The sequence below is a fragment of the Chanodichthys erythropterus genome, chromosome 8 (assembly GCF_024489055.1).
Source record: "Chanodichthys erythropterus isolate Z2021 chromosome 8, ASM2448905v1, whole genome shotgun sequence".
NCBI classification, from domain to species: domain Eukaryota; kingdom Metazoa; phylum Chordata; class Actinopteri; order Cypriniformes; family Xenocyprididae; genus Chanodichthys; species Chanodichthys erythropterus.
Window position 1 is genome coordinate 5,465,261 of NC_090228.1, and position 144,179 is coordinate 5,609,439.

Consider the following 144,179-nt stretch of genomic DNA (forward strand, 5'->3'; position numbering starts at 1 on the left):
CTGTTTGCAGTTTGTTTTGTTATGCAGTATATAGGCATTAATTTTATATTTCAAGCATGTTGTTTATGCATTTAATGTAATAAACATCATACAATAGTGAAATAGGTTAATTAGTCAAGACATCACAATAACAACTTAGCATTACCGCCTGGGAGACCCGATTCCTGGGGGGACTCAATTTCTCAAGACACCTCCTCAAAAAATTGGATAAGAAAATAATCAATATTGCAAAAATAAAACAATGGAAATATTACAAAATGTGACATTAAAAAAAAAAGTCACACTATGATTGGATTTGATTGGATCGTGTGATAAAGCTCAGCTATTTTTTCATGCATGTTCGTGAATCAGTCTGAATGAACAAGTATGCCGTTAATTGAAGGACTAATTAAAAAGTAAGTAATAGTAATAAATAGGATCAACCTGAATTCACCCTAAATAACTGATCTATTAAAAAATGTCATTTTGACATAACCTTTTCAAGAACTCCCAGAGGACAAGTTTGGTTTTTAAATAACTTTATCTGTTTTGTTGTTTTTCAGTAGATGTCGATCTTGAAATGTCAATCCTTTTACTATGATTTTGTCAAATATGTACTTTAAAACTGAAAATTAAAAAGGAGATATATTAAATTCTTGTTCTAAGATGATTTGTCATTTTACCATCTTGAGCAAGAGGCTTGTAATGTCAAATAAAAAACTCTCGTCACTGTTACCTTTTAAAGGTATAACACAGATTACAATGTTTTGTTTAAATGAATTTAGCTTGAGATGGCACAGTGCAGTTTATTAATTAGAATTTGTTTAAATCTTACTAAAACCTTACAACCTTGTCAAACTGGAAAACTGGACACCTGTTTCACAAAATGTCCCAAAAGATGAAAGATCAATTTTAAAGTAGGCTTATGTTTCTCTCTGCCTTTAGACTGCACTGCCATCTAGTGGCTCTGACATTATGTGACTTACTTTTGATCATTAATTATTAGTCACTAATGGGTGAGCACTGTGCTCTTTTGCAAATAAAAGCTGTGGGGTTTATTAATATATTTTAAGATGCAGAATGGAGCCTTCTTTATATCATTTGTACGTATCTGGCATGTTTGAGATTATGTTTGAGCAATTATCAATTTCAAAGTCACTTCAGGGGGTTCATTATAGAATTCAGCAATCAGCATATGAATGAAATTTAAACGTTTTTAAAAGATCAATGCAGTGATAGGAGGGAATCATTAAATAATTTAAATGCTCAAATCAACCGATTTAATTTAGTTAAATTTCCATTGTCACAGTAATTTTTTTTCTCTTGGATTTTATATTGCATTTGTTTTGTTTTTTAATCCATAATTTTTGGTACGAAGAAGTTTAAGACTGTCAAAATACACATCATTTATTTTTATTATTATTATTTTTATTTATTTTTTTCAGATTTTTTTAACAAAAATGTAAGTGATATAATCATTTAAACTAAATTGTTATACCTTTTGCATTCGGGTCTGTTAAAGTGAACTGTGGTTTTACACATTATATGTTTTTGCAACTAAAATGAATATTTTATTTGACATTTTCAGAGTACTTTTGATGTTTTGTTGGAAAAAGAATACGTAGGTTTATTAAATTTAGACTGTTTTGAGCAGTCATGAGTTGCACGTTTCAAATGAATTTAATTAAATACATTACAGTCAATGGAGTTCATACTGGCAATTCTCATATTATATGTTCATATAAATTTCATCTAATGATACATTAAAATAAAATTTCTCATGAATATTGATAAAAATATATATATTTGACACTGGTTTTTGCTGTAGGTCTCAATTTTAATTAATAAAAAAAGTGGTAGATTAAGTAATAGCATGGTAAAAACATGGTAACATTCAAAACCTTTGTACATTCACAAATTAATGAAAAGTTACTGATTAGACAATATGGTTTTAGTTGAAAAATAATAAGTTATGACTGTTTTTGTAAGCTTGTAAGCAACATGTTTATAAGAGGGTAAGCTTGTAACTTTTGTCTCTTGTAACATTAAAGAGAGTTCACCCTCAAATGATTATTCGTTCAGTTTTGGGCAAACTATTCCTTTAATAACACGATTCCATGTTGTAGTGCTTACACTGCTTTCTTTTTAATACCTGATTGGCATATTAAAGGACACATGTATATCAGAGGCACTGATTTGTTGCCATAGGAACTTAATTTGTCCTTTTGGTGCCATCTGTGATTGTTCAGAAACCTCTTTGTACTCAGCATGCTTCTGTTTCCAACTGTTGTTAATCCATTATCTTAGATTTAAGCCGCTGTGTTAGCTGTCTTTTTTAATTTCGATACGTTGTATTTACGCTCTTGGCAAGAAAAAAAGCAAGAACAAACATTAGGCAAACTGAACTTCAAGGCCTGAAGATGTCACTTTATTAACAAACCAGCAAGCAAGACTGAAAAAAACAAAACAAAACCAAAAAAAAAACTAAATGTGTTGAGTTACATAAAACAGCATAGCAGGACTAAATCTGTGCAGAATGAGCAGCAATAATAATACACATGAGTTTGTGTTGAGTCCCACACAGTGAAGACGTGGGGAAATAGGCTAATACCAGAGACAATAAGCACTGGAAAGGGGTATGATAGTGAGCGTGAAGAAAGACAAAATGGTGTAGAGGAATAAATTCAGTAACTGTGATGACGCAGCATCCGGATTGGATGTGAGGTTTCGGAGCTTTATGACATCACAGCCTCTCTCCTGTTTGAAAAGAAGTTCTCTTCCTGAATCAAGTGATTGGCTGAATTCAGAATAGGATACTACTCATACTATATCTATGGGAGAAATATACAGGGAGAAATAATAAGAGTAGTGTGCTATTTCAAATTCAGCCGTATGCTGTTTCCTAAATAGCATACTAGTATACTACTCTTACTATTTCTATAGTACAAAGTACAGTATGTATACTATGCGCAGTATGCAAATTTTCTGTATGCTTTAAATATCAAATTATCTACTACCTTTTTCCAAATGTGCATTAACACACTATGGAAGCTTGTTTATGCCATTAAATAAAAAATAAGGTAATTGCGACTTTTTAACTAACAATTGTGACTTTTTTTCTCAGAATTGCAAGATATAAACTCGCAATTGTGAGTTAATTGTGAATTGTGAGATATAGTCACAATTGCATGAAAAAACTTGCAATTGCGAGGAAAAAAGTCAGAATTGCGACTTTATAACTCACAATTCTGACTTCATAACACACAGTTCAGACTTTATAACTCATAGTTGTGAGTTTATATCACAATTCTGACTTAATTTGCAGTTGCGAGTTTAAATCATGCAATTCTGACTTTATAACTCACAATTCTGACTTTATAACTCACAATTCTGACTTTATAACTCATAGTTCTGAGTTTATATCACACAATTCTGACTAAATTTGCAGTTGCGAGTTTAAATCATGCAATTCTGACTTTATAACTCACAATTCTGACTTTATATCAAACAATTCAGACTTTATAACTCACAATTCTGACTTTATATCAAACAATTCTGACTAAATTTGCAGTTGCAAGTTTAAATCATGCAATTCTGACTTTATAACTCACAATTCTGACTTTATATCAAACAATTCTGACTTTATATCAAACAATTCTGACTTTATAACTCACAATTCTGACTTTATATCAAACAATTCAGACTTTATAACTCATAGTTGTGAGTTTATATCACACAATTCTGACTAAATTTGCAGTTGCGAGTTTAAATCATGCAATTCTGACTTTATAACTCACAATTCTGACTTTATATCAAACAATTCAGACTTTATAACTCGCAATTGCGAGAAAGAATTCAGAATTGTGATAAAGTCGCAGTTACCTTTTTATTTTTTTATTTAGTGGCGGAAACAAGCATAGCGCACTGCACAGAAAACAATGGAAGCTTCAATTGAGAGTTTACATCTCACAACTCTGAAAAAATAGAATTGCGGAATATAAACTCACAAGGAACTTAAACAAAATAGCCATTTTATTTTTTCTGACACAACTCTCTAAATTAAACATGCGCTTAACGAGGTCATGTGACAGTGTGGCATACTACTGAATGTGGCATACTACTGAATCTATTTAGTGGCATAATGCATACTGTTGCACATACTATTTTTAACAATAGCATACTGTACATTATAGTACATAGTACGCTAGTATTCCATTCTGAACACAGCAGTTGTTGGATATGTGAGGTTATAAGTCACTTTGTAAGGAGTGCTGGTATTTGAGTTCACCTTACCCTTCTTATATACCTTTGATCAAGACATAATGATGAAATACAAACTCATATCTGCTCACAACAACACTTCTGATGCATTATATGCATGTAACTGATGTAAAATGTTCTAAAAAGATCCCCTTCCTACTCCTTTCTACAGACACAGAGTGTATCTTCATATGAATGATCCTGGGGGATGATGTAAATATGTAGACGTGATACATTAAAAAATGAAAATACAGATGTGAATTACCTTTCATTACAGTATCAATGAATAGCCATACTGGAATATAAGTCAAAGCCGTCTAGAAGCCACTAAGAGAGGTGCACAAGAAGAAGAAGCGAAATGATATTCCACACATACTTTAAGATCTTTTGGCCAGGAGCCAATCAGCATTCATCATGAGGCTCAGGTTTTCACGACCTGAGCTGTGATTGGATGACTGCATATTTGGTGCATCTATTAGCCAATGATTTCAAGAATCCTCCTGAGAGTTTGTCATTACGGCTTTGCGTATAGAATATAGTCTAAATCATTTTAATTTCTAATTTTTAATAAATACACATTTCATAAGCGCCTTTGGGATATGGAATAGCTCTGTACAATGTGCAAACGCAACAAGCACTGTGCTTACACTTCGGACTAGCACTGCTGATGCAATGTTTATACAAATACACAAGAGAGAGAAAAAAGCCTCTTAGCACTGACCGCGTATCTGTACTGAGAAGTAACTTTCGAGTAACTAATGAAAGCATTGATGAGCAAGAGATGGCAGGGATGGACAGATAAACTCTGGATGGGGAACGTCCATCAGGTGACATTAAGCACAGCAGGTGAACGGGTTGATTGGTTGAGCAGATAGTCCAGTGTCGCTTCCTCACAGGTTAAAGTCAAAGGTCAGGTCAGACTTGGCCATCTTCTGTCGGTAAACGGCATCAAACTTTTCGTTCATGGACACAGTGAAAATGTCCTTCCAAAGCCCAAAACGACCTGAAGCAGATGAAAACAGAGTTAGAAGAGCTCTTGATTTCAAATCATCTCACAGCTGGCGCACAGATTGATTGCCCACAAACGTATTGATATAAAGACAGGTTCTGGTTTCAGTGATAGTTAAACTCTATTTGTGGCAGAATTTTGATTGCCGAAGAGAATAATTCATCCCTCAGTTGTGTTTTCAAAAAGCACTGACTGTGAAATCTTTCAAATTAAATACCATGCATATAATGCTGCTAACTTTTAAATGATACAACCAAGCATATCAGTAAGACAGGTAAGGCAATTTAGATGACTATACATCTCAAATAATGAATATAATTTTACTGAATAATTTTTAATTTAAGTGCATCAACAAAAATACAAGCTTCACATTTCTGCTTCATACCTTCTGGAATGCTGGCTTGGTTTAATTGCATTGTAAGTGCCTTTTATTATTTTATTTTAATTTATTTACACATTTTTTTTTTTTTTTCTATGGTAACCAATATTATGGCATTCAAATCCTGATCATTCCTTAAAGACTCACCTTCTGTACCTCTCTCACACATTTTCCATCTTCATGTTCAGTTTCTATAATAAGTCCCTACTGTATGTAGTGAGATTTTTCAGCATCATGCCATGCCAAGAATCCATGCACTAAAAGAAAAAATGAACAAGACACAAGAAAACAACAAAACAGAACTAAAGTGCAAATGATAAAATAATTTAAAATAAATTGCAAATAGTATCTTTTATGTAAAAATAAAGGGGGTACATAAAGTTTACTGAATAATAACAAAATAATAGGACAAAGACAACAGATAGCAACAGAAATTTCCATAAAAATAAAGATGCACCTTGCATATGTACCACATGATGGCACTGCCTTCCCTTGTATAAGCAATAAGCAACACCAGTGGTTACCAAAACTTCTTCTGCAGGTGTCATGAAATATCAAGTCCCCCCAGGAATCGGGTCTCCTTCAGGACCCAGGCGGTAATGCCTGATCACAAGTTGTTATTGTGATGTCTTGACTAATTATAACCCATTTCACTATTGTATGATGTTCATTACATTAAGTTCACAAACAACATGATAAAATAAAAATAAATGCCAATGTATTGCATAATAAAACAAACTGCAAACAGATATTGGAAGCTAAAAACATACCTAATATAATATAAGCTAAGCTAGCAGGCTAATTGAGTAGATGTACGCTATGCTAGTACATAAGCTAACTAAAAACAGTAAGAAAGAGAAATGTTTGAGTTCACAACTTATAGCTTCAGTTACATACACGTATATGAACCATGTAATTTAAAAGACATTAATGGTCATTATAACACATTTTAAATTATACAAATCATAAAGTGAATTTGCAGGAATCGGGCATTAAAAATACTACGCATTAAAAGCCAGTTGAACCTATGGGATCACTCGGGGTCCTAAAGGAGATGTGATTCCTGGGAAGATTCGATTTCTCACCACACCGGCCCCCTGTACATGCACCAACATAAAGATACTCTCAGAAATGACCCTGTCTTAAGCCCGGGATACACCAAGTTCACGGTCAGCCGTTGGGCAATGTCGGTCTGTTTTTGAGCGTTTTTTTTTTTTTTTTTGGTTGGCTCTAATTAGATGCCATTGACGTTTTTTTGGCCGATTCTGCATGTTGAATCGGCAGTGGAGCTCATCGGTGAGAGAGATTCTCTCTGATTGGCTGTTCAGTTTAGCAGACGAGAAAAAAACGGAGATGATAGAAGCAAACCAACAACGGAGTAAAAAGAGAACGCACTCCAGACAAGCTGAATCCTAATGAGCGAGACTGGTGTAAACAGTGGAAAAAGCAAGCGCTGCTTGCTTTGTATGTCCACAGTTCTCTTCCGGTTTCCCTTTTTGGTTTAGGGTTATCTTGATGAGGCTGTCTATACTGGATGCGACAAAGTGAACATTGCAAATCCATCCTTTTTTTTTTGTGTCAGTAGTAGTAGGTCTATGTCAGAAATAGAACAGGGCATTCAGTTTACTCAAAGTCCCTTTAAGAAAAGTCATTTCACTCGGCGGCCATCTTTGAAGCGCTTCTCTGGCATGCAAGTACAGCTTGTATCTCTTTGAATGGAGAAACATCAAATTCTCCAAAACTGTTCGCGAAGCTTACAATTAAATGTCATATTTGACATCACCAATGAAATCTGACAACAATGGTCATAAATTTTGTTTCTAAATGCTCAAATCATGACCAAAAAATGCATTTTTCAGGCTGGACCAAGCTAATGCGCAGTCCTAAGCATGTGTCTCAGAACACATGTGACTCTTTCTGTAGCAACCGGAGCTTCTAACCGCAGCTGCAGTGACCTGATTTACCAATCAGCAATTGGCTCTTTAACTTAGAAGGCGGGACTTATTCCGCCATATTGCGAGTTGCACTTTCTCCCATTCATAGTAATAGGAGTGAACCGTCTTTCTGTATATAAAGTCTTTAGTTTTCCATTGGGGTTTGTCATGTTGCACCACATCCAGTGTAGACAGCATCACTGATTAAAATGGGTTCTATTTGCTTTTGTCTCGTCACGCCACTCACGTCTGTTGTAGGCACGTAGATTCATCGTCTGCTTTACGTTTATCTGGCTCTGGCAGTCCTTTCACCAACTTGTCCATGCTTAGTGCAGATGTTTCTTTTGCATAACAGTCTGCTGACTGTACCCTTAGCCTTGCCACACACCCCTTTTATACCTTCGAGCACCCCCTTGTACTCCAGTCATGTGTCTCTTACCCCTGTAGATGGACAGGGCTTCAGAGTTGCAGCACTGCTCAATGAGTTGGTTACAGCTCTCCACCATGCCCTCCAGCTGGGCTTTATCACACGCAATACCCAGAAATCGAGCCAGCTGCTCCACCAGGTTCCCCAGATCCTCCAGAGTGAACGATTACAGGCCGCAGAAAAGGTGGAGAGAAACAGAGAATGACAATCTTTCTGTTATGTAATTATGACTCATACCTTGGTCTTACACAGATAACATGTAATAGGCTTACATAATTCACTTTAGTTTTCAAATGATTTCAGGCACCTCAAGGTGCAGGTGACTTTATCTACCAGCTGTTCTGTGTCCAAAAAAATGAAATTGCTAAAAGAACATTATGCAAAGCGACCAATTTATTTATGCGCAACTTTATTTTCTGTCAAATTAGTTGCACTGATATGCACTATATAAACAATAGTTCCAATAATCAATCAGTTTAATTCAATACAGTGAATTAAAATAAACTACATTAATTTACAGTTGGTGAGTTAAATTAATAACTGTACAAATAAAAGTACAGTTAATTCAAACTAAATTAAGAAACAATTCACAGTTTAATAATAATTATTATTATATTTTATCAGTCTATTAATTGATAATTTCAGTTTAATTAATATTATAATGATTTCACATATGAAAATAGAGAGAGAATATGATTTCAAATAATTGCTGAATTAATGATAATTAAGGAACTTTTGTTATTGTTTTTATATTTTATGTTATTTTAGTTTATTATTTAACTTATATAATAACTTATATAATATCCCTTATGTTCAGCATATAGTCTCTCTGACCTCTAATTGCATCATGAACCACAGGCTACTGGAACATGGTGTCCTATTTACATGTTTCTATACATTAGTCTGTTTCCTCAGTCACATGAAGCGTGTCTCTGTTTGTCTGTTTGTGGTTTCCTTCTGGACTCTGAACTCTCCTAATCGCATTACCCCATAAAGATATGGAAACATTCAAGCAGACTGACTATGAGTGATTCCCCATGCATACATACATACTCTACTATCAAACTTCCTAGGAACTGTCAGGGATGAAATGTAACCAAGTGTGATGTGTGGAGGTTAAAATGTGTCAGTGTAGGTAGTACCTTGTACATGTCCTCATATTTCAAAAAGAGAACATTAGAGTCCATGCGGTGCTCCCAGAACTCCTGAACATGCTCAAACCAGGAACCGTATCCCACTACAGAGACACAAGAACAGACAAAAAGTACATTATCATATATTTTTCTTTTGAGCAAATCTGTCACTTTTGTGTCATGTCTCTTACTCACACTTGTCATTCATGAATCGCCTGCAGAACTCCTGGAACGTTCCCCGGTAGCTCATGGTTCGTAAAGAGCGATGAAACTGGTAGTAGGACACCACCAGGTCTTTAGGGTTCCTGGCCATATATATCACCTAGAGGACATGTTTGTGTAAGGAATATTTATAGCAAAATGTATACAAAAAGTGAATCACTGATGATAAGTGTTCACACTATAAGAAAATCAAAATACAAATGTAAAATGCAATCCATTATACACTACTGTACTACTCTTCTGCTCACCAAGGCTGCTTTTATTAGATCAAAAATACAGTTAAAAAGTAATATTGTGAAATATTTTTATAATTTAAAATAACTGTTTTCTATTTTTAATATAGTTTAAAATGTCATTTATGGCAAAGTTGAATTTACAGCATCACTACTGTCACATGATCCTTCATTCTAATATACTGATTTGCTGCTCAACATTTCTTATTTTTTCCAATGTTGAGAACATTTGTGCCACTTATTATATTTGTGGAAACTGTGAAACATTTTATTTTTCAGGATTCTTTGATGAATAGAAATGTCAAAAGAACTTATTTGAAACAGAAATCTTTTGTAATGTTATAAATACTGTCACATCCTTGTTGATTAAAGGTATTAATTAGTGCTGTAAATCGCTTTAAAAAATGTAACTAATTAAGCACATTTTTTTCTGTGATTAATCACGATTAATCGCACCTAACGTTGAAGTTTTTAATATATTTCTATATTGTAATAATTTCACATTTAATCTTCAAATTAGTGTAGAAACAACATAAAGACAGTATATTTTACATATTTGATCTAACAGGTAGGAAATATACAGAAATTTAATAAAGTTATCGAAAACTTCACAGTCTTCACTGCATAAATTATACATTTAATATAGATTACTTCTTATTAAAGCTAAAAAGTTATTCAGTCAAGAGCAGTAAGTGATTTTTTTTGTCTTTTGTTCTTTGATTAACATTAATGACAGACATCACAGCAGCAGGTTAATTAGGCTGCTGTCACTTTAAGATCTGACGCACATGACGCGGATCTGATACACATCCGATGTCCTCACACGCTTTACAGTCATTTTAAGACTTTATTTAACTCATTTAAGACTGTGCTTATGAGGATATTTAACAAAATGGCCGTTTTGGCATAATTTTGTTTGTTCAAACACAAAAGAGAGCTCAATTTTCTGATAACAGCCCTAGTATTAATGGTATGTATAATAATAGAGAAAGTTGCGTGTGCCCTAATGGACAACTGGAGGTCAAGTCAAACTTGAAGTCATGATTAATATGTTGTATTGTGTGTTACAGCTGACCTTGCCTTCTCCATTGTGCATCGCTGTGGGGAGGAAACGGTACGGCAGGTGGCTTTTGATCAGACGAGGTGATGTCAGTTCCTACAGAAACACAAAATAAAACTGCAGTTCATCAGTCAAAGAGGTCAGAGGTCAGCATTTTCATGTTGAAGGCCACAGTTTTGGTAAATATGTGCATGTGAGAGAGAGAGTTTACCTGGATAATCTCCAGACCCGGCTGTGGGTATTCCAACACAGGAAGCTGCTCATCAATATTCATGAGCCCGATCTCATCTGGGTCCGCACCCTGGCTCACCAGATACACCACCTCCTGTAACAAACTCGTACCTATGTGCGTGAGAGGAAGGAAGGAAAGTCATATCGGATGTATTATTGATGGTACAAAGATGGCTTTGCCTGCTGCACTTTACTTTTCATTTGCAAACACATGCATTTGCCTAAATATAGATTGACCTGCAACCCCAATGGTTTAAAGCCATTCTTTAGTTTTTTGTTTTTTTTTGATAATCATTATTTTATTTCTTTCAGTTTTGACCATCCCAGCTGATGAGGAGCAACTCAGTTTCCATCATGCTTCACAGAAGGTGTTGATTTCAATGGGTGAGGAGCTAAAATGACAGTTTGGGCTATTCGTTTTGTAAAAGCCTTGGCATTTTTATGTGTTAATTGTTTAGTCAGGCTTCCGCTTTCCCAATCTGCCAAACACATCAATGGTTCCATGAAGAGCTTTTAACATCCATGGAAACTTTCCATTGCACAAAGGTTTCTTTAGATTATTAAAGTGTCTTCACACTACAGGAAAAACTTCTGCAAAAAAAAAAAAAAAAAAAAAGGTTGTTCTGACATTTAGCTTTGACGTTAATAAAAGGATATTTTGTTTAATGTACTGACCAAAAGGAAGATGTCACATTCCAAGAAAACATGTACAAATGTAATATTTATTAGCCTTAACAAATCAATTGTAAGAGTAATTCTGGAATGGACAGATCTGTTTTAAACACATGACAAGCATTAGACAACTGACACAAGAGCCTTGAAGCATGACAAATTTTATTTGGATCCTCTTAAGTAGCCTGAAAATGCAAGTACTGGTCGCAGTAAGTGTATATAATCAAGTAGATTTTATTTTCTCTTTTTGTGTGTGTGTGTATGTCTGTGGAAGCATATCGGTGTCCTCTTTCACTTCTTATTTTTGCCCATTTCAGATTAAAAGAGCAGGCCTGCATGTGAACATCTTCCGTTTAGTTGAGGAGAAGAGATTCTTTTGCCAATTCAGCATAACTCGTATTTTTTGACTAGACAAGGAGTTTTCAGGCGTTACTGGAACACAAAACAAAGGCAAAATGCAAATATGACCTTGAAATTATCATAATGCGTCTCTTTCACTCTCACTGAGCAGCTTTGTTTACTCTTGGCTGATTTGAAAGCGGACAGGATAAATTAACTTCATTAAATAACAGAACACATAATGCCTTCTGATGGGCCCTCCCTCATAAAAGAAAAATCAAGTTATGCTAAATGTATGTAATCCCCCTCAGTTGAAATCACAGGTGATCCCTAAAATCATCAACACCTTTAGAGAAAGCCCTGATCAACTGAGTTAAAAATGCATTTTTTATCGTAATTATATAATTTAACCATATAACATAACGCTAATCTCTTACAACTGGGGTATCAACCTCAAATGACATATAGCCAGTTGAGGTTCTCCATTAAACTTTCTTACAAGCATTAATTTGATCTATATATAACTATTAGTATGGTTATACAGTTAGTGTAGAATTTGGTTTGGCTGGATGTAGTGTACAAAGCAGCATCAGAATTAGCTAAATGCTTTAAATGTATTGTTTTTTTTTTTTGTTTTTTTTTTGTTGGAAATCATATACACTAGTGGGCCAAAAGTGATGTCTGTCCTCCTAGGAAAATTGACATCTTTACCCATTATTAAGATATTATTAAAACTTTGTTAAAGATTTTGTAATCATATTGCATAGTTGCTTGGAGTCAATTGTTTGTTATAATGCAATGAAACAGTCTGTACAGACATCATTTTTGTCAAGGCTGTCATACAAAAAATTATGAACACATGCAAAAACAAGAGAGAACCAATGAAATATTAATAACTGATCATGTTGTAGTCAATGTATGTTTTTCCTGTGCGCTTTTGCATAGTAAAATAAAACCTGTAGCTGTAGTTTTTGCCAAATAATTTTGTCTGATAAACACCTTTACCAAGTTTAGTGTTTTATTCTTCCCTCATATTTAAAATATTTAAGAAATATATACTGTTTCCCTCATATTTTGATGGTTTCATTGAACTTGCAGGGTCATTAAAAACAAATCACTTTAGGCCATTACTGTACATTGAAATCTCATTGATTGGATTTAGTACATCATTAATGATGATTACAGAACATTAAATTCTGCACGCTTACTTTCACAGGAACAACATATATAGAAACACATAAATACAACCCCACCAGATCTCTCTCTCAAATTTATTTTTAATACTGTTAGGCAAAAAACTTGATTTGCACAGATTCCTAGAATAATTATGTAAACAGTCTTGTGTTAACTACTTTATAGATCTGGAACAGATTTATGAATCCAGGATATTAAGGGCATAACAAACATAAGGAGGGTACAACAATGACGTGGGTTTATAAATCCATTTTAAATCAATTTCACTCTTTTCCTGACACTCAAACACAAGTGATGAAAAAAGGAGAATGTGTTTGATTTGCAAAAGATTTTTGTGTACAAAATAAATCTGTTCCAAGAAAACACACCAGCAAAGTCACATGACCCTCGGGCCACTTCCTCCCACTGGACTAGAAAACAAGTCATTTAAAATGAAACATTATCTTAAGCTTGATGCACGATCAGACTTCCTCAATTGATTTTGTTTTTATTTACACTATCATTTTAGAAATTTCCAGGCTTTATTATTGTAATTGGGAAAATGTTTAAATAAAAAAACAAAATAAGAGTCAGGTAAAACATTAAAAATATTTATTATGGACTTCATGCCTTAAAATAGCTTGAATATAACTCTACACCCTTGCCTCATTCAGTATAAATATGCAAATTAACCCCGCCTCCACACACTCACACCATTGACATGATTGGTTACAAGTTTGTGACGTCAGAAACACCAGTGATTTCAAACCACATTTTTGGAGACTGTCTTTGATTCACTGCCGTTTTAAAGAGAAAATACTCAGCAACGGCATTCACTGATGAATTTGCACATTGTTTGTCTTAAAAAGCACATTAAAAACACCACATAGACGTATAAACAACATTAAAAACTTGATTTTCACCACAGGGGGACTTTAATCTAATTATAAAAAGCCTGAGAAGTATCTAGAAGCTTGTAATATTTGACTCCTCCATTCCCACAACTATCAACAAGACAATGTCTGTTTACTCTGCAGATTCGACTGGCAGTGCAACGTGTGACTCTATTGACCTGTCATCCATCACAGCCCGCTGGAGACACACATTTCAGTGTGTAACGCAGCAGAGCTCGGCCTTCCCTCAGCTCTACGAACTCAATTACACAGCTGGTGCGACACAACATACTCTGCAAAGACCAGCCATTTCAGACCCTCACACCATCATTAATCTCTCACTGCTGTCTGTCTGTCTCTCAATTCTTCTGCACAATCATGGTAGATAAACAACTGCATTCACTTAGATATCATTAGACCATCCTGATGTTGTTTACAGGCCAAGGATGGTTTTGTGTTTGGCTTCTCAAGTGCAAGCAGGTTTGAAATTAATGTAATGCATATGCATGTTCCAGGCTACCTTGCTTTTTTAATACAGGATTGTTGGGGAAAGTTACTTTTAAAAGTAATGCATTACAATATTGTGTTACTCCCTAAAAAGTAACTAATTGCATTACTTAGTTACTTTTTATGAAAAGTAATGAGTTACCTTACTTTTGCATTACTTTTCCTCACCTGGGCTGAGCTGGCTTATTTGTTTTTTTAATAACAACAAAAAAAGTAATATTTTTGGCAAATGTAAAGACCCTTTCACACCAAGGCCCTGTTTCCACCTGGCATTAAGATGCATTTTGGTTGATCGTATCACAAGTGGGAGAAGTGACCGCACTTCAGAATCAGAGATTGTAGTCTTGGAAGTATGACCAAAATAAGAATTTTCACCGGAAAATTTCCTCTAAATGGGTAAATAACATGTCTGCCACATTTGTTTTGACCAACTGAGAAAAAAATAAACCCCACTGCCAATGGTGATTAAATCTAATGATCGCTTAGCTCAAATCACATCAAACTGTGCAAATTATTATTACTGTTATACTTTGTTCTCAAATTGTTAATGTTAACAACATCAGCACTGCGTGACTGTGTATTTAATGTCTATTAGCGTTAAGTTACCTGTAGATTTTAATTTCTGTACAGTCTAATATCTTACGTTAATTTGTCATACCATACAATCCGCCATCAAAATGATACATTTAATTATTCCAGCTGCTGTGAGAAAAGGCTGAAAATGATCTGCCACCTGCAGCATCCTCACATGTGATATATAGATGGGACTCCTTCTTTAACATACGTGACATAATGACGCAAAGATGAATGGCGTCATGCGTTAAAGGGTTAGTTCACCCAAAAATGAAAATTCTGTCATTTATTACTTACCCTCATGCCGTTTCACACCCTTAAGACCTTCATTAATCTTCAGAACACAAATTAAGATATTTTACTTGAAATCCGTTGGCTCCGTGAGGCCTCCATAGGGTGCAATGGACACTTCCTCTCTCAAGATCCATAGAGGTACTAAAAACATATTTAAATTGGTTCATGTGAGCACAGTGGTTCAATATTAATATTATAAAGCGATGAGAATATTTTTGGAGCGCCAAAAATAACAAAATAACGACTTATTTAGTGATGGCCGATTTCAAAACAATGCTTCAGGAAGCATCAGAGCACAGTGAATCAGTGTGTCAAATATGCTGATCGGAGCACCAAAGTCACGTGATTTCAGCTGTTGGCAGTTTGAAACGCGATCCGAATCATAATTCGACACACTGATTTACTTGTGCTCTGATGCTTCATGAAGCAGTGTTTTGAAATCGGCCATCACTAAATAAGTCTTCTCGTCACTTTATAATATTAATATTGAACAACTGTACTCACATGAACCAATTTAAATATGTTTTTGGTACCTTTATGGATCTTGAGAGAGGAAGTGTCCATTGCTCCCCATGGAGGCATCACTGAGCCATCGGATTTTAACTAAAATATCTTAATTTGTGTTCTGAAGATGAATGAAGGTCTTACGGGTGTGGAACGGCATGATGGTAAGTAATAAATCGTTTTTGGGTAAACTAACCCTTTAATTTCCCACGGAAACCTACCAGTACCACTAAGATTAGAACACATTATTACAAGCTTACTGTTGTGAATTGGGATACGGTAAACAAGGAGTTTTGAGCACTGGCTGATTATGTACTTGCTCAAAAATTGATTTTGGAATATTTTAACCAAAAAAAGTTACGGACTGCAGCTTTAAAGTTAGATAAAATACATAAAGTATATTTGTGTAATTTAATATAGTTAATTATTACAGGTTTGCATAAAATTCTGAGACTTCACTATTTTTATTCATTTTGAGGAATACTGAATGTTTTCTTGCAAGTTAGATGAGTAAATGCATGTCCACATTTAGTCTAGAACTACAATACCCATCATATTCACACAGAGCACACAACACCTCTGCACTTTATTTCTCTCAACATGGGGACAGGAGAGCTGTCAGTGAATAAATGTGAAAAAGTAACTTACATATTTTGTTGTAAATTGAAAAAGTAATACGTTACTTTATTAGCTACTTGAAAAAGTAATCTGATTGTGTAACTTGTAATGGGTTACCCCCAACACTGTGCAGGACAACAAAAAAGAGTTCTGCAAAAATGCATTTGATTCAGCTGACTTATTACACAAGTAAATCGACATAGCAACAAGCATGCGTGGGAGAGGGAGCATTACATCCTAATAGGAAACAGCGCCTCTGCAGTGAATGAACACGTGTGGGCATGGCAAACGTTTCGTCTTGCTGTTTTTATTTCACATCAACACACAATACAAACACACCCAGTTCTGATTTATCATTCTCATTAGCCAAACATCACACATTCTCTAAAATAAGCAACTTTTCACCTTATTTTTAAAAATAAAACTCAGTTCCAAAATCAGTTTCATACAGGCCAAGATGCAAGGTGGCCATCAGACTCTCAGGGTGGACATGATTAGGTGGGTCAGACTGGTTTCATAACACTTTGAAAATGATTCTTATTTGAAACTAATAATATAGCCAATGCCATCCAGGCCATTGATGAGACACATTAAAGTAAACACATCTTTATTAGTCTAGAAGTGCTATTTTTACTAAACAAACATGCTATATAATTATGCATATTAGTATAGTATAGTATAGTATTATATTCACAAGCTATCTGAAACATGCTTTGATACAATCTAAATCATATTGTCTAAAAATAAATATGCACAAGAGGACCGTTTATTTTGGTAAAACACCTCTGTTAACAGCACTCTTTATGAAGGGAAAGCATGCACGTGTAAACTGTATATGATTTAATACCTGATTTGGGATATGTAACGATCCATATGTCGCTACTTCTTAACGAAAAGTTGGCGATCTCGTCCATCTTGCCCCTGCAGAAAGGAGGGAGTCGAACTCCATGATACTCGAAGTATTTGCTTTCGTATTCAATCGGGGTGCTCGGCGTGTCCACCTCGCTTTCCGCCATGCTTTCAAACGATTACAAAACGAAAAGCTCGTAGGGATTGTTTTCTTTTTTAAAAAAGGATTCGGGGAGAAGAGGTCGCATTTGATATCCACCAGCCCTTGATTGTTTGGCAAAGACGTGCCGCTCTGCTTGCGCATTGACCTTCAGCCAATCAGGTGGAGTAGAGATGATGTAATGGGATTCTCTCAGTGATGCTCAGCATCAGCACCAGCCGTCCGGGGCGGATCCTCGAGCATGCCAGCTCTTCATCAGTTATGTAAATAAACAACACGTTTCTAAAAGTAAAACTATAGAAATGTGCTTGCTGAGTGATAAAGCTTTGCTCAACAAGTCATTAGCACACATTTTATCGTGCGTGTACACTTAAATACCACTGTATAGTAGCCAATAGGCCTATTGTTAGGCTATTACAATCCATAAAATATGCATTTTTAGCATTATATGGTCTATAATGCAGACTAATAATATTTGCTAATGATAAAAATGAATATCAAATTACTAAAGGGTGTTTTAAATAGCGATAACTTGATAAGTATCTGGCAGTAGCCATTCATTGAATTGCATTCAATTATCAGGGTGATGTTTGCCTGTACTCAAAGAATTATAATTGTTTAAATCTCCTCATTAGAAGTGTTGGTATTTTATATATAAATGATAGTCTGTACAGGCAGTCTCAAAAAATTTGTTTAAAATGCCATAATTTTAACCGATTGTGATTTGGTTTGGCTTGGTGAATGTAACACAAACCACGTGACAACGACTGTGAAGAAACAAGCCCCGCCCATTCAGGAACTTGATGCTAAATGCCTTTCTACCGGTTATTATGTAGCAAGTTTCCTATTGGCTCCAATGCTGATAAACGCGATAACTCGAGAGCAAAACTCACTCCTGCACAGAGACAATCATCTTTACAGAAGATATGCTATTCGTCACAACGTGAGCAAGAACAGCTTGAGGTTTTGCCGCAGTCATGTTTGATTTAAAGGGAGGGTGGAATCTGTCGTTCGCTGGATGCGGGTTTTTAGGGATCTATCACATCGGTGTTGCGAGCTGTCTTCTGGAGCAAGCGCCGTATCTGATCCGCGGGGCTACTAAGATCTACGGAGCCTCTGCGGGGGCTCTCACTGCATCCGTGCTCACTACCGAGGCATGTTTAGGTATGCAGATACCCAAAAGTGCTGTATTTGTAGGCAGCTTACTAAGCTTTTAAATCGTTCTTTTGTAGTTTCTTCTGATTTTGGTTTTCTAGGGGATTTCTGCATTTTGCTGCCTTAAAGTCACTATCTGAAAACTATAACCAGATTTAGGGTGGTGGTTAAATATTGAAATTGACCCAAATTTGTATTATTAGCAATTGTTTTTATGTTTAAGTGCCAAGTAATTGATATACAGGTTTTTTTTTTTTGTTTGTTTGTTTTCTTAGAATAAATAGTTGATGATTATTAGACGACATTTATATATATATAATATATATATATTTAACCTCCTGGGACCCAGGAATAGACTTCTGTCCTCTGTAGTGGACATTATATTTGAGTGATTTTCTCTGACATCATACATGTCACAGTTTTAAGTCTGGATGTCCTGTAAAGAGCACATTCAGGGCTTTGCAGAGATACCAGATTTTTAGAGGTTTCCCCATGACAACAACAACTTCTTGGTCTTTAATTATGACTGAAAATGAAAATTAGCACTCTTATGGAAATATGATAATATTTTGTGATTAAATTTAAAATTTATTTAAATCGGATTAATTTTCAAATTGTTTATTATAAATCAACATCTCAGGAAAATGTTATGGGGTTTCAAATCAAAATATGACTTTCTGTTATGAAACAGAACATTGATTTCATACATGTCCACTGTAGAGGACACCAGGACTTAAATCATGTTTATCAGGCATTTTAGGAGATACAACAAGTGAATAGGGAAAGAAATTATATGTCAGTATTCCTATTAATTATTAGATATTATTATGAAAATGTTACCAATTATTGCTCCCATTATTACACTTCTTTTTTCATTGCATGTTGCTCCAAAAATACATTAATATGCAAATTAGATACAGTGTATAGATACATTGTATTGAATGGGAAAACCGATGTATGGCCATTTTACCCTCATATTGCATAAAGTAAAATGGTATATCAATTAATTCCATTATATGTTTCATAACATAGTTGAGAATCATCTTTATACATAGTTTGGTTAAAAACAATATTGAAGCCTAAAAATTGATTGGTGATTAAAAAAAATTCCATTGTTTTTGCCTATAAATGTCATTTCATGTCATTTTATTTTTTAAACAACTTAGTCCTGGTGTCCACTACAGAGGACATATCATAACATATGAATAAAATATAATTTTTAAAAAAATGTATTTTTTAATTTGTTTCTTATGCTCTAAACAATATAATGACGTGAAAAAAATGCTAAATTCAAAAAAAAAAAAATGTTGGGTCCCAGGAGGATATATATATATATATATATATATATATATATATATATATATATATATATATATATATATATATATATATATATATATATATATATATATATATATATATATATATATACTCTGAAGCAGTGTTATTTATAAACTATTATAGTATTTGTTAATATTTTGGAATTAGCTTTTATTTTTTATATTTTCATTTCAGTTTAAGTCATTTTTATAATGTGCTTTTTATATTTCTGTGTAGCTTTATTTTTATTTTAGTTTTAGCAATTTTTGAAATCCAACTTATCTATTTAGGTTATTGTCACCAAGTCACGATTTCTCATAGACAACGAGACATGACTTGTCATCACATCTCTCATCACAAGACCAAAATATTTGAGCAGTGCTATCTGCATTCATTTCATAGTTCTATACTTTATTTTACTGTCTCATTTGAAACAAGACTAAGCTCTCCAGAGTTATATGTGAAAGCAAAATGTGCTTCTGTTCTGAGTATGTAATCCAGAAGCTTTTTCTATTGGGGATTTAAGCAAGAGCCAGTGCATGAAAGTGCCAGTTATGTGACAATCTTAAATATTGGAGTTTTCTTGTTGCAGCACCCAAGAAGGCTGATCGAAGAATTGTACTGGTGTTTTATGTAAGAATTTAGAAGGCAACTTATTTTGTTTTTAAAGCAAGCAATGCATAATCAAATACATGTTTGGTCAAACTCAAAGGTTGAAGTCTGTGTGATATTATCTGCATGACCGCATTCTTTCACTTTCGGGCTATATCTGAGCTAGACATCTGATTCAGACGCTAATCAACCTTTGGTTTGTTACAGGATCTGAGATCAAGATGAAAAATAATGTGCAATGTCTGTATTACAATTCATTTTGTGTTCTTGACTACTTCTTCATATTGCTTAAATCACTGTTTGTGTTTCTTTGCATTGCTGTAGAGAAGTGTTGTGAAGGTGTCATCAATGTTGCCAAGGAGGCACGGAAGCGTAATCTGGGCCCTTTGCACCCAACATTCAACATAGTAAAGGTGATACGTGGAGGCCTGTATCGCGACCTGCCGTCCAATGCGCACACTCTAGCCTCTGGTCGACTGTGTGTGTCACTCACACGGGTCATGGATGGGCAAAATGTCCTGGTGTCGGACTTTAGCTCCAAAGATGAACTCATCCAGGTTAGGGTGTTCACATAGAAACAGCTCAGGGTTTGATTTTCTGTCACTTTAATTACTTTAATAACCCATGTTTATATACTTTTATCTATTGGGGATTTAATGTTTATAATGTTTATATACTTTTATCTATTGGGACATGAAAATGATTTCATGGGGCCATAACATGACATCACATTAATTCTATATCTCATGATGATAAATGTTCTTAAAAATTATGTCATTACATTTTATTGGAGAGGTTCCCAAGAATCATTAGGTACATAAGAGCTCAATTTAACACATTTAAGAATCAGATTTTCCTTCAAAATCAGTGCAAAATAAAGTACAAATAAGCTGCAGATTCTATCTGGGTCACAACAAATGGCATGGCATGGCAAAAATGCATTTAAAAAGTAGCTTTTAAAGGTATTTTTAAACACCACCCCAAACTAACTGAAATGAAATAAGTCGAAGATGAAATACTAAAATGGCCAAAACTAGAACTTAAATAAAAATAGATTAAAGTGAAATAGAAATATTTTTTTTAAAAAGCACAAAATTAGTAAAACCTAAACTAAAATTAAAAAGAAAACTGAATATATATATATATATATATATATATATATATATATATATATATATATATATATATATATATATATATATATATATATAAGCTAATTTAAAATCATAATACATACTATAATAGTATATAAATGCTGCATTGACACAAATTTTACAATTCATTTTGATTTCAGTTCACAAGCTTGCGATTCGATTCAATATCAATTGGGACCTATCAGGTAAATAATACTACAGGATAAGCCCAGTTGGTACATTACTATAATATTAAAGGTTAAAATTAACTGATTTATAGGCTACTTACATTTAAATTACACATAAATTACACAATTTTTTTATAATAATGTTATAATAATACATTTTTAATATATGTATAACATAACATATATGTTTATACTCATTTTTATAGCTGAAAAAATTGTATTTCAAACCAATACTGAAAAACAGGTTAATGAATATGCAAAATAGTGCATATATTTAGCAAAATTCTCCTCTAGAATTCGTTTTTCAAGCTGACTGATAAGTTTAAATTGAAATTTAAATTAAATTAAAACAAGCTGTTTTATTGACGTCTTTCTGCGGTTGAAACACTGATTAACTGATTACATGTGACATGATATATTTCGTTAAGTTGTACTCTATCTTTCAACATACCTTCTGATGTTCATTCATGTTTATTTCCTGCTGTAACTAGTGATAAAGCGGAAGAGATGATTAGTTCACGTGCATTTAGCGCTACAGCGAACTGTCACGCCACATTAAACAGCATCAAATAATATGGTATTTATTGTTAAATTATACAATTTCGTAATAAAAAAGCTGAGAATTTGTTTAATATCAAACGTAACAAAGCACAAAACTTATTGCAATTTAATGTATGGGACTACAAAGCTTTGTTTATTCATTCAACTGAAAAAATAAACTGAAAGATTCATTCTTGGGATATCAGTTCTTTAAAATGAGAATCGATTAAAATTGAGAAATCAGTATTTTTAACCCAGCCCTAATAAATAACCCTGCTTTAACTGAATTGAATCTTCACTTTCTCCTTTTCTTTCTGTTTTCTCTCCACTCCCAGGCTCTTATTTGTAGCTGTTTCATTCCTGTATATTGTGGTTTAATCCCTCCTGCCTTCCGTGGTGTGGTAAGTGTTAAGGTTCATAACAGAAGTGATGTCATTTGTAACTTGAGCCAATCCATGAAGGTGAGGTGACATGGCTAGAAAGTTGGATTTATTTCAAATGGGAGAATTAGGACATTGCAATTGGCTTTTATTGTACTTCAAAAGAATTCAGGGCACACTGACCTAACTGGCCTGAATAAGAGTATTAAACGTGCTTGTTGTTTTGATTTTCTGGTAGAACTATTACTTCATGTGTCTGCAAATAAACCTCCCTCCTCTCTCTCTCTCTATAGTCTGAACATTCTGTACTTGTTCTTTGGAAAGGGGAGGAGACGTCAATGTATAGAAATAGTTGACAGGTTAAACAGTTTGTTTAAAGGTTCATCTCTGTTTACCTTAACAGTTATTTAGTTACTATATGGAATAATGTTCCTGGACTTTATTCAGGCAATACAGAGGATACTTTAGAGTAGGCTTTTGCACACATGCTAATTACTAATCATGACTTGCATTGAAAAATAAAAGCCAGATTAATGAAAATCTGTCAAAACTTTAAGTAGATTAAGCTGTGGCTAAGGTGGTTCATTGAGTAAATTTAAGCAGTGAAGTTGACCTGTTAAGACAAATAAAGGCTATTATGTAAGTCTTGTGGTCTGATCACACCACCACGTTACTGGTGGTCAGTCCTGAATCAGCCCACCCTGAACTCAGACACACTGAGATTCGCAATAGCCTGCGAATGCCAGTGTCTTGGCTCATTACAAACAATAAATTTCCCATGAGGGATCAATAAAGTACTGCTGTCTGGCTAGATATCATTTATTCATTAGGACATGGTGAATGTGGAGTGGCTTCCATGGATGTGTATTTATATATTTTTTTAATATTATAAATGTAATATTTAAATATTATAAATGGAAACATTTTACCTTTAAGCTCATTTATTAAAATAATGGTTCTATAATCCATATGTATTATTTTATCCTTCTGTCAGTCAAACTCAAAATGTAAAACTTAAAAAGAACAGTGGAAGAGAGTAAGTTTGTATGGTAGTCTTTACATTCTATATTGAAATTGTTTAACTGAAAAAAGTGATATAAAATTATGTATTTAGCTTGTTGACATTAACTGAGAGGCTGCCTGTAATATTTGTAAAAAAAAATTATACTACTACATTTACAAAACATCTATATTTAAAAGAATATATATATATATATATATATATATATATATATATATATATATATATATATATATATATATATATATATATATATATATATATATATATATATAATATTTTAAACATAAAATGTTTAATTATTTAATTATAATAACACACACACACACACACACACATATATATATATATACAGTATATGAATAAGACCTCAATGAGACCTAAAGTAACATATCTTACTTTTTCTTTCTCGTCAGCGTTATGTGGATGGTGGAATCAGTGATAATCTGCCCCAGTCGGATCTGAAGAACACCATCACAGTCTCTCCATTCTCAGGAGAGAGTGATATCTGTCCAAAAGACAATTCCACCAGCTTCCATGAACTGCGTTTCACAAACACTAGCATACAAGTCAATCTAGACAACATGTACAGACTGAGCAAAGCACTGTTTCCCCCAGAACCCAAAGTAAGAACAACAAACACATTCATATGCCTGAGAGTGGTGTGCATGAGATGCAATGCAATTACACAATCACTGTCTTTAATATGCCTTTGAGATACATGCCTCATGTTTATCCCTTTGTGGCTGTTTGCACTTTGACCTTCCTAGAACATGAACAGTACAGTTCAAAATTTCAGATTTCAACATAAGCATAAACTTAATTAAGAAATTAAGCCCTTTAAAACATTTATTTACTGTCAATTTAGCAGTTTCACTTTGATGGATATTTTGGATCATTAGTATTCACCCATTTCACTTGCCATGATAATTTCTGTTATTTCTATTTGGTTTTAAATGGTAAAAAAAAAAAACATTAATCCAGGGTTAAGTGTAGTAAGGAATTCACTATGACCTATTTAATTGGAGTCACACATGTTCATATTTATCTAAGCATAATTTAATTACTTTTTAATAATGAATTAAATCATGGCTATCACACAGTGAAATGTCTCTGCATGTGTTTGGCAGGTGCTGGCAGAGATGTGTCAGAGTGGGTATAAAGACGCCTTCCGATTTCTCCAGGAAAACAGTGAGTGCTTTTTTTATCTTTAGTATCTCTTTATCTTTAATGTTCATTCATACTTCATGCCAAATATGATATGTGCTGTGGTTTAGAAGATAACCGGTCATGTCTCTTTATAGATTTGCTACAGGCGGCATGTCCAAGAGCAGACATGGCTCTGATTCAGGCCTCGCCCACCTGCTGCTGCCCAGGCAACAAGAATCCAGTCGTGGTGGAAACCACAAAAGAGTGGGTGCTGCGGAGACTCCGCCTCTTGAGAAAGCATCACTGGTGGTTGGATGAACAGCTTGTCGATAACCTGCCAACGCCCATGAAGAAAGGTAGCTGGATCAGTCACTGAATTATACGTAAAGTACTCTTATTATGCTTTTTTTTTTTTCTTCCGGATATTACTTTTTGTGTAGTGTGTAATATAGCTGTTTGTGAATGTAAAATCTCTGCAAAGTTTCAAAGATCAAAGTGCACGATAAATAAAGTTATTGTCTCCCAAAAGAAAGAACCAATTCTGAACTGCTGAAATGAGTCTGTAATTCCAGTCTTATAAACCTACATTTGTAAGAAATTGGCATAATGCCAGCCTATGGTCTTCACTGGCTGCCTGCAAACACTATCGGGTCTTCTATGAACCAAGAAGATGCTGTTTTCTGCGCTGCGAAAAGAAGATCCACTTTGCTTGCTCTTTTAAAGGCTGAGGACATGAGCTCGAATTTATAAAGTAAAACCAATGCCATCATTACTGTTCGTATTACTATGTGAAGCCTGAAATTCAGAAATGGTAGTGGGCAAAATGTAGCATATCAATTCTTCAAAAAGAACACAAAGAATGGCCTTCTCAGCTGCCATAGCTTCAACTCTTGCGTCATCAGAACAGAGTGTTCAACGCACCACTGTTTCTGTTTAAAGGTGCCCTCGAATGAAAAATTGAATTTATCTTGGCATAGTCAAATAACAAGAGTTCAGTACATGGAAATGACATACAGTGAGTCTCAAACTCCGAAGAACAGGCGAATGTCAACATAACACCGACTGTTACGTAACAGTCGGGGTGTACGCCCCCAATATTTGCATATGCCAGCCCATGTTCAAGGCATTACACAAGGGTAGCCAGTATTAACGTCTGGATCTGTGCACAGCTGAATCATCAGACTAGGTAAGCAAACAAGAACAATAGCAAAAAATGGCAGATGGAACGATAATAACTGACATGATCCATGATATCATGATATTTTTAGTGATATTTGTGAATTGTCTTTCTAAATGTTTCGTTAGCATGTTGCTAATGTACTGTTAAATGTGGTTAAAGTTACCATAGTTTCTTACTGTATTCACGGAGACAAGAGAGCTGTCGCTATTTTCATTTTTAAACAGTTGCAGTCTGTATAATTCATAAAAACAACTTAATTCTTTATAAATCTCTCCAGCAGTGTAGCATTAGCCGTTAACCATCGAACACAGCCTCACATTCATTCAGAATCAAATGTAAACAATATAACAGTATACAATACTCACATAATCCGACGCATAATTTTGAGCTGAAACTTCACAGACACATTCAGGGGACACCTTAGACTTATATTAAATCTTTTTGAAAAAAGTTCTAGGGCACCTTTAAGAAATGGTTTGCAACGTTTTGTCGGGGCTGAACACAGCCCAGACTGGGTCATCTCTCCAATCAGAGCAGAGTAGACCAATCACAACAGACTGGGCCATCAGACAAATCAGAGCAGGGCTGTGGGAAAGAGGGGTTTAGAAAGAACGAATCCTTGATCAAACTGTTTCAGACATTAAGAGAATTGAGGTGGCGCTGCAATGTATATTATGTATATAATGTATATTTGATCTCTGATGCATGTAAAAAATATTGTAGGGCTCCAAATCAAAATTAGGAACCTTTAAAATAGCATAATAAGGGCAATTTAAATTTATTTTTAAAGCTGAAGACTAAAATTGTTAAAGACTTTAAATTGTGACTGTGACTATGTAACTTCATTCAACACTATGTGCATGTGTTCACAGTGTTTTGCGACGCCTGCAGAGAAAAGCATGGTCTGCTGGCACAGGTGACTGGTTTGCTGCCACTGCGCGTGGCCTCCTACATGCTGATGCCGTACACGCTGCCAGTGGAATCAGCATACTCTGCAGCTCAGAGGTCAATATCATCACTTAACATTGAACTCTCTGGCTCCAACTTCTCCAATTCAGGCTCTGTTTGGATGTCAGAGTGTTGTATCCAGATGATTTTTTAACTTCACCTAATGTGTAATCTTCATGTTTGAAAGGTTTTGGGAGTGGATCCCAGAAGTCCCTGCAGATGTGCGCTGGTTTGCTGAGGTAGCAGGAGGTGTTTACAAACTGGCATGGAAAGGTGCAGCATCAGAGACAAGCAGGTAAGATCCCTCAGGAATCGTTCAAGGTACTTCTCGGCCTCAGACGTCACAAATTATTGGCTGAACAAGGCTGAAAATCTAAATGATATTACACAAATATCTTAAGTTTAGTGTTTGGAATAAATGTGTGAGATATAAGATATAGCTAGAATTAGAATAAGAAATCAATGTTATTCCACACAACAGCCAAAATCAAAATGTCTTGTCATCTTTATTGTGCAGTGGCGCCCCCTTGAGAAGATGTGTGAGTGAACCGCCAATGGTAGATTTACAGATCACTGACTACAATGAACACATACCTCATTCTGCCAGCAACCTTGATAGTTACAACTGGACTTTTCCGGAGGACTTTCATGTGGCTTCTTCTGTCAACCCCCCGGACGGTCCTTATAACAACACCAGCCCCTCTTCTAAGCAGATGGGCTTTCTAGGCTTTTTCGTTGGCTCACAAAGTAATAATGAGAAGCAAATGGACCAGAGCAAAAACTTTTCAGCTTAGGAAACTATATACATGACTGTCTTGGTCATGTCAAATTTAGGTAATGGGAGAGATGAGCTTGAGTAGATAAATGCTCTGGAATCTAGCGTCAAGAGTAAATATGTCAAGCACTCCTCCTGTGACATCTTAGACATTCTCCAGATGTGCCTTTCTTCTCCATTCAGAACCAAAGAAGTGTTTTGTAGCTTGATCAGCCTGTACATTATGTTTTGTTGATGTGGACAGTGTATGTATGTCAGAGTTTACATTGTAATTGGTGCTAATACTTCTCTAAGACCTCAAAATACTTTGATATGTGCCATACATGTCCGTGCCACAAATGTGTATAATAAAATAAACAGTTTGAGCCCATTAATCTTGTTTTTGATTTCATATAACATGCATTACTGAGCCTGTTCATCTTCCATTCTCACAGCACTTTCTTGTCAAATGGTGACATTTGTAATTAAATGGTACTGAAAAGAAAGGAAATACATTATAATGTAATTTGTGTGTCAGAGAGTGTAATTTATATAACAACTGAAGACAGTTTAAGAAGAAATTTTTATTGTTTACGTGGGTATTATATTTCATTAATTACAACGTTTTTATTTTTAAGTGATTTAATGTAAAATGTTTCATTTCACTATCAAAAGTCACTTGTAAAATAACTTGCAAAAATAAATTTTCGGTATATAACGCGGATTTCTGGAATGTTTTATTCTGATTGGTCAATCAAAACAGTTGAGCGGGAAAATAATTTCTTTTAATGACGCTACGTGTTTCGTGTCACTCGAACAGGCGCCATCTTGCGACTCAGAGCTGTCATAAAAATGGCCTCGGATGATAAATATATTGAGCATAAAACCTTTTATAGATAAACAGAAGAGAGTTGTGAAGAACAACGAACCAGTAAAAAGCGTAAGATATGTGAAAATAGATCAATATTAACTTGTAGCTAAAAGTAACTTAGGAAATAATAACACAAAGTAATATTATTGCGGTGTTGGTCTTGTTGCTGGGCCGATTGTTTTCTACATTGCCATGGACTATTTTCTAACTATGTAATGTATGATAAAATAATAATAATAATAATAACTCCATTAATAAATTGATTTATCTACTAAGTAGCTGTTTAATAATGACTCAAAAATTATCCTTAACACGGTTAATTCAAAGTAAAAATGAAACGATAATGATTTCATTTTATACTGTGTGTCCCTCATAATTTATGCCCGCTTTTTAAACTTAAAATTGGCATGAAATGATCGGACTCTTGATAATATTGCAACCATAGACTGTAAAAAGATTACAACACATACGGGAGTTAAACTAATGGTGCGTTCAAGTCTTCCTGGGAAGTTCGTATTTACGAGGTGGGAAATCGTGTGTACGACGGTAGGTGCGTTCAAGTCACTTTCGTCGGAGTATGATGGCGGTGTGCCTTCTCTAAATTAATTACACAAAATTACAACACTTCTGCTTCTAGAAAATGTAGAGCAAATAATGTACATTAGTTGTATGTTGCTTTTTTATGTTTTTTAATTAATTTATGAAGCTGTTGTAAACTTTATTGTTGCATATTACATTTTTATACTGTGATGCTATTGTATTTTTTGCTGGGAATCAGCTTACTTTGTTGTAAATAGAAAAGCCTGACAATTCACTGCTAAATACCTGTAATATTGTGGTATTTCGCCATGTTTCTGACTGACACGCCCCCAACTCGTACAGATCGGAGCTTAAAGAAAATTACGAGCTTCCCACTGGTATTTACGACATTGTGGTGGCATTCATGTCAGTTCTGCTCGTAAATACGATCTTTCCGACATGACTTGAACGCACCATGAATCAGACGCTCTGGCCCTTTAAACGTGTTACCCATAATGCACCGTTGTACAGGACACACATGTGAGTTGTCAGAAACAAAACTAGCAAAGATGCAGAACGGTAATGTCAACGGAGAGGAGGATGAAGAGTTTCAGGTCTTCCTTTCTCTGCACAGTCCCGCTTTAAAGGCGGCTAGAATCCCTCCGCTTTACTGGAAGAGTCTGCATTTAAAACTTGCCAATGAGGTAAAGTACACAACCATCACTGCTGTGAGTGTATGTGTGCCAGTTTGACAGTGTCAGGATGTAATTTGACTTTTGTGAAACTGCAAATATTCATTAATAGTAGTTTAATTTAAATAATAGTCGTTCTGTTACATGTATAAACCAAGTACTAAGACTAACTAGTATGGAGTGGTAAATTCATTTATTTTCTTTCTCTTTTAGGTGTTTGATGCTGGTGAAGTATTTGGGATTATGCAGGTGGAGGAAGAAGATGAAGATGAGGACAATGAACGCAGAGCCAATCCTGGAGCTGAGATGGCTCATAAAGTGATTGTGACCAGAGAAAGTGGCCTGCAGGCTGCTGATCCCACCAGGTGAGGGCAGCATTGACTCATTTATTCGGTTTTGAAGATTGTAAGTATATTGTTTGGGTTTTCAGTTCTCTGTTATGTAACCAGCTACCCCACCTTCTCATGCTCTCTCTTGTAAGCTGTTAAGTCTCCATCGTTAGTCACTCAAAAGAAAGTGACAGGTGCCAGCACCCACACAGGAAAGAGAAAGTTCATGAGGTGTCACAGAGATGGAAACGGTTCTTTATCTCAAAATCTAGACCAGTTTCTTGCTACAGGGGCGAGTAGCAGTTGTTTTTTTTCCTGAAGAGTGCAGATGGAGAGGACACAAATATGAGTTGAATGCTTTAAATATGCACAAAAATGTAAAAGGTGTCATGTCAGATGTAGAGTTTTTAAAGCAATTTTCTACAACTTTTTTTTTTTGTTTTTTTTTTGTGAACGATTCCTTTAACAAAATGTGCAACGGATGGAGGCAAAAGGTACGCTTTCACAAATGACAGTAATAAACAGCCACTACTAATTGCATGTTACGTATTTTTAATCTCCATGTCCTCTGCCTTTAACAAAAATGATACAAAATGGAATGTTTATATATGCCATGATTGATTTACGTTCATATATGTTTGTATTGTCATGATATTCTGATATGACATCCCTGTCGGCCATTACTTTTGTTTGTGTGTGTTTTTTGCAGGTGACTGGCTGATTGCAGTGTGATTGGGAGCACAGGTGTTTCTCGTTCTATTTAAAATCAGCCTCTTCCTTTCAGCGTGTTCTCTGCTCCAGTTCTGCATTGCCTTATTTGAGAGGTTGAGTGCATTCACATCACAAAAAATCTGTCAAAAAGTCAGCCATCTAGGGCCATAAGTATGTACACAAAGAGCAAAAAGCTGCCACAAACTCCAACGCAGAACCGGAGCAGAGACCACGGCGAAAGGAAGAGGCTGCTTTTATATAGAATGAGAAACACCTGCGCGCCGGTGCTCCCAATAACACCGCAATCAGCCAGACACCTGCAAAAACAAGCGCCACACACACACACACACACACACAAAACCAAGTTACGGCCAACAGGGAAGTCACACTGAGGTATATAAAAAGAGGGTATTGCCTTGGTACATGTCTAAGACAGTGTGGTTATATGTGACCCTGGACCACAAAACCAGTCATAAGGGTCAATTTTTTTGAAAATGAGATTTACACATAATCCGAAAGCTGAATAAATAAGTTTTTTTTGCCATTGATGTATGGTTTGTTAGGTAGGAATATATTTGGCTGAGATAAAGCTATCTCTAAAAATAAAAAAAATCTCCTTTAAAGTTGTCCAAATGAAGTCCTTATCAATGCATATTACTTACAAAAATAACTTTATGTATTTATGGTAGGAAATTTACAGAATAACTTCATGGAACATGATCTTTACTTTATATCCTAATGATTTTTGGCATAAAGGAAAAATCGATCATTTTGACCCATACAATGTATTGTTGGCTATTGCTACAAATATACCTGTGCGACTTATGACTGGTTTTGTGGTCCAGGGTCATGTCAACTAGTATTAAAAAAATCATGTTATCATGGTAATTTGTCCAAAAAGTATTATATTGCCAAGGTACATATCCATGAAAACATGGTATTACAATGGTAACTTTTTGAGAGTTTTTCGTGTGCAGACTTATTGCAGAGTTGTGTCGTGAATCGCTGTTAATTATATTATTTATTATAATTTATATTTATTTATTATTATATATTTATTTATTGTTATTATTACATTTACATTTATATGCATTTACACTTATACGTTTGGTAAAGCGACTCGCATGCATTAAAGCTACATTTATTATTATTAATTTATTAACCTTTTTTCTGATCGTGCATTATTGGGAATCAAACCCATGACCTTGCCATTGTTGGCGCTATGGTCTACTGCTTGGTTGGGTTGATTTTGAAAATGTTTTCTCTCTGTTGGTTTGTAGTGTGTTTCTTGTAGATCACGCCTGGACGTATAGAGTGGAAAGTGCCCGGCAGCAGCTGCTGGAGATTCCTGGTCTGCTGATCCGTATGGCCAGTCTGATGGGTCTTCCCTTCCACGGAGAGGCTCCTGATCCGGACATCGTGGATCTGGTCCTGGACAACATGTGGAAATACAACCAAACCTATCAGCTTTCCCAAGGGGTAAGAGAAGGAGAAAGTTCTATTAAAGGGTCTACATGTAAGAATTTTCATGAATTGATTGCTTTTATATTGCCAATGTGTGAACAGCTTGCAACGAAACTTAAAAAAACGAGACTTTCCCCAACTTCCTAAGTTGTCTATGAAAGCCTGTAGACTAATTTTTATGTGAAGGACTTGGGATGTTTTTGCTGGGGAAAATCAAAAGGATGTGCGTTTACATGCACTTCCGAGAACCTCTCTTCTATTCAATGACACATGGAATAAATCCTTATGTTCAGGATAATGCCGAAAGAGCCATTCTATACTGCAATGTCAATGTGTCATGCAAAGAAAAGAGATTAATTCAAACTATAGTCACACATAGCCAGATGTGGATAGTCCGTAGTCTCATAAGTGTAGTTTTAATTAACTCATCTGTCGACATGATGCCGGTGAACAAGGGTTTCAGATTTTACATATAACTCTTTAATACTACAGTGTGTGTTCAGAGATTTGATGTTGCTGCCGAATTAAGGTTTGATGATAATGATGTTGCAGTCTGCAGAAGAAAAGGTGCCCGTTTGGTACATCATGGACGAATTTGGATCTCGGGTTCAGCACTCTTCCCAGCCGACATGCTGTATGGCTCCTCTCTTCTACTCTCCACAACAGATCGCTTACTCAGTGCTGTGGCCACTGCAAGACCTGGGGAATGGAGGTATGCAAATGCAAAAACAAGTACAAAATCAGAGCAAAGGCACAAAATAAGAATAGTTTTGCTTCTGAACTTTCTGTTGTACTTTAATATAAATGTAATTACAGATGACAGATACCAAACACAGACACCCTGAATATACTCCCTAGAATACATAATTGTCTTTTCCAAAATTTATTCAACTCAAACACTTGGCAACAGTGTTGGGGGTAATGCATATAACAAATAACTTGAGTTGCGTAATCAGATTACCTTTTCAAGTAACTAGCTAAGCATTACTTTTAAATTTACACCAAAATATCAAAGTTACTTTTTCAAATAAGTAATGCAAGTTGTGTAAACATGATGGTTATTGTAGTTCTAGATTAAATCTGAGCATTTACTCATCTTATTTACACAAAAACAGAGTCAGTATTACTCAAAATGAATAAAAACAGTGAAATCTCAGAATTTTGCACAAACCTGCAATAATTAAATATTTTAAATTAAGCTAATATGCTTTTATGTATTTAATCTCACTTAATAAACCAGTGTATTTGCTGCAGACCTTCAATGATCCAATTCAACCATACTAATAAGCAAAAATTACTTTAGATAAACATTTGTGAGGCTTATTCATTTCACTTGCTTGGCAGAAGGTAAGGAATGTTCAGGGATGTACCAGGCATAGATAAGGAGCAGGGAGGGAGGGAGAGAAGTGCTGTGCACATTTGAGAGCAGGTTTTTATTCTCACAGTTAGTAATGGTTTTGTAGTGTTTCCTCTGCAACATAATATAAAATACAAGCATACAGTGCGAACGCATCACTCAACTGGTGTGTTTTCTTAATGAAGCAGTCAAGCTGATTGCCGAATTATTCTGAATCAAACGCACGGTATCAGAATCATTTGTAGCTAGCCACAATTAATTATATGTTCCCCTGGCTTCTTTTTAATAATGGCAAGCCGCCATCTGCCCTATTTTGTTTTAAAAATCATCAAAAGAACATATTAAAAAAACCTTTAATATATGGTTTTTGGTGCAATGAGGAGATCCGGGACTGATGATTAAATCTTTTTTATTTTTTTATTGCTTAATAAAATATGATCAAATAATAAATGATGGACATATAGATTTGAAATGGCAAAAATTAGAAACCAACTTCCAATATCTATAAAATATATTGAGGTAAAAAATCTAAGTATTATCTAAGTAAAATGTCAGTAAAAATCTTAATAAAAAAATCTTTATTTTAAGGAAAAATAAAGCTGTCAAAAGCTCTCTTTGAACCAGAAAGCAAAAAGAGCAATAGTATGAGTCAAGATAGAGACTGTCAAGATCTAGAATAGGGGTGTCCAAATTCGGTCAGCGTTCAAGGTCCAAAGTGCAGTTCACCATATTTTGCTAGACTTCACATGATAGAAAAATTAAAGGTCTAGTTCCTCAATTCTTAGTAACATATCATGCTTGTGAAATTTTAATTCTATAAATATCATGTACTTTAACCTGTTAACTCATTGGCCCACCGGTGGGCCCACAGCCATTACATATTTAAAACAGTAATATTCTATACTAAACTTTGACAAACTATATATCATTTGAAAGCTTAGAATCTCTAGTTTTCATATTTGGTGATAAATGATTGTTAATAAATTACATAGGAGCAGTAATTTATCAATTTGCATCAAGCATATTTTCATACTCATAAGGCATGCACAGACCTTTATTTTGAAATAGCGATGAACATGAAAAATCATTAAAGATTGGTTGAAACATGTTGGTTTTCATGCCAAAAGTTCAAAAGATAACCTCCATTCAAATTTTGTGAAGGTCTGAAAATATTCTTAAAAGAAAAAAAAAAAATACATTCATGATTGTGGCGGCGATCTATAACCCACATACATGTTGTTTTTATGTTTATTCGAGGCTGAATTCATATCAAATTCTGCCAAACTTCCCATACTACTATATTCTATATAGGATGTCTACTTCATAAATAGTATGAAAATAATGGAAATATATGATTTAGATCAATCCAACCACTTATATGGAAATGGAGGTGCCTTTATATGGTCAGTAATGGAGCCTGGTTGTCATCTAGTGAAAAAGTGTGGTATTGCGCCCAAACAAAATCTTACTGAAAGCTGATTTTTTTTTGAGAGAGAGAGAGAGATCAACCTGAAATTTGGAACAAAACTTGTTCAGATTTTTGGCTTTGATTTCCTTGCAGTTTTAGAGTAAAACTTGTATGGTAAAATATATATTTTATATAAAATAATATATTTTTACATTTTACATTTTCAAAAACTTAAACTTCTATAACTTTTTTTCTATTTCACTTACATAAATTATTTTTATTATTTCTACAATGATCTGCCAAATTTCATCTTTAAAACAAGACCAGCCTTATGTCTATATTCCAAAGTGTTCTTGAATTACAACCATTTAACTTTGGATTGTGCATTTTCATGTCTAAAAAAAAGAAGGAAAAAAAAGTGGGGATGACCGTTAACAGTTTAACACCCTATTATTTACACATTCCAGTGGAAACTTTCAGAAACCCAATGCATGGGTGTGCAACAGAATTAGAAAAACAACACAAGTCAACAGTATAGCTTTGGAAAAAAAAAAAAAAAGCCCATGAAAAGAAGCACTTAATGGATATTTCATAATGTACAAAAATATATGATTTCTATATGGTTAAGATGATAAAACATAAACACAGGGAATATTAATCTTTTCTTCAGGTCTCCAAACCACCAGTTTTCAATGCTACTGCATCCTCACTCAAAATGATTCAAAATATTTGCTTAGTTCTCACCAAAGCCTGCTCTATTTTGTTGTAGATCATTAAACCTTTATGCTGCCTCTGAAGTTTGAAATCACTCTCGTGAGGTACCTTTGTTTGCAGACTCAAAGTCTTTGCTTGATTGGGCAGCGAGGCAACAAGTCACCTGCCTAAGCTTTCGGAAACGGCCTTTATCTAGAGTGTGCATGGCCTGTCCTTGACTACACTGATAACAAGCTTTCAGATATTTGTATTCTTGAGGGAGAGCAGACTCTATCTCCAGGTGTCTGTGTGATTTTGTAGCTTTGTGCCAGCTCTAAGGTGGGATAATTCAGCTCACTCCAACATTTCCTAATTTAATAATTTGTTATTATCAATCCAAAAATCAATTTATCAAACATCATAAATCGATTAGTTTTTCTTCTAATGTACACTATAACAGAAACGGGTCAGCTTAGCTCAAAAGGAATTAATAAGTGTATTTATAAGGAATTTTGACAGAATGACCAAATTGATCAAATTAACAATCACCATAGACTAGTGTTGGGGGTGCAATCTTCTCTACTTGAAGAAACTCTGTGTTTTGATGTCAAAAAATATACTTTATTTAACAGGAAAAACAAAGCTTGAGTTGGTTCACGAAGCAACTGAAAAACCAGCTTTCATACAGGCACACATATTATATAAACTTTTCTATATCTCAATTCCCAGACTTGGTCTCCCCACAACTTGGCTTTGTCAGTATTGTTCTGCATCTCCTCTCCTCCAGTTTAGCCTGTACCTCCAGTTCCAGTCGGGACCCCTTTCACTCCCCTCCAGTTTGCCTATATCATTTCCAGATGTTCAAGGTTTTTGTGAGCTCATGAGACTACAATCTCATTCTCCATCTCGTCCTTATAGGAAATCGTGACTTTGTGACTAAACTTAGAAATCAAAATTTTCAATGGAAAAAAAAAAGAGAAAAGACCAATTGACCCTATAATGACATTGTCTTTATTTTATAACTCTGTTCTCCTTCCATCACATTAATCAACATGTTATCTTCTCAGTCACTTGGTTCCTAATATTTTCACTCATTCTATAATGAAAATGAAATGTTTTTACCCATTATAACAGCATTTGGGAATTAACATCCATTTGAATTAACATACCAAACATCACATACTTTCTATTAAATATTCAGTAATTATTCATGATGGCATGGCTAATCTGTGAATAAAGAATAAGTTATACATTACAGACAAAATAAAGCAATAAGCCCCAAGAAGCTGTGCTTTACAATGAATTTAGAACAGCTAAGTAGTGTACTCAAAACCCTCTTAAGCCCACAAATTACCTACTGTTTTTCAGCAAACTCAACGGTCCTCTGAGAAATCTAATCCCGTCTGAATGTGAATGTCTTTTATTGCATGCATTGTATTATACTTATGCTGCTTCTTGTGTGTTTCTGACCTACCTGACCTACCATTTGTGCACCAATCTTTTGCATGCTTTCATTTCATTTCAATATGGGTGGTATTCAGTGAAAAAATGAAATTATAAAACGAATTAAAGCTGCAAGCAGCGTTGAGAGGGCCCTCGCACCCGGGCTCACCACCACCCGTTGGCCTCAGGAAAACAGTGAACAGTGGGCGACATGCATTTAAGTGAGTGAATACAGGAGAATTATGCCAAAGTCATTTCGAAATGCCACACTTCCTGCGGCCAACAGGTGGCGCTTTTACCGTAACTGAATTTTTCCATGTTGATGTCTTCAGCCCAGAACTATTTTCGAACATGTGAAGTTTGAAACAGATCGGACATTGTATGTCTGAGTTACAACAAATTCCTGTTTCTTTCGTGGCGTTAATCGCATAAATTAGCACTCAGCCAAGTGTTGCATGATTTAACGTGTTTCTAGCATGTCTGGTACTTCGTGGCATGATGAAATGTGACTCTGGTAGTGAATTTCAGTATAAAGCATGCCACTTCCTGTTGCCAGCAGGTGGCGCTATGACTAACTAAATATTGTCATATAGATGTCTTTAGGCCAGGACTCTTATCACACATGTGAAGTTTGGGGCAGATCGGACATTGTATGCCTGAGTTACAGCAGCTTCCTCTTTCATGGCGAAACATCAGACTTTGTCAGGCCGCCACAGACACGCCCTTCAGCGAAAACTCAAGATCTTTGAAATTTATCATCGCTAAGGTCTTAAGATTAGACTGACAATATATGATGTTGATCTGGTTAAATCTCCATGAGGAGTTAATCACAGTGTAAAACATGTCATTTCCTGTTGCCTGCAGGTGGCGCTATGACTGTAACTGAATATTGTTATGAAGATGTCTTCAGGTCAGGACTCAATAAAGCATGTGAAGTTTGGGGCAGATCCGACATTGTTTGTCTGAGTTACAACAACTTCCTGTTTCATGGCGAAACATCAGACTTTGTCAGGCCGCCATGGACACACCCTTTGGTGAAAACTCTAGATCTTCGCAATTTAACGTCACAAAGGCCTTTAGATTAGACTGACCAAAAATGACATTGATCTGATTAAATCTCTAGGAGGAGTTCATTAAAGTACAACGTCTGGAAATCGCAAAAACTGCACAAATTTTGCAAAGAAAATTCAAAATATCTGACTTCCTGTTGGTTTTCAGATTTCACTCCAAGAGACTTTTTTGTAGGTATTGGGCTGTTAGATGTGTGTACCAAATTTCATACCTGTACATGAAACATAGTGTCAGCGGCACTTCGTTTAAATTTTTTAGGTGGCGCTATCGAGCCATTTTGCCACACTTAATTCTGAAATCTATATCAGACGTTAATTTTCACCACTTCTGACGCATCTGCAAAGTTTCATGAGTTTTCGAGTATGTTTCGGCCCTCAAAGTGATTCACCTTACATGGCGAAACATCAGAACCACGCCCTTCAACGAAAACTCAAGATCTTTGCTATTTAACATCTCAAAGGCCTTAAGATTAGACTGGCCATATTATGATGTTGATCTGGTTTAATCTCTATGAGGAGTTAATCCCAGTGTAAAACATGTCATTTCCTGTTGCCCCCAGGTGGCGCTATGACTGTAACTGAATATTGTCATATAGATGTCTTCAGGTCAGGACTCAAATAAAACATGTGAAGTTTGGGGCAGATCAGACATTGTATGCCCGAGTTACAACAACTTCCTGTTTCATGGCGAAACATCAAACTTTGCCAGGCCGCCACGGACACGCCCTTCAGCGAAAACTCTAGATCTTCGCAATTTAACGTCTCAAAGGCCTTTAAATTAGACTGACCAAATATGATGTTGATCTGATTTAAGCTCTAGGAGGAGTTCGTTAAAGTACAACATGTGGAAATGGCAAAAACTGCCAAAATTTTGTAGAGAAAATTCAAAATATCTCACTTCCTGTTGGGTTTACAAACTTTGCACCCAGGGGCTTTTTTATAGGTATTGGGCTGTTACATCTGTCTGCCGAATTTCATAACTGTACGTGAAACGTAGCACGAAGGGCGCTTAATTGAAATTTTGTAGGTGGCGCTATCGAGCCATTTTGCCACACCTAATTCTGAAACCCATATCAGATGTAAATTTTCACCACTTCTGATGTGTGTGCCAAGTTTCTTGAGTTTTTGAGAATGTTTAGGCCCTCAAAAATGCGATTCACTTTGGAGAAGAAGAATAATTGGCTGAGCAATTCCAATAGGGTCCTCACACCATCGGTGGGCCAATAGGGTCCTCACACCATCGGTGCTCGGGCCCTAATAAATGAAGCCAAATCACAAAAACGACAATGATTTTAATATCAGTGTCCGGTAAGATACTTGTCTAGATGTCTCACTCATGTGGGTTTATTATGAGTTTATTATATTATGATTATTATGGGAGCTGAACGAGGCCGCTGGAGCGATTGCGCAACACACTCCGTGAGCGGCGGAACTGCACACAGTTGACACAGATTATGACACAGTTGCTGGCACCGCTTCCGCTTTTCCGGTCATAAATTTGAGGTAACGCAGCTCTGTTTATTATATTAGATACATTTGAGTGTGTTGAAAATTGATGTTAAAATGTTACTCTGTGCGTTTACTCGGCGGCTGTAGTGAGACACTTGTTTGAGACACACTGCTGTAAGCTGATCGATTTTAGAATATCATATTAAACATAGGATGTCTTGTGTTGATAAATGGCGTCCAATTAATTTTAAAACGTATTGTATGATGGACAAAATTATGTATTACTGTTAATAAAAATGAAGCTGCATGTGATTATGCTATGTTAGCTACTTGACAAAATAGTGTTTTTCTCTGAAGCATGGTAAAGCATGGTACTTGCGGAAAATCAAGAAAATTGATTTAAACAATAAGACCAAACGTGTTGAGCTATATAACAATTTGTTTTCTGTCAAATATATCAAAGCAGTTGTTCCCTTGTCTATTAAAACATGTAATATATTAAAGCATCTTTGGTGTTTCCATGGTTTCTACAAAATAAAACCGGAAGCAGAGGAAGACCAAGGGTAACGCGGGTATGACGCAATTGACAGGCGACTCCTCACACGTCCCGGAGCCTTGGTTAAAATTGCAAATTTCTTACGATTTACAAATAGTTGGAAACATTTGAGATATTGTAAGTACTCAAGTGAACAAAATATATAACACTGGCCTAGTGGTTTTTGAATATTTTACTGGAAAAATATTACATATTGCACCTTTAAGTATGTTTTTTAATAATTCATTAAAATTATATCTATAAATAATAAACAGTACTTAACAAATTTATTAGACCACCTGTCATAATAAATAGAAAACACAAGTATTTTGGGAATCTGTCAAACTAACAATTTTATTGTCACTTATTAGGCAAATAAACTGAAACAACTAAATAGTCTTTATTCACACATAACAAATCGATTTTATTTTGATTTTGTTTAGCCTCCTTTGGCCTTGATAACAACTTGCGTCCTTGCTGGCATTACTTTTATGTACTTTTCCATAGTCTCTGTTGTTATTGAATTCCAAATAGTTTCTAGTTGTTCCCAAAGACTTGCTTTTGATAAAACTTCTATGCAATTTATCTTTGAATCCATTAATTCCCAACAAAAATTATATAAACACTTCTGTGGCTAAACAGCTTACACATACTGGTGTGGATTAACCATTACAGAAACATAAATTATTTTGGAAAATACCAATACGGTTTGTTTAGGACAGCTGTGGCACAAACCTTACATTGGGTGGTGGTCTAATGATTTTAAGCACTGTATGTCAAACGCAGTTTAAGTAAAGAGTGCCAGAGAAAAACATGTTGTCTGATTCAGTATCAGTGTTGTCAGATGAGATGTTGTTAGAATGTAGGTTAGTGTCATTATTTGTCAGCGTAATTTTTTGCACAATTCGTCTCTCAGCCTCTGTCTCGCTCTCTGCATGTATTCATTATATGCATAAATGCATTCAGAATGTACTCATGCAGGCAGTAAGGGCAAAGATGGTGGGGTCCCCCCTCCTCTGTTATAGCAAGACTGGTTGGTGGGTTTATTTGTGGGCCCACAAGGCAAAGATGGACTCGTTATTCTCTGTATAGTGTGTTAGCTGGAAAGGTTTTGCATGCAGGTTTGATGTTCTATTTATCAGGAGCAATTTCCGTCTTTTTATTAAGTTCATGTTAGTGTTGTGTATTTACCATGGCAACTGTTGTCTCTGTGGTTTGTGAAATTTTTCATATTCATTTTTCTTTGTATGTTACATGATTTGTCCTGTGCATGTTAATGATTTCTTTGGGTGCATTTTCCATCAGAATTGATTACATCATGTACCTTGGTATCAAAATATGTCTGTTTCTATCTCTGCAGACATGAGATAATCCAAGTCAAAACAGAAAGTTATTCTGTGTGCCTTACAAGGACCATGGTGACCTAATAAGACCTGCTATGGTACATTTTGTCTTTATATGCATTATTAAATTTTTGTTGTATATGTTATCCCCCCCCCCCCCCCCAACCTCCCAATTATTCAAATACACTTCCCTACACTCCTTGACTGCATCAAACGATTTGGTCTTACCTTGGATTGAGAGCAGTGTACACACTGTCCACACCAGCTCAGTCAGGGTCCGATGCTCTTGAGGCTCGATGGAAGTAAGTAAATTACAGGTATCGATAATAGTTTATGTATGTAATTTAACTCTGAGACTTGTTTAGAGAGGTTTACGAATCACCAAATACAATTGTTTTGGTTTAATAACAAGATACACAATAAAAAAATACAAAAACATAAAATTTAATTAAATTCACATTTATTTGTATAGTGCTTTTCACGATGCATATCGTTTCAAAGCAGCTTTACAGAGAATGCATGTCAACATTACAATTAATTTACAATCACTGTTAGCAGTTTAACTGAAGGTATAAGCAATGAGCTCCTGGAAAAATGAATTACATATTAATAATTAGGATATATAGAAATTTGGGAATGTGCATGTTGATCCAGATGATTGCATCTTCTGAAGTCCTCGCAGGAGTTGGCACCGTCTCTTCATAGGTGTTGGTCATCTGAGGTCTTAAGAGGCTGAATCCAAACTGAAGCTTATGTCCTCTCTAGTCACCTCGGGTGGGTGTCACGACTGAAACCGTATTGTTGCAAACTTGTCGTTCAACCATGTTGGTGAATGACTTCACAAAGGTGGAGTAATAACTTATTTAAATTAATCCGTTTGAGATTGTATTAATGCTAGAATTTCTGCTATAAATTACGGACGGACTAATTCTCAGTTTCCTCAGTTATTTTGCTTTATTTACAGATTAAATCAAATGCTTGTTCTGACGTACTAGAGCACGTATGCGCATTCTCCAAAAACGGTGCTTTAAATCTCTTGACAAACTAAAATATATAAATGACATTTGTATATATTCGAAATAAAAAATATACATAGTATCGCGGTGCAATTTGACAAATATCATCAGTATGCAGTACGCAAGTTACAAAGTAGTGATCAGTGACTTCATCACTTTGCGGAAGAATTTCTATATCAGTAAGATTGATCCATGTGATATAATTAAATCTAGTGTATGATTAAAATGGTGAATGGGTCCAGTGACGTTTTGTTTGACCCCAAAGGAGTTTAGTAAATCTGTAAACATAGTCCTAGCTTTAGAAATTGTTTTTGTTCAGTAATTTTGTGAATTTCTGGTTTGATCATGATTAGATTTTTTTTTTTAGATCCTTTATTTTTGTTAAGCCTCACTATGCGGAATAGACAGTTTCTATAGACTGTACTACACTCACATTTCTATCAATTAAGTGGGCAGAAAACAAACTGTGATTTGAGGTTTGACTTCTAGTCATACGGTGCAAAGCATCTTGGAGATGTTCTCTGACAGATCAGCTCCGATTATGCTGGGGTGCAGGCCATCAGCACGGAAGAGCCTAGGACGCTCCCAGAAAAGATTCCAATTATTTTTAAAGAGCAGCTTCTGTTCATTACACCAAGACATTAACCATTAATTTAAAGCAAATAATCTACTGAACCTTTCATGTCCTCGTCGGTACGTCGGAAGCGGTCAGGACACGATGATCTTCGTCGCGGGCGATGTGGCTCGTACTGTCTCGATCAGGCTCCTGAAGTCCTGCTTCAGCACCTCCATCTGCCGCAGTCTGGTGTCATTCTCAGCGCCATTCAGGATTGCGGGAACCTGTGTAGCGACATCGAGAACACGAGCACCAGGAAAAAGGTGACTGCGCACCTTACCTTTGGTTTTGGTAGCGTGGACGTGGAGGACGATAGTCTCCGATGACCATGGCGTCGCGTTCTGCCTTGCGAAGAGGGGAGAAGCGGTTCCTTGTCGAGACCTCGAAGACCGGGGGGCGGCACAGGAGGAGAGGTCCTGGTCCGAGGCCTGACTCGCGTCTTCCACTGCTGAAGAACCCAAGGTCCCTGGTGTGATGGCGCCGGAGTGAACAAGGGCTGGGATGAACTTGTTCTGGGTGCTCGGGCCCTGTGCAGAGAAACACAGGGTGTAGAGGAAGCAGGAGTGTTAATATCGCACTGCAAACTTACCGAGGATTGGTGAGCATCAGCACGGGATGATGTTTCCAGTGCTGTTTGCCGCTCTCGTAGCTCGGCCTGCTTCTCGAGAAGGGTCGGAATCTGTCGTTCCATGGCCTCCAGTTCCAACTGCACTGCATGAAGCTCGAACGTGTCCTCACCTGCACACAAAGATAGAGAAACATCCGATACACTCGCCATTAGAATAGATGAAAAATAATATAGCGAGAGACTAGCGAACTAGCGATATCAAGGCAATCAAGTGTTTTTTTATATATAAAATAATGTTGGCAATGTGTTCCCCCACCGTAAAAGAAAGAGTGATGGGGTATAAATTTGATTTTTAAGATACAAAAACATGCAATTAGGAATCAGCTCGACGGAGCTCTTACTCAAACAGCGTGGCAGCAACAAATAGGAAGTGACGTCTCCCAGTAATATCTAGGGGAGATTCACATGGAGGTATGGCGATCTTCTGTTGTACAACTTCCTATATATATATATATATATATATGTCTGCAAAGATCACATCATTTTCCTAACCTAAACAACTCCTTATTTGTAATACCTCACAGTCTCATGTTGTATGCAAAGTATAAGATACAAAGGTCAACTGCAGCCTGCTTGCCAATACCTTTTGCAGGCTACGCCACTTCTACGAATTTTAGCACATTTTAATCACTTGAACTTTAAGACCTTCACACTGGTTCCCTTTAACACTTACAAAAACATACATCTTGGTTAGCTTGCATTAACACCTCTAGATATGAAAGATAAAAACATACATCTTGGTTAGTACCAGTTCCCCTTAATAATTATTGCTCAGCAACTAAAATATACATCTTGGTTAGTTTGCATGAACACCTCTAGATATGAAAGCTAAAAACATACATCTTGGTTAGTACCAGTTCCCCTTAATACTTCTTGCGCAGCAACTAAAACATACATCTTGGTTAGCTTGCATTAACACCTCTAGATATGAAAGATAAAAACATACATCTTTTCAAGCATCATTTTAAAGGTGCCCTAGAATCAAAAATTGAATTTACCTTGGCATAGTTGAATAACAAGAGATCAGTACATGGAAATGACATACAGTGAGTCTCAAACACCATTGTTTCCTCCTCGTGTAACTCTCATTTGTTTAAAAGACCTCTGAAGAACAGGCGGATCTCAACATAACACCGACTGTTACATAACAGTCGGGATCATTAATATGTACGCCCCCAATATTTGCATATGCCAGCCCATGTTCAAAGCATAACACAAGGGCAGCCAGTATTAACGTCTGGATCTGTGCACAGCCAAATCATCAGACTAGGTAAGCAAGCAAGAACAATAACGAAAAATGGAGCGCGCGATTTAAAGGGGCCGCAGCCTGAGACGGTGCATAGTCAATGATGCCCCAAAATAGGCAGTTAAATTAATTTTAAAAAATCTATGGGGTATTTTGAGCTGAAACTTCAGACACATTCAGGGGACACCTTAGACTTATATTACATCTTGAAAAAACTGGTTCTAGGGCACCTTTAACCTTTTAGCCTGTTGTGGCAAAAATAAACAACTCACCAAACTCACTGTGTAAGAAACAAACTCAGACAATTGTCTTTTAAAAATTTATTTCTTGAAAGAAAGATAAGTCAGTCATACAGGCTTGAAAGCAAGCAGAATGAAAGATTTTCTCTGGTGTTCTTATACCCCTAATCTCCAAGGCCAAATCCTCACCCTCCTTTCATGTGACAACCCTTGCTTTCTTATTTACGTCCCTTACAGTTGTCTTACTTCCCAATCAAGAATAATGAACCCAAAGGTTAAAGGTTTTCTTTACCTAAAGTTTTCCCAAATACCACACAATGGATGTTCCATATGTCAGAATACACATCTTTACCACCCAATGGATGTTTCCCATGTCAGGATACATAACTCAACCTTGTTTGTGTGTTTTAAAGGAAATTTCCACTACAAGCCCTTAAACACAATTTTCAGATTCAACCGGCGCTGAAGCTTTTGTAGTCAGCTTCAACCTCGTTTGTAATCTGTTCCAGGTCACACATAAAAGTATTCGATTGTATACCATTGTTTAATAAGCATAATCAATTTCAAATTAATTCTCTGTTGCTGTCTCAGTAATTTAAGCATCTCTTTGTCCTTCGGCTCCATCTTCATTCCTCCTACTCTTCTCTTTCTCGTCCTGTTTCTTCTTGATTTTGTCTTGTTCTTTTTGCAAACCTTGAGTGATCAAATCAACCATATCAACCCTAAGTTTCCCCTGATGAATTGGTTCTTTTGGCAGAAATTTATTACTACAGTTCATATTTGTTAGAGCCGTCTCCACGACAGTTTGCAAGAGCAGTACAAAGAACTTCACTAGTTCCTTTCTGGAGCACAGCAAAAGTGTAGTTTCACAAGACTAGGCTACTGCTGCTGCTTCTTTTTTATTTTTATTTTTTTTCTCTCTCTCTTTTTATATTCTACAAATATCTTACTAATTTTGAGCCTTTCTTTCTATAAACTCTGATCTTCAAATTTTATCTTGAAACTTATTTGCTACATTTTAATAAGATTTGTGTTTATATTTCTTAAACTTTATTTTTGACTGTTCTTGTGTAAGACTGTTCTTGTGTAACTTCTTTCCGTTATGTTATGTGCACATCATGGACACACCTAGACAAAACAAGAACTAGACCCTGGACACACTGGTACACGCGCATGAACTGAAAACATGCACATACATTTGACCTCTGTTACTTGTTACTGTATTTCTTAAAGGGGACCTTGATTATGATTTCACTTTTTTAAATTTAGTTAGTGTGTAATGTTGCTGTTTGCAGATGTTGTTTATGCTCAAAGTTATGATGCTCAAAGTTCAATGCAAAGGGAGACATTTTCTTTTACAGAAATCACTTTTTAAGGACTGCAACAAACTTCTTCCCGGGTTGGTGACATCACAAATCCTGCCCCTGGGAACATGCAACAAAGGGGGTCAGGCCATGTTGGGCTGCTTTAGAGAAGAGGAAGAGGAGTTGTTGTAGTCGAGTGTTGTTACCATGCCATCATTTTACACTGGACTGCTTCACAAACGAGGGTCAATTCAACACTGGATTTGCACAAAAGATTAACATGACGGTTAATCTAGTTGAGTTGAATCAGTTCCACAGCAACTGCATCAATTTATCCAATAACCATTCAGAAACATCCAGTTTCATTATAAAAGTTGTAACTTCTTCCTGAGTCTCTCCAACAGTGTGACTCAATTTTGAACAATGTAAGGCCCAACGCCGTTAGACGATTGTCATTTTGGCTGCGTGAGATTCTCCAGCTTTGTTGTTGTTGAGCAACCAAAATGCGATTAAATCGCAAGTTTCTGTTAAAGCTCCGCCTGCTTTCCAGAAGAGCAGCAGCTCATTTGCATTTAAAGGGATACACACAAAAATGGCTTTTTTTTTTTTTTTTTGCTCACACCCAAATGGGGGCAAATTTGACAAGCTATAATTTATCTGTGGGGGATTTTGAGCTGAAAAATCAGACATGTTCAAGCAGACTCGGTGTCTGCTTGATCATTCTCCAGGGATATCTGAGGTTGATGCACCCGTTTCCAACTGATGATTGATAGCATTGAGGCTTCAGAAAATTACCTGAAAATGAATCTAACAATTTATTTCTTATTAAAATTTGATCTCTGACATACTAATTGCTTGTCTGCTTGGATCTCACTGCATCACTCTTTAACCTCAAAATGCCATTTTCTTTTCATTGTTATTCTGTTTATATATGTGTGGCGTAATGATCAAAGTAAATTGTAGTTTCCATGGCCAAACCAGTGTAGAAGCACTGATTTACAAAGTGGTTTGAAGAGGATTTCAGTCTTGTGTTCAAGGAAGAGGTCAAAAGGTCTCAAAAGGGAGTGTGTTTTAGCTCTGGCTCTTGTCTTAATTTATGTGCATTCTTTTGACCCGTTTCTCTTGGGTTAACTGCCAAAAGTTGACAACATTGGAGAGGGCTGTCCTTAATTATAGGCCTACTAAATAGTCAATGGACAAGTAGTCAGCTCAGACTTCCATGTTCCACACTGGCATTGTCTCATTTTATGAGAAACAAATGACCGAATATCCTTCACAGATTTATTATTTTTTTTTTTTCAGGATTCTTTGGATATAGAGTTAACAAGCATTTATATGAATTGGAAATCTTTTGTAGCATCATTATAAGCTTCTTTACTGTCACTTTTGATCAATTTAATATATCCTTGAGTAAATGTATAAAACTGGGTAAAAAAAAAAACTCTTACTGAACCCAAACTTTTAAAGGGCAATGAACATTACAGGCTTTGAATTATTAAGGTATGCAAAATGATAAACTTTGGTTGTTTTTAAGCGATACATTAAAGAAGTCTACATAATATCCTTTTGATCACTTTTTGTCAGGTCTGATGTGAATATCATTTGACTTAATTTAGTATGACTCAAGACATCAAGGAAAAAAACGACGTGAGGGTAGATAAATGAGGACAGAATTTTTGGGTGAACTGTTCCTTTAAATCAAGTTACTTTTATTTGATTCTTACATCTTCAATAAGCATGTCCGTCTTACTTGCCTGCCTGTTTTAATGAGCAGGTACTGCACCTCCTCATTTTTATCTCTTTAATGAAAAGATCAAATAGATTCCAATCTCTCTGACCTCCACAGGGAACAAAGGGGATTATACCACACTGGAATGACTCAGACCACTTTAGGCTGCCCCTCATGGAGATAAGCATGCTTCACATGTATGCGCATCAGGATGACAGACAAATCAGAGATAATGTCTACCAGTCAGAAGTTCATGTAGGAATGGGAGAAATGGCAACCCAAGATGGATGTTAAGATCAGATGTTAACAGGGACTTTAACACTTGAACGACACATTTGAAGTCTCTTGGACTTTCACGTCCTGCAGGAAACAAAGAAGTTTGTCATTAACACCATCTTGCTGGTCGTTTACAGCTTGGGTAATTATGTAGGCAGTTAACTGTTTTCAGTTCATCCTGTTAAATCCTTAAACTTTGATGCAAATCTGTTATGGTTCATATAGTAGAATATGTGAGCAATATAAATATGCAATTGCTGATATTTATATTGCCAAAAAGTTAGGTTAAATTCTGATTAGTTTAATGTAAATAAATGAAACCTTTATAACCGCATAGCTGACTACTTGCATAAAATGTTTATAAATATGAGTTGTCACTCTATATCTACCGATATAATGTCTTAGTAAGATGATATTTAAATATTAAATTTTATTGTCAAACGATCAAAAATATAGATTCCATACAACAGGTTTTTTTAGTGAAGTTTTGATCATGTTAATAATATATGGACCTTTTGCATATCAAATATTATACAGTAGGCTTTATATGGATAACAAGTATTATGTATTTCTCAGCACACATATATGAAAATATGTGAATCAAAGTTCTGTTCATAGAGTTCTCCACATTTCCAAATCTGTAGATCCAGCCTCTAATTAACTTACGATGCAAAAGCGCCAGTACTTGGAATACCAGTTGGAAGACCAGTTGACTTCAGGTTCTAGAAACATCTGAATATGGTGTTCTGGGGGGGGTTTTACGTAAATGTGGATGTTTAAAGAAATTTTATTGGACACATTTATGGGATAGTGATGCAATGGGTAGATCCAAGGTCAGAAAATAAATGATAGACATATTGATTTTGAATAATAAAAATGTAAATTTTAATAAAGGAGAATTATCATGACTAATACATGAATAATACAAAGAGTTATCAATCAACTTCCAATATCGCTGAAATATTGAAGTCCAAAACATAAGTATTATCTAAGAAAAATGTTAGTTCAAATCTTAATCACAAGTTTAGTAAGATCTTAACCCAGTCTAAATATAATGTTTAGCAAAAATCTAAGTATAATTCTTAACTTAGTCTATATGCTCTTTGCCTATGGAAAGTAAAGCGAATCGAGAATAACATAGTTGTAGGCGTCTCAACATTTTGCAGGTCCAAAGTGCAGTCCTACAGTGGTACTAGGTCTTATGATGGGTTAGTTCCACTTTTTGTGGAAATTAAATATACATGTGAAAACAAAGACCTATTAAAACATACTCTTTGGCCTTTGTTCAGATTATATACATGTCTACTTCTGCAAACATTGCTTTTAAAAATATCTGTACTTTATCACCCTAGTATTTGTATATGCCAATGGAAACATTCAGACAATGGGTCTCATTCATGAAACAAGAGCAGAACGAATTTTTGTGTAAATCGTGTGTAAAGTGGTTCTGGCGTAAATTTTCAGATTCATTAAAATGTTCGTATTTTCCAAATGTTAGTTGGTACGAAAGAAATCTACACCTGCTCCCAGTCACGCATAAATAGTGCGTTTAACATCTGAACGTTTCGCTCATTAATAAGGCTGCATTTTAATTCACCTTAATAAGGTACATATTTACAGCTTTTGAAAAGATATTATATATAGTAATTACATACTATTTTTCTTTTTACTTTTGTTGTGAGAGCCAGTAATAAGCTGCGTTCACGTCACCTTATATTTACCGCTATCTTGAAATGACGTTATATTCGGAGCTGTTCACGTCCTGTTGGTCCTTGGACTGGAAATTATGCGTTTCCATGGCACCACTATCAACGCCTAATAAATCAATCTACAGCGGTCAGGTGGTATAGTGGCCACATGTTACATGTGGGAGCTTTCAGAAAACTCCCAGCTTACAAACTGTAATTACGAACTCTACGAGGACGTGAACGCTTTTTACAAGCTAGAATCTTGTAACTACAGGAATTACGAGGCCGCGTGAACGCACCTATAGCATCTGCAAACGGAGCACTTTAATCAAATAATGAATTGATTTCAATAGGGCTGGGCAAACTATGTAACTTGTTTCCTATAAAATGGCCAAAATCCTTCATTTGGTGTCATAATATGATGCCCATATATAGTTGTCAGTCGGATTTAATGGGCGGGATTTATGGTAATTGAGAAGAACGTGCACGCGCGTCCCATTTACGACTGATTGGAATTCATTAACACACACATTTCACTATCACTTCTGACGTTTACGAAGTATTTGTGAATCAGGAGGAGAGTTTTCGGGAAAGTCTTTTTACGCGCAAATCACTCACATATTTACTCGTATATTTACGAATGTTTCATGAATGAGACCCTCTGTGTGCATATGTGAGAGAAAATGTGTACATTTGCCATAAAATCATAAAAACATAAAACAGTAAATGACTGCAATATTACTGATTAAATGATTTATATACGAAAAACATCTTCATTTTCAATCGTCATCCATCAAATAGTTCACCCAAAAATGAAAACTGTCATTTATTTAACCTCAAGTTGTTCCAAACCTGTATGAATTTCTTTCTTTTGCTGAACACAAAAGAACATATTTTGAAGAATGTTTGTAACCAGACAGTGGATTGGCCCCATTGTCTTCCATAGTATTTTTTTTTTTCCACTCATCTGGGTGGCTGATTCTCCTGGAGCCTGTTCTTTTGTCATGGTCACACATCTCATATCTATACAACCCCTGCAGACACAACATTAGATAAAACATAGGCAATATCTTTTCAAGGTTGAGTCGCAGCACATCACTGGAACACAAATAAAACATTTACACACATTACTACGAATTAAATACTGGTTTGGAATAATGAGAATTATTATTATTATTATTTTTTAATAAAGAAAAATAACATGAACAGTTAAAAAAACAATTTATAATGCCTCTGATATATTATGTCAAAATCTGAGTAAATGAGTAGTAAAGTCTGAGTAAAATATTGTTTCCCAAGGGAAAAAAAATAAAAAATGCCGTTTTAGCTTTCTGGCTTAAAAAGAGCTCTCAACAAAGTTGAGTCAGTGAGGTGCAAAGTATAGTTTCTTTATAATGAAGATATGATTGATTGGATGATAAAACATAATCAAGAGGAATATTAATCTTTTTCTTCTGATCGGTTTCACCAACTACTTAAGATTCGTTGTCACGTCTTAACATATAAACATTCACACAGCAACTGAATACATTTGTCAGTCCTGTATTTGAGTCATTAATACGGTTACGTTCATTTCTAGACTCAAACCTGTTAGTAAATGTGGTTGTCAATCTCAAAAAATGACAATATGAACATAGCCACATATTGCTCCAAGGTACTAACTCTGATTCGCGACTAGCGACTAAATATTTTTTCTCAATTGTTTAAAAAGAATAAGTTGGAAGTAAAGGAAGACAAAGGATATGAAATACATGCAGAATGCAAGAAGTCTGAATTGCATGAAGTTACCTAGACCCTTCATAGGCTAGATTGAGTGACGGGGAAGTACCTGTTGAAAAGTAATTATTTTACCATTATTGGGACTTTTATAAAAGTGTTGTGAATATCTAGATGCAATGAATTTAAGGCAACCTATCTGTTAAATAATAAAAGAGGAAGTTATTGTAAATCCAACCCTTCATTATAAAGTCATTTTATTCAAACTTCTGCCTTTTGATTTGATGATTTTGACATTTATCAGATGAGGTGACACGTGATTTCGCATATGGAGAGGCGGATGCTTTGGTGAGGAGATGCCGCCTGTTGCCATGGCTACCCGATGACCTTGAGGCCGTGAGCGATGACATCCAGGAACCGTCTGACCTTTACTATGAAGTGAGTGGATTTAATCATCTTTAAAATATTAATTGCCTTGGTGGGAGTGTTTGTCTGTGTGAAATCTTATTTGGTTGTTGGCATTCCTACTTGTGATATGTCAGACTGTTTTTATGGACATCATTCTGATCCAGTTCAATCATTAAGTATCATTTTCTCTTGACATCACTGCACTTTTCTAGACGATTCTACAGGAGAACAAGGAGAAGCTTCCTGTTGACATCCAGCCTTATTGTGTTCCAGATGGAAAAGTTCTGAAGTAAGTCTGTGTTCAGTGTCAGGTATTGTCTCATTTTGGTGATTGAAACTGTAAAGTCTTTTTTCCATGTCAAAATCATTTCTGCATAAAGTGTCTATCCTTTAATTTTTTTTTTTGGTTATTATTTATTTATTTATTTATTTATTTTAACCTTTTAATCATTTGATGCATTCAGGAGATCCACGGTCAGATGATTAAATTGATTTTATTTCTTAATAAACGTTAATCAGAAAATAAATGAGAGACATAATTGATTTTGAATGATAAAAATGTAAATTTAATAAATGAAAATGATCATAATGGAATAATAAGAGTTATCAATCCACTTCTAATATCTCTGAAATATTAAAATGCAAGAGTATTCAAAGAAAAATATTAGTAGTAATTGATGCAAAACCTTGAGAAAATGAGATCCAGGCAGTTGATGACGTTGAAGAAAAATTATTTATTCATTTCAATTAAATTTAGCCTCACACAAAGACTTCAATCGATAATGAAAATATTTAATAAAACCAAAAGGTAAAATAAAAATCAGAAATCGAACATCTATGATAAGAACATTCTGAAATCTGAGTATAGTAATTTGCAAGAAAATCATTATAAATGGCACCAACGTGACAGCAAGATGTAAGTCAGAATAGCAGGAAAGGGTACCAATTGAGAGAACGAGCCAGGTTTTATGCCCTAAAATTGGGAAAAACTTACATCACCCTTCCAGGGGCCTGTACCATGAAGCTAGATTAGCTGGCTAGCCAGGTAAGTTTCAGATTAGTTTGCGCCAATCCTGGGTTTTAGGTACCATGAAAGTAACTTGACTTTTAGCGGTGTTTATCACCGTGGTAACTTTAACACACCCAACACAATAAAGTCACTCCCCCAGTTTCTCTTCCTCCAAATGAAAGGTCACTATATAGTAAAAAAAAAAATTTTACACAATGAAATTGTCTGGTTTTAATATTTTAATATCTGTATTTTAATATCTATATTTTTATTAATCAATTACACACACTCAAGTTTAGTGTAACAGTTGTTATTAAGCACTTAGTTTCAATGAATATTAATATATAGGTGTGTATATTAGGTGTAAATATACTCTTTAAAAATTACTACATGTGACCTTGTATGTTTAAGTCTCTATCGCTATATTTTATCAACTATATAAACTAACTTCACAACTTTCACTTGCACTGATAAAGACCATTTCTTTTACTTTGTCCTCTTTCACAGACAAGTATTTTCCATTAGTGTAAATGCATTTAAATTCTTAATTTTCAGCAAAAGAGTTTTGAATCACGCTGGCTGTTTGCCACCGATGTCACGGATTCATGTGCATGCGCTCCACAAACTCCGGATCAAAGTCTGAGTTGACAGAGAAAGTTGATGATCAGCATCATGGTACCAACAAAGCCAGATTGGAGTGGTTTGGTTTTGTCAACTCAAAACTAATCCTATAACCCTGAGTTTGTTCAACTACCATCTTGGTACAGGCCCCAGGTCTTGTTTGGATTGATAAAGATCAGAATGAACCATTTCTGTTGTTTTGGAGGATTTAAAGAAATTCATGACATTTGATAGTTTCCTGCTATCCAAACAGTCATTGGGTAATTGTTATGGTCTCGTGACGATTGACATTATCAAATGAAGTAAAAACACCCAAAAATAGGCCCAAAAAGGGTGGGTTATCCACCTTAATGGATCTCGATGATATGCAAAGAGCAGAAATTGAGTCACTATTGAGAAGATATCAGATGGTGACTAATTATTCAGGGGAAAAGTGGGCATCCACAAAAACCAGGCATCAACAAGTTCCTCTTTTGGCCTTCACAAACACCATTAAACCACAAGAGCTATTAATAAAGCAAATAAAAAATAATACAATTATCTCAGCATTTTGCAGGTTCAATAGATGGACAAACAAGGTATCAGCTGCTCTTTTTGTAAAAATCAGATATATCTGTGAAGACAAAGACCTATAATCCCTTGGCCTTTGATCAAACCACCCACATGTCTACTTTTGCAGACATGACCTTTTAAAAGATATTTGTACTTTAACACCTAGCATTTACATATGCCAAAGGAAACTTTCAGAAAGTGTGTACATGTGCAGCAGACTTAGAAAAACACAATAGTAATTAATGGAGCCCTAAAAGCCCTTTCGTGAGAGAAACTGTGTACATTTGCCATAGAAATCATAAAAACATAGAACAATAAATGTTCAGAGATATATTGAAATATATTGTTTCTATTAAAACATAAACATTTATCTTCTCTTCGCCTACATCATCATTATAGTCTAAGACTAAGCTGTGTTTTTGTTTAGTTGTTTGTCGTTTGATTTAATTTCTATAAATGTATTTGTTCTCTTTATAAAAAGTTGAAAATAGTGTGTTGAGGACAACATAAATACAAAACTTGGATTTTGTCAAAAGGACCCCACAATGTCATAAATTCCAGATTTTATTTGGTCATTTGGACCCCGTGTGTGTGTGTGTGTGATGATCTGGAACATGTCTCTGCATGCAAGTATTTACAGCCATTTAATGAACACCTATAAATCTTGGGTCACAGAGTGAGCAGTTGTGTTCTCTGTCTAGATATAAACATTCATTCTCCTTTAAGTCCGGGGAGGTTTAAAAAAAAAACTGCAAGGATTTAAAGGGTCACGAGACCCAAGACAGACCTTCATTTATCTTTGGAACACAAATCAAGATATTTTTGTTTAACAACACAAATCACAGAGAGTCCAGTGTTTCAAGTTTTTATGGACATGTTTTATATACTCTCCTGCTTCAACGCGAACCACCAATGTATGTGCACACATATTTCATCATGTCTTCTTCAACTGAAAAATGTGCAAATAAGGACTATACAGCAGTACATGCATCTGATCATGAATGCAATGACACAATTATTCTGATACCCACAAGACAATGTAGACCGAAAATTCAAAGAAGAATGTACTAAAAAGTAACTATGCCTTTTATTCTTTGTTAAACTATGTCATTTGTTCAGAGGTTATAATGCTTGTAAATGCAATTAAAATATTAGACCTATTCTTCCTAATATTTTAACATAGATCAATAGCTCAAAGTTATAATTCATATTTGTTGTTTCTAAGAATAATTTATCAGACACATTTGATTTGTTTGTGATAGTTGTTAGTAGTCTCTAATAATGTTTTTTAAATACTTCAAGGTGCCTCCAACTCTGTTTGTTTTTTATTTCTCCACTCATATTTTAATAATCCTTTGTCTGTATAATGAGTGTGTTGTAGATCTGTTTTATTGTGTGTTGTCCCCCTCTTCCCACTCTCTATACTCCCACTTTTCCACATTTACACCCCCATTTCAAATCAGAGGTGTGAATGACCAGAATGCTAAAACAGGGGGGGGGGGAGGTTTATGACACGTTGGATTACTAAGACTTTATTATCAGAGATACAAAGACGAGTTGGTCTGCAGAGCAACTGTAGATTAGAGTTTGTCCTGACACTCTCTTTTAAACTGTTTGTTTTCCATATGCTTTCCCCCAAAGGTGGGATCAATACAGTTCATAAACACAACACTTAATGGCAGATGAGTCTCGGCTCACCACACTCCTACAGGCCTCTGCACACAAAACATGACTGTAATAGTAGAATAACTTAACATAAATGGCTATATTCACTTTGATTTATTTATTTTCTGAAATATTCCAGTATTCACTTTTATTCCTGTATGCACAAATCAGGGTCTACGCTGAGATGAAGCAGGTTTTAGACCATCTGAAACATCCACGTTTCAAATTCACTGAAAACAAGGAAGAGGCTGACATAATCTGGGCCTTCTCCCATATCCGAGATTATCGGTGAGCACGCTCACATACACATGCACACTTCAATCCTATCCCTAGACCTAACCCTCATGCAAACCTTTTTGCAATTTTACATTTTAATTAAGACATTGCCCACAACCAAGTAAGCCAAGTAATGAACAATTTCAGGTTTTATATCCTTGTTGAGGACGTACGGTCAACACATGTTCTGCAATTTGGGCAAAACCTGACCCACACACTTTAGCCTGTCTCTCTTGGCAATTGGTGATCTATTCTTACTTTTCTTGTTTTACTTAAGTGGTTTTGTTGAGTCTTAGGAAACTGAGTGAGGAACGGCCTCACGTCCTGCTCAACCAGTTCCCCTGTGAGACAGTGCTAACCACTAAAGACTGCCTGGCATCTGTGGCACGGAGAGCCAGGGGAGGTCAGGGGGCTCTGTGGCTCCCTAAGACCTTTAATCTACAGACTGAGCTGCCTCAGTTCATCAGACATTACCAGCAAAGGCAGGAGAGGTGAGTGTCTGTGTGATCATAGTGCAGGAAAAACTCATTGGTAACTGATTGTGGTAGAAATTACTAAATGTGCCTAAGGTAAATGAGAGACGGCCGAGATTCTGCCTGAATAGAAAAATGCACACATTTATATTTAAAAATGTCATAGTTGCAGAAAATAGATTTTCTATTTAGAAAAAAATAGTTTCCCATTGTTATTCACTTCCAAAAGTCTAGACTTCTTAATCATGTGACAGATCTAATTAAAGCATACTCTTGTTCCCTTTCCTTCTGTGTTGTCAGATATACTTTTGAACTTCCCAAAACATAGTACTTTGCAAAATATCAGATTTCAACATGAGCATAAAATTTATAATCTGCATGAAACGGAAGTTGCGATAGATATGAAAAGACTGAGTGAAATGGCTTCTTGAACAAGAAAAATATGTCGGGAACTCTCCAATGGGGAATTGGTTGGATTGGATGGATATGGTTTTCGTTTGCTGTGATTTCATGTGAGTGACAGGTTGAGAAGAGATGATGCTACAAGAGGGGAGGAAGTTATTTTGATTTAAAGATTATGAGGGCATGTGACTAAATTAAATTAAAAATAATGGTGTGCATGGATAAATAGTTTATAATAAATACCGGAATATTCCAATAAAAAAATAACTATAAAAAAATGCTAGAATTTTCTATTTTGATTTCATTGTGACTTCAAGAGTTTCCGGTATAATATTTTCCTATAGTAAACTATGGTAGTAGCTAATTTCTGTCATTGTAAAAAATACTGGATGATCAGCCAGTCTTTTCCCACAAACTTTGCTTTGTTCCATCCGTGCTATCCAGATCGATTCCCATGTACATAGGAGGAATAAAACACAGGCAGTGGTATGCTTCACATCTTTGATACGTATCAGTCTTTCACAAGCACATTCTGCAGAAAATGTTCTCCACCCTCTTCTACAGTTTCTCCATGTCATATATGTAGATGTTTTTACCTGTTTACAAGGCTGAAACTGTCGTGGTAAATGTTGTGACGTCTCAGTGTCCCTTCAGTTCTGGTCTCAGAGTCGAAGTTCCAGGTCTCTGAAGCGTTAATTTTGTCGTCAAGCAACAGAGTGAAATGCCAGCTCTTCTGAATTTGTCTCTGGCTAGGGAGCAGTTCTTACATTTTTCTTATCTGTTATTTTCCAAAAAAAGTGGCATAATACCATTCTCTGGGAAGATTCACCCCTCCAGTTTTTCCCACAACTAAATTCTAAATTTTTTGCCTTATTCCCTAATTCTGCCAATTGATGGTCAACCCTTTCTCATAGGCAAAATGTAGCATTGTAACAAAGATAATCAACACTCCCCAGAGGCAAGAAGACTTCACGTCATTTCATAGCCACCTGCTGTCTACTGGAAAAATCCAAGCAAAATAGTGGCCAAGCTAACTTCTCAGATACATTTGACCCTTGTAATTACAGTCACATAGGCCGTAATATAAGCAAAATAATTGTAAAAGTTTTTTATAATATTCCCCAACATTTAATTTTCTTTCCACAATTTCTATACACTGTTTTTAAAGAAAACATTTCATTCTTCATCAAGGAATTTCCCTCACTGGATACAAAGCAAATGAACATTATAAACCTCTTTTAGTCTAATATGACATTCTGCATAAAGGATGGTCCTAAAATTAAGTTAAAAAAACATCAAGCTTATGTATTGTCTATTATTGTTTGTAGTGTATAATGTTTGTCAATGATAATTTCAGAGGACTGGAAAACCACTGGATCTGCAAACCTTGGAACCTGGCCCGCGGTCTGGACACACACATCACGAACAACCTCAACTACATAATCAGACAGCGAGAGAGCACCCCAAAGGTATAAAAACTGTTAGTTGGTGTGACCTTTTATCTTACACCTTTAACCCCATGATTATTCAGGTAGGGTAAGGATAGACAAATCTAGCCTAAACCATAACATTCCTGCCAGCAGGTTGAAGTACTTCAGGAATGCCGTAGGTTTGTTCTTTTCTAAGGCTCGGTTTGTAGTTATAAGTAAAGTCTCACAGAAGGCAATTGTAACAATAAAAACACTTATTTTATTGGTTACAATACAAAACAGTCCATGCAAAATGCAAGTTAAAATCAGCTAAACTCTTACTCATCAACATTGTTGCAAAGTAACTAGTAGTGTAACTAACTACTAGTAAATTTTCAGTAAAATTACGGTTACCTTCCATAAAACCGCTTGTTATTTAGTTACTTTTGATGCCTCAACCCTTAGTGATGTGATATCTAACCATCCATAATTCCTAGATTTATTTTAGCCAGGCACATGAAGTCACCAGTGCAGCAGGCAAGAATGGAATATGCAGAAGCTTGTATTCAGAGGAAAGAAATATTGCCATTACATTGATTTTGTCAGTAGAAAAAATGATCTGAATGCCATTGTGGTATTATTTTACTCTGGCATTACATGGATGCTGTTGTATTTGTTATCCCCTTCAACCTCCAATTAATCAAATACACATCCCTACAATCCTTGACTGCATCAAAAGATTTGGTCTTACCTTGTGTTAGGTTTTTGCTCCTAATTCGTGCCTCATCCCAGACCTCTTATTTGGCAATTGAATGAGCAATCACGCAGCGCTGAGGGAGAATATAGTCTCATTTTATTGATAAGAAAAGAGAGAATATATAGAAAGAGTACAAGGGGTGTAGTATAGTTTCAGCCAATGAGAAAGAGAAAACATAATATAGCTTATGTTATAGGAATGTGATACATATGGAAAAACAAGTCTAAATATGGTCATCTACTGGTCAGGTACCCTTGAGGTCCCTTAAAATCCCAAGGACCTTCTCCTATTCTGGAAATACAGAACGCAGGGATCATTCCCTGTCTCACATTCACTCCTAGTAGAGCCTTATATGGAAATGGTTCTGGTACATAGAAAACCATATGTTAAAACATAGAATACAGCTTTGACAGAGGAAAAAGGAGCCTCTATCCACATACTTTCAATGCTGAGACCAACATAAAATCTATCACCTTGCATCGAGAGCGTTGTATGATGATTAGAGGTTTCAAGGTGGAGTCCACACCAGCTCAGTCAGGGTCCGATGCTCTTGAGGCTAATTTAATGAGTAAATTACAGGTATTGATAATAGTTTATGTATAATTATTTTCACTCTGACTTGTTTAGAGAGGTTTATGAATCACCAAATACAATGGTTTCGTTTTAATAACATGATACAGAATAAAAATACAAAAAACATAAAAACAAGAGTCTTCACCCGAGGTATGGCGATCTTCTGTTGTACAATTTCCTATAGGAAATTGTACAACAGAAGATATATATACATTATATATATATAATATAGGAAATTGTACAACAGAAGATCGCCATACCACAGGTGATGGATGTTTGTGTGTATATAATATATATGCATTAACACCTCTAGATATGAAAGATAAAAACATACATCTTGGTTAGTTTGCATGAACACCTTGTTGTGGCAAAAATTGACAGCAACTCACTGTGTAAGAAACAAACTCCGACCCAAGAGCCTTTTAACGTTTTATTTCTTGCAAGCTTCATGACAGCTTCACTTGGAAACCACAGATTGTAAGAATCACACAATCCTTTTCCTAGGCACCTTTATACTTCTCCTTAACTCTTCAAGGTTAAACTTTCCCTTCCATATATGGTCATTCTGACCCTTTGTTCCTCCACGTATGTCACTTAAATATATTATTTTTCATATCTTAAAGATGTTCTTTCAAAGATCATATCTCTGTCAGGGGTATCTCTTAAAGATCTTAGGTCTGTGTTACCCAAGACCACTTATATCTTTTACGTCAAAGTCTAACCCACCCCAGGTGTACATCTCCCAGATAAGGTTTGTGTTTCTGAAGATACATAACACATTACTTAGAAATATGAGTACTACTTAGAAATTTTAAAATTTCCACAACAACATCTAGATATGAAAGCTAAAAACATACATCTTGGTTAGTTTGCATTAACACCTATAGATATAAAAGATAAAAACATACATCTTGGTTAGTTTGCATGAACACCTCTAGATATGAAAGATAAAGACATACATTTTGGTTAGTTTGCATGAACACCTCTAGATATGAAAGATAAAAACATACATCTTGGTTAGTTTGCATTAACACCTATAGATATGAAAGCTAAAAACATACATCTTGGTTAGTTTGCATTAACACCTATAGATATGAAAGATAAAAACATACATCTTGGTTAGTTTGCATTAACACCTATAGATATGAAAGATAAAAACATACATCTTGGTTAGTTTGCATGAACACCTCTAGATATGAAAGATAAAGACATACATTTTGGTTAGTTTGCATGAACACCTCTAGATATGAAAGATAAAAACATACATCTTGGTTAGTTTGCATGAACACCTCATGAAAGATAAAGACATACATCTTGGTTAGTTTGCATGAACACCTCTAGATATGAAAGATAAAAACATACATCGTGGTTAGTTTGCATGAACACCTCTATATATGAAAGATAAAGACATACATCTTGGTTAGTTTGCATGAACACCTCATGAAAGATAAAGACATACATCTTGGTTAGTTTGCATGAACACCTCTAGATATGAAAGATAAAAACATATGTCTTTTCAAACATCATTTTAACCTTTTAGCCCTTAAACACAATTTTCAGATTCAACCGGCACTGAAGCTTTTGTAGTCAAAGCTTCAACCTCGTTTGTAATCTGTTCCAGGTCACACATAAAAGTATTCAACGTATATGATTGTTTAATAAGCATAATCAATTTCAAATTCTCTGTTGCTGTCTCAGTATTTTAAGCATTTATTCCTCCCACTCTAGTGGTTGTTCTTCTCTTTCTCATCCTGTTTCTTCTTGACTTCTTGGTCTTGTTTTTTTTTTGCAAACCTTGAGTGATCAAATCAACCATATCAACCCTAAGTTCCCTCTGATGAATTGGTTCTTTTGGCAGAAATTTATTAGTACTGTTCATATTTGTCAGAGCCGTCTCCACGACAATGGCCACCCACATCCATCTTGATCCCGATATAAATGATATTACTATAATTTAAAAATATTTTTGGAAAGCGAAAAATTCTTACAAACTGATGCAATTAGGATGCAAGGTCAAATGTTTAAATTGATTTTATTGCTTAACAATTTATAATCAGAAAATAAATCATAGAAATTAATTTTTAATTAAAAAAAGTGTAAATTTAATAAATGACAATTATCATAACAGAATAATACAAACAATTACCGATCAACTTCCAGTATCTCTGATAATACTTGTATGTCAATCTCCAATATTTCAAAGTAAAATGTTAGTAAAAATCTTAATCAACTAGTAATCTTCATCCAATCCAATTATGTTAATCAGTTTAAGTTTAAGTATAAATCTATGTCTAACTATGTAAGTCACTATCGAAAGATATCAAATAGTGACTGAAAATACAGAAGCAGGGCCCTTTTTTATACCCAAAACCCAGACATCATTAAACCACAAAAGCTATTGAAGTGAATCAAAAATAATATAGCTGTCTCTTCACTTCGCTAGTACAAAGTACAGTTTGACAAAGTCAGATGAACAAACGAGGTATCAGTTCCTCATTCCGTGGAAATCGGATATATCTGTGAAGAAAAAGACCTATTACAATGTATTTTGGCCCTTGTACTGGCTACGTATCTAATTTTTGTAGACATGACCTTTCAAAAGATATTGGTACTTTAAAGGTGCCCTAGAATTAAAAATTGAATTTACCCCTGCATAGTTGAATAACAAGAATTCAGTACATAGAAAAGACATACATTGAGTTTCAAACTTCATTGTTTCCTCCTTCTTTATATAAATCTCATTTGTTTAAAAGACCTCCGAAGAACAGGCAAATCTCAACATAACACCGAATGTTACGTAACAGTCGGGGTGTACGCCCCCAATATGAGCTCGATGGGCAGGGAGCACAAGATTTAAAGGGCCAGCAGCCCTGAATCGGTGCATAGTTAATGATGCCCCAAAATAGGCAGTTAAAAAAATGTATTTTAAAAAATCTGAGGTATTTTGAGCTGAAACTTCAGAAACATTCAGGCGACACCTTAGACTTATATTATATCTTGAAAAAAAAAAAAAAACGTTCGATGGCACCTTTTAACACCCTAGCATTTACATATGGCAAAAAAAGCTTTCAGAAAATGTGTACGTGCACAGCAGCTTTTTAGAAAAACATACCAGTCAGCAACGAAGCCCTCGAAAGGCCTTTTCATAAGAAAAAGTGTACATTTGCCATAAAATCATAAAAAATAAAACAATAAATGATTACAGTATATTTGGTTAAATTATTGATTATATCAAGAAAAACATATTTTCTTTTTTTCCCAATCTGGATCCATCACAAACTTATGTGATTTCTTTTAATAAAATACATTATAAAATATAAATGTGATTTATTTTAATAAAATACATTATAAAATATAATCATATATGGTTAATAGAGAAATTATAGCTACAATTAGCTTCAAGCTACACATGACAATGAGATTAATACAACACTTTTACTTAAAAGTCTTTTACTTAAAAGTTAAAACACTTTGACTATCAGTCACTGTTTGTTATAACTTCTGACTGCAATCCAATGCGGATTTTGGTCAAATGATGAGGCGGAAATTTTGTTAGTAACATTTTAGAAGAATTTTATGTGGAAGATACACAATTACAACTTCTGTGGGGTGTGAAGGAAAAAGTAATATAATTAGTAGTATAACTAATTACTGTTGCCAGAAAGTAATAAGTAAAGTAATAATAGTATTTTTGAAAGGAGTAACTAGCAATAAATAACAATAAGCAACAACAATAAATTAAATTTTTTGAGTAACAAGCCCAACACTGCTTATCAATTCCGCAATGTCCTGTATGATCCAATCTTCCCTCTGCAAGCTTATCAGTCTCTGCAACTCATGCTAATAAGTGGATGTTCTTCCTCTGTTGCTTATGCTGCTGTCTTCTTCTAGCCCTCTTCCTCTTCTTCGCTGTAGTCTTTGCCTGGCTCACCTCCGCTTGAGGTTGCAACACTTTCTCTTCACCTCTGTGTGTACCCTTTTGTTAACCTATGTGGTTGGTTACTAAAGCATGAAACTCAGGAACCTAACTTTCACAACTGTTGCTTAATCATTCTAACTTATAATTAACAAATGAAGTACTGCAGGTACTCCGTTTCATAATCATTTAAGTATTTTTATATTCAAGCATTTATGGCATTACCTTAAAAGCAAGCAAATAACAAATTTGAAACAGGTAAATATCAATATCCAAAACAATAAACACACAATACTGCCAATTATATCACTTTCTGCGCTCACAGAATTACTTAGAAAGTGCAGCTTGAGAGTTGTCACAATGAACATTTGGTCAACATTTGCTCACCCTCATGTTGTTACAAGAGTGAGGGCAGGGGTGCAGGAGACATTTTCAAAGTGGGGGGGGGCAAAAGCCCAGATGGTAAGATCAGATTTCCAGATACCAGACCACCACCATCACATATTAAACTTGCCTGATTATTAACCTCCTAAGCACTGGGACCATTTTGGGGATTTCTGCCTGGATTTGGCCCTACTCAAATTGAAAAGCTTCTCATACAAAATCTTGGTGAGAGTCCTTTTTATTTTGCCACAACGTTGACATATGTCCATGCAAACGCTGAGTTCTGGACATGATTTATATACCATCGACATGTCCACGGAAAACGCTAGCATGCTTTGATCGATGGTTTGGATATCGCATTTCCTGTTTTGTACATCAGCGACAAAACAGTTGATTATTTACGAACGAAAGCTCACAGAAATGTTAAAATGGTCTCATTTGAAAGAAAATATCCTAAGCCAAAAGATGATATAAACTTTGTAGCTGTTTGTGGTTCACTGAAGCAGCCTTTTATTACAAGTGCGGGGGTCGATTGCTGTCTTTTCAAAACTGCAGGGGTCATGTATACTGTCATATTTATATTCCCCCTAAATAACTAATTACTCCAACACACATCTACACAATCCACTCAAATCAAAAGATTCAGATTGTTCAGATTGAGAGCACTGCCTGTTGGTTAGAAATGTCAAAGGATAGTCCAGCCATGCTCAGTTCAGGTCCAGATTAACACCCCTAGATACAGGTTGACCTTGAGACGAATTCATCTTAGGCCATCTGATTTGTTTTTGCTGTGAAGCATAAAATACATCTTTTTGATGGCAATTTGCCGTTTGTGGTTTCAACACCTTGCTATTTGCAAAGCGAGAGATACATACATTTTGCTCTACTTCTTACATCTACTTAATCTAACTGCGAGGGACACCTGTTTCCTTTACGCCTTGTTTCTTTGGAATCTACAGGATGTCAGTCACCAACAGCGCTGAGGCCCCACTGTAGTTAGAAGCCCTGAGGCCCCAATGTGGTTAGAGCCACTGAGGCCCTACTGTGGTTAGAACCTCAACCTTGTCCGTTAGTTTCCAATTCAGCTTCAAAATTAGTCTGTTCAAACAATTGTTTTACAAGTCTTTTGTTTAATCTCATTAAAAAAAAAAAGAAAAATTACTGCAAAGAGTAGCTCCTAGTGTCAAAATTCTAAGAAAATTCTTAGAAATATGTGCATTTCCTCTTAAAATTAATTAAAAATCCTAGTATGGAAAAAAGTAATTCCAAAAGCATAACCCTTTAAAAGAGGTCTTAAGGTCCATTTAAAAGAGGTCTTAAGGTTCAAAATTGTTAGGAGTACAAACGAGGACTTTTAAGATGCTTAAGAGTTTCTTTAGCAGCGGATAAAATGGATGAAACATGAAGATGGAGAAGAAATGTGTTTCACGCAATGCATGACAGTGAGTTAATTAGACACTACACATTAGATCATGCAGGGATCATGTTTGCGACCAATTTTATTAGAGACACGCTAACATCTCCAACAGCGCAGAAACGTCATAGCGCCCAAAAAGTAATCACTACGTTAATATATTTGACAACTGGAAAAATGCAACTATGCAGCAGTGATGATTTGGGTCTGTCACAACCTTCTATAAGCAAACTGATCACACAGTTCAGAACCTGTTATTGTGTTCCTGTTCATTTCCTATCCAGTATGTTAAGTATGACATTAACAGCATGGTAAATGAAAAATAAAAGGGCAAAACAGAAAAAAAAATTTGCTGACCGCACACTGAATTCAAAAAAGACTGAAGAGGTCTAGAAAGTACAAAATTTATATTTTATAAATTGCATGGTGCAATAAAAACAAAAGGGCATGAGCAGATGTTTCAGCAGATTGCTATCCTTAGTGCTCAATATGCAACAAACAATCACCCTCTTTGTGTTTAGCACTGAGGATAGCAATCTGCTGAAACGTCTGCTCATGCTCTTTTGTTTTTAATTCACCTGCACTTTGCACTTTATTGCACCATGCAATTTATAAAATAAATTTTGTACTTTCTAGACCTCTTCAGGTTTTTTTGGATTCAGTGTGCGGTCAGCTATTTTTTTCTGTTTTGCTCAAGTATTTTCATGGATCTACGCACATGAAGGAAAAGGAACTTTTTGTCAATTGAGAGCACAACAGTTTCCTCTGATCCTCTGATGGAAAAAAAAAAAAAAAAAAATGTATATAGACATACTGTATATTGTGTGTGCGTGTGTGAGTACAGTAAAACTAAACCGATCAGGTATAATGTTTATATTAGGCAGCAAGTGAACATTTTGTCCTCAAAGTTGATGTGTTAGAAGCAGGAAAAATGGGCATAAGGATTTGAGCGAGTTTGACAAGGGACAAATTGTGATGGTTAGATGATTGGGTCAGAGCATCTCCAAAACTGCAGCTCTTATGGGGTGTTCCCGGTCTGCAGAGGTCCGTATCTATCAAACGTGGCCCAAGGAAGGAACGGTGGTGAACCGGTGACAGGGTCATGGATGGTCAAGGCTCATTGATGCTTGTGGGGAGCGAAGGCTGGCTCGTGTGGTCCGATCCAACAGACGAGCTCCTGTAGCTCAAATTGCTCAATAAGTTAATGTTGGTTCTGATAGAAAGGTGTCAGAATACACAGTGTGTCGCAGTTTATTGCATATGGGGTGCATAGACCAGTCATGGTGCCCATGCTGACCACTGTCCTTTGCCGAAAGTGCCAACAGTGCTGGTGAATATCAGAACTGGACCACGGAGCAATGGAAGAAGGTGGCCTGGTCTGATGAATCACATGGATGGACGGGTATGTGTGCATCACTTACCTGGGGAACACATGGCACCAGGATGCACTATGGGAAGAAGGCAATCCAAAGGAGGCAGTGTGATGCCTTGGGCAATGTTCTGCTGTGAAACCTCGGATTCTGCCATCCATGTGGATGTTACTTTGACATGTACCACCTACCTAAGCATTGTTGCAGACCATGTACACCCTTTCCTGGAAACTGTATTCCCTGGTCGCTGTGGCCTCTTTCAGCAGGATAATGCGCCCTGCCACAAAGCAAAAATGGTTCAGTAATGGTTTGAGGAGCACAACAAGGAGTTTGAGGTGTCGACTTGGCCTCCAAATTCCCCATATCTCAATCCAATCGAGCAACTGTGGGATGTGCTGAACAAACAAGTCTGATCCATGGATTCTCCACCTTGCAACTTACAGGACTTCAAGGATCTACTGCTAACATCTTAGTGCATGCCTCAATGGGTCAGCGCTTTTTTTTTACACTTTACCTAAAAGAGATCATCTTTTTTTTTCCTTTTTGGACAACAAACCAATCACAGTCTTTAAAAGACTATATAATACGTAGCAGTTGCTCTCAGATTTGTTAAGCTTAAGCTAAGACTCCTACGTAGAAGTTAAGCTAAATTAGGATCTTTCTGAGAAGATTCTTACAAGCTTTAAGAATACTGGCCCTGCTGTGTAATTAATCGCATCATCTCCCTTCCTTCTCCTGGTTGCGTTTCGTCCCTCTTAATTTTTGTCCTGTTTCCTCTGAAGACTTTGTGTGATGAAATCATTCATATCCATTTTAAGTTCACCCAGTGATTCCTGATGGTCTTTTGTCAGGAATCCTGTTAATAGGGATTTGTTGGGAGAGGGGGATTCATTAGGAGAATGCACTTCATTTATTGGGGGGGTGTCAATGGAGTAATGTGTAATGGAGTCTGCTGATATGTTAGATTTTTCCTCCGCTGAACAATTGGCATGTTGTTAATCAGAAGAACCATCCATTAAACACACCGTCAAATTAAATTTGTCGCAGTCCATTGAAAGCGCATCACAAAAAGATTGCCTGTTGTGCTCCAGAAAAGAAGGCTTGTAGTCTGTCATGGGGTGGCTGGGGTCCCACTAAGGAGCTCCCTGGAGGCATAGTCTGTTACATGCATTACAGAACAATTAACAATCCTTCAGGCAGACCAAGCTCTTCAGGGTTAAATGTCTTTCGGACCTTGCTTGAATGCAGGGCCTCAACTATCTCCACTGCACTGAACTAAAATGACTCCTTCCCACAGACCCGAGGAAGAATTAATTACTACACCCTTATTGCAGAATAATGAAATCACAACATAAAATCAGCTATGCAAAAAGTTTTTGCCATGCTATTCCTTTTTATAATAGTATCATTTGTCTGAAAATTGTTCTTCCCTTGTCGCCTACCCTGTTTTTTTCCTCTGCAATCTTTGACGACATTGTTTTTGCTTGTGGTTTTCTCGCTTCATTTTTACCTTCTTGTGCCCTTTCAGCAACCTTTGTAGAAGCTGGAAACATTTATAAAACTAGACTGACATGCAAATATGCATTTCTTTAAGCCAATAACACTTTTTTTATAGTATGATTGAAGCATTTCTTACATAAATTAAAACCACTTCTTTTGTTTAGATCAAAAAGTCATCTTTCATAGCAAACCTTATTCCATGTTTTCTAGATTTGCTCTTAGATAAGTTGTGTGTGCTAATTGGAAATTAATGCTTTATTTAGAAAGTATGCATTAAACGCACAGTATGTAAGTGTCTAGAGGTCGCTTATTCAAAACAATAACAAAGATGTAGCTTGTTGACGCAGTGACAGACGGAGTAATCATGGCGACATCTATGGTGACAGAACCTGCTGCAAACAATAATGAATATTTGTGGTCTCTTACAAATGTGCAAAACAAAAAATTATGGCTTGCTAGATGCTCTCATAGATCATCGGCTTTGACGCTACGACTTCTACTTCCTCATTTTTTTTCTGGAATCACACTGCTTTTCCTTGTTTTCTACTGACAACTGAGGGCAGGGGGTATATGACGCAGTTAATCACTGAATTTTACTTAAAATTGCGGGGTTTTTTTATGGGAAACATTTAGGATAATGCAAGTACACAAGCCAAAAAATATATAACATTGTTCTTGTGGCTTTTGGATATTTTAATGTAAAAATCAAAATTATGCCTTACATTATTGTTGTAGAAATTCTCAATACTAATACAACCTACTAATTTGACTTTTCCACCACTGACAATTTTATATATGTATATATACAGTCATGGCCAAAATTGTTGGTACCCTTGATAAATCATTTTTGATAAATAATCAAAGATGACTGTAAAAAAGTCTGCATTGTTTATCCTTTTGATCTTTAATTCATAAAATTAGCAAAAATCTAACCATTCATTGAAGGAAAAGAATTGAAAGTGGGGGAAAAATCACATTATGAAATGAATGTTTTTCTCCAAAACACGTTGGCCACAATTATTGGCACCCTTTTATTAATTTCTTTTTTCCAAGATAACAGCTCTGAGTCTTAACCTATAATGCCTGATGAGTTTGGAGAACACCTGACAAGAGATCAGATGCCATTCCTTCAGAATCTCTCCAGATCCTTCAGATTCCCAGCTCCATTTTGGTGCTGCTTCTCTTCAGTTCACTCCACTCATTTTCTATAGGGTTCAGGTCAGGGGACTGGGACCACCATGGCAGAAGCTTCATTTTGTTCTCAGTGACGCATTTTTGTGCTAGTTTTGATGTTTGTTTTGGATCATTGTCCTAATGGAAGAATCAACCATGGCCCATTATAAGATTTCTAGCAGAAGCAGTCAGGTTTTGATTTTTATCTGATGGCATTTGACAGAATCCATGATACCATGTATCTGAACAAGATGTTCAGGACCTCTAGCAGAAAAATAGGCCCAAAACCTTAAAGATCCAGCAGTATATTTATCCGTGGGCATGGGGTACTTTTTATCGGTGTGTGCACCAAACCCATCTGGTGGGTTTGCTGCCAAAAAACTCTTTTAATTTAATCTGACCATAGAAGCTGGTCCCGTTTGAAGTTTCCTGTCTTGTTTGACAACTGAGAGCAGAGGATATTTCTTGAAACCCTCCCGAACAACTTGTGGGGATGTAGGTGCTGCTTGATAATTTGTTTAGGCTTTCTGAGACTCAAGACTCAACTAATTTCTGCAATTCTAAAGCGGTGTTCCTTGGAGAGTCTTTGTCCACTTTCCTCCTCACCGCGCATTAGGGCGATTTAGACACTCGTCCACTTCCAGGCAGATTTGCAACATCTTTAGTTGATTGGAACTTCTTAATTATTGCCCTGATGGTGGAAATGGGGACTTTCAGTGCTTTAGGTATTTTCTTACAGCCGCTTTCTATTTTGTGAAGCTCAACAATCTTTTGCTGCATATCAGAACTATATTCTTTGGTTTTTCTCATTTTGATGAATGATTAAGGGAATTTGGCCCTTGTGTTTCCTCATGTTTATACTCCTGTAGAACAGGAAGTCATGGCTGGACAATTTCATACTCCTAGTCACCCTGGTGTGCTAAAAAATGTAAATATGAATGGGAATATACTTCAGAGATATTTTACTCATAAAAAATTCTAGGGGTGCCAATAATTGCGGCCAACGTGTTTTGGAGAAAAACATTTCTTTCATAATGTAATTTCCCCCCCACTTTCAATTCTTTACCTTCAATGAAAGGTTAGATTTTTGCTAATTTTATGAATTAAAGATCAAAAGGATAAACATTGCAGATTTATTTTTAGAGTCATCTTTGATCATATTTATCAAGGGTGCCAACAATTTTGTCCATGGTTCAATATAATATAATATAATATAATATAATATAATATAATATAATATAATATAATATAATATAATATAATATAATATAATATAATATAATATAATATAATATAATATAATATAATATAATATAATATAATATAATATAATATAATATAATATAATATAGTGTGTGTGTGTGTGTGTGTGTGTGTGTGTGTGTTTTCTTAAAATTGCCTAAATGGTACACATTTGCTGGAAAAGACTGCATGTTTTTTTAAATAGTGTTCTATTTCAAAATGATGTATGATGACGATCTTAAGAATTCTCTTAAACGTGTCGAAACCACAATCGCTTATCTGCTCTAAATGGCTACAATTTGCCAGGGTAACCCTGACTTTTAGTATATATCATAAGGTGATAAATTGATAAGTGCTAACATAGGAAGAACACTACAAAATGCACATTTAGTGGAAATGTTACACGCTTGAGCAAAACAGGCACTATTTTTTTTTAAACAATCACTCCAAAATTAGTAAGAAAAAAGTATTTGATTCCATTTTTTGTACAGCAAATTGTCAGAGTAAGCTGTGAGGAAATAATTACTAAAAAGGTCAGATGTATCTGAGAAAGTATTGTGGCCCACTGAGCAGTGGTTGTAAAGTTAGGGGATTTCCATCAAACAACAGATGAAAATATATCAGCTGGCAGGATGTCCTGTTAAGTCATGAAAGGGCATCTGGAGGTCTCAAGCAAAGGGCCAATTGTCCATTGATACCTTCACACAGAACACTAGCACACATGCACAGATACACATGATTTATAGCTTCTTCGAGGCTGAAGTTGGCCCAGGCTCCAACTAAGAACAGGAAAGTTTCTTAAAACATACTGTACGTTCATAAGTTGTTGTGTGAACTGAAAATTTCAAAGCTCAACTGTAAGTGAATGTGGTTGTCGATTCCAAAAACTGATGGTGTGAACAAAGTGTCTGCTGTACATGTCTTTTCTGTACATGGCCCCATTTTTGGCCCGCAACAGCATTGCAACAGCAATGATATCTGATGACATTAAGACATGTTCATTCACACCCATCATTGCTTAACCTGTTTGTGTCTCTCTCAGGTGGTGAGTAAGTATTTGGAGGATCCTGTGTTGTTTCACCGAGAAGAGGTGGGCATGGTGAAGTTTGACATCCGCTACATGGTGCTGCTGCGCTCTGTGGAACCTCTGCGTCTCTATGCATACAATGTCTTCTGGCTGCGTTTTGCTAACAAGTAAACCACATTCCACATCCTTTATCTGAAAACACTGTTCAGAGCAAATCAAAGAAATGTCATGTGGCTAAGTATATTATTGTAATTGAAATAATAGTTCAAAAACCAGGTCACCTAAAGGTCAGGCAAACAGAACTGAATATCCTGTTGCTCACCATGTGTTGCTAATTACCAACTGGAATTTTGCTTGATGAATGAGAAAACATGAGTATGAAAGTATATTTGAAAATAAGAATGTGATATTTGATTGTTTGCACTTTTGGTTCGTCATGTTATCATCAAACCTGTTTCTATGCATTAACATTAATTATACAACACTGTGTCTGCATGTTTTCATACATCCCTGCTTGTCTTTCTGTCCAGACCTTTCTCGCTGGATCACTTTGATGACTATCAGAAGCACTACACAGTGATGAACTACGCCGAAGATGTGCAGCTCAAACAAGTACAAAAACTCTGCTTAGGTTGTATGCTTAAGTCTGTAGAGTTGATCTCAGATGACAGATATTTTTGTTTCTCATCAGATTCACTATGATGAATTTATCCCCATGTTTGAGAGCCAGTATCCTCAGTATCCATGGAAACAAGTAGAGGTATTGCTTTGTGTACTTCAAATTTTCCATACAGTGGTCTCCATTTTCTCTGGGTTGAATAAACTGTTCTTTGTGGTGGTGTTTTTTTTCTTTTCTCTTTTCTTCCAAAAGGTCTTCTGCTGTGTAGAGCATCATTGTTCGTACACAGATCTCTCACTTCTCTCTATTTGTATCCTACACAGTATTCCCACTTCAGGTTTCACTTTCTAAATCTGTCTGAATGTATTAATGCCCCCCTGCAGTCAATATATCTCATATTTGATAATCACAATCACACATCTAAATGTTTTTTTCCTGAGAAAATAATTTCTTCATGCTTTAAAATATCTTGACTGTAACTCTACACCCTTGCTTTCAAATTATATGTAAATAAATATGCAAATTAGCCACATTTCCACTGTTAGGCCAAAAGCAAGCACGCTAGTGTGTGCCAGCACCAGTCCCGTTTCCACCGTCACTTCCAGGGCTTGATTGGGTCTTGATTGGCTCTATCCTCAGGGCTAATGGCCCCATTTTTGGCCCGCCGAATAACTTAAAGTGGGCCAATCATGGCTTGACAAGTTGTCATGAACAAAGGCAGGGTTTATCTGAGTCAGGAAAGGCTCAGCACAGCTGCTCATTTCCCATGTTATCAGATCAGGCTATCAGCTAACCTCAACATTTAAGACATTTCAAACAATTTTCAGCTCAAAACTCACTTTGAGTACGGAGGTCCCAAAGGGACATGGTGTTGGGGGAAAAAATTAGATGGTAGGGAAAATGAGAAGTTATTGCTTTTGCATTTACATGTAAAACCTTTGCGTTTGCTCACAAAACCTTTGTGTTCTCCGTGCAAAACCTCTGCGTTTCCCAAAAAAGTATGCGTTCACTCCCAAAACCTTTGCGTTCCCCAAGAAACTTTGTCTTTGTGTACAAAACTTATTGAGCTTTTTGCGAGTAAACATCAAGATTCTCGGCAGAACGCAAACGTTTTTATTCCTCCATCTCAGTTTTTTGAGACACCAGCAAGTGTTTGAATTAACTTCCGATTGGGATTCTGGTCACTGTATGATGCAGAAATATGCGATTCTAAAAGCTATTTATGCCAACCATTGCAACATTAAGGAAATTATTGGATTATGGAAAATACCAGAGACCACTTGAAGAACTTACATATATGGTTATACATATATTAAATATAAAACAACATGTATGATTATAATTGTGTATTTATTTGGTTTCATGTGCTCACTCTGAGACACAAGACGATTGCAGCAACTTGCATTTTTATTACAGGTATGTTCCACCAATTATCCCTGGAAGTGACTAGTTTGTTCTCTTGAAAGGCTGCTTTATTAGCAAATGCAATATTCCAATATTGCACAAGATAAAATTTGCAATTTGAATTGGAAACACGCCAGTGGTTTCGCCTTCCACCTTGCTGGCATCAGAGAGGAAGAGAAACATGCACAAATCTCCCTCAAGGCAAACTTGCTCCAGACAGTTGCTATTATCAGCCTGTTCCCAAAACAGTAATGATTCTGGTGAACTTTCACTTCAATAGAATATGGGATTAACTTCTTCAACAGGGAAGAGACTAGAGAGCAGTCTCTCTGACCTATGTGACCTTAAGCACTTAAATCACCAGTGAACGTGAGAATATGTGCATACTTGAGTGTGTAAACTGATATAGCACATCTATAAGAGACAAAAGAATCTGATTAAATCACATTAATTATCACTCAATTAAGGATCAGTACTGATTAATAATAACTGTTGATTAATTATGGATCAAATAGGATATAATAAAAAAGTCAAGGAGCATATAAACCCCTGGGTTGGGTGTCACTTGTAACAAAGTTAACCACGTCAAAGTGTTCCCTTTTTGTTATTGATTATCACTCAAGGTTGACACACGCATACAGATAGAACAACATCTATGGTCTGTACTTTCACTTTATATAAGAAGCTCTAATATTTGTTGTCCTTTTGAATGTTGTTTGTTGCAGGCAGATGTCTTTAAAGCATTCTCAGAGCTCTTCCAAGCAGCTTCCTGCCGTCCTGCTCCATATGGGATCTGTGCGTACCCCTCCTCCAGAGCCATATACGCCATTGACCTCATGCTAAAATGGGACCAGACTGTTGAAGGTATATCTTGTAGGAGGTCAAAACACACTCCCCAATATTCATGCTACATAGTTTCAGATTGGAATTTTTGTTTTGGAGTGAAGTTCAACAAAAAAAGCCATGATAGCCTCTCCACATGGAATCAGTAGGCAATAAAGACAGTGAAATTTTTTTCGAACGTACTTATCTGTGAAAATGCAAAAAAATAACATCAGTTAAATTGCATAAATCACTTTTTTTTTTCTACAGGAGAACGAGTGATGCAGCCTCAGATACTGGAGGTGAATTTTAGCCCAGACTGTGAGAGGGCCTGTCGTTATCATCCCAGCTTTTACGACCACATGTTCCAAACGCTGTTCCTGGATCAGCTAGAACAGTGTCCAGTCACTCAGATTTTATGACCAACCTGAATTCCAGCACTAAAAGAATGTCTCAACGTTACCATAAATAAAGATAACGAATACCCCTTTAACAGTATTTATGTCACCAGGATGTTGTGGTCTGTGTCGCAGTTACACAGATGAATCACTTGGAACAGATCTGTGTCCCGTAACGGGATATTCCCTCCACAATGTCCATTTCATCCTGCTTTCCAAGAATAATGCATGCATGCAGAGTATATATGATGAGTTACAAAGAACATAAATGGAAAAGAGATCATATTTCAAGCTGAGAGCCTATTTTCTTACAATAATCATAGGAAAAATTACTTCTAAAAGTTTAGATGAGATCAAAGGCTCAATGTTTGAACCCATCAGCTATTGTTGGTAGATGTTGCAGATATACCATCTGGTTGGAAAGAACATTTTTCTCCATTAACCACCATTTTATTGACTTATGAACATATCTACAGAGTTATTAAACTTGTTGCATTAAGAAATGTTATTGTTACAAAAATCCATAACATGTCAACTGTATTTATTTGTAATATCCAGGGATATCTTGCAAATTGGATTAATTCATGATTCAGCTGATTGACTGACAAAAAAAATAGACTCAAATGATAGCTTGTTGGGCTACTCGCACACTGTTGCCGGGGGTTTTCAAGTCTATAGGTTGAAGCAAGTCTAAATAGCAAGATATTTAGCCCCTAGAATGTGAATTTTGCTAGGGGAACACCACCAAAAACATGGACTTTACCTGATTGGTGACTGGCTAGTTTTGTGTAGCAATTGGGTTTTGTTGTGAAAACCTGCCACTGCTACAAAAGGTAGATGTAAGATTATATATTGCGTTTTTCAGGTCAATCAGGTCCAGTTACTCAATTTACAGAAACATAGCATACTTGAGAAGAAGATACCCTTGGCCTTCCGCCTCCCCCATATGTTATCTCTGTAGTAGACACTGCTGTCAAAAATATCATGTACTTTATCACTTCATTATTTATACTAGTTGAAACTTTTAGAAACCCATGTTCATGTCTGCAGAAAGAACATAAGTCAACAGTATAGCTTGTGCAATGAGGAGATTCAGGTCAGATTGCTTAATAAAATATAATCAGAAAATAAATGATAAACATATTGATTTTTAATGATAAAAATTAAGATTTAATAAAGGAAAATTATAACAGAATAACAGTTATAAACCCACTTCCAATAGCTCTTAAATATTGAAGTACAGAATATAAGCATTATCTAAGAAAAATGTTTGTCACACTCTTAATAAAAAGTTAAAATACCCAAAAATCCAAGTATAAATCTATAAGCCTAAGTAAAATGCTCTTGCATAAGGAAAGTAAAGTTAGACAAGATCACGTTGGTTCAAAATGCAGAGCAAAAAATGAGTCACGACTGAATGTCAGATCGAAAAAATTAAGCACCTTATATACTATGAAAACTGGATCATGTACATGTCTACTTCTGCAGACGTGGTCTTTAAAAAATATCTGTAATTTATCACTCTATCACTCAGAAAATCTATCCATCGTGTAAAATACCCGTTAATGTGCAGATTCTGCGGGTCATAAGCATATTAAAGAGCAACTGGCGGCAAAATGGCGCCAGCACTAGTGAGAATTGCCCCGTTCACACTTAAAATGGTTCAGACGATCACCATCAGCTGGCTGAAGAATGTTGCGCCCAACCCCCACTGAGACCCATAGGGCATGCTTGAAGGAAAACGAAAAACAGATGGATTAACTGCCTTTTGTATTAAAAAAAAACAAAACAAAACTTAAATTAAAAACGTACTTTACAAAAATATACAACACAGAATCAATCAAATCCCTTAATGCAGTTTCTGCCTACTTAAACTCTTATAGGCTACTTTTATTACAAGCTAGCCTATAATCAGACAAAACTTATAAAACTGATGTAAGGAGATCCAGTCAGACGAAGGAATGCTGATATAAATTAATTTCATTTCTTAATAGCAGATGGTCAAACAACATATTAGTATAATCAATTTGGAGTAAAATAATTTGGAATAATCAGAATTCAGATTTTAATAAAGAAAAATAAACTGTTACTCTAAATAAAATATTTTTGCCTAAGAGGAATGAAATGAACGAGAGCTCTCAGTGAGCCAGACTGCAAGAAAGAGAGAGGTTTATTGAAAAGAGACTAACTAACCAGGAAACATGCACTTCTTATACACTTGCTTGATCAGATAAGTAAAGAGATGTTTCTTATCGGTATAAAAAAGGCCCATGTGTCCTCTTGCGTCCACAGCTGTAAAATTAGATAGCAGACTGTTGTGGTTTTGACTCCTTTGGAGTAAAAGGACAGAAAAACTTTTTTGTTTTTTATCATATTGATTTGGAAAAATATTATACTTCAATTCACAAAAACAATGTATGCAGATTAGTTTCTAAATGAAGATGTGATACACTTACAGAAAAACATCTTGTTAGTTTAAACTTGCTCATGTCTTCAGAACAAAAGGTTAATAAAGTAAAAAAATATATAGATAGGCTATCACTGATATACAGTCAAACCCAAATTTATTCAGACACCTTGAACATTTCATTAATTGATTCAGTTTATTCACTGTAGTTTAAAAAATGGTAATAAAATATGACAAGATCTCAGAGTTTAACTGTTTCAGAAAAAAAAAAAATCTTAATTATACCAGATAACACTTAAGCAAAGCATGGTCAGGTCAAAGTGTCTGAATAATTTTGGTTTGACTGTATATGAATTTAAGAAGCAAGATCATCAAAAAAAAAAAAAAAATACTTGCAAGATATGTCAGATTATATGAATACAAAATATGACTGATATATGATAAAACATAAACAGAATGAATATATCTTTTTCCTTTTTCTGTTACTGACTTAATTTGTCAATTCTCATATAAAAAAGTTTAAACATATAATATGTGTTTATATATATAGATAGATAGATAGATAGACAGACACTCTCTCGTATATATAATATCTCAATATTGATTTAAATATATAGCATATATTCTTGTAACATGCGTTTTTAAAAAATAGTTTAGTTGGCAGTGCGCCACCATTGAATAGCAGTCAAGAAGGTTAATAAATAACTATGGGAAATGGAATAGGGATGGGCTTAAAGAAAAAACTGGATGTACGCCCATGAAAAAAACTGTATAAAAGAGAAAGCTGCGATTGAGGTTGTTAGTCATACAGCTGGCATCGAGGATTTGTTGAGCTTTGGCATGTGGAACTTATTGACTTAGAGACTTTTGGGATAAAATAAGACTTTTCTACAACAACAGCTCCAGCACAAACAACGGTGAGTACTGAAGAAGTTTTTGGTGTGATAAAATAGAGTATAATATAGCATAATACAATGTGTGGTACTTTACAATTAAAATCATATGCATGTCAGGAGTAGGCCTTCATGTACTGGAAAACATGTAGGCCTGTTTCTAAATAGGTTTTGCTGTGCTTACAGAAATTTGAATCACAACGCGTGCATGAATGTGAATTGAAGAGTCTATTTTGAGCTTGAAGAAAGAGAAAAATATGGTCAAATAACTTGGCCCCAGATCATATCACATAGTATATATGAGCCCAAAAGGATGGGCAGACAGCTGTGTTTCTCTGCAGATTTAACAGGCTCCGCTTGTAATAAAGTGTATTCTGAATCAAAGATTTTGAGAAGTTTTGTTTTTATAAAAAGAAGAAACCACAACAGTACAATAGGCCAGAGGAGATAAATCATGAAAAACCTGAACTTAGTTCACAGGGCTGAAGAGAAACCAGTATTAAATGCTAAACAGTGCAGAACATTGTTTCCAAATTCACAAATCACATCTTAAACTAAAACCACATGCTAGTGTTGCATTGAATGCAACAACATCACACTTTATATGCATTTCACATATGCCTAATTTCATGTGTAAGAAGATTATTTGTTATGAGGCTGGTAGTGTAGAAATGAAAACTTCTTAAATGCTCATGATCTGAGGATATCGAGATCTGTGTTTTGCAACCTTTGTGGTTTGATGTTGTCAGAGGAGGTGGTTGTCAGCTGATGTTTCTGGGCTGTCAGTACACGCTTCTCCCACATCTGCAGGATGTTGTAGTTTTCACGTATTGTGCTACTTGCCCTTTACATGTATAAAATGCGTGCATGCTCATGTTGATGCAATAGATATATAAAAGATAATTGTAGAATAGCCTGGACATGTAAGCCAGGAAAACTAGAGGCCACATGCCAATGTGGTATGAAAAACTGAGAAAACATTTAGAGAGCAAAGAGCCAAGGTCATCTTCTCTTAAATACTATTGCATAAGTACAATATGATAAAATTTACTTTGCAACCCAAAAAACCACTATAGTCAGATATCTTTTGCAGATGTGGCTCCTAGAGACGTATTGGTTTAGTTTATAACAAAAAAGGAACTTGCCTTTGCTCATTGTTCTAACAAGTATACAGATGACAGATTTTCTGTTTAGTCAGTCTCAGTCTTGACTCAAACCTTTGCAGCTCTGAAAGAGAGAACTTTTCTATTCTTTAAACGATTTTTTTTTTTTGAAATATATTTGAATTCTCCTATTAAAAAATAAAATTGATTTCATCAGCTGACAGGATCTCCTCATTGCATCAGCTATTTATTATCAACGCAGAAGCAAACAATATTTAAACATTGTTCTGCATATCTGTTTTATTGGCCAAGTGAATAGGCTCGTGTAAGCGAATGCCAATCAATATCGATCGATCTTTACTGGGTGTGTTTGCACATAAAGCCTATTCGTGCTGTTTATAAACAATGTTGAAAGAAGCTAATTAAGAACAATAAGAAACAAATGTACGTAAATGTGAAAATTTGCATATGCTTTTTTGATAGGTGATGGGCGGAGGATGTCTTAAGACAGCCCCCTTCTTTTGTCACGGACTGGCTGAATCACCACAACATGTGCGTGGGTCGCGCCCTCAGAACGCGCAGTGAACTCCATCCGCTCTCATCTTAACTCTGAGGAGGGTTATGGATGTGCGATAGACGGTTTTGCCAATTTAATGCAACGCGCTAAAACCAAGAGCTTCTGGGATTCTCGTGTGGATTAAATCTTCTGTTTGGATTAATTGATTGGTTGGAAGTGTGGAGACCCAAAGCGGACACGGAGTCGATGTCTGAGATGCATTGTAAATTGTGAGTACTTTAAATCTATAGAGATCTAAAAACGCCTTGTTTGGTTTTTGGAAATGTTTCTCTGTTATTTTAAATCCATCCGTAGGTTGTTTTGGTGTGCAGTATAGCAAGTCGTTTAACATGTATTAATTTTAACTAGTAACTATTTTTTATGTCACTAGTACCTCTTAATCACTAGTAGTTTCTTCAAATTAGTATTAATTGGATTTTAAGATGGGGTGTTCGTCACGTGAGCCCCGGTAAAAGTTTACTGGTTAACGGTGTTGGGCAGATTACTTCCAAATGTAATCCGTTACTGATTACAAATTACGAAAATTGTAGTTATTAACGTAATCTAGAATACTCATTTTAGGCGATGTGTTCTGAGCACTTTTTTTATTACTACTATTAGATTACTGTCTTAGATTTGAATGTGTGAATTGTGTACCATATTGATAAATATATAAAAATTGAGGTAAATGAAAGAACTTCAGGCCCGGAAGTTCAAGAACTTCATTTTAATTTTACATTTCAATAGCTTTTCATCGACTTGCAATCAGCTGAAGTTCACAGTTTAATCAAGCTAATGATTACCCTAAATCAAAAATGTAAAATTAAAATGAATAAATTATATGTAAATAAGAACAAAATAAAGCGACTTAAAACTAAAAATATTAATATTTTATTTTTCTTTACCTGCATGTCAATGTGACCATTGTCAGAGATCTGTGAACATGCAACACATGTTGTTTTGTGCCCAAATTATTTTAATTGCCGGTTCAAAATCTGAAGCAACGATTCTCAGCATGCAACGGGGTCACTCTTTTGAGTCGGTTCTTTTCAGAACAGGTTATCGGAATCAATCACATTTCAGTTCAAATAATTTGGAAAGCTGATCCACACGCTGATTTTTTTTTTTTGTGTGTGTTCCTTGAAACAAAACCTGCAAATGCATCCTGTCTGCAATAAAAAAAGTGCATGTATGTGTAAATGATTGCCCTACTAAAATGAATGCTGAACTATAGTTAGATAGCATTTGAGGTCATGGCTAGTGACCAGGTCAAAGGGAGGTCAAAAGGAACTGAAAAATACGGCATCCTTTTACCATGAACAGTAGCTGTCAGTGTCGTCTTTGCATTACAACTAGGGCTGTTCAACGATAACCGTGGTTATCGTGTACAAAATAAGAGTCTGTGTTTACGTAATATATGTGTGTTTGTTTTGTGTATAATTATTATGTTTATATAAATACACACACACATACATGTATATATTTAAGAAATATAAGCATGTATGTATAAATATATAAATATATTTTTATGTAAATTATATATAAATGTAAATATTTGTATAAAAATATAAGATATTTTTCTTAAATATGTGTGTGTATATTTATATATACATAATAATTATACACAAAACAAACACGCATATATTACGTAAACACAGACTCTTATTTTGTACACGATAACCACGGTTATCGTTGAACAGCCCTAATTACAACTTAACCTGCTTGCAATGTAAAGGGGCACTAATTATTTTTGCATTGCACGATTACATTTTTGACTCTAGGGCTGTCACAGGACATTTATTTTTAGTGAAATCTGTAAGGTCACATTTTACGCATGGCATTCAAAAAACTGCTTACAGAAGCAGATGTTATTTTAGTCAGGAATGCACAGCTGTGGAAAGGGAATGAACACAGAAAATATTCTATGTTCAAGCTTCTTCAAAGTGTATTGTCCATGCATACTACTTCAATAAAACAAAAATAGCGTGCATTATTTTATATAGGGAGAAAATACATTGAAATTCCTTCAACCTTGAAATTCCTTCACGTATACAAGCCTATTTCTTAAAAAAGACCTGCTGAGTCTGTATACACTGACTAAAATATGCACGTTAAAGGTGAAATGGGTCACATTTTGCACCATTAATGCCATCAAACACAATTAATAGGTGTGTTCGACTTGAAGAGGCTCTGTGCAGACTGATCAGTGCATGATATCAAAGTACTGCGAGAGCGTTTTGAAAGCATACAGAGCCATCTGCTTTCTAATTGCTCTTGTGGTACTTCGATGTCATACACAAATCGTTCTGCGCTTCAAGTCGAACATGCCTAATGACTCTTCAAACAGGTTTCTAGAAAGCCCCTCTCCTTTTTTCATATGCCTATCTTTTTCCATACGCTTATTAAGCTTAATCCTTAAGTGTTATTCCTTTGATTTTTGAATATGTATTTGCTTTTTATTAACATCTTTTTCTTTTTTAGAACACTTATTGCATAACTCAGCTTAAGAGCAACGCCATTGAAGAACCTTTACAATGCAGGGATACGCGTGGAGTTCAAATCAACGTCCCCCGCCAAACTACCAAGAACGTGCTCCACCTCCGTACAAAGAACGTGCTCCCCCTCAGTACCCACAATACCCACTTCAGTACCAAGATCAATTCCTGCCTGATTACCAAGACTTCAGAAATGATCAACCCAATATGCTCCAGGCACAGTTCAATGCCCAATTTGCTAGACCAAACATGCATGGATATAATACACAGACAAACCGGGCTCATCCCCAGTACCCGTGTGCTGCCTCCAACACACAGCAGCACTACCCATCTGAAAACCCCAACACATATAGGTGTTATGCCCAATTTGCCATGCAATCAAATTCTTCCTCCCCACAGAACTACCGAAAAACAGGCCACAATCAAGCTCATATGTATTGGTCTCCACAGTCAAACCATGGCAGCTCTGTGGGTAACAACAGAGGTTGGAGTTCCCACACTTCCAACAATGGCAGCTCTTGTTCCGTGAACAATCAGCAACAACTTCAACCTCCTAGAACAGCTGCTCGTCATCATCAGCAACATCAGTTCTCTAGACAACACTCAGGCAAACAACATAATATGCACCACCGGACACAAGGACACCGCCAACAATCCTCTTCTTGGGCCCATAATAATGGAGTTTCCCAGAGAATTTCCAACAATCAAGCTCAGAGCCAAACCACGGCCAATTATACCTCATGCAACCCTACGACGCCACCTTCTGGAGCACAGAGTAACATTTCATTGCTTTCCAATAACTTAAACCAAAGTCCTGTTAACCAGAACCAGCCAGAACTGATGTCAAATCTAGGTCCAGATGTATTGACAATCCATTTTCAGAATAATCAAAGCACTGGGCAACAGTCTCAAGGCACAAACTGTGGGACACATAACGTTAATGAAACCTCTCAAATGACACGGACCAATGAAGCCCAGCCTCAGCCTCACTCTAGATCTTATGCTAACACACTAATATATAGATTACTGTGTTCAAATGGCAAAGAACAAGCAAATAAGCAGCAATCGGTTGAAGAAACTGCACATCAGAACACTTGTTCAGAACAGTCAGAGGTTTGTGCAACCAACAGGACTGACCAACATTCAAAGGAACCTTCTTCTGAACCTAGTGCACAGTGTACAGTTGAACCACCCAGTAAAAGAATGAAGTATGCTATGGTTCAGAGAGGCTATTGGAACAAAGAAACAAGTGTCTCCAAAGATTTTGGAGCGCAATCTGTCCGACCTGGTACCCATCAGACAGGTAGTAATGAGAACAGATTTAAAGAAATGAGTCAACACAGCATACAGTACAGTACGGACCCAGCAGACTGTCTTGAAGCGGTGTTTGCACTACAGAAAGTCTCTCAGCAAGTTCACAAGGCCATAGCCATAGTTCCACCCATTTCCCAGCAGACCTCAAACACTACACTGATGGCTGATACCAACCCCAAAAAAGCAGAGAGTCCACCATTAAAGATTGATTCCGTTTGGACACTTGTTGAAGAGTCTGATGCACAAAAAACTGTAAATGACAAGTTGCCTGAATCCCCTTCACCAACAGCTCAACAAGAGGACAAAAGTCTTGAAATTGAGACTACAAGCAACATTGCAGACTCTGATGCAGGCTCTGGTACATGCTCTACTAGCCCAGTTGAATGTCAAAATAATGCTCAGCAAGATAACTGTGATTCAAGTGATTCTTCATTAGACTTGTCCAGTGTTCCAGTGGTTAAGTACACACTGGAGAAACTAATGGACTTAGTGAAGTCTTTAGAGATTGCGGAATTATCATCTGGATATCCAGTGGAATCAGAGAGCTTTTTTAATAGGATCTTGAAACTCTATTGGAATGGGAGTCAAGACAATCTTGTGGAGGCATTGAAATCATTTAGAAAGGAGACAGAGCAGCAGTCATCTGTTGATATCGTATGGGATTATGAGTCTGTGGTATTTGAAAGCATTGAAACCGAAAACCTAAAGAAGCTTGCTCATTGCGATGTTCTCAACAATGAGGTGTATTCATCATCTGAGGAGTTCAAGTCTTCTTGGTTAAATGTTGATGGGCAGCCAGCTGATATTGAAAAGGTGCTTTCAGAACCACTGTTTGATGACATAACTGTGATCAAAGCAACATCTCAGGAATTTTCAGATAAGACTTTTGTCACTTCAAATAATTTAGGTGCGAATTCCCACAAAGATGTGCCTGAGGTTTCATCCGCTGAGAAAAGTGTAAAACCAAACACGTGTAGTCCAGCAGCTCTTTTTACACCCCAGTCAGGAAATGACAGGGAGGAAATGGCCACTGAAAACAATGGTCATTCATATGCAGGGCTGTCTAGAATGACATATCTGAGCAGCGTCTCCAGTGAGAAAGAGACATTCAAGAAGCAAGTGGACATCAATCAAAACCACAATTTTAAAACAAAACCTTCAGATAACTCCCCATTAGCAGAAAGGTCTACAGAGAAACTTAAAGACTGCAGCAATGAAATAGAAGTATGCAGACAAGATCATTCTGAGCAAACATGTCATAACTTGTCTGTGTCAGAATCACTTCCTCTGAGCCCTGGAAACAGTGTTTCAGATGGTGTAAAAAAGTCTGACTTATATTTTTCTACTGAGACTCTTTGTAATTCTAAGGATACATGGCAGATAGAAGATATTTCTGATGATGAAAATCCAGGCAATAAAGAGGCTCTTAAGAACTCCTCGGACATCGGGCTGGTAGAGGATATTTCAGATGCTGAAAATTGTGGAAATAAGGAGGTTCTTCCTATCTCCTCAGACACCTCACTGGTAAAAGATATTTCAGATACTGAAAATTCAGGAAATGAGGTTCTTCGTAACTCATCAGAAAACTGTCTGGTAGAAGATATTTCAGAGGATGAAAATACTGGAAATAAGGCGGCTCTTCCTAACTCCTCAGACACCTGGCCATCAGAAGATATTTCAGGTGCTGAAAATACTGGAAATAAGGAGGTTCTTAATAACTCCTCAGACACCTGGCCATTAGAAGATATTTCAGATGCTGAAAATTCTGGAAATGAGGAGGTTTTTCCTAACTCCTCAGACATCTGGCTGGTAGAAGATATTTCAGATACTGAAAATAAGGCGGTTCTTCCTAACTCATCAGAAACCTGGCTGGTAGAAGATATTTCAGAGGATGAAAATACTGGAAATAAGGATGTTCTCAATAACTCCTCAGTTACCTGGCCATTAGAAGATATTTCAGAGGATGAAAATACTGGAAATAAGGCGATTCTTCCTAACTCCTCAGACACCTGGCAGGTGGAAGACATCTCTGAAGATGAGAATCCAGGCAATAAGGACACTTGTAGTAACTCCTCAGACATATGTGTGGAGGAAGATGTTTCTAATGATGAAAATTCAAGCGATTCCTTGTTAATGGAAATCACAGTGCTATCATCTGAAGATGCTAAAACATTTTTCCAACAGTTGGAAAATGAACCTGAATGTGGTGTCAAAACAACTAAATCAACATTTGACTGCCGGGATCTTGTAGCATGCTTTGATGCACCAAGTCAGCCTAACCATGAGTACAACAAAGCAGATAAAGATACTTGCTCTCTCTGTGGTACCAAAATTGCGATATCCAATTCCACTAATGTGACTGCCAATGATGGCGATCATTTCTGCTCCCAGTGTTGGGAACAGGCACCATTGCTTGAGCTAGAAGAGGAGCCATGCTCTCCTGTGAAAAATGAGGCTGGTGTACTGGCCTCTCCTGCTAAATCCAACAAACAAGGCCAAGATTGTAGTCCGCCATGTTTTAAACTGGAAGTCAAGGATGTGGCTTCAACAAAGGAATGCATTGTGTATGAAAGGCTGACAGGACAAAAAAGTGACTATATGGTAAGATTAGGACTGGTACAAAATTCGCCAACTCTTGAACTGAAAGTCAAGGAGCTAAATGTTACTTCACCAGAGACATGCACTGCGAACGAAGGCCAAAAAAGGGACAGTATTGTAAAATCAGAACTGGGGGGAAATTGTTGTCCACCATGTCTTGATTTGCAAGTCAAGAAGCCAGCTGTTGCTTCCCTAAAGGAAAGTATTGGAAATAAAAGACTGTCTGAACAAAAATGTGAAGGCATGGTAAAATCAGAACTAGGACAAACCCGTAGTCCACCACCTCTTGATATAAAAGTTAAGGAGCTAACTCTTACTTCAACAAAGAAATGCATTGCAGATGAAAAAAGAGACTGTATGGTAAAATCAGAACTGGGACAAAATCGTAGTTCACCATCTCTTGAACCGAAAGTCAGTAAGCCAACTGTTGCTTCAACAGATGATCACATTGATGAAGAAGGATGGACAGAACAAAAAAGTCAAAGTTTGTTAAAGTCAGAACTTAGACAAATATGTAGTCCACCATCTCTTGAACTGCAAGTCAAGGTGCCAAATGTTTCTCCTCCAGAGGAATGCACTGAAAATAATAAAAGACTGACAGGACAAAAAAGAGACTGTATGGTGAAATCAAAACTAGGTCAAAATTGTAGTCGACCAAGTCTTGAAATGGAAGTCAATGAACCAACTGCTGCTTCAACAGAGGAATGCACTGAAGATGAAAGAATGATGGGACAAAAAAGTGAAAGTTTGTTAAAATCACAACCGAGACAAAATTGTAGTCCATCATCTCTTGAACCACAATTGAAGGTGCCAAATGTTGCTTCCCCAAAGAAATGTATTGCAGATGAAGGAATGGAAAAATCAGTGACACAGAAAGTGCCTGAAATTCAGAGGCCAGCTGAACAGAAGCTAATCAAGATTCAACCAAATAAGGAGGAAAATGATAAAACGGAGAAAAACAGATTTGCCAAGCCCCAACTGCTCTTCAAATGCAACAAACCACCTCCCAAAAAATCTTCCTTTTTTAAGCATAAGCTAAAATCTGGTAGCACTAGTACTGGTTCTGATGAATCTGTGCTTTTCACTCCAGATATTGTGGTTAAAAAGAACTTGCCACAAAAGAAAAAAAATCTCAAACGCCCTAGTGGTGAGAGTCAGGACTGCACCAAGGTGAAAAAATTCAAAGAACACAGGCAAGAAAGACAAGATTATCCTGACAGAACCTCACAGAACCATAGAGAAACCCTACAGAAAGTTACAGAGAAAGTGCCCAGTCATTCAAATGACATGCCACCCCACGGGTCAAAAAAGAAGCTTGAGCTGCATGGTATTCTGTCAGTGAATAAAACTAAAACAATTGAGCCAAAGAAAGTGAGATTTGATTTGTATGGATCCAACAGAGAAAAACAGATCTATGCACATGATCGCCGTTTTTCAGCCCCTGCTAGCTTAACGGTTTCTGATACTTGCAAAGACTATACCGATGTGCTTTCTGCTAAACAAAAAGTACTCAACCAGTGGAGCAGCACCTTTATACCTAAAACAAAGAGCTTTCATCCCAGGTCCCCACAGGAGAGAGCACCACAAAAGAAAAAAACACAGAAAACTAAGGACCTCTTAAAGTCAAGCATTAGTGCATTAAAAAGCCATATGACTCACAGAGCAAAGCTCCAGTCCAGTAGCAAGAAAGAGACAAATCACTTTAGAAAACCAGTATTTCATCAAAAGCTTACAAAAACACTAAGCGGCTAACCTAGTTGCTTTTATCATGTTTACTTAAATATGTTTACACATAATAGCTGTGGCAGAAATGTTTGACAGTTTTCTGTTGATGACAATGATGGATGTTTTTTTTATTATTATTGTTACTGAAAGCAAAATGGGAAAACTTTATTTTTCTAAGGCGTTGTTGTTTGTAATATACTCCACTGTATGTGACTGAAAATGACTGCAATCAGTGTTATTTTATAAGAATATTTTTAATAACTATTGTAAGTACTTCTTGATGCTGTTACATAGTATAAAATATATTTGTATTTGGAAATACAAGACCATTTACTGGAAAGGCAGTTGTGTCACTTAATAAATGTTTTAAATGACTTGTTCTCTTCCTTTTGTTTAGAGCTTGTTTGGTTATTTATTTTGTTATTGCAGAAACTCTTTACCAGTACATTCACATTACTCATTCTTTGATCACTTAATTGTACAGTTATAATCTGATATTTAATAACCTTTCAGAGTTGGTTTTTGTTTTTTTAACTCTTTGTTATATCTATATGCAGAATTATGCAACATGAATGATGAACTAAATTCTATGAAAATCATCTGTTAAATGTCTATTGCACGTATGATAAATGTTAGTACATGTGAATAACTGCGCTTGCAGACGCACAGTCAACGTACTCTCGAGGGTTTACGGACCAGCTTTGACTCTTCCAATATGGCAGGGGTAGGCAAGTTCGGCCCTTGGAAACAGTAAATATATAACAAATACATTTAGACGATTATACTTTTTAGAGTATAAATTGTTAGAAATTATCAGGGGCATAGTTTGTGGGGGGGGGGGGGGTAACCCCCCCCAATACAATACATCCATACCAACTTTCAACCCCCCCAAAGTTGAAACCAAATCTACACCCTTGGAAATGATTAATTCACAGTTCCAACAAACTTTGCTATGTGTTCAGTGTATGCATTATGGGAAGAACATGGCACACACGCAAGTATGCACCCAAAAAGTCTTCAAAATGTAATGATAGTACAGCTTATATACTGAAAAAGAGGAAGCAAAAAGATGCGTTAACTCCTTGTGACACAGTTATGGAAAAAATATAGCCTAGTTCTAAGAAATAACAGTTACACAGGAAACACATTTGCATGAACACAAGAAAATTTTGTTAAGCTAGAGAGAAGCTGTTTGAGGCCTAAACATCCTTTCACAAATGTCTCTAGTAGGTCATAAAAAAGTGACATGATAGCGGCCCTCTGAGCTCCCGTGCGCCCCTGGTGGAAGACAATTTTAGCTTGTTGCAGGACACTATTATTTATTGCTCAATGATTCAACTATCAAGTTAAACGCGAAATATGAGCATATTTTTTCTCCTTTGTTCTTTGAGGGTTTTTTCTTTCCCCCCAAAGAAATATTGGGATTCGAAGAAAACAAGATTATATGACCTTAGGTTGTAAAGGGAATGCATGGTTCTGCCTGTCCACATATGTTTTTAATTAGTTTTCATATTATGTTAATTCAGACATAAGTATTTTATCATTCTTAATTCATATGGAGCAGCTGATCCTTGCCTTTTCTCAGTAGCCCCTCACTGCAGAACACTCGAGATCCAGGGGGCGGAGTCGAGTAGGTTTAGGGATATGTACAGTGGGAGGAGTTGTATCTAGATCCCTGGATCTTGTGTTCTGCAGTGAGGACCATCTCCCTATTCTAACCAGACATAAAACCAGCTGTATAGTATGTGCGCTTCATCTTTTAGACCACCAGACGGCGCAAAAGAGAACCGACCAGCAGTAATAAAGTACTTGCAATTGGTCATGTTTGCAAGCAAATTTGCAGATGCATGTATTGAAATGCTTCAACCTGAGGTTGAATGTCTTAATAACGACTTAAAACGTGTATGACAGTCAAATATATAAATAAATGTGTTGCACAGAAGTTATTCAACTGGACATTGTTACATAGCAGACATTCAAACCAACACAAACAGATGCAATCAGAAAAAAAGTTTTATTGGCCAAGAATGCTCACATACACAAGTAATTTGTTTTGGTTCACATAAGCACTGCATGCTAAAATATTAGTGATGTTGATTTTGATTCATTTTACTTGAATCATTCTCTTGTATTCACTAAAAAGATTTGTTCAAAATAGTTCACAGATTTATTCACTCCTTACCATTACACCATTACACCACTGGGTGGCGTGCAGTTGATGTATTTTTGAGTGTTGACAGAAAACTCATGAAGAGGTATAGGGAATTACATCAGCATATGCATCCCAGTAATGTTCATCTAAACGAAGCATCCAATAACCTGAAAACAAATGAAACAATCAGTCAGTTATATGGTTTAATTCATCAATGAATACAATAAAAACTAATTATTTTTAATAATATTTTATTTATTTTAATAAAAATTTCTGTGGTGCTGGGTGTTGGAATTTTCCCAGCATGCATTGTGGCATGACTAAAATGTTTATTAATTAAATTTTTACTGTTTATTGCATTGTTTGCACTTAAGTTGTTGTTTTTGTTGTGTTTTGTCAAGTGATGAGATGTTTGAGTACAGTTGTACCCTTAGTGATTTATTTGTCACCATCATTGTGGTTTATGTGTGAAATGAGTATCCTGCACACTGTATCAAATCTTGATTCATTGACAATGAATCGTGATTCTTTTGAATCATCTTTGGTTTTAGAAACATGAGAGTTATGGGACATGAAATCTGTTGAAATACATTCTCAGTGGTGTTTGTACAACAAAGCAAGCAAGTATCAATTCAGTAAATATCTATAGTATTTTCTTTTCAGATTTGGTGATTTGCTTTATTGACAACTTGTTGCTTAACTTTTGTAAAACATGACCTTATCTCATCTTCAGTCTTTTTTTTATTTTTATTGAAAAGTCTTTATTGAAAACTCAAAAAAAAAAAAAAAAAAAGTTTACGTGGCGTAAAGCTTACGTTTTTGAGTTTACGTTTTAACCCTTCAGTTGCTTATGTTTTTAAGTTTTAAAAACCCTGCCCAAAACTAAGATGAACTCACCAGACCCTGTGGCGCAGTTTATAAAGCATTGTTTTAATCTTGCAGACCTGGGTTCAAATCCACTTATTGCTTACAGGTTTTTTTCATCATATATAACACAGGAGACCAAATGTGAAAGATGCAGTGATGCAAGTGGACAAACATACTCTTGGAGTAAAAGGCTATGACAGAGTTATGGGTTTGAATCTGTCAACATCTTACAAAAAAACAAAGCTCTCAATAAAACCCCATCCAAAACAAACACAAACTTGTCAAACTCAGTGGCTCAGATCATAAAGTGTTGTCGTTATATCTAACAAAGTAGCCTAACTGCAAACAGTTAACATGAAGGTCACAGTGGTGCAAGTGGCTAAGCGTGTGGTTCATAAGTAAAAGTCTACAATAGAGATGTAGGTTTGAATCCTTACATCACTTATGTTTGTCATCTTATAACACTAAAGTCTCAATAAAACCCCGTCCAAAACATTTACAAAGCCACCAGGCTTAGTGGCGCAGATCATAAAGTGTTGTGTTTCAATCTTGGAGACCTGGGTTCAAAACCACCTATTGCTTACCTTACATTTTTGTCGTTATATCTAACAAAGTAGCCTAACTGCCAACAATTAATGTGAAGGTCACAGTGGTGCAAGTGGCTAAGCGTGTGGTTTGTGAGTAAAAGTCTACAATAGAGATGTAGGTTTGAATCTTTCGATTGCTTATGTTTGTCATCTTATAAAACAAAACTCTCAATAAAAGCCCATCCAAAACCACCATAAATCTGCCAGTCTCGGTGGCGCAGATCATAAAGTGTTGTGTTGTAATCTCAGAGACCTGGGTTCGAATCCACCTATTGCTTATGTTACATTTTTGTCATTATATCTAACAAAGTAGCCTAACTGCCTACAATTAATGTGAAGGTCACAGTGGTGCAAGTGGCTAAGCGTGTGGTTTGTGAGCAAAAGGCTACAATAGAGATGTAGGTTTGAATCCTTACATCACTTATGTTTGTCATCTTATAAAACAAAACTCTCAATAAAAGCCCATCCAAAACAGCCAAATAATCGCCAGTGTCGATGGCGCAGATCATAAAGCGTTGCGTTTTAATCTCAGAGACCAGGGTTCAAATCCACCTATTGCTTATGTTACATTTTTGTCATTATATCTAACATAGTGGCATAAACGCCACAACTCAACATGAGAGTCACAGTGGCGCAAGTGGTTAAGCGTGTGCTTTCTGAGTAAAAGCCAATATTAAAAGTTACTGGTTCAAATCCAGCAACAACTAATGTCATTTTTATCTTATAAAACAAAGCTATCAATAAAGCCCTGCCCAAAACAATCAAAATTTCACTGGACTCTATAGCTCAGCTTGTAAAGTGTTGCGTTTTAATCTTGGAGACTCGGGTTCGAGCCCACCTCTTGCTTACATTAAATTGTTGTGAACTAAACTATATCCAACAAAGTGGCCCAAATGTCAACTTTCAGTGTGAAAGCCACGATGGCACTAGTGGCTAAACACATGTTAGTTGCGGACAAGGTGATCATAGAGGCATGGGTTCGAACCCCACCTCAACAGAGTCGGCTGGCAACCGACAGTGCCTGGGTGGCACGGTTACCTGGGGCGGTAAACCAAAGAGAAAGACGGACGGAAAAAGTCGGCTGGCAACCGACAGTGCCTGGATGGCACGGTTACCTGGGGCGGTAAACCAAAGAGAAAGACGGACGGAAAAAGTCGGCTGGCAACCGACAGTGCCTGGGTGGCACGGTTACCTGGGGCGGTAAACCAAAGAGAAAGACGGACGGAAAAAGTCGGCTGGCAACCGACAGTGCCTGGGTGGCACGGTTACCTGGGGCGGTAAACCAAAGAGACTGACGGATGGAGAAAGTTGGCTGGCAACCGACAGTGACCTAAATGGCACGGTTACATGAAGCAATAAACCAAAGGAGCGAAAGACATGAACTGGGGCGGTTAAACAACCAGAACATGAGTGAAAGACAGGCTGGAACGGAACAAGCACGATACCAGAGGGCGAAGCAGGTTGGCAGAAAGATACCTGAGGAGAGAGAGACATGAGAAAAGGAACAAATTTATTTTTATTATTTTTGGCCTTTTTTTTTAGAAAAAAACTCCCAAAAAAACCCAAATTTCACACTGTTCTCCAGCAGGCTTGAACCCAGGTCTCCCATGTTGTGGCCTTCACATTAACCACTGGACCACAATGGCTTCATACAAGAAAAGGTAGTTTAGCTATTGTTAACCACTGAACTCATTAACCCATTTGAAAAAAAAAAATACTAAAAATAAAAATAATAATTTTAGAAAAAGTAGCATTTCTGAATTAAACCCATTTAAAAAAAAAAAAAATAATAATAATAATAAAAATAATAATTTTAGAAAAAGTAACATTTCTGATTAAAATCTGAATTGAAAACATTGTGTCTGCATTAAATTGTATATATTACCAATTGTACAACAGTAATCCTTAAAGAAATATAGTATAGTAAATATAGTATCATACACCCAAAAATGAAAATTCTGTCCTTTACTCACCCTTAAGTTGTTCCAAACCTGTGTACATTTATTTTCTTCTGCTGAACACAAAAAAAAAAGATATTTTTGAAGAATGTCAGTAGACAATCTATACTGGTGAGATGATTCTTAAATGGCTTTTCATATTCATATTTCTATGTGTACAAGGTATTCGAATCAAGCGGTGTCAGCAAGCATTACCTGTCTATGTCCCTGAACTCTGCTTCTGTTGGGTAGGTGCGCAGTCTAAAGACATTCTCTATCCTACAGGTTAAAAAGACAAATAAAACCTTATGCATATTGTATTCAATAGGAATTAACCTTGTCTTAATAGAATCACACATTCCAAAAAAATAAAACTTTGCAATTTAAGGCCACAGCAAATAAAGTTAGTGATGTGTAGAATCTTAAACAGAGAAAAATCACTTTAGTTGATTGTTTTGCTTTATAATATGAATATCACAATTCATATAAAATGTAACGCAACAACTGATTAATTAATCTAAACGTCTGACAATCGAGCTCAGCAAGAGAGCAGCATGTAAACAAAGCCTTCATGGAAGATGTGACTGCCATCAAACACGATTAGATGTCAAAATAACAAGTACTTTTTAAACAAAAGGGCATGCATCTATCATAAACTCATTCAACACACTCACGAAATCCTTCTTAACACATGCAATAGCGTGATTAAAATGAACTGAAAGACGAGGCCTGCTATGGCATATTAGAATAACACTTAAACTTATAAAATGACAAAAACAGACTGCTATATAATGCGCGATAGTAGTTTACAAGACAAATGCACTGTAAGCAGAAAGTTACTTACAAACAAGTCGCGAGACACTTGCTTCCAGCACTTCCTGCACATTGTAGGCCTCTTCAGTTTGCTGTTAGGCTGGGAAATGTGTTATTGAGTCTTTCATCTGCTCGATCTGTACTCTCATGCCATTAAAACAGGTCTAAAAGCGTGTTGTGGCCACTGCTATCCAGTCATGTTGTTGTTAGGGATCCAATGCATTATGCTGAAAGTGAAGCCAGCTTACGCCGCCTAGTGGAGAGGATGTAAAACTGCATCAATCATTAGGTTAGGGTGTGTCTCAATCAGCTCCCTAGTTCAGTAGTCAGGGCACTGATCAGGGAGTCAGCCACATTCATTTTCATGATATACTGATTCACGACCTAGGGAGCGAGGGAGCTGATTGAGACGCAGGGTAAGTCTGGTTTATTGAGCGTGTAAAGCAGGTGAAGATATCATAGCATTAATACACGAAATAAATTCAGTCGCAGAGATGAGAGATGTAAAATGCATTTGTTTGAAAACAAATATGATTTTGTTAGAATCTCGACCAGCGTTTTGACAACGACCCACATCAACTCTCGAATTAATTATGCGGTAAGAGTAAGACAATTGTATATTAGGGGCTTAGATATTGATTATTAATTTAAAATGTTTTTGTTTATCAAGTTTGTTCATACTTAAACATTGTTTAATTTCGGTTGTTGCGTCGGTTTTTTGCAGATTCAGTCAGCGTTTATCACGTCGCACTAAACGCAAACTGGCGCGTTCATTGAGCTCACTGACTTCTTTAATGTAAAGTTTAACCTATAAAACGCACTTGAAACGTGTTTATCACTTTGCCTTATTTGAATCAAATAATGTGTATATAAATGCAAAGCGTTTGACCGCCAAGAGAGCGCGTTAAAGTTAGTTTTAGGTTCGAAATGCGCTGGATGTTCGAAAGGGAGCGTCTGAAAATTCCACCGATTTTTCTCAAAATTCCAAGCCTTATGCACTTGAGGTCATGGGTTTACATACATACACCTTGCAGAATCTGCTAAATGTTAATAATTGTAACAAATAGGGATCATAACTTTAATTTAGACGATGTATGTCTGCATCAGGTCAGTAACTAGTTGGCATGTCTGTTCTTCCTATGTGGAGTATTGTAAAAAAAATATGAGAGTTTAGTTTAAATTCTTGTGCTTGTTTTATGTTTTTCTGGAGGATTTTTCTGAAGAACAGTGGACAGTTTAACTGGTCTGGACTAACAAGGGACTCATGAACAACTACCAAAAAACAAAAATGACACATACAAAGTGTATATACACCTTTGAACTGGGTCATTTTCTTTAATTAAAAAAAAAAAAAAAAAAAAAAAAAAAAAATATATATATATATATATATATATATATATATATATATATATATATATATATATATATATATATATATATATATACAGTACAGTCCAAAAGTTTGGAACCACTAAGATTTTTAATGTTTTTAAAAGAAGTTTCGTCTGCTCACCAAGGCTACATTTATTTAATTAAAAATACAGTAAAAAACTGTAATATTGTGAAATATTATTACAATTTAAAATAACTGTGTACTATTTAAATATATTTCACAAAGTAATTTATTCCTGTGATGCAAAGCTGAATTTTCAGCATCATTACTCCAGTCTTCAGTGTCACATGATCCTTCAGAAATCATTCTAATATGCTGATCTGCTGCTCAAGAAACATTTAATGTGTACAATTGTACAATATATTTGTGTACAATATTTTTTTTCAGGATTATTTGATGAATAGAAAGTTCAAAAGAACAGTGTTTATCTGAAATCTAATCTTTTGTAACATTATAAATGTCTTTACTGCCACTTTTGATTGATTTAATGCATCCTTGCTGAATAAAAGTATTCATTTCTTTAATTTCTTTTCAAAAAAATAAAAATAAAAATTCTTACTGACCCCAAACTTTTGAGCGGTAGTGTATAATGCTACAGAAGCTTTGTGTTTCAGATAAATGCTGTTCTTTTGAACTTTCTATTCATCAAGGGAAAAAAAAGTACACAACTGTTTTCAACATTGAAAATAATCATAAATGTTTATTGAGCAGCAGATCAGCATATTAGAATGATTTCTGAAGGATCATGTGACACTGAAGACTGGAGTAATGATGCTGAAAATTCAGCTTTGCATCACAGGAATAAATTACTTTGTCAAATATATTTAAATAGTACACAGTTATTTTAAATTGTAATAATATTTCACAATATTACTGTTTTTTACTGTATTTTTAATTAAATGTAGCCTTGGTGAGCAGATGAAACTTCTTTTAAAAACATAAAATCTTTGTGGTTCCAAACTTTTGGACTGTACTGTATATATATATATATATATATTCAACTTTTTGGACTTGTGGACTTTAATTTAGTAAGAGTCGTCTATTATGTGAAATAGGGCAGTAGAAAATGAGAACATGTTATCCTTGTGTTTTTTGTCCTGATCTATTTAAATAATGTGCACTATATTGCTCTATCCGCATTCAGACCCATTATACCGGTAATACTGCTGGTTAGACGCTAGGTGGTGCTATGGAGTGATATTAGTTGAGCACTAGCTGCACTAAATGCAAGGCAGACTGATTTTATTTAGTTCACTGTATTATTATTTTAAACAAATTATTATTTTTTTTTTGAGTCATAGCCATTTATTCTAGTCTATTTTAGTAAAATATCTTTTAATCAACAAATTGAAACACCCAGTGGTGCAACTCGGACACATCATCAGTGATATTTTAGTTGACAAGAGTGTTAAATTAATTTAATTATATATTAATTTAAATGTATCAGTGTGTGAATAACAGCCCTGCAAATTGAGTCTAACAAACATTAGTGTTTCGCCCTCCTGTGGGGATTTTTGTGAATTAAACCGGTGATAATTAATTATAATGAACATAAGTGTTTCGCCTTCCTGTGGTGATTTGTGTGAATTACACCACTGCTAATTAATTATAATGAAGTGAACATTAGTGTTTCGCCTTCCTGTGTGATTTGTGTGAATTACACCACTGCAAATCGAGTCTAACGAACATTAGTGTTTCGCCCTCCTGTGGTGATTTTTGTGAATTACACCGCTGCTAATTAATTATAATGAACATTTGAGTTTTTCCCTCCTGTGGCGATTTGTGTGAATTACATCGCTGCAAATTGAGTCTAACGAACATTAGTGTTTTACCCTCCTGTGGTGATTTTTGTGAACTACTGTGTTGCAAATCAAGTCTAATTAACTGATTTTATTTGGTTCACTGTTTTATTATTTTACACAAATTAAGTCATAGCCATTTATTCTAGTCTATTTTAGTAAAATATATTTTAGCCCTGCAAATTAAGTCTAATGAACATTAGTGTTTCGCCCTCCCGTGGTGATTTGTGTGAATTACACCACTGCAAATTGAGTCTAATGAACATTAAAGTGTTTCGCCCTCCTGTGGTGATTTTTGTGAACTACTGTGTTGCAAATCAAGTCTAATTAACTGATTTTATTTGGTTCACTGTTTTATTATTTTACACAAATTAAGTCATAGCCATTTATTCTAGTCTATTTTAGTAAAATATATTTTAGCCCTGCAAATTAAGTCTAATGAACATTAGTGTTTCGCCCTCCCGTGGTGATTTGTGTGAATTACACCACTGCAAATTGAGTCTAATGAACATTAAAGTGTTTCGCCCTCCTGTGGTGATTTTTGTGAATTACACCACTGCAAATTGAGTCTAATGAACGTTGTCACTACTCGATCCGTACCGGAAACACGATTTGTTCTGCGCATGTGCAAAATGCGTCTACTTCCTGTCTGAAGTATGTCGAAACAATTTACGGCAGTTGACACTACCCACACTACCCGATCCGTACCGGAAATAGTTCTTTACTAGTGATTCTTTTGAAATGAATACACTTTTTTTGTAAAATATATTAATGCTAATGCATGGCATAAATTAAATTGATTAAATAAAATAGAAAAAATGAAATACAATTAAACAAAATAGTTTACATTTGCTTGATCCAATTTGTGAAATACAGATACACGTATATATACGTGCTTGTTTATATTTAATATTCATTTTCTAAAGATATGTTCTACTTATTTTAGCATACTTTAACAAATGTCTGCATTTAAAAAAACAGGATAAAATTGACTTATTCATTCAATTTATTCATAAATGAACTCATTCCTTCCATCTTGTGATTCTTTTGACATGAATACACCTTTTTTTTTTTGGTAAAATATATCAATGCTAATGCATGGCATGAATTAAATTGATTAAATAAAATAGAAAAAAATGAAATACAATTAAAATAGTTTACATTTGCTTGATCCAATTTGTGGAATACAGATACACATGTATATATAAGTGTGTGTTTGTTTATATTTAATATACATTTTTTAAAGATATGTTCTACTTATTTCAGCATACTTTAACAAATGTCTGCATTTAAAAAAAAAATTACTTATTCAATTTATTCATAAATTAACTTGTTCCTTCCATCTTTCATTCATTCACCCCCCCCCCCAAGTTATTCATTCACTCACTCCCTTGATCTCTCCCTCCCTCACAAAAGTAAACCCACTCCCTTCTCTCGCCTCACTTCACTCTCGTCCGTCTCTCTCTCTCTTTCTCCCTCCCTCCCCGTCTCCTTCCTTCCCTCTCCTCCCTTCCTTCCCTCCCTTCCCGTCTCCTTCCCTCCCTCCCTTCCCATCTCCATCCCTTCCTTCCCTCTCCTTCCCTTCCCTTCCCTTCCCTCTCTCCCCTCCCTCCCTCTCCTTCCCTTCCCTCCCTCTCCTTCCCTTCCCTCCCTCCCTTCCCTCTCTCCCCTCCCTCCCTCTCCTTTCTCCCTTCCCTCTCCTCTCTCCCCTCCCCTTTCCCTCTCCTCTCCCCTCTCCCTCTCCCCTCTCCCTTCCCTCTCTCCCTTCCCTCTCTCCCTTCCCTCTCTCCCTTCCCTCTCTCCCTTCCCTCTCTCCCTTCCCTCTCTCCCTTCCCTCTCTCCCTTCCCTCTCCTTCCTTCCTTCCTCCCTCCCTTCCTTCCTTCCCTCTCTCTCCTTCCTTCCTTCCTTCCTTCCTTCCTTCCTCCCTTCCTTCCTCCCTCACCTCCTTCCTTCCTTTCTCTACTGGAATTGCTCAATGGGGAACATGGCATTAACACTTAGGCCTTCTTTATCAGCACAGTGAGACAAAAATGTTTCCATGTCCTCTTGCAACTGAAATATAAATAAAAAGTCATCCTTTGCTTCAGAGGATGCACCCTCTTGGACCTTCCTGAGGGCATTTTGTTGGTCATCATGGTTCATCCTCAGAAAAGCAGGCTCTGTCACCTCCCCACGAAACACGTCACTGTGATTTTGCACCCAGTACAATGCTGTATATAGGTCTCTGACACTTTTTGGTTGTTGCACCTGGATAAGACAATAATGGCACATAAACTAATTGAACTATTTTTCCAGCATGGAAAAAAAAGAAAAGAAATAATAATAATTTACCATATCAGTGTCCTCTTTAACCACAGCTGTTCTGCTGGGCAACAGTTTGGTGGTGGATTTAGACACCCTATAGACAGGTTCAAGGGTTCCCTGAAGGAGCTGGGATGCCTCTTCTGTCCAGAATGCAAATCTCTGTCCATGTCTTTGGAAAACATGAAAATGTATATGCACTCTTTTTGTTAACACCTTTCTAGTATCACTTTGCTAACAGTGACTAAATTAGGGCTGGTCCAAATACCATTTTTTGAGCTTTGAAGCATTTGGTAGCAATCAACACAGAATATTCAAAGCTGTGGAGGGAGGAGGCTAAACATATTCTTTGCTAATAATCGAATATTCAGGTCAAGTCCTAGATTAAATACAGCCAAGATATTGAAATTTTATCTGTAGAGTCTGTCATACCCTTCTAAGCAAAACCTCTCCATCAGCTGAAGGCACCACCACTGACGAATCATTGGCACCTCCTCCTAAAAACAAACAAATAAAAATAAAAAAAATGACACATACCAGTATTTTGATGGTATACTTGTGTAAAAATCCATCTTACCTCAGTGAATGTTAATGGGCACGAGGTACAGGTACTGAGAGCATACTGTGAAATACAAAAACACAGTAAGACTTTGATTTGATAATCTAACATCTTTGACAAATTAAACATTCTTACCATCAGCATGTAGACAGCACAGGAAATCCCTGAACGCTGTTGAGGAAAAAACTGGAAAAAGGAGAAGTGCATCCACATTTAATTTAAAAACAACTGCTAGCTTGTTTAAACATGTACAGTGGGGATCGAAAGTTTGGGAACCCCTTTCAGAATCTGAAAATTTTTAACAAAAGAGATCATACAAAATGCATGTTATTTTTTTTTGTTTAGTACTGTCCTGAGTAAGATATTTTACATAAAAGATGTTTACATATAGTCCACAAGACAAAACAATAGCTGAATTTATTAAAATAACCCCGTTCAAAAGTTTGGGAACCCTTGCATCTTAATACTGTGTGTGGTTACCTGATGATCCACGACTGTTTTTATGTTTTGTGATGGTTGTTCATGAGTCTCTTGTTTGTCCTGAGCAGTTAAACTGAGCTCTGTTCTTCAGAAAAATCCTCCAGGTCCTGCAGATTCTTCAGTTTTCAAGCATCTTCTGCATATTTGAACCCTTTCCAGCAGTGACTGAACGATTTTGAGATTCGTCTTTTCACACTGAGGACAACTGAGGGACTCAAACACAACTATTAAAAAAGGTTCAAACATTCACTGATGCTCCAGAAGGAAACACAATGCATTAAGAGTCAGGGGGTGAAAACTTTTGAATTCAAATATCAAGGTAAATTGTATTTAATTTTTCTTCTGGGAAACATGCAACTATCTTCTGTTGCTTCCAAAGGGCAGTACTAAATGAAAAAAAATTATATTTCAACAAAATAAGAAAAATGTGGACATCTTCATCCTGTTCAAAAGTTTTCACCCCCCCAGATCTTAATGCATTGTGTTTCCTTCTGGAGCATCAGTGAGTGTTTGAACCTTTTGTAATAGTTGAGTTTGAGTCCCTCAGTTGTCCTCAGTATGAAAACACAGATCTCAAAATCATACAGTCACTGCTGGAAAGGGTTCAAATAAAATGCTTGAAAACTTATGAATCTGCAGGAGCTGGAGGATTTTTCTGAAGAACAGAGCTCAGTTTAACTGCTCAGAACAAACAAGGGACTCGTGAATAACCATCACAAAACATAAAAACAGTCGTGGATCATCAGGTAACCACACACAGTATTAAGATGCAAGGGTTCCCAAACTTTTGAATGGGGTTATTTTAATAAATTCAGCTATTTTTGTCTTGTGGACTATATGTAAACATCTTTTATGTAAAATATCTTACTCAGGACAGTACTAAACAAAAAATAACATGCATTTTTGTGTGATCTCTCTTGTTTTGTTAAAAATTTTCACATTTTCACAGATTCTGAAAGGGGATCCAAAAACTTTCGATCCCCACTGTATACATACATACTTAAATGGTTAGTTCACCCAAAAATCTGTCATTAATACTCTCTCATGCCGTTCCACACCCATAAGACTTTCATTTATCTTTAGAACACAGCATCCGTAAGAGGTTTGTTTTCTCGTGCATCAATCAGGTTTGGTTTATAGAATTAGTCCACTTTTAAATAAACTTTTCCTTATAATTTACTCACCCCCATGTCATCCAGGATTTTGATGAAAACATTCCAGGATTTTTCTCCTTATAGTGGACTTCAATGGCCTCCAAACGGTTGAAGGTCAAAATGACAATTTCAGTGCAGCTTCAAAGGGCTTTAAACGATACCAGATGAGGAATAAGAGTCTTATCTAGCAAAACAATCTGTCATCTGTCACTATTCTAATTACAGAAAAACTAAACTGGCGCCACGTTCGTTCCGTAAGTAGAATAGGGAAGGCGTAGGACATACAGTGTAAGCGTTTTGAAGAACACTGAAAGCGGAAGTACGTTCAAGACGATATTTTGTGTTTATAAAGCATACACAGTTGTATTTTTTTCGAAAATGACCAATCGTTTCACTAGATAAGACCCTTATTCCTCGTCTGGTATCATTTAAATCCCTTTGAAGCTGCATTGAAACTGTAATTTTGACCTTCAACTGTTTGGTGCCCATTGAAGTCCACAATATGGAGAATAATCCTAGAATGTTTTCATCAAAAACCTTAATTTTTTTTCGACTGAAGAAAGAAAGGCATGAACATCTTGGATGAAACGCTTATACTGTATGTTTGTATGTTTGGAACGACATGGTGGTAAGTAATTAATTACAGAATTTGGGTAAACTAATCCTTTAAATCATTTAAAACATACCCCAAGGTCTCTTCCTGTTTTTTCCGTCCAGGATCCCGGGGCAATGAAGGCTGCAATGTGTCTGGCATTCCAAAGAAAACACAAAATACATCATGTGTAATTAAATGATCAGTTCTGCAGCCTGATAATGAGGCCCTTAAATGAACTTTAAGCCTGAGAACGAGGCCCTTATAAGAACTTGAAGCCTGAGAACGAGGCCCTTATATAACCTTGAAGCCTGAGAACGTGGCTCCTTTTTGAAATCATAACCAAATAACATGCCTGGAACAAGGCCAGTAAATTATATATCTTTAGTCTCAACCTAAATATGGTTCTGTAAGCCTCATCTCCAAAACCGTCAGGGCGGAGAGAATCAAGAAAAAGTATTTCCCTCTTAGCCACCAACATAACCTGCAATGGGTACTTTGTTAATATCTCTCCAACCCTACCTGTTAAATTTGAAAATATTACAGCTAGAAAGATTATAAAAAGAAACTCAACACAGAGCAGATAGTGGTCAGGTTCACCCTGCTGCCTGCTCCAAGCTGGAAATAGTACAACATCCTTGGACCTCACGTTTTCCTAACAGTATTTGGACAAAATAATATGCATGCATATACTTCTGTGCCTGTTTCGAATAGAGTTCTTTTTCAGTTGATGAGTATATGATAGCAAATGAGAACTTACAGGCAAACAATGCACTGGGTCCACAATTTTGTCTTTCCAGGTGGGAACAACATAGAGGTCCACAATGTGAACATTTTTTCCCTTAGGGAAAGAACATAAGTTATTAAACACGCATGCATCAAAATAAATACTTTTAAAAGAAGATATAATAGTATAAAGTACATGTCTTCGTGCAGCTTCTTCCACAATCTTGAGGCAAGCATTTCCAATCTGAAATTAATTGCAGAACGATTACATCCCTGCGAACGCTGCCATGTGGAACATTATGCATTATCTGGGAATTTGTTTTTTTGTGCAGTAAATAAGACACTAAACATACGTACATTAGATTCCATGCACTGGTTTAAACCCAGGCTCCAGAAGTCTTCTCGTGTGAGGCAAATTTTGCCTTCCTTCACGATGAGTTCTTGTGATGGCCTGTTTTTGTCCAACACATACTTCAACTAAAAATAAAGAAAGTTTGACATGAACAAGTAATGGTTATCATTTAAATATGCAAAGTGTCACTAAATAGACAGAATGCTTACCAGTTCATCTTGAGTAGGGCCCAAGTCCTTCTCCCACTTTGCACCGGAACAAGCATATGGATGCTCTATCTGCCTTTCAAATGTTGCAGTGGTGTAACCGTGGTCCTGGAGAAACTTTCTCTCAGTTGGTCCATCTAATGATAATTACATACAAATATCCTATATTTCTAAAATTTAACACTTTTTTGTAAATTGTTTCAATCAGAGTTTATCAAACACTCTTACTTTTTAATCGGTAGTATGTCCTCAATCTTGACACATTGACCCTCTGGACACTTGACCCTTTAACAATGGTAGCCACCCCTTTGGAAGAAATGCTGGCTACATTATACGGTCCTTGGTGCCGACTTTTAAATGTGTCTGTTCGTCGTTTCTTGGGGTCCCCTGAGATCAGAACGTCATCTCCGGCCTGAACGGAACATACCCTCACAAATTTGCGTTTGCGATTTTGGAATGATTTCTGCTGCTGTTTCTGTGCTCTCTCTATGTTGCCAAGAACCTACAAAGAAAAAAAAAAAAAAAAAAGAACAGTACCATAAAATGAAAACTTATTGAAAACAAATACAGAATTCTCATCTCTTCTCTTGATGGGATTTTTTTTTTTAAACCAACATATCAATGGAGTCTCAGTCAGGCTAAGGCAGAATAAGGAACAAATTTTATTAATTACAATCACTGGGCCTCCATCATCAATTCTTTTCCTGGTGATGCTATCTACTGAAGCAAATAATGCTAAAGTGATAATGACACTCTCAGCATGCGCACACACAGTCCCAGAAACATTACATTTTCCACATCTCTAAAATATTATATTATATATATATATATATCAGTGTAACAGTGACATAAGAGTTTAGAGTTACATTTAAAGCAGAATCACAGCAAAGAACATGCATAGATCTAGGTCTAATTCCAATAGTTATACATAACTTAATTTACCTTTATATCAAATACAAACCGTTTCATTGAGAAGTTTCATCTTATTGACTCTGGTGTCAATGTCATCTTCTGGGTCAGCAACTTCAAAATCATCTCCCATGGGACAGGCATTCATGACCTCAGGCAGACGTGGGTGTCGATGGAAGAGGAGGAAGTAGGGACTGTATCTAGTGGAGTACTAATCACATAGGAAGATTCCCATTAACTATTAAATTTGTATTATCACGAAAACCTCCACCCTCAACATTACATAAATACATTAATTCAGTTATACCATTGACAACTAACCATACATATTACAGATATAATAAGTAAGCGTGTTAAGACAACCTGCTTTGCAGTGTTGATTCCATGTACCACAGCAGGAAGGTGGAGGTCCCAATCATTGTGGTTGTCATTCACATACTTCCTGAGAGTACGCTTGATATTCTGATTGGTTCTTTCATCCTGTACATATCAATGCATTTATAAAGTTGATAAATAACCATAAGACAACAAGAGATCTTACCGGACAGATATCCAAAGAGTTACCTGTCCGTTGGTCTGGGGATGGTAAGCACTGGAGACAGCATGTTTGATTTTCAGCATGCTGAAAATGCTGTTGTTTAGCTGCAGGGAGATCATCAGTTAAATTTGCACGAGTGGAGTAATTGTAGATAACAATATATGTTGAGACGAGTAAATGGGGAAAAAACATAATTAAACCTTTACAAAACCTCACCTTGTTAACAAACTCCTTCCCTTGGTCTGTAATGATTTTCCTAACCATGCCGAACAAGTACAACTTTGCGGTTATTATTGCAGACACCTCAGTTGCCGTCTTAGATTGCAAGGGTTCTGCAATCACCCACTTGGTGTACAGGTCTGTCATGGTAAGGACATACTTGTTGTTGCGTGCTGTTTCTGGCAGTGGTCCAATCAAATCCAAACCAAGCACCTCCCAAGCTTCGTTTACCTGCATGGCACAAAATTTACATCAGCCAAATGCTAGTAAAACTGTACACAAGCTTGTATGCTAAAACATTGTAAGCAGTACCTTAATGGAATGCAAGACTGGCACAACAGTCTTTATTGGGTCATTTAACTGGCAGCGGTGACAAGATCTGACCTAAAAAAGCAACAGAACATTTTTTGAACAAAATGTCTATAAAAACAGCCAGTTGACAAGTTGGTGATGACAATAGATATAACTTCTAAATCAAGGACGTATCTAACAATCAGAGGTGGTAAAAAAAAGAGACATTCTAAAGTATAGATGTATAACAAAAACTGGCAAAAGTAAAAGAAAAAGTAACATCTCTACTGTACATTACCCAGTCTTTCACATCCTGGATAATTGTAGACCAATAGTAGCCAGCAATAACCCTGTTTTGAGTGCCTCTGACACCACTGTGATTGCCAGTCCCAGGGTTATTGTGGCATTCTGTAAGAACAGACCTCTTCTCTTCCTCTGACAGGACAACTAGCCGCATGTATTGCCTACTGGGGCCGATGTAGAAGAGTCTGTCGTCTGTTTTAAGAAGAAAAAAGAAAATGTCAGAAAAAGTTATGTCTTTCTTCATTTGAACACAAAAGAAGATATTTTGAAGAATGTTGGTAATCATCAAATAGTTGACGGAAACCACTGACTTCCATCGTATTTGTTTTTTTGTTTTTTTTCTACTATGGAATTCGATGACTACTGTCAACTGTTTGATTACCAACTATTCTTCATTGATTACCAACTATTCATCAAAATATATTGTTTTGTGTTCAACAGAAGAAAAAAACACATACAGGTTTGAAACAACATGAGGGGGAGTAAATGATGGCAGGAGTTTCATTTTTGGGTGAACTATCCCTTTAACAAAGCTTAGTATTTTATACAAAATTTGTAAATTAAGCACATGACCCAGGTTGTTCCAGACAGGCAGTTCTATTTTTCATTATAAAATCTCTTGGTACTCATACCCCTGGCTTCACAGATAAGGCTTAAGCTAGTCCCAGACTCAAATGCATATTGAGCTGTTTTAACTGAAAGTAACTTGCGCTAACTTATCCTAAAATATATGACTGCCATTGTTTTGTCTTAAAATGCACACCAGCAATTTTATTTATTTATTTATTTATTTATTTAAGGCACGTTTATAAAAGCTACTTAAATGCCATAATTGATTTTTGGCCTTATCCTGGCTTAATCCAAGCCGTGTCTATGAAATTAGGCCATACTTACCTTTGATAGTAAAATTCGTAGACGCCCGTTTCACCTTCCGACGCTCTGTGAAATTGTCAGGAATTTCTCCTTTTAAGAGAAATTCTTTAATATGTACATAAAACGCAAAAGAATCCATATTGCTATCATATGTCACTCTCCAGAACGTCTCTGTTGATCATATGCGCACACACACAGTACAAATCGTGACAGTGACGTCGTTGTCGTAAAAACGTTAGCGGTGACAGGAAGTAGCAGTAAATTCGCGCATGCGCAGAACAAATCGTGTTGCCGGTACGGATCGAGTAGTGACAAACGTTAAAGTGTTTCGCCCTTCTGTGGTGATTTTTGTGAATTACACCGCTGCTAATTAAACTGTTTCGCCCTCCTGTGGTGATTTGTGTGAATTACACCACTGCAAATTGAGTCTAATGAACATTAAAGTGTTTTGCCCTCCTGTGGTGATTTTTGTGAATTACAGTGTTGCAAATCAAGTCTAATTAGCTGTTTTTATTTGGTTCACTTTTTTATTATTTTATACAAGTTAATATTTGTTAAGTCATAGCCATTTATTCTAGTCTATTGTAGTAAAATATATTTTAATCAACAAATTGTGTTTTTGAAACACCCAGTGGTGCAACTCGGACACATCATCAGTGATATTTTAGTTGACGAGAGAGCTAAATTAAATTAATTATATATTAATTTAACTGTATCAGTAAAAGCAAAATGTGAAGATAGTCTTTGTTTGAAGTATTCACATTGTGACAATCTGCAGGTACAAGTTCAAGTTGTTTTTGTTTTTTTTGTTTTTAAATGAATCCGATTCAGGATAACACAAAAACAAGGTTTGGAAAATGGATTCATGATGTACTCGCTCATTACAAAGTTTTTGTAAATTTTGAACACAAAAAAAGTTACGCACAGCATCTTTAACTAATTTACAACTGATTAAACAGCATTAAATATGAAATTTGTTTTATTCACTTGTAGTGCTTGTTTCATGTGAGAGGGCTTGGCTAATCAGGCCAATTTTAAACGATTAAATGTCATTTTTTTGACATTTAAACTAATCCCAAACTATAAAACGGACAGATATCAGTTAAAAACCTTATTAGAAATTTGTTTGTGGTTCGAACCACAGCGAAGCGAAGTTTGAAACGCGTTCCGAATCACTGATTCGAAACAAAAGATTCATAAAAAAGAATCGAAGCTTCAAGACGCAGTGACGTGCAAGAGATCAGACCAAATTGCCAAATGACTTTTTCACTGTCATAAAGAATTTGTGGAGGAATGATCCGCTTTAACAGTGTTTCTTAGTTTAATTTTCCAACACAGATATCATTTACATCTATTAATTTAGTTGATAAAAAATTGTCCAGTAGTTTACAAATGTCATTTACTCACCTTGATGTCGTTCTAACCCGATGATGTTTTCTTTCGTGTCAAGCTCCAAAAACAAAATCAGAGTAGTCCAGACGATTCATATACTCTATTCCAAGTCTTCTGATGTGAGTCGTTGGCTTTGTGGGGATAAAAACGTATATTTTTTTGCTATGTTGTCCTCCTCGTTTCGAATCAGGCGCGCACATGAGGACGTCTGTTTGTTTACATAAGCGTAGCGCATTGGGTGCGTTCTATACCATATAAGGAGAAGAAGGCGGAGCGAAAGAGCGCACACATTTCATTGGTTTTCGCGTCAGCGCAGTAGTTTTGAACGCATAAACGTGATATTTTTCTCCTAATGGATTCCCTATGGATTGTGACATGACTTATTTTATAATATATGCCGTTTTTTCCCGTCTTATTTAATTTTGGCAAGTACAAAAAGAATTTAACTCTTTAGCCCAATTCCTAGGGCATGTTGTCTTATGCAAATCAACTTAAAATGCTTCACTGCTTATTGGGTTTGATGATTCTGATTGAGCGCAGTTGAATGCCACCGTCATAACATAATCTTGGTATTTGTCAGACATTTACATATCCAACTTATTTAGACCGTATCATGAGAGGATCAGTGCCCATCGAGCACCCTAAAGTCAAGTGCCAGTGTTAACCCTTTGAACCCCATGGCTGAAATAATCAATTTAAGTGTTTCTGAGTTTCAGAGGTTTACCTAGACAGTTAGAATTTATGTTCATTTCACTGGTGATAATCATGTGAAATACTGTGAAATTGGAAGGGTCATCAATATTCCCATCAGACTGTAGTGAATTGTTTTATTTTAGGGCTGTCGTTCTTTAATAAAAGAGCATATAATGAAACAATGTAAAACAATTCATCTGCTTTATGCACATTTTCTGTTTGTTAAATGCATCATTTCAGGTCATTACTGTGCCCTCATTAGTAGGGCCTTTGCAGGTGTGTCAGTTCTTCCGCCAGGGTGTTTTGAGCCAATCACCTGAGCTGCAATTGTCATGTGACTGATTACTCTAGCAACAGGAAATTGTTATAATGACAATACTGATTGGAAGTGCTGAAGTCTAGCAACTATCCTGAACCAACTTAAACAGTTTCGCCCTCCTGTGATTTGTGTGAATTACACCGCTGCAAATTGAGTCTAATTAATTTAGTTTCGCCATCCTGTGGTGATTTTTGTGAATTACACCACTGCTAATCAAGTCTAGTGAACATTAGTTTTGCCCTCATGTGGTGATTTGTGTGAATTACACCGCTGCTATTTAATTATAATGAGCATTAGTGTTTCGCCTTCCTATGGTGATTTGTGTGAATTACACCATTGCAAATCGAGTTTAATGAACATTACTGTTTCGCCCTCCTGTGGTGATTTGTGTGAATTACACCATTGCAAATCGAGTCTAATGAACATTACTGTTTCGCCCTCCTGTGGTGATTTGTGTGAATTACAACTCTGCAAATCGAGTCTAGTGAACATTAGTTTTGCCCTCCTGTGGTGATTTGTGTGAATTACACCGCTGCTATTTAATTATAATGAACATTAGTGTTTCGCCTTCCTATGGTGATTTGTGTGAATTACACCATTGCAAATCGAGTCTAGTGAACATTTGTTTTGCCCTCCTGTGGTGATTTGTGTGAATTACACCACTGCTAATTAATTATAATGAACATTAAAGTGTTTCGCCCTCCTGTGGTGATTTGTGTGAATTACACCACTGCTAATTAATTATAATGAACATTAAAGTGTTTCGCCCTCCTGTGGTGATGTGTGAATTACACCGCTGCTAATTAATTATAATGAACATTAAAGTGTTTTGCCCTCCTGTGGTGATTTGTGTGAATTACACCACTGCAAATCGAGTCTAATGAACATTACTGTTTCGCCCTCCTGTGGTGATTTGTGTGAATTACACCATTGCAAATCGAGTCTAATGAACATTAGTGTTTTGCCCTCCTGTGGTGATTTGTGTGAATTACACCACTGCAAATCGAGTCTAATGAACATTACTGTATCGCCCTCCTGTGGTGATTTGTGTGAATTACACTACTGCTAATTAAGTCTAATGAACATTAGTGTTTTGCCCTCCTGTGGTGATTTGTGTGAATTACACCACTGCAAATCGAGTCTAATGAACATTACTGTATCGCCCTCCTGTGATGTGTGAATTATACCACTGCAAATCGAGTCTAATGAACATTAGTGTTTCGCCCTCCTCTGGTAATTTTTTAATTACAACACTGCAAATCGAGTCTAATGAACAAGTTTCGCCCTCCTGTGGTGATTTGTGTGAATTACATCGCTGCTAATTAAGTCTAATAACAACATTTATAAGACCATTTATATCAGATTTTGTTGATGATTTGAAATATGTTATTTAATTTTGAGGTCAGCAAGCAGTTGAGATTTCAGGATTCCCAATTCACATAGATAGGACTTGACTTGAAACAACCAGTTTAAAATCATTAGTTTGGTGCTGCACATAAGAACCAGAGTAGAGAAAAACAAACCACACCTGTCATGAGTGTTTTAATTTTTTTTAATTTATTTTAAAATTAAAATAAATATCAATGTAAAAAATCTCTGAGAAAACAAACATTGCCCTTGTTTAAATGTGGAATATTACAGCTCATAATGTTTCCATGAAAACTCTTTAATAAATTATATCATGTACAGATGGTGAAACACAGAACGTTACACAATGAACGCATCCTTACACTGCTCGAGTATGATTTTGTGTACTTCGCAACAGCAAGTCTCATTTTTTTTTTTTTTTTTTCAAACCAGGTTGAATCAACATCCACAAAGATGAATAAAACGAGAACAAACAGAACATAGAGAGAAAGAGAGAAAGTATCTAAAGATGGAAAACTGGCCTTCTGTGTGTTAAAGAAAACCGCACTGACAGAGATATGAATCCTGGCGGCTCCATCGGGTGCAAGGCGTTCTTCTGTCCTACAGGTGCGTTTTTTTTATATATATATAGCTTTTACCAGCTGTGCTTAGGATAACAGCACACTGAGACATCTGGAAGGCCACTTCCGCCTGAGACTTCATCTGTCCACTTAAACAGTGTCTTTTTCTTGATCTGCTCTCTTTCCCTGGAATAACACATTCTCTCTTTTCCCTCCGCCAAACAAACAATATAATGATATAATGATGTATTTTTTAAAAACATTTTATAACTTTATTTTCGTACAAATCTATATAACCCAAATTTTAGAAATCTTATTTACATGAAAAAGTTTAAAATGGCTAACTGCCCACCCCAAGAAACGTTCACACATGAGGTTTTGTTTTTTTGTTTGTTTTTTTCAGTTTTGTCTGTTCAATGCTTTTTTCTTGTACAAAGAAAAAACAGCAATAGACCAAGCGAAAAGAAAGTCTCCTCTTCCTAAATGTATGATCATAGGAATCACAAATTGCCATCCTCATCCTGTGTCCACCTTATCCCATGATGCATTTTATTTAAGGGGGCAAAATAGAGAACAATCAATAACGGAAAGAGAAATAATAATAATAATAGTAATAATAGTAATAATAATAAAAGGTGGGTAACTTTGTCAATCAGTGCTGTCCTCTTAGGTTTGCCCCTCATGGGCAGGAGGAACAGAGCTGTTATTGGCGGCAAAGGTAAGAGGAGCATTGTCTCCCTCTAGTGGTGCGTTTCAAGCACCGCAGGACAAAAGTCTCACACGGACCCCTCTTCCGCACAGCCTCCGCCGGCTGTGTAGCGAAACTCCTGCAGGTTGGACACGCCGTGGAAGTGCACAAACGCACCTGCCACCACCAGGATATGGAACAGCTGATGGGAGTGGAACTGCAGAAGACAAAATAACAACAAGGTATGGATTAGATTTTAAGGCATTCAGTTTGGATCATGAACTCTTGTGTATGACTTTCAGGGACATCGACTCACCCAGATGTCACATTTGCCAGGGAAGAATCTCTCTGGTATGCGCGCGGCATACAGGCAGGCTCCGGTGATGTACAGGACGGCCATGAGGAACAGCCAGCCCATCTGACCCATGGTGGTGGCCCTCAGGAAGCCCTCTGTGATCATAAAGTGCAGCGTGGGAACGACTCCACTGAGGCCCAGACCCACAAACACACCTGAGACACACAGGACAGGCCAGGAATTCATTATATTGCATTATTAGAAACTTTTAGAACTCCAAGATTAAAGGGTCAGTTCACCCAAAAATGAAATTTGTCATTAATTTTGGATGAAATATGAGAGCTTTCTGTCCCTCCATAGACAGCTACGCAACTGACACTTTGATGCTTCATAAAGAGATGGGAAAACTAATCCATCTATGGAGGGACAGAAGGCGCTTAGATTTCATAAATGATTTTGAAACATAAGGGTGAGTAATGACAGAATTTTTTTGGGTGAACTAACCTTTTTAACACTCATTAAGAACCAAGTACAAGCAGAACTTGGCAGAAAAAGGAGAAACAGAATGAGACTGCATCTTACCGGCTCTGACTCCGCGGTACTGTGGCGTGGCGAAGAAATCACACTGTGAAACTGTGATGGCAGCGATCCCCAGGATACACACCACTATCAGGTATATGAAACAGGGCTGAGGGGAGCAGTAGAAGGAGTAATACAGCCACGGTACAAAACTGCCCATGATCAGGAATGCGATGCCTGAATAGTCTAACCTGTGATATGAGTGAACGAGAAAGAGGAGGCTGAGAGATTCATTCATATATATGACAAACATACTGAACTTCCATTATTAACCTTCATTAACGATTTTTTTTTTTTTACAGAAATAATCATGGTTCAGTTTCATCTTTACATATACTATTTTTAACATTAAAATCACATATATAAACATTAGTGGTGCATTATGGACTAAAATGAACTATAAAAATAATATTAGCCATGATTAATAAATGAAATAAAGTGCATCAACTAATATTAAACTACAAAATATTATTAAGTGTTACCCACAGCTCCACAGTCCTTCCTTGATAATTTCTGGTTTTCATGACTGTGGGGACCCTATAATAAGGATTAGTAAGGAGTAAGGAGTGCTTACTTTGAGAAGACGCGGGACACCCCCTCCGAGTGGCAGTAAACTGTGTGAAAGAGCCAGGAGAAGGAGAGACAGAGAATGGCCCCCAGGAAGAACATGCCGATGACGATCTTCTCTTGGAAAGGTGCCACAAACGACATATTGGGTCTGAACATGTACACGATGCCCAGACAGAGAAAGAACAGGCAGCCTTAAAGACACAAGAGAAATACTGGTTAGTGTAAGATCCATGTGCAGATAAGCGTGTTGACATTAATTATATAATTAATAAAGTTATGCTGAGTCCCCTCCCCGCTACAGGTCAATACTATGAATCAATAAATGTATTAAAGTACAAAGAGTAAAATCGAACTGAACTCAAAGCAGATGAAAAAGCTTAGCGATTACTAGTAGACCAACATCAAACATCTCCTTTGTCTATTACGGCTCAGTCATACCACGAGTCCAAAGGTGTAGAAGATCAATAGCTGCACATTACCATCTCACCCCATGATCAATACCATTATTTAGGTCAAGAGTCTATTATGTTTAGAATGACCCTACGCCCTTCCCCTACATTTCCCCATGCTGTGTGAAGCATGCCCACATTTCTCTAGGTGGCAGCACAGAGTCAGACTAGGCTGAAAGGGAATGCTTACTGTGCTGATGTATAAAAAATGGAAATTATATTATATTATATTATATTATATATTTCCATTTAAAATATGTAAATAAATTCTATATTATAATATACATATTAGTTTTTTATATATTTATATAACAAATGATATAATTAATATAAAAAAATATATAATATTATAATTAAAATATATATGTAATATATTATATATAATTATAATAAATTATGTAAGCGTGTATATATAAATTAAGTAAATTAAATAAAATTACATTTAAATTAAATAAAAATACATCAGCACAGTTAAGCGCTCACTTTCAGCATAGTCTGAGTAAGTAATGAGTAAAAAAAAAAAAAAAAATAGAATAATAATAATAAAGTAAATAAATTGTTTTTTGTGTACCCAGAAGATGTGTCCAAATGTTGCCCGTTTCGGTGTGGATTCTGAAGATGCTCTTGAAACAGGCTCTGAAGGAAGGCATGGGTGGCCGATGCCCATGCAACAGGAAGTCATTATCCTTCAGCCAATCAGGGAGGACGTCATGAGGGATGACACGCCATCTGCCCTCCCACATCTAAGACACAAAATTAAAAGCATCACTGTAAGCTCTCAAAAGCAACCCTGCAGTTTTAAAAAGATGACATATCAGGCTACTCTTTGACATGTCATTATGCTAAGCTCAGGTCAGCATTACTGGTTGGCATGAGGAAAGTCCTCATTTAACTTCAGAAAGTAATTATACGGTTTATGCATGTATGTGAGAGAGGACAAGAGCAAGAGATAAGCATTACAGTAATTATGAGTTATGGGGCAAGCAAAAATTACACAGAACCAGAAATACTCTACAGAGGTACACAAGCCATTTAAATACATTTGATTATAAGTCTATTGGCTCCCTCAACTACCAAGTCTAATTACTGCTTAAAGGGATCCAAAAATTAAAATTATCCCATGATTTATTCACCCTCAAGCCATCCTAAGATTTTGAAGCCTATAAAGTGCATCTATCCATCATAAAAATAATCCATATGGCTCCATGGGGTTAATAAAGGCCTTCTGAAGTGAAGCGATGGGGTTGTGTAAGAAAATATCCATATTTAAAACTTTATAAACTTTAATAACTAGCTTCCAGCAGATGGCTGTACGCTTGGAAGAGCCAGGAGATTTTAAAATATATCTCCGATTGTGTTCATCTGAAAGAAGATAGTCATAAACACCTAGGATGGCTTGAGGGTGAGTAAATCATGGGGTAATTTTCATTTTTGGATGAAGTAACCCTTTAAGTAACATAGAAGCACACATGAAGTACAACAATGTCTTAACCCATAATTTCCAGATGCACATGTGTAGAATGTTTCTAAGACTGAAAAGTACTGTTACGTTGAACAGTTAACTCTCTTCTCACCCAACCTGCACTTTTTAAATCCAAAAGAGGAAACAAAATCTTATTTTATAGTCCTCTAGAACTGAAAGTGAATATTTTTTTTAAATGGTATCTGGATTTTTTTTTCCTTGTGTGGTTTTCATAAAACTAGGTTGCCCAGCTTCTCTTTACCAGCTGTGGTGACGCTGCTGAGAAGCAGCATTAGTTTCGAAGTTTCGTTCTGCCAAGACAAGACTGACAAAAACCACTCCTGTGCAATCATACCAGTCACAGGCGTGACCACAGGATTACACCTAGAAGTGCAGCACAGGCAGTGACTACAGCCGAGGGCTGACATCTACATTCTGAACATGCTGTATCTGCTGAGAAGTGTTCTTAGCTCTTTTAACGGAGTAAAACAAAACAAATGAATCTAGGTCAGGTTGTTTGATTGACACTCCATGAAGAGCCTTATGGTCATCTGTCAAGATGTGTTCTCAAAGTCTGCGTTCCTAGAAGTGTTCCTTTCAAGACTCCTGAGTGCTGATAGTGAATGGCACTGATTGGATCTTACACTGTGTTTGCTCTCCGACATAGAGAGCTTTGGCTTCTTCCCCAGAGGGAGAGAGGAAGGAAAGAGCCATTAAAGCAGAAGGGGCTCAAAAAGCAAACTAAACTTGATCTGGTTTATAGGGCACAGCACATGCTACAAAGGACGGCTTTCAGTTCCTGTTCCTCTGCATATGGCAGTCTCTGAATACAAGATTGAGATGGGAGGCTGCTGGAGCCAGGAGATGGGCGTCTGGTTTGGCAGGGATGTTTTCCGTATTGATAGACTGTGGCATGTTCGTGCAAAAGCAGCTGTGAGCACTCGGCTCGTGTCAGGTGCTTTGATGTCATCTGTTTAATCTCACCAAACTCAATGATAATGCTCATCTGTGTTTATGGTGTGTGAGCTGGGTCTCAGCTGTGAAGTTGATGTGTGTGAGAGATGAACGGAAGAGATTCTGACCTTGTGCACAAACTCCTCCATCCTCTCCATGGCGTGGTGTGCCTGTAGCAGAAGGCCTTCGTCAGAGCTCTTCTCTTCCTCCTCATCTTCCTCTTCTCTTTCTGTTGTTTCTTCCTCCTTTTCATGTATCACCCTCCTTGAAAGAAGGCACTGAAAACACAAAACACACACAAGTCAGGTTTTAGAGTTTATTTTGTTTCTATCTTTCATTTCAGGCAATGGTCAAATATAATACTGAGAATTAATTTAGGTACATTTTTAGCATATAATACTCTTGGTGAAGATGCATCTTTATAAATAGTGCACTAAAATATTAAAGAATTTAAATATTAAATAAGTGTACTTTAAAAAAAAATGAAAAATCTAGTAGTGTTGTCAAAATTAACGCCTTAATGCATGCAATTGATTTTCTCAGTTTAACGCTTTAAAAATATTTAACGCAGCTTCCATTTTTTTCCCCGTCATAATTTGGCAAGTATCACATTATATGATCACACTCTTATTCACGCAAATGCTTTTAAACCATTCACGAGGCAAACGAGAATGCGCTGTCTGTGAATGTCATGTCATGTGACAAACACACAACTCGTGTGCAGAGAAAGATTCACGCCAGTATCGAGTTCGCTTTCGCCCCTGAACAAACAATAACAGTGAATTATGAAAAAATGCCTGTTTTGTTAAGTATCATCATAAGAGCAGTCTTAAATGAGTTAAATAACATAATAAATGAACTTTAAGAGTTGTGAGAAAATGAGATGTGCGTCAGATCCGCGTCATGTTTGGCAGCAGCAGCCCTTGAAGTGACAGCAGCCTAATAAAACAGTTGCTGTGATGTCTGACATTAATGTTAATCAAAGGTAACAGAGAAAATTGTAGCTTTAATAAAGATTAATTTATTCAATTTCTGTACATTTCCTGTTAGACAGCTGAAGGCCACAGGTAAATATGACATTTATTATAATGGGTTTATGTGAAGATTATTTTAAGTTGAATTAAAAGTTATGTTTTAAAAGCCTAATGTCTATAAATTAATGTTTAAAAAATAATTTTCATAGGAGACATCAGTACGAGTATTAGTGTCAGTGATACAGAACTTCTCATAAAAAGATGCCATTAAACAAATATTTAAAAAACACTGTCTTTAAGTTGTTTCTACATTAATTTGGAGAGTAACTGTGAGATTACGACAATATAAAAACCTTCAATGTTATTAATAGTGATTAATTAAAGAAAAATGTGATTAGTTAATTTTTTAATTGATTGACAGCACTAAAATCTAGAAACCCACTGCTCAAACCTCAATTGTTAGAGGACTAGTCAACCATCCTGACCCAAACACCCAGTCAACCCAGACATCACATAGGGGGTCACTCAGAGCACATATAAAAAGGTCATTTAAGTACTCTCTCTAACGCACACACACTCTATTTAATTAATACTGCATTGATTGGTACGACCTTGCTTATGGCATGTTCTCAGTGCTTTGTGTGTTAAAAACAAAGCCCTGCTGACTCGCTCCAATTTATCTCTGTGCACAGCGTGTGCTTATACCAACAATCAACACACATACAAGCCCCATCTATCAAACATACAACGTTGAACACACTAGGGTGCGTATCCAAACATCTCTAAGAGAAACTATTAGCAATATCAGGGTGAAAACATTCTCTCAGGTACTGCCACGGCTCAGATATACACAAACAAACACACACAGGTTTGGCTATACTTGTGAGGGCCAAATGTCCTCAATTACATAGCGAAATATCATGACAACCAACTAGTGAGGACATTTTACTGGTCCACACTAGTTAAAAAGTCTTATAAAATCAGTCAAAACATATATGTTTTTATTTAAATCTAGAGTTTTGGTTGGGTTAGGCCATTGAAAATATCATCAACCTGATGTAAAAATCAATGGAAGTCTATGCAATGTCCTCACTAATATAGTGAAACAAACGTGTGTGTTCCTAGAGTCGGCTTTGCCTTGTAGCAAATCTGCGGCAAAAGGAGGCGTCCCAAACTGCTGAACAAACAGATTAGATAGAAGGAGAAAGGCTTGCAGAGGGTGAAAGTGCGAGGTGTTGTTTAGTAGCACAGGTTAACAAGCCTCTCTTAAGCAGATCAGACTTGGGCAGTGGGACAATCAGCATCTCTATAATCAGCGCTGACGTGGCATTAGCGTTGTACTAATTCCCTAGCAGCTTTGTGAACAGCCCCCTCCCCTTTCCTTCAGCTGATACTGAAACACACGCACACAGCTGGAGGGTGTCCTCAACAGAATAAGGTATGACTAGAGCAGAGGCATGGCCACAGATGACCTTGAAGGCCCTGCGCTTGAGCGTCAGCGTCACTTCCAGTGGACAGCCAGCAGGGGTCCTACTGCAGTGCGTTCCATTTTGACAGTGTAAACGCATACAGATGACAGAAGACTCAACAGCAAACGCATCTGAACCACATTTTTCACTCTGTAATTAGGTGTAGTCAGTCAATAAAATCAGAAACAGGCACCGTGTGTTCTTGCACCTACTTTTTGCTTTAGCCCAGCAGCGCTTCAAGGCAGGTCCATAAATAGACACTTCAATGGTTTCTAAACTTATTCAGCCTTGAGTTTAGCTATTCAACATCACCAGATTAGCAGAAAGACGAACTGCATTTTTGCATCAAACGAGGCATTTCAGCACACAGCACAAGCCTACAAAGTTCAAAAAACCTGAAATAGAGAATTGATGAAAGGATCAAATGTGTGACATCAATTAAAATAATAACAAGAAAATACAAATAAAACTACTTATAGAATAAAAGTATAAAAACAGAAAAAATATAATTTTATATTTTAATATTAAGATGTTTAATTATACATTTTAATTTTATTTTTGATATTAACTTTTGAATACAAATGTTATAAATGTCATGTTATAAATAACAGTTTTATTAATAATTTTTTATTATAAATCAATTATCAGAATTAAATTATCATTATAATAAAATATTACCTTTCATTTAATTTAACTATGAAGACTGGTGTGCTGAAAGGCATCAGTTTAAATTAGGTTTATGTTCAGTTGAATAAAAATAAATAAATAAAAAATAAAATAATAATAATAACAATAACAATAATAAAAGTAATAATAAAAACAAATTCCACTGCCAAGTCTCTGTAAAGAAGATACCTGAGCCATATCTAAGGGTCAAAGGTCACTGCAGTACAGACTTCTAAGAGTCCCAAATGTATTTTCATGTGACAAACCATCTTTCTAACATGTGAAATCTAGGACACTTGTAAACCTGTGAACAGAGAGGTCATGGTTAAAAGGCCGACCAACTAACAGTGTGTATTTCTTGTCAAGAAGAGCCGCCAAGCAGAACCAGAACGGGATCTATAATGCATGAATAACCTACTTCTGATGCCTGCCAGCAAGACAGCGTTCTGTAAGTGTGACAGTGTTCGGTTCGCTCTCATTACAAGAGTGCATGTGCATATTAAACATGTGGTGTCTGTCAGTTTTTCGCCTTAATGCTTTAAATCAGAAAATAATCAAGGATGCTATTCATAGCTCTGACAAATATACCACTCTTGCTTCCTGTGAACGTGTGGAACAGAGAGCAAGTGTTCCTGTTAGGGTACTTTATGCCTAAAAAAGGAGCTCTCACTGGGCTTAAAAGGCCTATAAAAAAAAAAACAACGAGAAAAATGAGTTGTAGATACTGCTAAAGATTCCTTGACAATCTCATCTTTGTGAGCTGCTGCATTTCCAGTTTGAGTATGTTCTGTATGGCAGGGTGTGAAATAATATGAACTCCTCAGATATGGTTTTCATCTTAGGTCACTAAAGGAAAACTTATAACACACCCACAAAAAAACAATACCAAGTAAGCCTGCAAAACATGGTGATGTGCACACCTCAGAAAGGCATGCGTGAACTCATACTCTTGTGCAGAATAAAGGAAATAGCAAGTCTTCATATCAGATCAAATTTGTCATCATGACACATGCTACCACAATATTAGAGGTGGTTATGTAATTTTCAGCTTTCAACAAAAGTCAACACTTTCCCATATAGGGCTATAACTGTATACACTTTGACCCTCTGGTGCTCATCGCATGTCAGTCAAAAATGAACATTTTACAATAATAATAATAATAAATTACTATTATTACAATAGAATTAATGTACTATATTTTAGTTCAATAATGTTTTTTTTATTTATTATTTTGTGTGTATATATATATATATATATATAAAAAATAAATTTAATAAATTAATAAATAAAAAAAAACATGATTGAACTAAAATAGTACATTTAAGAAAAATTATTTAAATATTAAATAACCATGTGGTAATGCCTATGTTTGGACAATCCAGAGAATTTTATATATTATATTATATATTATATTATATATTATATTATATATTATATTATATATTATATATTATATATTATATATATTATATTATATATTATATTATATATAAAATTCTCTGGATTGTCCAAACATAGGCATTACCACATGGTTATTTAAATTATTTTTATTTATTATTGAACATAAAAAATATTATATATATATATATATATATATTATGATATATACGGTGATATAAAATTACTTGTGCTGTAATTTAAGATTTTGGTCATCCCACCCAGCCTTAATCCTAGAGTAATTGAGATGTGCAGCATTATGCTCACCGCGTGCACTGATTGGTTGGATATAATGACCCTCTCTAGAGATCATCACTTCCCTGCCAGGGAGAGGGGAAAAAACATTGCTTGTTTGCTGGGGACACAGCTGGGACAACCTGTATGGGTCTGTGTAAAGAATAGAGGGAGAGTAAATACGGAGAAAAAAAAAAATGGCTCTACACCTCATAAAACCACCATGTAGGTTGGAGCCCAATGGGAGGGGAAAAAATAAAAAATAAATACTAAATGTTTCAATGCAACATTGTACTCGAGAGCACTTGAACTCTTCAGTATGTTCGCCTAAGCTTAAAATGACATGCAGTCTGTCTGATTTGCTGGTTTTAGCATGACTCGGCTGTAATACCCCCGCCACCTGCTACCTAAGAACATGGCCAACATCTTAAAAGCTTTGTTTAAGTGATGTTTTTCCTTCACTGATGAGAAACAAGAGACCACATATGGTGAAAATAAAAAGCAGCATGTAACGTCAAGATGAATCAGTGGCTAAACTTGCAGAACAGTTGCTGAATGCAAGCAAACAGAGAAGTGTCCAAATGTTAGTCAAGGTTTCTTGGACCAAAAAAAAATAGTAATTTAATTTAACATTACCATTTTCCAGGTCTCTCTGACCCTTGTTGTTAAACAACATACACTTCAAAATACAGAACAGGAATGAATGCAAGATTGTGTATTTTCGGTATGAAAGTCGGACACATGGGGTCTCTGCAGGAGGCCAGCAGGGATCGGTGTCATCTCTGTGGTCTCGTCTGAGATTTGAGAGAGGTCATGTCAGGTCATACTGTACTCCAGCCCACGTCTGGAAGTCAGATTAGAGCCAGATCATGTGAGCAACAGAGAAGGGCCAAGCTCCAACTGTCCTCAAAAACACAAAAGAAATATCTTAAAACAACTGCTTTGCTGTAATTTATTTATTTATTTTGCTTTAAGACATCATGCCTGGTGAGGACATGGTGTGAAGGTTCATGTAAAGGTATGTTCCATCATTAATTTACCTCATTAAGTCAACAGTGTAAACAGACATGATGGTAAATGCCGCTAAAATTTCAATATACAGACTATTGCCGCGTGAAGACAGTCAAAATATTTATGCCAAGCATGCTGGCATCTCATCATGGGGAATATAAAAATAATGTAGCACATATGCACAGCACTCAAAGGTGACTTTGAAAGACCTTGTGAGATATTTTGAGACAGAGGAACGTGTTTGGTGAAAAATAACATCAGCAAAAGTTTGGAACAGGAGCACGGGGTTGGTAAGAATATGATCATGTGCATTTCAATTCCTGGAATGCTGGGAACATCCTGTTGCAGGCCTCTGGAATGGCATATCCTCGGCGGGAGGGCCACGAGTCTCGTTTAGTACAGTTCAGAGGCTACTACAGTTCAGTAACAACACCTACGTATCTCTGAACGTTTTATTACATGGGTAAGTTATTTAATTTCCCTCTCGTTCCTCCAAAGTGTATGTACATTCAATAAGCTAAGAAATGGTCAGATGCTAAACACATGGAAATCTGCACTATTTGGCCCAAAATTTTGTGCTAATAAATTTGACTAATAATGATCATCATTATTACCATCATCATCGCTAAATGATGAAGAAAAGAAAAAAAAATACTGTACACTGGAGAAAAACACTGATTATATGTTTTCCTTATTTTTCCTATTTTAACCAAGTATAGGATGGAGTGAGCATTACTTGGCGCTAAACATTTCCATTTCATACTGGACGCCGGAGGGTGCCCTTGAGCAGATACACCAAATTTACTTTGCAGAAGTAATATAATCCATGTCGTTTCAGGAAATCCCCTATGGACATCATACTAACGTTGTAACAATAAAAAAATGACAACGCTTTGATTAAACAAACACTCGACTGATGTTATGAAGTGAGTTGAGTAAAAATACATTATTAAATGTTGGACAAGCAGTACATAAACGCTTCTCATGCTTGAAAGGTTTGTTGTGTTGCTTTTTCAAATGGAGTGTCATTTACTACTGATCACAAAGCCACTCTTCACTAACATGCCATGTACATATTTATATCATTAAAAATCGTAGCCTTTGCAATTTCATAATTGCACTAAGCCAAATTGTGATTTCGGTTTAATTTCGATTAATCATGCAGCCCTACCCATCATAGACATAAACAGAGAGAAGTAGCTCCGGCTACAATGTTCTTCTGCAAGACGCATGCAGTTTTGTTTATTAACCACTAGAGTGCCTAAAGTTACATACTGCAGCTTTAATAAAAGTATTATTTCTTATCAAACCCCAAATTTTGAACATCAGTGTAATTTTTAAAGTGAAAGTCCTCCTCCTGATAGAGCTGTCCCAAATCTCCGCATTGACAAGGGTTTGAAGGTCAGTCATGATCAACAGAACTGAACGTTGAGTAAAATCTACTGATAAGATTGCATGTGCGCTCCAGGACTTGTGATTGCACAACCTTCTCAAGTCCACAGCCACATGTTTAGTGCATTTCCCTCTTTGTACAGAATCACATTGCACCAACATATACAGATTTGTCCTGCAAAACAACATATTTGTCCTTGGTTCCCCTGAAAGCACAATGCATTCCAGTCAAGCAGGTTTAACCAGCACTACTTGCGACTGATAACAATCATTTCAGGCTAGCACAAAAATATACAACATGACTGGGTGTACAGAGAACAACAACAGATTGTTGGCTTGTGTTTAAAGGTTTTCATTTCAAGCCATATTTTCCTCTATTAGCTTCTTTAAATGCTAGTCATAGACAACCTTTGTCACAGTAAGACTGACGTTATATACACTGCCTGGATACTCACAAAGCTAACAATCCACAGTCTGCATATACACAATTTTTTTGCCATCTATCATCCAAAGTATACTTCACTTTTTATGCATACGCAAGGTTCAGCGTACAGTGCGCGATAGTGAGATATTTTGTAAGATAATTTAATTAATTTATTTTTTTTGCAGTAATTAGTTTATCCACAAGGTGGCAACTGTGCTCTGGGGGCGTTGATTCACAAGGTAGTTGAAGCAAACCTGTATAAACAGAACAGACTGGAACGCATGCAAGCTACAGCGACAATGGAGTCCTATATAGACGACAGATTGTTAGAGGTTAGAAAGTACCCTCATTTGTACAACTTTAGCATGAAACAAAACAAATATATTTACATGGGTTGTAACTCGTGGCGAGATATTGCTCAAAACTGCTTATGCGTCAAACGCTTGTGTACGCGTACAAGTCAAGTGAAGTAAACTTTACAAGGCTGTGTGTATACGCTAGCATATGCATTAAAAAACCCAAAGTATACCCAGGGCTTATGCCCTCAGGTCACTGTAAACAGCACCATTTAGAAAAAAACCCCTATGGGAGCAAGATTGTAACTTTCAGCCACCTGTCCAGGGAGACGATATCCCATAGGACTACTTTTTTGCCTACTCCATCTTCGCTCACTAAGAATCCTACTATTTGTGCTGTTCTGTCACCCTGCTCACCACACTGAACCCTTAAGGCCACATGTTCAAGACCACAGAGTTGGCAGACCCCTGGCCATCCATTCTTCTTACTCCTCCTCCCATCTTTAGCCCTCTCCCTTCCACAATATACATCACATGTTCGGCACAGTGAAACCACAGTTTCTTGCACAATCAGGAACTGACCTTTATACAGACTAACCCCAGCACCAGTGTTGCCGCATGCATGTGACGCTGACTCAAATCAACTCAAACTCTCGCTTCGTATGCACAAAAACAAAACACAAAAACAGATTTTTCAACTTTGGCAAATCCTTAGGGACAGGAAGCTGGAATTAATAAAGCTCTTTATCCAAAAACGTCTCCCTTCCTGAGTTCCAGAAAGAGAAACATGGGAATGATCAAACTAATTACAATAGCACTGGTTACTTCGGTTACCAAAACTTCCATAACAAATACAATTATTATTGAGGAACTCAATAGTTTGAGAATGTTTACAGATTTCCAAGCCCATGGGATTTCCAGATATTCAGATTTTAATTGGGATCATTTTACTAATGTACTCCTTCCTCATTGGTTTCCTCAGAAATGTAACTGCAATCAGGCTACACGTTGATGGTAAAACAAATTACGTGTCTCTGATTAGAAAGAAGAACAAGCTGTACCACAGAAATACCACAACCTGGGAAGCACCAGGGGAAGTTCTGACTGTACGGCGAGACCGTTATCAGGGTTAGTCATCTGAAGGGTTAATCGTTTTAGTTCACCAGATGGCGGAGTGCAAACTCTGGCATGAGATCATAAATGACATCATCACATACAAGTGATTACAGTGATGAATGTTCAACTTAACTTCCATTAATAGAAAAAAAAAAAAAGTTGACTTAGTCTTCCAATCAACAGAATTAAGTAGTTCCTGGTTAAAAATCGACCTTGTGGAGCCGATAGATTTCCAGTCTTCCTGCTGTTACCATACAAAAACCAATCATCCAACTACACTGTTGCCATAGCACCAAGGCAGAGCTGCGGATTGGAGGAAAACAACCTGGTACCTTTGGACAACCAAGGAGAATAACGCAAACTTATCATATCACCCCCCATTAAGAACAATACTACCTAAAAATACATTTTTCAATGCAACCCTAACATGATGCACTGTAGCTTTACATCAAACATCATCCCAGTATCTTTCTGCCTTACATGAAGGCAGGTGTGTTTGGCTGTTGTTCTATGACCTATAATCAAGTTAACAGGTTTATGTGTACTAGTGTAGTGAGCTTCAGTGCATGCTTTGATAAGCAGAAGAGATGGGCTCAATGTATGGTCCAATGCACTCAATGTTAAAGCATGTTTTTCAGCATTAAGTCAAAATGTAAACCATATAAAAGGACTATTTCTATAGAATATGCAAACACAGGACAAATTCTAGCGTTAAAACAGCAAGGCAGAATTGAACATAAGGTGCATTAATATGTATATGAACTCCTATGCATGCTGTTTGTTTGTTTGTTTGTTTAACACCATGCCAACTTCTCTGGCTATTTTCCTGGTGAAAAGTAAAGATATTAAAGAACCATTTTCCTTTTTTTTTTTTAACTAAACCCAATATCCTATTTGTAAATATACTTATCCCACCTGAAAATTCATCTGATTGGTCCAGTAAAAGCAAAAGATGTTCCTCTAGCACATTTTTACATTAAAAAATATATTAAATAAATAAATAGTCCAGAATGGAGAGTTGGAATGCATCCAGTGTGAACAGCTAAGACATATTCAACTTAATTCAAATAAAAAAATAAAAAAAACATGCTAACTTCTTATACACTTCTTATAATTATAAAATCCATAATTTTCACTCAGAAATTGATCATAAATTGCAGAAACAATTACAAAGAAAAACTGCAACTAGAAAATCTGAAATAGTATTTTCTTGTAAAAACATACTCCAAGAATCAGTTTTATTAAATTTTATTTTCTGTGTATAGATGGATGTTTGGTTCAATGAAACCCTCATTAAATTTAACACCAATTTCTCTTAGTTGCACAAAAATGAGAGTCCTAAATAGTGTATGCACTATGCAGACAAAAATTTAACCTCGTCTACCAGAAACATGATGCAAAATAAATAGAACAGAACAGTGTCTATTACTGTGTCCTAAGGCCTGTTTAAAATTTCATCAGCTTGGCCTTGTTGTCGTGGATCTACCTTAACCCAAAAAGCCAGTGGGGCGTCTACTCCCTTCTGGGGATGGGATAGTTTTACACCTGCCCTGTCTGACCACACCACGCCACAAGCCAGACACGTGGCTCACAATGACTGGCACAAACGTTGCCCGAGTCAGATTACACAATACACAACCATTGTGTGCGTTTGTGTTGGATGCATGCAAATAACAGAAAGCAACAGCTCATGCAAATACAAAAAGAGTCCTCTCTAAACCTGCTAACACTGTTACAGCTATCTGCATAGCAGTGTAACATGAAGCTAATGTAGAGATGTGGATAAGAATTATTCAAAACCAAGCAAGTAATATAAACAAGCAGTATCAAGCTCGTTCACAGTCTTTTTCTCCCCAAGCATATTCCTCTCGCCAATCTTCTGAGCCCGTACGGACTCCTCTGAGAGTAATAGACTCTCAGTCTATATTGGACTGCGACAAGTAATTATTGCTCACAAAAACAAATAACACCAGTACATGATCCATATGCAGTTTTCCTATACGCCACACCTCAAATGATGAATCGGCTGTTCTCTGGGGCCATAATGGACTGCAGATGCAAATTAGTGTGTGTGTGCAGTCATTGTAAAGCATTCATTAATAGTTCATTAGCTTTTATAAACAGTCCATTGAGTTCTCAAGTGAGTGCACTTATCTTATTGAGTGAGAATTATTTATAAGCGACCATTATAAGCTACCTGTGATCCCATACTTCTAAATACATGCACTTTAATGTGGCTGAAATACAGATTTTCTTGTCTTTCAGTATAGACTGAGTGCAGTCTGCGGTTTATAAACCTTTATAAAACTGAAAGTTTGAGGTCTAAACTCTGCTATGAAACAGCCTACACAAAAACACCTGTGACTACTCAAACTAATTCTTAATGTGTCGAATTGCTACAAAACATTAAAATGATTAGTTAGGATAATGAACTGTATTACTTGTCAGAGGAATTGCTTATTACTATTAATATATCATTTATTGAACATTAGTGTATTTGATCATACTTATGGAAAACACTAAAATCTGGGTGTTCCAAGTGATTTTGTGTTCTGTGATTTTACCAAGGTTAAGGGAGTTTTATGCACGACACTTTGCATTATGCCTAACAACACCCCTTAACTTATATTGAATTCATTATAATGCACTGCCTCTCACAGCTTTTTGTTTTATTATGCTACCAATACATACAATACATATAGTAGTAATCATCGTTTTTATATCCAGTGTTGTAGAAAGTTACTTTTAAAAGTAATGCATAGCAATATTACAAAAAAATAATGTATTTTTTTGTAATATTGCTATGCATTACTTTTAAAAGTAAATTTATGTAATTTAATATAGTTAATTAAAGGTTTGCATAAAATTCTGAGACTGCATTTCACTGTTTTTATTCATTTTGAGGAATACTGAATGTTTTCGTGCAAGTGAGATAATAAATGCATGTTCACATTTAGTCTAGAACTACAAAAACCATCATGTTTCCACAGCACACACAACACCTCTGCACTTTATTTCTCTGAAAAAGTAAGGTGTAACTTTACTAGTTACTTGAAAACGTAATCTGATTACTTAAGTTACTTGTAATGCGTTACCCAACACTGTTTATATCAATGCCAAAGTCTGATAAAAGCTGATATTTCAGTTTATTGTTAATATATAGTATGGCCTCTGCGAGCTGCACTTACCCCGTTCTGTGCAGGGTCGTCCGATCTGTGATCTGCACTAGGACTCATGGTGTCCTGGTCATCTGAGTTGGATGTGTGGGTGGGGTCGATATCACTGCTGGTGCAGACTCTGTGTCTCAGGACAAAGGCGGCGCCCTTGTCCTCCCTCGCCTCCCCTCCGTCCAGCTTGCTTCCTGTTGCTTCTGCTCGCTCTTAATACTGCTGGACCACACTGGACCGAGAGGACGCTCGACTCCAAAACTGTCCTCCGTGAATTCACAGCAGAACACGAGACTCGTTGCTAGACCTGGTGAAGACATAAGAAATAACATTAAATATCTAAGTGAGAAGCTTAGGGGATTTTACCACTACCATTCAAAAGTTTTAGGGACTCTTTGAAAAACAAAGAAACTCACTACTTTACTATAGTCTAGCATCATACATTCAGAAAAACTAAACCTATAAACCAGGGGTGTGACAAGATTGTGCCACAAGATCTCACGAGGTTAAAATGTGACGAGATTTCTTGTTGAGGAGAAAAGGTGTCTCACATGGAGGTGAGTAAATTCAGGAAATTTTAATTCAGGAGTGAACTAATCTTTTAAGGCCCATTTACTTCTCCTTGCTAAAAGTATGGGTCAGATGGCATCAGATGTGACTGCAACAGCGAAGCATAACCAAAATGATTGAGACGTTATGTATCTGGTTAATTACATAAAAGGATAATGGCTCAATGGGCTTTATATAGATGAAACTACAAAGTAGTTCATAAATCCTGTTTCACAACACATTTTGAAATCAATGATTCTGCCTATTAGTACATATTGGGGTTTGTCGAAAGAGTCTGCACAAGAACCGATAAACCCTTAATCCAATGTTGCAACCCGCACGGTCTAGCCAGGGTACTTGCACCACACAAGGGCACTTGAGTTAAAACTGGTCAGCTGAGGTTCAGTGTCACTACATATCTTAAATCATGTCAGGGAGCTAATTTAGTGCCCAAAGCTTCGGCATTATATGATAAAAAGGGAATGTTTTAAGGCAAATCAGGATCTCCAAGCAATCTGCATCCAAATAGATTAGCTTGGTTATTACGTCACAACTTCAGCATGACTGAAAGCAGCCCTCTCCTTCAAACGCTCTCTGCCAGTCTGAAGTGCGTTTAATTTGAGTTGATATCAGCTGCAAGCCTTGAGCAGTCTGCCAAGCTCACAGAAGCAAGATGCTTCACAGTCACAGCTGTGAAACTGACAGCATCTGTCTGCTTAGAGTTTTACTCCTTTTGTAAATCAAAAGTGTGGCAACAGCTGTCTGTTCACAAGCCAGGAAATCAGATTCAGCTAGAAACTCTAACTGCACGGCGGTCTGTGTCCAGTTTGGCAAAAACATGAAGATGCCCTTTTCTTCTCAAGTTCAGCACTCTCTGGTGTCACTTCAACTGCTTCGGTATCATGTGACACAGTAGGAGTGTGAAATTGACCCCTCTTGCTCCCTTGGACTACTGTGCACGAGTTTTGTGCCAAGGGGAGAAATCTGATACAAACAGTTTGAATGTCTCTATACATTTATCCATCCATTCAGAGGGTGGAGAGGAGGTGACAAGATATTATCAGTTAATTATCAGCTCATTCATTATGTTCACTTAATAAATGCCTGTTTCAAGTCTCTGGCATCATTTAACTCCCACATGAGTGTCATATTTTCATGCAATCCTACAGCTGTCGAGTCTTGAAAGTGCACAAAATCAATTTATCATGTTATCTGACTGTTTTTTGCAATCTGAACATCAAAAAAACATGGTATCTGATGTTTAAACCTGCATACAAGTGGTTTGAAAAGAGATTAAAATGATTTTTGAAATACGTACAAACAGACCGAAGCTCAGTCTGAGTTCAGCACCGCAGCGAGTCATCTTGATAGATGTGAGCAGTTGCTGTATGAGAAAGTTTCTTGGCATCATGCTGACACTTACATCTATACTATAACGATTGACATAGATACACTGGATACTGATTACACCATCTGAACAAACAGATCTGATTTCATCACTTGCAAAATTATATTGCAGCCAGTCAGTCCTAAAGCCTGGATATAAAAAAATTTGGATTGGATTTTTGTGCAATGCAAAGTCAACAAAGAATTCTTAGGAACAAAGTTTAAACATTTGCACAGAAATCAATGACAATATTCATGACCAAAATACACTTCCAAAGAAGCAGGTAGTCAATTTCCATTGTGTAGCTAAGACTTTTTCCCGCAGAAACAAAACAGAGAAAGAAATAAATCAATTGAGACACCAGTCAGTGAAAGTGCTTACCAGGGAGTACAGGAAAAAAAGAAAATGACATCTGAAATTGATTTTCTTTTGCCACTCACACAGCTGACCAACTGCCAGCTGACTTTTCTGTGTTTTCAGCTTTAAATTGTCACAGCTCAAGAATTTGTCAGCAATTCCATATCTGCAAAAACAAGTTTCATTCCCGAAGGGCAGCAGTCTTCACACACTGTGCTTTGGTACGGCAAGAACTGTCAAAAAGCACCTGACAGAGTGTCACTGATACATCTCGCTCTTTCTACAACTCTTAGATCCAGTGTACCTTCTACAGAACCTAAAAGGCCTGTACCCTCTGACTCTTGGAAAGCTCTCTAGAAAAGGGGACAGGCCAACAGACCTGCATCAGAGAAACAAGCACACTGCTATCTTTAGAATTTTGTGTTTGAACTTCTGCTTTTGCTGTAGATCTGCATATTTCTATGGCATCGCCGTCAATGAGTAATTAGCTGGTGAAGTGGATTTACTTCTTGTAGAGTTAACAAAAGTTATCAAGAGCACTGTAATGTTTGAAGCTTGTGTCATAAATGTCAGTAGAACAGGAATATTTTAAAGGGGTGGTTGATTATGATTTCACTTTTTTAACTTTAGTTAGTGTGTAATGTTGCTGTTTGAGCATAAACGACATCTGCAAAGTTACAACACTCAAAGTTCAATGTAAAGAGAGTTTTCTTTTACAGAAATCGCTTTTTAAGGAGTACAACAATTGGCTGGTAGGGACTACAAGGAGTTTAGTGACATCGCCAACCATAAAATTTACATAAACCCTGCACCCGGGAACACATAACAAAGGGGGTGAGGCCATGTTGGGCTGCTTTAGAGAAGAGGAAGAGTTGTTGTAGTAGAGTGTTGTTACCATGCCGTCATTTTATGCTGGACTGCTTCACAAACGAGGGTCAATTCAATGCTGGATTTGCACAAAAGATTAACATGACGACACATGCTAGTTAATGAGTTGATCAACTCCACAGCAACTACATAAATTTATCCACTAACCATTCAGAAATGTCCAGTTTCATTCTAAAAGTTGTAACTTCTTAAGGAGTCTCTCCATCAGTGTCGACTCCAGTTTGAACAATGTAAGGCTGAACACCGTTACTGACAATCCTCATTTTGGCTGCGTGAGATTCTCCAGCTTTGTTGTTGTTGAGCAACCGAAGCATGAGCTGTTAAAGCTCCGCCCTCTTCTGGAAAGTGGGCCGGGAGCAGCAGCTCATTTGCATTTAAAGGGACAAACACAAAAATTGCATGTTTTTGCTCACACCCAAACAGGGGCAAATTTGACAAGCTATAATAAATGATCTGTGAGGTATTTTGAGCTGAAACTTCAGACACATTCTGGGGACACCAGAGACTTATATTACATCTTGTAAAAGGGGCATTATAGGTCCCTTTTAAAACAAGCAGTTCATTCATAAATCCGTAAGAGCTTACCTTCATGCGATGGAAATAGAAACCGGAAGACAGAACACAACAACCACAGTGCTAAAAAGGGGCGGGGCTACATAACTTCTATAGGAAGGACTTGACTCTGGATGTACTTTGTGGCATCGGCTGTTGTTCAAATGTGAGCATGAAGGAAATGAGTCACTTTTACGCTGTAAGGAAGAGACCAAGACAGACATCTACAGAAGTACTTGGCAAGACATGCTGCACGCTATACCATCGCGTGTGCTACTAAGATGACTGACTAAATTGGACAGAGAAATGCTTGCATTACGCTTGACTCATGAAAAGCTATACTGGATCCACCTCTCAGTTTACAGAAAGTCACACATGCAGAAATTCAAAGTAGAAGTTGTGAGTCATGGAATTTAAAAAAATGCTGGGTTAAAAACAACCCAAGTTGGGTTGAAAATGGACAAACCCAGCAATTGGGTTGTTTTAACCCAGCAGTAGGGTTAAATGTTTGCCCAACCTGCTGGGTAGTTTTATTTAACTCAACTATTTAAAAGTTACTGTATTGCTTAATTAAAATTAACCCAAAGTATGTTGGAAATGAACATTTATTAATGTTCAATGAATAATTATTAAACAATAAACATTTATTAAATTGCTTATTAATAAATCTATATTAATAAACTATTAAACTATTAAATTTATATGGTTTTTCATTTCCCAACTATTTTGGGTTCATTTTAAGCTAGCCATATAGCCATTTTTAAACAATAGTTGGTTTAAATAAAACTACCCAGCAGGTTGGGCAAACATTTAACCCAACCGCTGGGTTAAAACAACCCAATCGCTGGGTTTGTCCATTTTCAACCCAACTTGGGTTGTTTTTAACCCAGCATTTTTTAGTGTAGCTTTTTATGTTTTGGCAGCAGATGAACCTCAGGAACACCAGAGAGCTTTGCCAACCATGTGAATCACATCTATGATGATTACATTAATGTGACTCAGATTTTGTGTAGTGACTGCTTCTGAGAATTGCATGTGTTTAATAATAGTACACAAGTTACATTTATGTTAATAATATCTAATACACACACACGTTAGGTTTTCATGTTTTATGGGGACATAATGATTTAAACTGTACAAATTGTATATTCTGTCCCCTAACCCAACCCCTAAACCTACCAATCGCAGAAAACTTCAATCTAGTGTTTCATCAATGTGTGAATAAATACATTTAAATTAATTAAAATTTTATAGTGACTGCACTCAAAGAGCTATTAAGTTCATATATTATAATATAGAACTTATATATATATATATATATATATATATATATATATAAAAATTAAATAATGTAATTAATTAATATATAAATATAATAATATTTAAATATAATAATATTTAATAATATATTATTAAATATTACTAAATATAAAATAAAAAATATATATAAAAGAAAATAAAGATTTAATAAAGATCCAGGGCTGGAAATCAATTTTAAAATTCTCCGATATTTCCATGACTGTGGGAAGCCCAATTCTGACTTTCAGAAAGTGAGAGAGAGAACATAAACAAATCTTTATTATTTTAATACTGTACAACAGAAATGTACATTGTGTTCAATGACACCCTGCAGCCATATTCAAAGAGTAGACCACACTGGAGCCAACTAACATGTCCCTACGAGACGCATAAATACACAGCTACAACATCTGATTTTCCTGAGGATTACAGAACGAAGGGAAAAAAATGTCTAAACAAAAACAAGTGAGAGAATGGACAAACCCAAACAAAAGCAGTTGTTGGAGCCAGTCTTTGGGGGTGTGTGTGTGTCATGTGACCGGGTAAGAGCGCAAAACAGAGGGGTTAGAGGTGCCTTTGTGTGCCGTCTGTTGGTCATGAGACCAGGGCTGACCACCAGCGCAGCACTGAACTTCTTTCAAAGAGGAAGAGGCCCTTTGTGAGAGAGTGAAGAGGAAAATCCAAAACTTCTAATATATATTAGAGGTGTGAATCTTCACTTGCCTCACGATTCAATGATGATTCAGAGGGGAACATGAAAAACATGTTATATAGATATTCATCAGAGTTTAAAAATATAGAATCCACATCAGCCCTTTACCCTCACCGATGCTAAATCAGACCAAAATATTTTAGGTTTCAGACAGTAATTTTTAGTGCATCATAAGCTGACACTGAATAATAACAAGTCATGACGCAGAGAGAGGTTAACCTGTCCTTCACACCACACCATGTGCCAAAGACATACCAGTGTGTCAAATGCTTCATTTGCTTCGACACAGGCCCAGCTCATGTGCAAACCAGTGTGACCAAGGTCAAACTGAGCACTTTGCCTAAACCTCCAATTTACCATAATGGGCTAAAGAAACTGCTGGTGTCACAATGAATAAACTAAGGCAAAATGACATGGATTACTGAGGAGCTTTCCAGTATATTATCTACACAAACAGGATGAGCCAGAGGAGACTGTCGTCTTGGCAACGTCATCCCACCTTGTTCAGATTATGGGAATTGAGGAATGACATGAAGATGTACTGTACAGCGCACCGTATTTCGGTTTTAAACAGTTTATGGCCTCATACCTACACGGCAAACCAAATCAATGAAGATTTTCAGGAGCTGAGCAGTTCCCCTGCCATTTTAAAGATATTTGCTTTGTCAATCAATGGCACACAATCAGCCTCTCTGATAAGGTGCCTTTTTCACACTGCAGAGGCCCACAACTACTGCTGACACTATAATAGAGAGGGACTGATAATCGGTTTGACCGACATGAACATGTTCCCCTTAATAGGTTATTGGTGTATAGCAATAAACTGAACTCTGAAAATAAAAAGCATGCAACACCACCAGTTTTAAAAGGCATGTATTGTTTGCAGCTCAACTTTTTACACACTAAACAAAAAATTGAGTAAAAATAATGGCATAATAATAGTATATAGTATAATAATATATAAAATTGTTTATATAATAGTTTATTGTTATTAGTGAGAAAATCAGAAAACAACATTAAACTGGTACAACAGGTATTGGACACATCTGTCATTAAAAATAAATAAAACAAAATAAATTATAATGAATAGGTCAGTCTCTACTAGGCCTGCTGCGATAGTTGGTGTTACCGGTGTTCAGCTGCAACACCAGTTACATCACTTGCGCACCGCAGTAACGTCCCCCACAATCGTTTTGATTTTTTATTGTTATTAAAATCATTTAGTTCATTTAAGGAACAGACACTACAATAAAAAACGAAATTCGTTTGCTCAATTCAAAAGTCGCAGCACAGATCAGCAGCAGGAGTCAGATTTCGCCTCACTTTGCCTGTTTCGCGTCACTCCTGACTGACAAGACGATGGCGGAACATTTGTTTTCAAAGTGAAATGTAGAAGTGCCTATTTAAGCGAGTTTGCCATTGTGCTGTTTTGTTGTTGTGTTCTTCATGAATAATAATAAATGAACCCACCCTTCAAGCAACCTGAATTGGCACTAATTTAAAAGCGAAAGTAAAATGTGCATGGCCCCATGGGCATATATAATGGTGCATGTCCACTGGCGCGGAGCAGAGCGTTTTCAGTTCATTAATTGAAAACACTCCGTCTGTGGCAGTGGACACACACTGTAAGCGATTTAAAAGGCCCCCCCACTCACCGCTTTATTGGAAGAAAAATATAAATATTGAATTGGGATTGGGGGTTTATACGAATGTATCACTGAAGGGAACGGACTGTCTCCAGAGAAGTTGAGATGGCACTTTCTTTTCCTCTTACCTTCATAAGTAACAAGGAAAAAGCTATATTGCTGCCGTTTCATAAGCACCATCTACTGACAGAGATTGAATTTACATTTTTATTCAGTCGGTCTGCTTTTTTTTTTTTAATGTAGCATAATTTCAAAAAGCTAAAGTCAGACCGTTTTTGCTTTAAATCTTGAAATTATACAATCTACTTTAAATAAAAAACAACTATGCGTTACATGTATGCATCTTTGTTTGGATCGTGATTAAAATGCAGTGGCTGCCTCCAATTTCAAACAAAAATTTGAAGCTTAAAGACAAAAATTTTTTTTTAAAAATTATGATCGGTGCATATGTGTGTGTGTTCACATTTAAAGTGAGGCACACGGACGTAATATGCAGTGATTGCCAATAAGATGACAGTAAAGAGTGCTTTTCAATTTGTCAATTTGAAATGGCAAGTGTTTGGTCTAAAACGCTTACCTGATAGCAGGCAGCTTTGACAAGCAGAGGCTTTATTTATAGCCAACGTGACACGATTTGGAGGCCCTTGCCAACAACCAAAAAAACCTAATGCACTTTGTAGTAGTGGAGATCACTACACTATTATATTTAGCATTCGTCCCATGCATGATCTTTGCTTTGGGAGAGGAGCTGCCAGTTATATAAAAGTACAACTGGCTTGGAGCAAGATTTCGGTCCCATGATAACCAATTTATTTTAAGATGACTAGCTGTCCTGGAACACATATCCAAAGTGTGACACACAGGGCCTCAACTTATTACACAAAAAAAACCTAAAAAAACCAGACAGTTAGGGAGATGTATTAAAAATAACAATGCACTGGTTGCAACAGTAGAGATCAAATTATTATTTTTTTTTTATGACCAATACAATACAGACAATTTTTTTTTAATGTTTACACGGCCAAAAACATATGTGCAAAACTGATTTTAATTCAATTTATTTCTGTTTTTGACAATAATAACTAGATGATTATCTCACTACAACAATAAAAACATCAAAAATTTATTATCAGAAGGTTGTTTTGTGAACAAGACGGTCTTTAATCTGCTTTTATGTCAAATTGTTATATCGCTTGAAAATGCGGTTATTTAAAATTTTGAGAAAATATTCAAACAATATAAGTTACTTCAATACCATAATAGTGTGTGATGTATTATATGTAATAATAATAATAATAATAACCAATTAAAGATGAAAAGAACAAATTTCAGTTAAGTCCATAAAATTTTCTCGGTCAAACTGATTAATGTCTACCATCTCTGGCAGCCCGTATATGACTGAACGGCATATGACATTGAAGTGGATCTGAAATAATGAAATGGACTGAGGGAATTTATCCTCCTAAAAAAAAAAAAAAAAAAAAGTCAAAAGACAAGAAGAACTTTGTGTACTCATGGGAGGCAGGCAAAAACTAGGTCAGAAACACCCGTGGTGATGACAAGTCAATAAGATCAGCAGTGAGCTGTCAAAACACTTTCACACTTTGATGCTTAACATAGACATCATCTGGCATGATTTTTAACTATTTTTTCCCCACTGTCAGTATACCGAAAGTGCCTCCACTTATGTTCGTCATCATTTGACCTCTACCAGTTCTAATTATTAAAAAGGTTAAGCCCACCCAAAAAGTACAATTCTGTCATCATTTACTCACCCTCATGTTATTCCAAACTCCTATGACTTTCTGTCTTCCTTAAAACACAAATGTAGATCTTAGGCAGGGTGACAGCATCAATCACCAGCATTCACTTTCTCAGTGTTGGAAAAACATACGGTGTTTGAGATTGTCATCCTGCATAACATATTTATGCAGGACGAGTGACAGAATGTTTCATTTTGGTGAACGGTCCCTTTAAATTGAAGCGGTTTTGTTTACAACCCAAACAAAAACATCATCTTCTATTGTCATCTCTCTAGTAAGAACGTGAAACTCGACCAGAACTCTTTATAAGCATACAAACTGAGTATAATACAAGACAGAAAGATGTAAACTCCAAACAAAAGCCTCATTAGTGGTCACGCTCACCTCTCAAAGACTGACACAAACAAGTCTGAAAGTGACTAATACACGGGATTTAGACGTTCGTCACGCTCTTTATAAGCTTTAAGACGCGTCCATGGTCATATTCCGGTCTGTTAAATGATTTAAATTCAAATTTCCGTTTAAAAAAAAGAAGAAAAAAAGAAGCTGAACAACAACAGACGAACCGTTTCAGGCAGCGTAGCAAAGGGAGCTAGTCAGCTAGCAATACTGACACAAACAACTTAAATAACGCAAAAAATACAGTCAGAACACCTTCAAATATACTCTAACGACTACATGTGGGTGTCAGGTATTTGCTCACCTGTTTGTGTAAGCGACGAGCGGGTGTCCTTCAAGAGTGTTTTTGTCGGAGTGGAGCTGTCGTTCCAGTGGACTGACTTGACTGACTCGAGCTGGCTGGATTTTCTGGATATTGTTGCGTATCAATGTGACGTCCCTCGCGTGAGGAAGAGAGGCCAATCAGAATGCGCCCATGCGGTCTCGTGAACGAGTTTCAGGATGACGGGTTTGACGGGATTTGTAGTCCACAGGTTACTTGTTTGTGGGATTCGTGATTATTTGTTTCGTTTAAGTTCACGCTCACAGTATTTTTTTTTTTATTTAAAATGATATTTTATGTTTTAATATTAACTACTTTAATAATAACTTATGTTCGTTAAAATAGGACATAATATTAAATATTAATAAGACTGGGGAGGGACCAAATGTAGTTTACAAATAAATAATTGAAAAATCCATGTTGATGGACTATAGTATTGTTAATATTGCGGCAGACATATCCCTCAATGTTTATAATGGTAACAAATCTGCTGTCATGGGCCTGCTGTCATTATTTTTTACAATCGATTACAAAGATTCAAATATTTGCAATACAGAAAGTTGGGATATGCAGTGACATCCCTCCCTATCAGTTATTCAGATATGATATCAGTGCTAAAAGCTTCAGTTGTGCAACGTTGGAAGGTAGCCTACTTGATGTACTAATGATATAATCAATGACAAAGGTTAAAAATCAAATGCACTATGGTCCATATTGTGAAATTATAACTGGGCTTTATGAATGTTGGTTACAAGACTAAAGAACATCACTTACCATTTATTATGACAACTAAATAAGTGTGAAATATACATATGCTACTGTTAATATACATAGTAAGAAATATATATTAATGCAAACTTTTAAGCTCTAGTTTCAATAGTGGTCTCAGGATGTGGTTATGTGTTTTCTGTGGTGTTTTGACCTACATGAGCTTTCTGGAGAAATTCCAGTCTAAACCAGCACAGGTCATGGTTTGTTCTTTGACCATACAAACCCAGTGAGATACCAAAAAGAAAGTGGAGCATAAGCTTTTGAGCATCAGCCCAACATTAAATGAAGCTGGTAGCCATCCAAATAATGAAAAAAACACAAAACAGATGTTAGATGAGGGCATGCAGACAGATCCCCACATGTCAATACTTATTGTCCCTGGTATTGAGCCAGAGTCACTGGAAACTCTCCCAAACTGCATACAGTTCACATGTAGTTTGTGCCAGTGTCTACTAATTGCATAACAAAACCAGTGAACTGATCTGCTAATCATGCAGTGTGAACTACACTTATCGACAGCAGTGAAACTAGTCCGGACTAGTGTAAAAGAGGGTGTGAGCCAAGGAACTGGAATCTGAATTGAAGTGTTTGTGTTTGGTTAGGTTTAACGAAAAGCAAGTGCCGCCACACCCAGCGACTCTCCAAAAAGTACTAGTTGAGCAACTTTGGCATCCATTATTTTGAGGTTGCTGCCTTATGAAGAATATTGGAGTGAGTGTAAAGGTTACATTACAGTTTAGCTTACAACACATAGATAAAGTACCAAAAATGCTTGTTGATGTAGTCTGTAACAGTAGAATAGATAAAATGAGAATCATTTTTATGACATCTGCATATATACTTAATCCCTGCTCTACACATTTTGTATGTGTTTCATCTGACACATTCAGTTGAGGCATTGTTTCTATATTTGACCGTAAGCAGGGCTGGGTAGGTTACTTTTAAAATGTATTTCACCACAGATTACAAAATACATGCTTTAAAAAGTAATTTGTAACGTATTTTGTTAGATTACCTGAATTTTGTAACTTAATCTAAATACTTTAGAATATTTTGGAATACTAATAAGCTAACACAAAAACAAGGTAATTGAGTTTTTATCTGACAATTCTGACTTTTTTCTCAGAATTGGTTATATAATGTTGCAATTGTGAGTTATAAAGTCAGAATTGTGAGATATAAAGTCTCAATTTTCCAGAAAAAAAGTCAGAATTGCGAGAATATACCAAAATTGTGAGATATAAACTTGCAATTGTAAGAAAAAAAGTCAATTTCAAGTTTTTGTCATGCAATTCTGACTTTATAACTTGCAATTGTGAGTTTATCTTCCAATTCTGTCTTTATAAAACGCAATTGTGAGTTTAAATCTCGCAATTCTGAGAAAAAAGTCAGAATTGTGAGATGCAAACTCAAAATTGCAAGGAAAAAGCCTGAATTGTGAGATAAAAAGTCACAATTGCGTTTTATAAAGACAGAATTGGAAGATAAACTCACAATTGCAAGTTATTTTAGTTACTTTTTTTTTTTTTTTTTACAATTACACGGGACTCACAAACAACTATGGCAAAACATGAAAACAGTCATGGATCATTCAGGTAATGACAGACCGTTAAGATTCAAGGATGTGTCCATTTTTGAGTGGGGCAATTTTTATAAATTCAGTCATTTTGTCTTGTGGAGTGTAAACATCTGTTATGTGAAATAAGCTTATTCAGGACAGTATTAAATAAAAATAACATGCAATTTTTAATGACCCCTCTTATTTTGTTAAAATTATTAAAATGTTCTATATATTCTGCAAGGGGTATGAAACTTATGAGCAGAACTAGCCTAACCTATTGTAGTGTCATAGTCAGAGAATCACCAATTGCTGTTTACATTTAATTGCCTGTCACAGTTTATATTAATGTTTAAATGAAATAAATGGTATTAAAATTCAAAGTAATCACTTTGGTAATCTAAAATACTTTTCAGATATAACTGTAATTTGATTACCACCCATTTAAAATGTAACAGTTACTAAAATTTTGTATTTTAATTACGCAACTAAGTTACATGTATTTCGTTACTCCCCAACCCTGACCGTAAGTGTGCTACGAAGTGAACTTAAAAGGGTATTTTGCCATCAAGTCAACTGATTACGGGTTAAATAAGATAAAAAAGACATTAGCAAAATTACATTTATTTTCATATTCATGACTGCAACATAAATTTATCATTCAGTTTAGGGCTTTTGAATTTGACAGATTAGATTAAGTGGAATTTATATATATATATTTTTTTTATATACAAATGTATTATATACATGTACATGAAATGGAAGTGTGGTAATTTATATTATATTTACTTACAGAAGTATATTATGGCATCAGTTGTGTTTTGTCTGTGTTTGTTGATGTCGTTGCAGGGTATTGCGAATGAACGCATTTTGTCAAGTTAACAGATAGCCCTTGCTCAGGGAGTATAGGGCGCAGTGAACACTGCATAGGGACCATGCCAATTGGAACACACCCGGGTTCATGGAGCTCTCTTCTAATGAGCTGATGATCTGAATCAGGTGTGTCAGATAAGAGAGACATATTGGCTGTATCCGAAATCACATACTTCCCTAATATATAGTAGGCGAAAAACAGTATGTGACAAAAGAGAAGTATGTCCGAATTCAGAGTACTTATAAAAGAGTAGGCAAAAAGTACCCGGATGACCTACTTCTTCTGGCGAGATTCTGAAGTGTGCATATGATGGACACTTTACTATCCCACGAGGCCACCATGATAATGATAACTACACACATTCAAATACTATATAGAACATACTTTTTTTAGCGGCCGTGAAGTAGCTAATTACTTATTCAAAATAAGTACCTACTCAAAAGAGTATGCAGGGCGGGGAGGTGCGAGAACCCTTGCTTTAAGCCCAAAGTATATTTCACTTTTTACGCATACGCGAGGGTCAGCGAACAAAATGCTGAGTAGTTTATTTAGGCCTAATTCTACATTAAAATAATATTAAAATAAAGCATGTATTTCTAACTGCCAAAATGCCGTAAATCCAGTACATTCAATCAAATTACCTCATCATTTGCAGTCAAAAATGACTGTATCCACACAAGCAGCATGCATATGATTGCGTGCCGAATCTGCTGCCTTAAATCGCGCTAAATTACTGTCGTTCTCGACTGTGCATCTTTGTAAAAGTGTGGATTTAGCACTTAACGTTATGAAGAACAAATATAGACACGCAGACGTGACATTATTATACATCAGGTCAAAAAACAAAACGTACATTTTAAACACATACTGTCAGTATTTACTCTATTTTGCAATGAAATAATAACGAAAACCACAGCAGAACTACAGCACATGTCTGTGTTTCGCGAACAATTCTGCGGCTTTGAACGAATTGTGAGTCGATTCAATGATTCATTCACAGCCACTTGCTTCGTTACTGAATGAATGACTCGATGACTCACTCATAAAAACAGTTACTTGCTGCCACCTACTGGCGGTTTTAGTTTAATATTTAAAAGTTTTACTTAGTTTTACCATCCTTGCATATTTCTCTATTGAACATTTTTATTTAAAACATTTATTTTATAAAGTTATTCATAAAGGTAAAAAAAAAAATGCACTGGAAAATCAATTTAGGGGAGAAATATTGTCCCTTAATGGTAAAGGTGTGACTGCAGTCGAAGTGGAAGAGAGGGGGTACGCGGAAGGATGGTAATGCCTTCAGGGGGTATTCCAAGCTAAAAAGTTTGGGAACTACTGATCTAAGAAAACCTGCATAAACATAACAGACCGGTGTCTTGGGAAATCGAGTCCCCCCAGGAATCGGGAGGACTATAAAGATAACAGATTGTGCGAAGAGGTTAGAAAGTACTCTTATTTGTGCAACTGTAGCATGGAAGAATACAAATATATTTACATGGGTTGCAACTCAAAACTGCGCATGCGCCTTTGTGTACGCGCACGAGTATACTTTGCAAGGCTGTGCGCATAACCCTGTTCATAAACAAACAGAACAAACACAAGGAGTAAAACAGGAATAAAGCAGCTTATAGGTAATAATAATCACTATTCATATTTTTAATATCACTGGTTTGAATGAGGGGGAATACACACAACAAGAATATGATCACAGGGCAGCAAAAAACTGTGGAGTGACATGTCAAAGAGATTGTAAGTGTTGTTTGCATATATGACTGACTGTTATTTACAAATGTAGTTTTCCTCCAAAGCACTCGGGAATGAACAAAGGATCTTATTGTCTTGTTCCGCGGCCTGACAG

General features: G+C 36.2%; 6 protein-coding genes and 1 long non-coding RNA gene across 12 annotated transcripts in view; 3 read left to right on the forward strand and 4 right to left on the reverse strand.

The window, feature by feature from the left end:
• Window positions 1-2,397: 2,397 nt before the first annotated feature.
• sult4a1 (sulfotransferase family 4A, member 1) lies at window positions 2,398-17,540 on the reverse strand. The gene is made up of 7 exons (XM_067391573.1): window positions 17,288-17,540; window positions 10,848-10,978; window positions 10,652-10,732; window positions 9,317-9,443; window positions 9,131-9,225; window positions 8,001-8,139; window positions 2,398-5,242 (listed from the first exon to the last, which is right to left on the reverse strand). Exons 1-7 carry the CDS (start codon window positions 17,454-17,456, stop codon window positions 5,130-5,132), a joined length of 855 nt encoding a protein of 284 aa, XP_067247674.1. The 5' UTR covers window positions 17,457-17,540; the 3' UTR covers window positions 2,398-5,129.
• A 739-nt stretch (window positions 17,541-18,279) lies between these two features.
• pnpla3 (patatin-like phospholipase domain containing 3) lies at window positions 18,280-28,517 on the forward strand. Its single transcript, XM_067391572.1, has 9 exons — window positions 18,280-18,613; window positions 20,861-21,093; window positions 22,733-22,798; window positions 24,215-24,424; window positions 24,929-24,989; window positions 25,103-25,303; window positions 27,000-27,132; window positions 27,263-27,370; window positions 27,593-28,517. The coding sequence occupies exons 1-9, from the start codon at window positions 18,427-18,429 to the stop codon at window positions 27,867-27,869; spliced, it is 1,476 nt and encodes a 491-aa protein (XP_067247673.1). The 5' UTR covers window positions 18,280-18,426; the 3' UTR covers window positions 27,870-28,517.
• Window positions 28,518-28,681: 164 nt separating this feature from the next.
• Window positions 28,682-77,510, forward strand: ttll12 (tubulin tyrosine ligase-like family, member 12). Of its 2 annotated transcripts, none has more exons than XM_067391575.1 (14): window positions 28,682-28,769; window positions 30,125-30,276; window positions 32,232-32,430; window positions 32,968-33,127; window positions 52,476-52,609; window positions 52,792-52,868; window positions 56,598-56,714; window positions 56,999-57,193; window positions 58,935-59,046; window positions 72,358-72,509; window positions 72,873-72,954; window positions 73,034-73,102; window positions 75,091-75,229; window positions 75,458-77,510. In XM_067391575.1, the coding sequence occupies exons 1-14, from the start codon at window positions 28,692-28,694 to the stop codon at window positions 75,607-75,609; spliced, it is 1,818 nt and encodes a 605-aa protein (XP_067247676.1). In that variant the 5' UTR covers window positions 28,682-28,691; the 3' UTR covers window positions 75,610-77,510. The 2 variants fall into 2 exon arrangements, with proteins under 2 accessions (XP_067247676.1, XP_067247675.1); XM_067391574.1 differs by lacking the exon at window positions 28,682-28,769 and adding an exon at window positions 29,200-29,923 and having other exon boundaries at window positions 75,458-77,508.
• Window positions 77,511-78,698: 1,188 nt separating this feature from the next.
• On the forward strand, window positions 78,699-89,014 carry LOC137024252 (uro-adherence factor A). Its single transcript, XM_067391576.1, has 3 exons — window positions 78,699-78,909; window positions 80,472-80,774; window positions 83,026-89,014. The coding sequence occupies exon 3, from the start codon at window positions 83,079-83,081 to the stop codon at window positions 88,701-88,703; it is 5,625 nt and encodes a 1,874-aa protein (XP_067247677.1). The 5' UTR covers window positions 78,699-78,909; window positions 80,472-80,774; window positions 83,026-83,078; the 3' UTR covers window positions 88,704-89,014.
• A 1,387-nt stretch (window positions 89,015-90,401) lies between these two features.
• On the reverse strand, window positions 90,402-95,740 carry LOC137023810 (uncharacterized). The gene is made up of 4 exons (XR_010895584.1): window positions 95,064-95,740; window positions 94,436-94,498; window positions 94,256-94,296; window positions 90,402-90,995 (listed from the first exon to the last, which is right to left on the reverse strand). It is a non-coding gene; the product is annotated as an uncharacterized lncRNA (long non-coding RNA).
• A 16,136-nt stretch (window positions 95,741-111,876) lies between these two features.
• On the reverse strand, window positions 111,877-139,228 carry adipor2 (adiponectin receptor 2). 2 transcript variants are annotated; one of them, XM_067391579.1, is made up of 9 exons: window positions 139,101-139,188; window positions 138,410-138,447; window positions 129,266-129,551; window positions 117,186-117,335; window positions 115,213-115,384; window positions 114,197-114,383; window positions 113,626-113,813; window positions 113,065-113,258; window positions 111,877-112,965 (listed from the first exon to the last, which is right to left on the reverse strand). In XM_067391579.1, exons 3-9 carry the CDS (start codon window positions 129,311-129,313, stop codon window positions 112,837-112,839), a joined length of 1,068 nt encoding a protein of 355 aa, XP_067247680.1. In that variant the 5' UTR covers window positions 129,314-129,551; window positions 138,410-138,447; window positions 139,101-139,188; the 3' UTR covers window positions 111,877-112,836. The 2 variants fall into 2 exon arrangements, with proteins under 2 accessions (XP_067247680.1, XP_067247679.1); XM_067391578.1 differs by lacking the exon at window positions 138,410-138,447 and having other exon boundaries at window positions 139,101-139,228.
• Window positions 139,229-143,966: 4,738 nt separating this feature from the next.
• Window positions 143,967-144,179, reverse strand: part of wnt5b (wingless-type MMTV integration site family, member 5b) — a 101,221-nt gene continuing 101,008 nt past the window's right edge. For all 4 annotated transcript variants that reach the window (XM_067391584.1, XM_067391585.1, XM_067391586.1 and 1 more), the window contains one exon: window positions 143,967-144,179. This exon is cut by the window's right edge and continues 1,568 nt beyond it. The gene's annotated coding sequence lies outside the window, so the exon portion shown is untranslated.

Excerpts from the sequence above, each read along its gene's own strand:
- sult4a1 (XM_067391573.1), bottom strand. The coding sequence starts at position 17,456 with ATGGCGGAAAGCGAGGTGGACACGCCGAGCACCCCGATTGAATACGAA. Across the intron at positions 9,444-10,651 it reads TGCACAATGGAGAAGGCAAG|GTGATATATATGGCCAGGAA; the intron begins GTCAGCTGTAAC and ends CATGTCCTCTAG. Across the intron at positions 5,243-8,000 it reads AGCCCTGTCCATCTACAGGG|GTCGTTTTGGGCTTTGGAAG; the intron begins GTAAGAGACACA and ends CATCTGCTTCAG.
- pnpla3 (XM_067391572.1), top strand. The coding sequence starts at position 18,427 with ATGTTTGATTTAAAGGGAGGGTGGAATCTGTCGTTCGCTGGATGCGGG. Across the intron at positions 22,799-24,214 it reads CTCCTGCCTTCCGTGGTGTG|CGTTATGTGGATGGTGGAAT; the intron begins GTAAGTGTTAAG and ends CTTTCTCGTCAG. Across the intron at positions 27,133-27,262 it reads GCATACTCTGCAGCTCAGAG|GTTTTGGGAGTGGATCCCAG; the intron begins GTCAATATCATC and ends CATGTTTGAAAG.
- ttll12 (XM_067391574.1), top strand. The coding sequence starts at position 29,735 with ATGCACCGTTGTACAGGACACACATGTGAGTTGTCAGAAACAAAACTA. Across the intron at positions 29,924-30,124 it reads ATTTAAAACTTGCCAATGAG|GTGTTTGATGCTGGTGAAGT; the intron begins GTAAAGTACACA and ends TTTCTCTTTTAG. Across the intron at positions 73,103-75,090 it reads ATCCATGGAAACAAGTAGAG|GCAGATGTCTTTAAAGCATT; the intron begins GTATTGCTTTGT and ends TGTTTGTTGCAG.
- LOC137024252 (XM_067391576.1), top strand. The coding sequence starts at position 83,079 with ATGCAGGGATACGCGTGGAGTTCAAATCAACGTCCCCCGCCAAACTAC.
- adipor2 (XM_067391578.1), bottom strand. The coding sequence starts at position 129,313 with ATGAGTCCTAGTGCAGATCACAGATCGGACGACCCTGCACAGAACGGG. Across the intron at positions 117,336-129,265 it reads ACGACCCTGCACAGAACGGG|TGCCTTCTTTCAAGGAGGGT; the intron begins GTAAGTGCAGCT and ends TTGTGTTTTCAG. Across the intron at positions 112,966-113,064 it reads CTGGCAAATGTGACATCTGG|TTCCACTCCCATCAGCTGTT; the intron begins GTGAGTCGATGT and ends TGTCTTCTGCAG.